Genomic DNA, 144,179 nt, shown 5'->3' on the forward strand with positions numbered 1-144,179 from the left:
CACATCATATTCTCCTGTTAAAAAGTCGGAAATTTGGGCGAGAAATTTTAAGAAACTTTAAGAATTGGCCCTCTGTTAAAATTTTTAGTGCCACCTCTTTACACATCATATTCTCCTGTTAAAAAGTCGGAAATTTGGGCGAGAAATTTTAAGAAACTTTAAGAATTGGCCCTCTGTTAAAATTTTTAGTGCCACCTCTTTACACATCATATTCTCCTGTTAAAAAGTCGGAAATTTGGGCGAGAAATTTTAAGAAACTTTAAGAATTGGCCCTCTGTTAAAATTTTTAGTGCCACCTCTTTACACATCATATTCTCCTGTTAAAAAGTCGGAAATTTGGGCGAGAAATTTTAAGAAACTTTAAGAATTGGCCCTCTGTTAAAATTTTTAGTGCCACCTCTTTACACATCATATTCTCCTGTTAAAAGTCGGAAATTTGGGCGAGAAATTTTAAGAAACTTTAAGAATTGGCCCTCTGTTAAAATTTTTAGTGCCACCTCTTTACACATCATATTCTCCTGTTAAAAAGTCGGAAATTTGGGCGAGAAATTTTAAGAAACTTTAAGAATTGGCCCTCTGTTAAAATTTTTAGTGCCACCTCTTTACACATCATATTCTCCTGTTAAAAAGTCGGAAATTTGGGCGAGAAATTTTAAGAAACTTTAAGAATTGGCCCTCTGTTAAAATTTTTAGTGCCACCTCTTTACACATCATATTCTCCTGTTAAAAAGTCGGAAATTTGGGCGAGAAATTTTAAGAAACTTTAAGAATTGGCCCTCTGTTAAAATTTTTAGTGCCACCTCTTTACACATCATATTCTCCTGTTAAAAAGTCGGAAATTTGGGCGAGAAATTTTAAGAAACTTTAAGAATTGGCCCTCTGTTAAAATTTTTAGTGCCACCTCTTTACACATCATATTCTCCTGTTAAAAAGTCGGAAATTTGGGCGAGAAATTTTAAGAAACTTTAAGAATTGGCCCTCTGTTAAAATTTTTAGTGCCACCTCTTTACACATCATATTCTCCTGTTAAAAAGTCGGAAATTTGGGCGAGAAATTTTAAGAAACTTTAAGAATTGGCCCTCTGTTAAAATTTTTAGTGCCACCTCTTTACACATCATATTCTCCTGTTAAAAAGTCGGAAATTTGGGCGAGAAATTTTAAGAAACTTTAAGAATTGGCCCTCTGTTAAAATTTTTAGTGCCACCTCTTTACACATCATATTCTCCTGTTAAAAAGTCGGAAATTTGGGCGAGAAATTTTAAGAAACTTTAAGAATTGGCCCTCTGTTAAAATTTTTAGTGCCACCTCTTTACACATCATATTCTCCTGTTAAAAAGTCGGAAATTTGGGCGAGAAATTTTAAGAAACTTTAAGAATTGGCCCTCTGTTAAAATTTTTAGTGCCACCTCTTTACACATCATATTCTCCTGTTAAAAGTCGGAAATTTGGGCGAGAAATTTTAAGAAACTTTAAGAATTGGCCCTCTGTTAAAATTTTTAGTGCCACCTCTTTACACATCATATTCTCCTGTTAAAAAGTCGGAAATTTGGGCGAGAAATTTTAAGAAACTTTAAGAATTGGCCCTCTGTTAAAATTTTTAGTGCCACCTCTTTACACATCATATTCTCCTGTTAAAAAGTCGGAAATTTGGGCGAGAAATTTTAAGAAACTTTAAGAATTGGCCCTCTGTTAAAATTTTTAGTGCCACCTCTTTACACATCATATTCTCCTGTTAAAAAGTCGGAAATTTGGGCGAGAAATTTTAAGAAACTTTAAGAATTGGCCCTCTGTTAAAATTTTTAGTGCCACCTCTTTACACATCATATTCTCCTGTTAAAAAGTCGGAAATTTGGGCGAGAAATTTTAAGAAACTTTAAGAATTGGCCCTCTGTTAAAATTTTTAGTGCCACCTCTTTACACATCATATTCTCCTGTTAAAAAGTCGGAAATTTGGGCGAGAAATTTTAAGAAACTTTAAGAATTGGCCCTCTGTTAAAATTTTTAGTGCCACCTCTTTACACATCATATTCTCCTGTTAAAAAGTCGGAAATTTGGGCGAGAAATTTTAAGAAACTTTAAGAATTGGCCCTCTGTTAAAATTTTTAGTGCCACCTCTTTACACATCATATTCTCCTGTTAAAAGTCGGAAATTTGGGCGAGAAATTTTAAGAAACTTTAAGAATTGGCCTTCTGTTAAAATTTTTAGTGCCACCTCTTTACACATCATATTCTCCTGTTAAAAAGTCGGAAATTTGGGCGAGAAATTTTAAGAAACTTTAAGAATTGGCCCTCTGTTAAAATTTTTAGTGCCACCTCTTTACACATCATATTCTCCTGTTAAAAAGTCGGAAATTTGGGCGAGAAATTTTAAGAAACTTTAAGAATTGGCCCTCTGTTAAAATTTTTAGTGCCACCTCTTTACACATCATATTCTCCTGTTAAAAAGTCGGAAATTTGGGCGAGAAATTTTAAGAAACTTTAAGAATTGGCCCTCTGTTAAAATTTTTAGTGCCACCTCTTTACACATCATATTCTCCTGTTAAAAAGTCGGAAATTTGGGCGAGAAATTTTAAGAAACTTTAAGAATTGGCCCTCTGTTAAAATTTTTAGTGCCACCTCTTTACACATCATATTCTCCTGTTAAAAAGTCGGAAATTTGGGCGAGAAATTTTAAGAAACTTTAAGAATTGGCCCTCTGTTAAAATTTTTAGTGCCACCTCTTTACACATCATATTCTCCTGTTAAAAAGTCGGAAATTTGGGCGAGAAATTTTAAGAAACTTTAAGAATTGGCCCTCTGTTAAAATTTTTAGTGCCACCTCTTTACACATCATATTCTCCTGTTAAAAAGTCGGAAATTTGGGCGAGAAATTTTAAGAAACTTTAAGAATTGGCCCTCTGTTAAAATTTTTAGTGCCACCTCTTTACACATCATATTCTCCTGTTAAAAAGTCGGAAATTTGGGCGAGAAATTTTAAGAAACTTTAAGAATTGGCCCTCTGTTAAAATTTTTAGTGCCACCTCTTTACACATCATATTCTCCTGTTAAAAAGTCGGAAATTTGGGCGAGAAATTTTAAGAAACTTTAAGAATTGGCCCTCTGTTAAAATTTTTAGTGCCACCTCTTTACACATCATATTCTCCTGTTAAAAAGTCGGAAATTTGGGCGAGAAATTTTAAGAAACTTTAAGAATTGGCCCTCTGTTAAAATTTTTAGTGCCACCTCTTTACACATCATATTCTCCTGTTAAAAAGTCGGAAATTTGGGCGAGAAATTTTAAGAAACTTTAAGAATTGGCCCTCTGTTAAAATTTTTAGTGCCACCTCTTTACACATCATATTCTCCTGTTAAAAAGTCGGAAATTTGGGCGAGAAATTTTAAGAAACTTTAAGAATTGGCCCTCTGTTAAAATTTTTAGTGCCACCTCTTTACACATCATATTCTCCTGTTAAAAAGTCGGAAATTTGGGCGAGAAATTTTAAGAAACTTTAAGAATTGGCCCTCTGTTAAAATTTTTAGTGCCACCTCTTTACACATCATATTCTCCTGTTAAAAAGTCGGAAATTTGGGCGAGAAATTTTAAGAAACTTTAAGAATTGGCCCTCTGTTAAAATTTTTAGTGCCACCTCTTTACACATCATATTCTCCTGTTAAAAAGTCGGAAATTTGGGCGAGAAATTTTAAGAAACTTTAAGAATTGGCCCTCTGTTAAAATTTTTAGTGCCACCTCTTTACACATCATATTCTCCTGTTAAAAAGTCGGAAATTTGGGCGAGAAATTTTAAGAAACTTTAAGAATTGGCCCTCTGTTAAAATTTTTAGTGCCACCTCTTTACACATCATATTCTCCTGTTAAAAAGTCGGAAATTTGGGCGAGAAATTTTAAGAAACTTTAAGAATTGGCTTTTTTAAAATTTTTAGTGCCACCTCTTTACACATCATATTCTCCTGTTAAGTAGTCAAAATTTGGACGAAAATTTGTATAATTGCTCTCTTTTGAAATTCTTTAGTGCCATCTCCTTATCGATCATGTTCTTGTAATGAGAAGTGGAAATTTGAGCCAAAAGTTTAAAAATTATTCCTGGCAGATTATAATTTTTAGTGCCACCTCCTTGTCTATCATTTTCTCTTAATGAAGTGTTGATATTTTATTGAAAAACTTTTTGTAATTATAAATGTATATACTTACCTGTTTACTTACCTTTCCTATACTTACCTTTTTATCAGCAATTTATCTTTTTTTGTCAGTTTACTTATTTCTAATAGGTTGAGGATATAAGGTTCGAAGGATATGGGTTTTATAGGATGTATATAGGATGGAATTTTTTAGGATGGAACGGTAGGATGTACAGGATATAGGTTGTTTTTTTTATTTTGTTTAACTTTGTTATTTGAAATATGTCACTTGTTTTTCTTAATAATAAAAAATGTTTTAGATAAAAGTTGATTAATTTTGAGAAAGACTATATTCTGTATTATTGATTTTTCATGTTTGGTCTCATAAAAATCTTATAAATGACAAATTAATTTTTTAAATAGTAACATATAATTTTGTATGATTCGTTATGTTATAGTATTTTTTACAGAAAAGAAAAATTGATCTTCCAAAAATTATTAGTTTAAAAGATAATTATATATAATTAATTAATTCTCTTTTAAATTAATTATTTTTGGCTTTAGATTGTATTTTATTGTGTGTTTCATTTATCATCGTTCATTAAAATGTAATAGTTCTATTTAAAAAATAAAATTAATCTTTATATGATTTTTACGTGTTATTCAAACAGAAAAACAATAATATTATATTACGTCTCTCTCAAAACTATTTAACTTTTTTCTGAATCTTTTTTTAATATTTCTAAAAGCAAGTGATATATTTCAAGTAATAAAGTTACATCGAATATCTGGTATTGATTATATTGACATTGCAATATCTCGTTTGTCTTTCATAATATTAAAAAATATTTTTGGATAAAAGTTGAATGATTTCTATTAGAGTACATTTTATTGCTATTAATTTTTTTGTAGGTATACACAAAAGAACCTTTGTTCTCTTAAATAAAATATATTTTTTAATATATTATTAGATGCACTTTGATATTCTTTATAGATGTCAAAAAATTATTAGTTTAGGAAATGAATTGAATATTTTTAAATATTTCCTGAACTAATAATTTTTTGCTGTAATTGATCTAATATTTTATTATAGAAAATAATATGCATCTATCAATGTATCGAAAAATATACATTTCTACTTAAAAAGTTATTTCAATTTTTATATTCATTCAACTTTTATCTAAAATATTTTATATATAAAATATATAAAATATAGATAAAATTTAGTTACTTACCTAAAGATGATAATACCCGATACAGTATCTTCGTATTCCTCCGATCAGAATATGAACGAGTGAAATTCAGAGTCTGATCCATTGGCATAGCAAAACGCTGAAACAGAGTAAAAATTAGAAAGTGACGGCGTTTGAACGAGTCATCTTACACAAGACGGTTAATAAAATTACAAGAGGACGAGAGTGGTGTGACTAACGAGGCTATCGTCACTGCGAAGCCAGATGCTCCCAAGTGTATGCCGCCCAGGACGTATGCCTTTCTGGTGGTCTTGTCTGGCCATGTGTTTGGCTGCGTGTTGCCAGTCTAACTGAGCTATTTATGAGACAAAAACCAGCACAGATCAAAAGTTGCGCCGTTGAAGATGTACGACGATTGCGCAATTTCTTGTTAGCTCGTTTCGTTTCCGCCGGCGACGAGAAAAGATTAATGCACGAAGACGATTCCCTTTTGCGAGGATTCATGGCGACTCTCCTCCTTCTCCTCCTCCCTCGTCTTTTCAATTAGAATCCTGTCGAAACTCGAAACGAGACGAAAAACGGAATACCGAATTCCTAGATTCGCGAGTACAGAGGCACATATAGAGATAACTCTATGGTTATGAATACGGTGCACGAAACCGTGTAATGCGAATGTATCGGTATGTTTTAGAGCAGGATTTTAGCTACGGAAAATATAGCTGTGCATGTAATTTGGCGAATTTTCATGCGAGCCTCGTGACACGATAAAATGCATCTACTTATTCTATTTCCCTTGCACCCAATCTCGGATATTATGGTGGAAATTCAGGTTACCGACATTTCTTAGATTTATTGTACTCCGTTGACAGTTTACTTACGTGTCGTCGGTGGATCGAGGCGATATGCAATTGCTCCATTTCATCAGATTCATATTTCACGATAACTGTAACTCTGCGTATCCACAGAGAAAGATATACCGATCTATATATACTATCCGCGAGAAATGAAAAATATTTTCATCCCATCCACGGTCAGAAACTCGTTTGATTTTACACTCGTCCGATGCATCGCTTATCTTCTCGTTCGAAAGATTTGAGAATGAATAGTTGAGAAGCTCGTTAAGCTCTCTGGAAGTAAGGAACTTGGAAACTTTAAACGTCAACCGATAAGGATTTTCGCCTCTTACCTTCTCTCGTACGCGATCGAGCTTAACTTCGTAAGTGTCCAGTAAGCTGTTTCGCGAGAGAGTGAAACCGAAGAATAAACTTAAAAACAGAGAGATGAAGAATCTTCACGCTTCTTGAATCTTTGGAATCGAGCGGCTCGTTGTCGTCGACTCGTCACGGGCTGTCACGCCCTGTTCCAGTTTGATTCTTGGCAGCGTGCAATTAGTCGGTCGGCATTAGCATCGAATCAATCTCGAGGGACGTGGAAGTCTGCGAGGGAGTCGGGTAATTCGGAGTGGGATGGGATATGACGAGTCGGTCACGGGTCGCTGGGTCGACGGAGGGAAACGCACGTGCACAAAGGCACGTATGAAGAAAGCAGGAGTAACAGGAGGCGTTGCTTACTTACTAATGTTGTTATTGAATTATTTCGAGACTTAGTTTTACGAGGGATCAAACCTGGGCTTAGTCCTTGCAGATGGAGGAGGCGTGGTCCTAACTGCTGCCCCTTCGAACGAAATGGTCCTACGGATCACGAGTCTTGCGCATCCTCGACTAGATTAAGACGCGATTAGGGTGCTCTCGACGGATATTCTGAGCCACCCTTGGTGTGTTCCCCTTGTGTTGGAAAGCTGAGACCGACTCGTGCATCGAGGAGATGCGACATGCCAAGCGCATTTGCTCTCTCTCTCTCTTTCTCTCTTTCTCTCTATTGAGATCCAGAGATCGACAGGAAACGAAAGAAACGAGTGATGGAATGCCGAGGAAGAATATTTGTTCGAGTCGAACGAACATAATCTGCCGTTTATCGAATATGATCAACGTGCAAAAGGATCTTTGAATTCCAAGCGACGAATCTCTGAATCTCTGTTTATAATGAAAATGTTTAGAATGAGATACACGTATTAAGACAATTATTTTCTCTGAGAGAATCTGTCGTTTCTTCTCTTAAACCAAGGAAAATGTTGAGTTTTAATCGAGGAGAAATCGTTTGCATATTTGTGAAAAGAAAGAGGGACGATTTAATATTCAAGTTTTGCATAGAAAAAGGAAAAATAATCATCCAATTCCCCCAACCAATATACAGATATATATATAAAAATCTCGGTAGTCTCCATCGAGGCAACTTGACTTGCAAGATATGCACCGGTTGTACGCATGTCAAGTGCAGCAGCGTGCGTCACGCATCACTGCAGCACGGGTTTTGGGAAGGAGCGCGGGTATAAACTATCGTTGAGATATCTCAAGAAAACTGAACGAATGGCGCAATAATTTACAACGAAAAAATATAGCGAGCAGCTGTTACAACTGCGATATAAAGGATGAAATACGGAAAAGGGATGAGGGTGCGCGCGACTAGTCTGTAAGTATACGTAGATCTCGACTACGAGATTGATCGGAGTTTGAAGTTTGTTTCCACGACAGATTACCATTAAGCTAGGCGCCGTGTACACAGTTTCACGGTTGTTAACGATTGCGTGATCCGGAGTCGCATCGGAGCGCGTTGCAGATGATACTCTATTAAAGTGATGATATTATGTATATCGTATCAAGTAATTATGTAGGTGCATTATCGGTGCTTTTAATACGTTATAAAATTCGGATGACCCGCAGGTTACTGCCTTTGAGAGATATAACGGAGAATTGTGTTTGATAATAACGAGGCGGGTTATGGAGATAACGTTTTCGACGATGCGGAAACTTTTCGCTGATCCGATACGCGATACGTAAATCCGTAAACGCGTTGGAGAATTGTGAATAACAATTTTCTTTTTTTCCCTTTCATTTCGTAATTAGAACGAGTTGAAATGGAGCAGCGTTAACCACGATGATGGAAGCTCCTGTGACATCATATTTGATTACTGTATAGAATTTCGTAAGATTCGATTTTATTTAAGTATTGCATAAGATGATCGTAAAAGAATGTGTAATGACACTATACTAGATATATCTGTGTCAATAATGACGACAAAGAGGAGATGAGAAATGTTTTCTTTTTTTATAATTTTTTAAAATATTTTTCTAGTCATAATTGAAATTATATGTATTGTGTATTTTATATCAATTATTTAAAAACTTATCAAAAATAGTACAGTATGGTTCCTTTTGAACGGTAGTGTATGTAGGATAAAAATACCTTGTACGCTAATCCAAGCGATCCACCAGCCACGAACAAAGCTCGTGGGAGAAAGAAAGAGAATCCTTGGATCGGTGACTGTCGGGTACAAATGGAGAAATCGTGTTTCAATTACTGCGGTACGTCGACTTCGATTCCCGATAAATATTCACGTCTTAATGTCGAACGTCGAGATCGAAGATAGGCTGTCTCTTCTTCTTAAAACTTTGAGAACAATACGAGCGGCAGAAATTACACGTATTATATTATTTTTTATAATCCTTCATTTTCTCAATCCAGTAATTGGATCTTTAAATTAAATTTTAAAGAAACGAGTCGAGAAATTAATAGCTGCCATTCCAATCCGTATCGCTCCAATCTTTTTAAAAATTTTATATTACAAAATTTGACTCCTTGTCCAATTAATCACCCAGCAAAAAGGATTGAGAAACACTGGAAAAATAATCTTAATTGAAAAAAAGGAAAGGAAAAAAAAAAGGAAAACATGAAAAGAGTATAACAAGCGGCCGTGGGAAAAACAATAAACTAATATAATTAAGCTGGAGTATCGTCGCTCGGAACGGGTTTACGTTTTTATTCGGCGATGCACGCAACACGTCTCGCCGCGAAATACGCCCCCAGGCGGTGGGGGGTTAATATAGCGGGTTCGGTGTAGCCAAACGCAACGTGAATTTTTATTACACCTCCATACGTGTCTCTCGGCCTGGCAAACGCTTCGCCCCATCGCACGGAAAGAGAGAGAAAGACAGAAATAGAGAGGGATCTCTTCCGGGCCAGACAAAAAAATCTCTCGCTTCAACGATAATTCAAGTTCGATTGCGTACGTTTTTTTTTTTTTTTTTTGAGTGAATCGAGGACTATGGGGATTCGTACGATGTATAATATGATGTAGCAAAAGGGGGATGAAGTTTCCTTCTCCAGAAGGATATACGCACTCTTGCTTCGCGTCCTCTCCCACGCAGATCGTTGAATTGTACGTTCACCGCGTAAAACTGACGCCATCTGCGTTTAATGCTTACCCTCCTATCCCGCGGCACGCGACGATGATGGCGGCGGGAGTGATGGTGTGGCTGCGGGGCAAAAGCCAGGACTGATCACCGTAAAAGCACACGGAAACACGCTCTTCGCAAATATGGACCGCGCTTTTTCAACGACGTCGAATTGCATGCGACATTTCCGATTGTTTTCCACGTTGGTCGGGGACTTGGCCCTGGAAACACGCGGGAAAAGGGCGTCCTGTTATTGGAAACTACCCTCGATGTTTATAAGAGGAAACTGGCGTATCAAGTACATCGTGAACACCGTTTTATTAACGTTTCGACTGATGAGGTGGGACAGTTGTTTTTTATTGTTTTCCCTGCTCTCATAAATATTTTTTTTCTTTCATTTTTTTTTTGTGCATTTATTGATGTAAACATGTTGATTTATCGAATGAAAAATACGTATTGTAAAACATGTGTTAAATTTTCTATATATTTCGCGTATAACAAATTCAAATTTATTCAAAATTATAAATACAATTTCGATTTTGCGTAGAAAAACATGAGAAAAAATTGAAAATTTTGTTATCAAAGTGTACTCAGAATATGCAGGAAATTATGCAATTGAAATCATTTTTTGATTTATCCCGATATCTCAATTCGTTGTCGAAAAATCATCACAAAGTATTCATACCGCTTAAGACAATATAATGTTTATATGAATTAGTTTGTGACTTACTGACCTATATATTTTTTTAGGAATAGTGTAAATACTACGTTTTTTCAAGAAGTTTGTTTGGTGTTTGGAATAGGTCAGTGAGGCGAGGTACGAGCGAGAAATACGAAAATATTAAACGATTAAAAATTAATCTTTTCTTTACACGACGATATCTCAGAAACGGAAAGTCGTATCGGGATGAATGGAAAAGCATTTTAAAGAGGAAGGTTTCGCGCTTCTAATGTTTTTTTATTCGCTGTTCAAAACTACTGTTTTCGAAGTTATAGCGGTTTTAGCAAGTTTTTCCTAATTTTAATAGACTTTTAAAGTAAAAATGAGGATCTAATTTGAAGAACGAAACGCGCAGAGAAAACAATAGGTACAAAAGGATGTTTCTTTTTCCAAGAACATTCATGTAACGTATCCATACGATCAATTCCCACGATCCACCGTTGTTACACCCCCGTTTTATCGCGGCGCCGCGTTCGAAGCTTATGGAGAGAAATGTTGAACACCGGGTACAGTTTGGTCGGTTTGGTTAGCGATGTGATTGCAACTGATGCAAATGGATCGTGAACACCGCTTTCGTTTCTCACCCCCGAATGGACGTTAATGGCATTTCGGGTACAGTTACCAACAACTTGGGGGCAAATCCGTGCAACGTTTCAAAGATATTCCTGATAAACCTGAATTATCTAATGCGTTACCGAATACGGATTAAGATGAGTTGTTTGCGAACAATTGTTTAGAATTATTCCCTTCTCCAAAATTATACGAGGATGTTTAATAACAAATATTCGCATGAAAGCGATAAAGATTGAGGCGGAATCCGCGGAAATCCTTCCAAGCTTTCGGAGTTTTGCCTCTCCTCGAAGAAGTTGGAAGTTTCTGGGCCCTGGGTTAGGTATTGAATACCGAATTGGTATATCTCGATATATCCCCGGGGCTCTGATTAAGCCGGCTGAAAATGCTGACGAAATACGGAGTGGAACTCGCTTCGAAGAAGATACGTCTTACGGAATCCTCAAACAGTACAAACTACGCAAACTATCTCGAAAATTCCTTCTTCCTTTGCCGAACTGCGAAATCCCTAAAGACAATTTTCCGCGAACACGACGTAGCAACCGACGGGGCATACCTACGGGTTGCATTAAAATTCGCAAAGAAGTGTTAGTTTCAATTTATGGAGAGAGAAAGGGAGAGAGAGAGAGAGAGGGAGGGAGAGAACGTAAGAACACCATGCTCGAGGTTCTTTTAAGCATCATAAGGAAAGTTGCAGCGATCCGTGAGCCTCGCGAAACTCCTCTAGCCTTATTGCTGTTCAGTATTTCACCGTTCCTCGGGCGTGGATTGTCTCTCGGTTTTGCGAGAACGAGGGTGTCTGGTTGCAGCAAATAAAGGGAAGTATCTAATGCGAGTCCGTGACGATGGTGGCCGACTGCCTCGGAAATTTCTTGATTACATACACTTTCTTGTTAACGTTCACGGCCTGACGTGAATTTTTATAACCTCGCTATTTGTTATTCCACTCGCTCCTTCCCTCTACGTGGAACGTATGAATTTGAACGCTCTTATATACGTTATCCCATCCCCCGAATTTTCATCAACTCAATTTCTCCTTTCAATTATTCTCCTCCATCATTTGCACCGGATATATATTGGATACTGCTCTTGATAGAATATTTTTCCTCGTTTTTAAAATTACAGATTTATAATCTATGGATTGCGATTCTCAAGAGGCGAATTAATCCTTGAAAAATGATTACGTGTTTTATATTTTCTATGTCAATTTCAATCCATCTCTAAAAATTGTATTTCAAAACGGATTTACGAGCACTTAATTTTTACCAGATTGATAATAAATATGTTAATAAAAGCAAGATGCAGAAAATTCATCCGGATCATTAGGATTCGGGTAGAAGTTTATTAAGAGTTTAACATTATTATTAAATTTTCTTCTCGATGCATCTAAAGTTGCACAGCGTTCCACGGTTGAATTTAAATTCTATTCTTTGGGAGGTACGCGTTATTACTCGAACCATTCTAATAGAATGCATTTCTGCAGACGCGCGCAAGAAAACTATCCGGGGGTACAAAGTAACCGCATCTTTTCCTGGAAACAAATTCCCGGAGTGAGATCGCGGTATGCGTTTGGATTCGCGCGTACCTTAGCAGAAAAGTTTCCATCGTTTCTTACTTACCATGCTGTCGTATCGCATGAAAAGCGACGTGCAGTCGCCTCTGTTTACGATCGAACATTTCTCTCCACCGTCTGAATCCTGATTCTTTATTAGTGTTGTTCGAAACTGGAACAAATCCATTGTTTGCGCGGAATTAGAAGAAAGAAGATAATTCTTTCCTTTGAAAATAGAATAAATGAGAAACATAATTATCCCACACTTGGATTTACTTATTTTTATTCTTCAGAATTCGAAAATTACGAATCATCAAGTAAAATGAAATAATTAATACTAGCGTAAAATTATATTTTTAAACAAAATAGATGAACAATCGTAGAAATCCAAAATTTACAAATCTCCTGAGATTTTTCCTTAACTCCTATATTCAATGGCAATCAGCGAATTAAACGCATCGTGCGAAATCCTTACCAACAGTTTACGCATCGCGATTCGACGTACAGCTTACCGTAGACGGCTTCTGTGTCAGCGCGTTCAACCTGAAACCGGTGGAACGAGGCTCCTGTTCATCAACGAAACCGTAAACGAGGGAGCGCGGTCGCATTTTGGAGCTGCTGAATCCCCGTGGCAAGGGCCGCGAATATAGGGTTGTATCAGTCCTCCCGTTATACACAGGCAAGGTTTGCGCCCAATCTAGCGAAAAAGACTCCCTAAATGTTAGTCGAGGTCTTCGGGAAAACAGTGGCGTGTTCGTGTGCTGGTTACCAAGCGTGAGCTTCGGGCATGATCCTTCTTTTAGATGGATGCGAACCCACAGGAACTTATGCTAGCAGCCATGAAAGACGAGATGGAAAGAGGAAAATAAGAAAGTTAAGTACGTAGAACATACTTTTTAATTTTTTCCATCAGACATTTTGAGACTTACTTATTGAATGATAAGTAATTAAAGTTAGATAAAACGAGACACTGATAGATGACTTAATATTTTTAATAAATCATCAACAATATTTCTGCACATTATATTTATCAATAATTGCATCCTATATTATTTATTTTAGCTTCTAAAATCGTTCTTTTAGCGAACCATATTAAACCAACATACGTTAAAAATAGACAAAAAAGATAGAAAATTAGGGAAAAAAAGCCTCCTATTTTTTGTTCGCAATAACAAAGTACACGAAAGTGTCAAAGAGAATCGCATGTACAAAGCGAGAGAAAGAAAGAGAGAGAGAGAGAGAGAGAGAAGTTGAGAAAAGAAAGGAGCGTGTAATGCGGTGTGCGGCGTAATTGCAGGCTCGAGGAACAAGAGTTTCCACACGCGTTTCTAACCGTTGGTTATTGCCTTCATTGGTCACCATTCGTGCCTTGAACAAAAGCGGATAGGAATCCTTAACAGTTATTGGCCTCCCGTTTCTACTTGGGTGGAAGAAAGGGTCCGGTGAGGTATGAGCAATTTATCGTGTACGTTACATTCGGTGGTGGCTGGCCATCCTCCTTTCCCGTGTTACGAGCGGAAACCAAGGGGACGAAGGAACACGAAAGGGAGGCGATGGATAGGTCAGGGGTTGAAGTGTGAGGATCGAGGGTCCGCCGTCACTTTCAATTAGATAATTGAAACGGGGAGAGGCGGAGAGACGCGGCCGCGTTTTCCACACGTGTTCTCGCGGCTGTGGAATTTTACAAAAGCGGCTCCAACTTCACCCCCTTCGTCCACCCCCGAGACTACGGTTAGATAAGGGGAGGAGGCAGCAGGCAGATGGATTGCTTCGCCTACGAGATTCGATTGTTCCCCATCCCTTGTCCATCCCTCGCTCGTAGCTCTTCTTCCGATCATTGTTCGATCGAGAATCGATGATTTAATCTCTATGGTATTAGATCGATTTCAATAGTAGGATCGGCCAGCTCTCTTTTGTGTCCTCGGCGAAAGGGCGGACGATATTTATCGTTATTATAGAGAGGATCACTCGGTTAGATTCGATGAAATTTTGTTGAGAAGATTGAGTATTACTTTATCTTACGATACTCTTAAATCGAAGATCTTTGGATTTGTAGAAGGAGGAGAGCAAATTTCAGCAAAGATAACTTTCAATTCATCATGTGCGTGGAAAATTCATTATGTCTCGCGTGATATTTTATCAATTAGCATCTCTCGTTAATATTAACTCTTTTGTTCTCATAAGCTTTTCTTTTTTCGGAAACTCTCGACAGATATAAAACCCACATAATTACGTCAATAATCATGTTCGATTCACGATGAGTTCCCGGAGCAACGATTGTTTATCCGTTTCGATCGAACGTCATCGCCCTACTACTACCGTTATTCGTCAAACCTGACGAAGAAGAGGGGAGGAAAAAAGCAAAATAGAAGGGAATTCCGTTGAAACGTTGGTCGAAGAACGAAATGACGTGGCCCAGATACGGGAGATCCTGGATTAAATCACGAGAGATCGGTGGTAATCTGCGCTTGAAATAACGGCGGTGTGCATTCCGCTCGCGCTTTTCTTCGAATTCTCGAGCTCCCTCTAGAACGGTATGCCAAGATTTTTGCAGAAGTAGGTACTTGCAACCTGCGCCCGGTCGGATTTGGTGATTGGAGCCGGTGGAACAGTGAAGAGCGAAGGGAGAGAATGAAATGATGGAAACGGAGGGGGCGAGAGCGCGAGAAACAGAGAGAGAATGGAACGTGTACGATTGCATGGAGCTTCGAATGGAGAAAAGTTCGATCGACTTCCGTTTCATCGGTCAGCAATTCCATCCTGTCGAATTGTTTCCGCGACATAGTATTTCCCTGTCATAGCGGATTCCTCTGGTCGGTCGAATTCTATTCCGGCGCATAAATTGATCGTTTAAATTTCGCGGCTGCCTGGAACAGGGGGCATATATAAAAGACTAACTCGCGAAGATAAAAAAAAAAAAAAGAAGGAATGGAGAAGAATGGTTAAAACCGGAGGAAAAAAGCTTAGTCAGAGGATCCGAGTCGATCGTGGCAAAGAAAGATGTCAAACTTAAATGATCCCGTCATTGTTCCGAGCACGAGAGAGTGCCGCGACATTTCCGGGGGTCGAAAGACGCTCCAATCTGTTCCACGATGCCTCGACGAGCCGCGATGATTGCAAGAAATTGGAAACTCGAAGGAAGAGGAGGAGGAGGAGGAGGAGGCGTGTGTGATTAAACGGTACGGCGAGAAGGAGCGCGCGGGAAGCACGGCTCGATCGGGTCTCATTCGAGCGTCGTAGTTCCGTGCCGCGCAAAATTATCCCATTGTTTCTGGAAGACCGGGTGCACGATAGTGGGTCAAGGGTTAGGCATCGTTCCACCCGGGGATACGCGCGGAGCAGCTGCTGATTTTCGTTTGCTCTCTTCGGAACGGGGACAAACACGATAAGGGAGAGAGGAGAGATCGCGAGGAGAGGAAAAGATGGTGGATTCTGGTTAGAAGAGGGTACGATATCTCTTCACCGTGCTCCTTCTCCCTCTCCCCCCTGAAACTCGCTGTTCAGGATATTAAATATTAATCCCGGGAAATTACTAGCGCGGCAGCAATCTTTCGCTCTCGTAACCGGCCTCCTTTTTGTTGCTCTCGCAATCTCTAACTTCTATGGTTCCTACCTATATATATATATATATCCGGGACGTGTGTGTACACGCGTACACGCGCGCCCCACGCCACCGCTAAGCAATGAGAAGTAATCTAGGCGGTGGATTAAACCGTGGCTCAAGATATCAGTCCGGGATTTACCGTGGCTCGCCCCGTCGTTACGGCTCCGCGGGAGTTTTCCCTGGACCGCTTACGTTTTCCGTCTTCGTACTTATACAGTCGGGGCGCGTGCGTGACAACGAGCTGTTCGTGATGTCGTCGCTCGATCGTAAAGGCAGGTCTACCCTAACGTAATTGCGCGAGGGAAGTGCTCTTATTAAGGATGAAATTTTTCTTGGAATCGAGTTGGGATCGACCGGAAACTCGCTAAGGTCTCGAAAGAAAAGAATAGAGATGATTTCAACCCGATTCGCGCGTTAGATCGGACAAATCAATGATCTGATCGGCGCCCTGTCAAATTTAATCCGAGGCAGACCCGATTAATGCCTTATCCGGGCCATCAGTGTCCCATCCAACGCCTATCAGACTTGATCAGTGCCTGACTACAATCAATGCCCCGTGTAATCCGTTAGCGCTTTACGCGATCTATCGGCGCTCTATAATTCGATGAATAGTTGATTATGTTGATGGACAATGCACGCAGATTATTCGTAGATAGGAAAAAGTTTTTCGTACATCCTTCGAGATCCGAATTCATTTATCCCTTTAACGAAAAATCGATCGTTGAATGGTGGAATAAATATAATCATGTGTTAATTCAATATTGTTAATCGTGTATTATTTCTTTATTCGAGGAGATTTATATTATGTGAAAATGTTAAGAAGATGGAAGATGGTACACGTTGAAGGTAGTCCGGAAGTTTCGTGCACAGTGAAACGGCTAAGGGGCGGATAAAGGTAAAGAGACAGGGCGGGTAAATGGAAGCATCTGTAACGGGACACGTCTTTGCTCCTTTCCTCCATTCCTTGGTTTTCCCCGTAATTTAGATCAACGGTCCGGTATATTCTTGTTATTTCCAGGTTAATCCTTTCTTATGGTATGACTTCACCAGATGAGATTCTTTAAATCCTTTCGTCAAATTATATCTTATGACAGCTTATGATCTCTCGAACGACATTCCTTAAAAAAAAATATATATATATATATTTCCATCGTGGGAGAAATTGTATACGAAAGAAACAACACGCCCTTGAATTATGGCTGTTGAATTGCTTCCAGAAAATTTACGGTTCCACAGATTTATCCACGCGACACTCGAAAAGACATCATCTGAAGAGGATCCTGGATTCTGTCACAAACTTAATGGACATCCCGCCTCGACAATAAACTAGAGTTCTAACACAGGCCATCGCCGCTTCAGAGTGGCCCTTCAGTGGCTCCTCTTCCTCCGTGGTTCACAATTAAACCAGCCTAGGAATCGCAAGGAATCTTTTACTTCTAAACGTACCGTCTTTTATGCTTTAACATTCCTCCTAAAATCATTACATTTAGTATTTATTCGACGAGAGCTTAAATATTCCACGAAATAACAAAAAACAATTCTTCGAAATATAACAAAATCTTTGAACAAACGAAATTGTTATCACGATTCAAACATTCCTTCGTAACTCTTTATATCGATAAACGACGATCGCATTTCATCCCAAAAGGATAAAAATTTATCAAATTGTAAAATATTTAAAAATCATCGAAAATTCACGTTACACATCGATTTCAGGTTGATCGTTTCGAGTTCCATTAGAATGCGTGGGAGTGATGGGAAACAGAGAATCGTGTGGGTAGAACACGATCGAGCAACGAGGAGATCCGCGCAAGGAAACGCGTATACCCCGTGTTCCTGGTAATTTAGATCAGCAATGAATCGAGGGAATATACTCGCGCTACGCGACAAACTTGGTCGCAAATCGAACAAGTTACTGCTATCGGTGGCCCAGGTCTTAATCACGATGCTAGACCACCCGACTCACCAACAAGTTCAACTGGATTCGAGTATACAACGGGAATACCCGTTGGTGGTGGCTGGGGGAATTCCTTTTTCTCGTTTTCTCCATGCCAATTTATCGCCGCGCCTTGCTACGAATCCGATTGTTTAATACGTATCGCATCTGTATGGTAAGATTCGGGGTGCACGCGAGGGAGATCCGCTGCGTTTCGCGTAATTGAGTTCAATGCGATTGGATGGAAGTGTGGAGAGAGATAGAATTCGGTGCGGCGTGTGTGGGAAAACGTGTAGGAAGATACTTTGTTGTATTGAGTTAAATGAATATCTGGATATAGGTATTATATAATCGAAAGAGAGAGAGAGAAAAGAGAGAGAGAGAAAAAGAGAGAGAGAGAGAGAGAGAGAGAGAGAGCCGTTTTACGAAGGATAAGAAATACGATGGAACAAGAAAAAAGAAAGTATTTTTAAATAAAGAAAAATTGCGAGAATACAATTATTCGATAGGTATTGTTTGGTTATCTAATTGTATCCAAACACGGTTATGACAATAAACAATTTGCATGCGCATATTGCGAGCAATTAAAAGAAAAACAATTTCTCGTTTGTTTGCTCTCGTTTCGAGAAATGATCTATTCTATTTTTTTGCTAACTCGATTAATATTTATGCAACAGTGGCATATTGATCTAGACCTCTTTTTTTTTTATTCGATTACAATGTATAATTGATTCCATTGTTAGTTGTTTTCCTTTCTGAAAACGAGTTACTCGAGTTTATTTCATTTTTTCATTTTAGAATTATGTTATGCGTATCACTTGGCGGATTTTATCGTGGAAAATGGGCAAATCCTAGCGTTACGAAATCGATCCCTTGAGCTCGATCTTGTATTTCGCACCGTTGGTAGTTTATATAAATTAACTGCTATTTCGTTGAACATAAAAGCGAATTTGTTTCGCTGATGCAACATACACAATGACTGCACCTGTAAACATATACCGTTGATAATTTATGCATACATTTCAGTATTTCACAGAGCGTATCAAATATAAACATATAGCAATACTTATACGTGTGAATTTACTCGAATAACTTTTTAATCGATGAACCGTATCGAACATGTCCGATCGAAGTAAATTTTTGGAATTATTTAACATTTGATAAACTTTATAAAATGAACGTGTTATAATTGTTTAAAAAAATATGTAGTATTTCAACGAAATCGATCTTGATTGCTCTTAAAAATAGTCACATTGCAAATATATGATATACTTTTAAAAAATTATGTATTAATTAAAGAAAAGGGCAATTTGATATCAAATTATGATATCACGATTTATTATTAATTATTTAAAAAGAGAATAGAAGAAAATCCAATATTTTCGATATCACATTTCGGTACATACAATGCTGCGATAGCAGCATAAATCTTTAAATCTTATTTGACCGAATGACGTCTCGCGTGCACCGATCTAATTCTCCGTAACTCCATTCATCATTTCCATATTAGTAGATCGCTTGAGAACGCTTACAGTTAGTAGATAATGACATTATATAGCGGGTTATTTGTTGAGCGGCAACGGAACAAGAATAGCAGCTCGGGGCGTCAGATATTCGAGAAAATATTGTAATGTGGGTCTTTAGGAATGTCAGATAACAATTTCAATCTTTCGAAATCCAATAACTCGTTATCGGGGCCGCTGTAAATGGAAGTAATTCCACCGCTCTGAAATCCTCCGCGAACATCCTATCGGCTGTTCTCTTTTCCTTCCCTTCCTCCTCGTTTCTCCCTTCCCTCCTTTCATTTCTTTTTTTTCCCACGTTGGTTTCTCGCGCAAAGAAAATCGAGTTTGGTGGAAAACGAATGCTTACAAATCCGGTTCTTAACGAACAAAAACTGTCAACGACAGTCTGTGTTGAAATTATTTTTGTCCTGGGATGGAGTTCGTTAATGGAGGGGAAAAAAAAAAAATAAATAAAAATAAAAAATTGGAAAGAGGACGAAGGATAGAGAGAACATGGTCCCGCTGAGAAACCATCTCTGGGAGACTTGCGTGTATACCAGTTATAATTTCATTTTCGTACAGCCTTTAATTGTTTTCCCTCGCGTGCAACGTTTGCGTACTGCAATAGCCTCTCTCCAATCTATTCTTCATGATTACGAAACGATTGAGGTCACTCATAGACGCGAGGGAGGTAGTTAAGACGAATCTGATAAAAGAGATCGAATTCAACCCGTTTATAAGTTTAGAAGTCAAATTCGAAATCAATTGTAAAAGATTCTTTTTTTAGGATTCGAACGATGAAATGGTTCATTTATGATATTTCTAAAATGATTTGAATACTCGTAGAAGAGTTTCAAACTTCGAAATAAGTAAATTTTGAAAATCTATTTATAATTTATTTTTACACGAATCGAACCTATGAATGGTAATCGAAGAAAAATTGGAGAATCAGAAAGATATATTTTATTCAATTTCTTCAAATAGAATATCATCAGGATTAAAGGAAAATAATATTGGAGCCAAGAAAATATATTTAAAATAGAGAATTTTTAATGAAGTAAGTAAATATTCATCAAGATTTGAACTTATCCATTCAATTCATTAATATTTAATTCGTTTGATTCTATTTTCTTTATTTTTGTACCATTTGTTTCCCCGAATTATTTTTAATCCAATCTTTTCAAAGTAACACTTCTTTCCTTGAAAATTCTTGTCTGGAGAATTTCTATTGATCTATTTCATCAAATTTTTAATCTATTCCTCCAACGTTTAGTAGTCCTGTTCGATTCTACTTTTCTTATTCCCGCTATTTGTCTATTTAAACTGTATTTTCAACCCATTTTAAAGTTGGTTCAAAATATTTCTCTTTCCTCGACGAACTTACCTACGAAAAAATTGTCTGTCTCGATCAGTGTTCAAATCTATTTACGATATACTTAGTCTCCATCGCTATCCCATTTATCATTCCTTAATCGCCCAGTCAATTTTATTTACATTTTCACGTGAAAGCAACTCTGGCTTATACATTTTAAATCGTTGCATGGCACTGGCCGAACGTAACGGTATCGTTGAAGGCAGCAAAGAAGGAGCCTCCCCCCTTCCCCAGTTTGCAACCCCCAGTTTCTCTTTGCAGATCGTTAGCATATTTTCCTTCTTGGAAGGAATATCGAGGATATAGCCCCGGCTATGGCGAGAGATAGCTTCCAGTAAATTGTGTTCCTACGATAATTCAGTCGTGAATCTTCCGACCGAACGAGTCTCTGCCGTTTCCAATTACAGGATGGACTTTGATTCGTTGAGAGCGGCATCGACACGTCGCCGTTGAAAAGCTTTGGCCGCGGGGATCGATATCGAAATTCTTTTGAGAGACGCACAGTCGAAGGAGCGAGCCAGCCCTTGGGGCTATAAGCCGATGGATCTTTTGCCAGTGGCGATCGCCGTCTCACGCGGACGTGAATCCAGGCTCAAAGCTTTAAAGGATGTCGGGGTGATTGGTCGTGCCGATTAACATTTCTTGCAAAAGTGTGAACCTCATAAATTTTATATTTCTAATAGAGTGAGATCGTGGATCGTTTAAGAAATGCATTTTCTATTTTATGAAACGAGTTATTCTTTCTAACGCGATTTAACACTTAAATTTAATAACAGTGTACATGATGTTGAGAGTTAAAGATTAGATAAGAGAAGGAATATGACTTGCAAAATCGTTGTAAATTTGAATAATAAAATATATTTATACTTTTACATCTGTAATTGTAGGAATAAGCGTTTATTTGATAGTGCAAATTGCGATCGAAGGTTAAAAGTAATAAACCTACGATATTGAAAATACTTGATGGAGGAGTTGGGAATAAAAATCTGGAAGGGGAGAGGGGGAGTGAGAAATTGAAAATCACAAATGGAAACGTTGAAGAAAGTCAGTTTCATTCAAGAAAATCGGTCAAAGGAAAATTTTCACCTCCGTAACTTTCCCGGCAGTTAGTTCCAGCCAATTTCCTTTCTTCGTAAAGTACAAAGCTTTATTCCCTCCTTGTAACGAGAAAGATATTCCTAAAACGTGTTAAAGAAATTTTTTAAACAAGAAAGTTCGATGCCCTCGCATCGAAGAATGCGGTCTTACTTTCTCAAGCTCGCCCACACATTTTCCACGCCTATATCAAGCCTATCCAATCACGCACGATCCAAGCACAAACACGATCACGATTTCTTGTTCACGATTTCGTCTGAAACGAAAATCAACGACAAACTTCTTCCTCTTCCTTGACTATCACTCTCGACGACACCTTCTTCTACCTTCTTTTTCTCTTTTCTTTTTCTTCTTTTTCTCTCTTCTCTTCGTTCTACGTACAAAACGGTCAATGAGAAGTTCTGCCACATGGAAATTCAAGTTTCCACGAGAGGAGGCTGAGTCAGAGTGACCTCCTGTCTGTACTTTATGCTCGAAGGAAATCGATTTCGCTCGAGCGTGTTCACGTACATCAAGCGGTAGTTGGTATTCCGGCACGGGATGGTTGGAAGAAGTTTTCACTGAGCGGAACGGGGCAAACGAAATTGGTGATTCTTTGTAAGCGATGTTGCGTTTCGGGGGGTAAGAGACTGCAAATTGAAACCGCTTCGGTATTCGCGCTGTGTGGATCTTGAATACTTTTACCCTTGTTCTTACTTGTTTCCGTCTGATTTCCGGACAAATGTATGCGGTCTTTGAAACTTTGGCTCCGGAGTAAAAGCATCGGAGGAAATCTTCTTTCTCGAGGACACACAAGTGTAATAATTAGAAACGACTCGAATAACTCGAATTCGAATCCTCTTTTTCCAAGATCCGAAAATTCTTCAAACTCTTTGCTTTCTTTTATCTTTATTTTCTTGATCTCTAGACTTTGTCGAAAATTCTTTAAGAAATCTTGAGGAACAAATTCCGTTTCCCGGAATTTTTCTCAATTCGGATGTTTGAGTAATTCGAAGATCTTCAACTTCAATTTTCGTTCTTAATAATCGTAAAAATAGTCACAATTGCGAGGATGATTTCTTTTTTTTATTTTATTTTTCATCGCACTTTTACGCGTTCGTGCGAACGAACAATTGTGGATAATCGCGACCCGGAGGGAGAATTCGTTGTTTTATGAAAAGAATTACAATCGCTGGTAATTAACGTTATATCGACGGGTGGCCCAGCGTGTAAAAACACGCATAAACCTCTGCCTGATACACCGTCGAATGTAATGAAATTCCGATGTACCGAGTTCCCTGTTAATACCTTAAAAGCGCTCGAACGCGCATTAATATTTTGTAACGGCGACTAGGATTTAATTTATCAGCCAATTTTCGACGAAACGTTGCCGAGGAGAGGCACGGAATGATCGGTGCCCATGCGAAGTTACATGAATTTAATTGAAAATGTGGAGAGGACGAGTGGGAGCGGCGTTGAATATGCAGATTCGCGAGGAACGTCAAACCTTTGGGATTTGCGAGCACTTTTATTTATGCAGAACAATGAGAAGCGTTGTTAACGTTTATCACAGTTTATTTAACGAGACGCGATACCGGATAATTTAACGTCTGCTAATTTAATTACGTGGATAGAGGTCTATTTCACTTCCATCAAATTCTAATTTTACTTGTGAAAAAGAAGAAAGAAAGAAAGAAAGAAAGAAAGCGATAGTTAAATTCGTTTGATACAAGAACCTTGTGTTTGCTCCTATAATAATAACAATATCTATCTATCTGTTAAATTATCTTAAGAATTGAATCTTAATACTTATTTTTGATCCACAACATGCATTTTATATACTTGCAAATATAAATTGTAATCCAAAAATTGTACAACGAGTTGATAATTGTATATCACCTTTAAATCTGAGAAATCGATAATATTAATTTCTTTCGAAACTTTTTACATCATTTGTTGCGATTATTGTTCAATTGATTCTTCATTCAACTCCGTTATCCAAACCAGCTCTAATGGAGTTATTCTTTCAAACGGTTATTGCGATTATGAAGCTGAAATGAAACAGGAGAAAAAAAAAGAGAAAAGGAAAAAAAAAACGAATCGTCCCCCTTCGACGCTCGGAACTATCTCTCGCATTGATTTACGGGTCAGATCAGTGGCGCGTTTCGTTGGGTACGCGTCGATCCATAATTATTGCCGTATTGTAAAGCACTTAGCCTTTATGACTACACACCGGAGTGCATAGCCATTCGAATTTTTAAAAGCCAGAAACACTCGTGTACAGCCGTTTGTTCCGGTAAATAATAGTGCATGTGGCAATAAATAAACGCGCGGGGGCGGCGGTTCCGCGCTCCATGGTATACGTAATACAAGGGACGAGCGCTATTGTACACACCGTGCAGGGGAGTACGTGACACCTAGTACAGAGAGAGAGAGGAAGAAGGGAGGGGAAGAAAGAAGAAGGAAAGAGGGAGAGGGAGAGAAAGGAAATACACGCGTGTGGAATAGGAAATGGTAAATATGGCACGGATGAATAAAAAGACGCGAACAAGCGCGAAATCACATGGAATCGCGCTCGTTGGAAATGACAGCGAGGTGTTTACGCCGTCGAAACGTTTCGTACGTCGTGTTAAATCTTACTTTCCTTCTCGGCGTGTGTTTGCTCGCGAGATAGTGTCGGGAACTTTGTAGATTGAATGTTGAGAGCAAAATTTACGAACGAACGGTGCAGCTAGATATCGTCCTGGATTCTTTTACCCTGTTTGGATTATGGCCCCATTTGATCGTTGAATCGTGAACACATGTACTGAAATTTTGTTACTTCGTCTTGTATTGTTTCATTGAATTATTTTTTTTTTTTTTTTGGAAATGTTTTTTTCCGTATTTCGTTTTAAAGTTATTACTAATATACTAGAATTAATAGATAAAAGATCAATGATATTAGAATAGGAGGAGATTGAAAATTAAAAATTGTGGCATAATTGAACAGATTTTTCTCTCTATTTGTGGATATTGCATGCAAAAGAATATATAATATTTAGCAAACAAGGAGATGCACGTTATAATATTTAAAGAATGAAACAGATTTTTATTTCAATTCCATTTTAATATTCATAAAAATTAAAATTTGCAATAAACGTTCGCAATTTGATAATATCAAAAATTCACGTCACCAGTTAAAAAGGTATAACATTTAAAATCCATTATGATTTTATAATTTTCTTTTAGAATCAATTTTTTCTCTTTTTTTTCTTTTTTTTTTTTTAATTATCATACATTATATAGTATAAACTTTTCAATCGCTCCGTCGAAAGGATATCACGGAATTATATTCGTGATATCCACAATTAATTTAAAGTCAAGATCTTGCAAATGTATAAACGTTACGAACAAAGTGACAACTTCATCAACGATTTCGCCGCGTCGTGAATTCGCATGGTTTCATATTGATAATCAATACTTCCTGAATACCTATAATCTTCAGTTAACTCGATGTGGTATTTACTGAAACCAAATAGAGCAGATGTCGATACGGTGCGCTGTATACCGAAACCGAGATTAACATTGCCCCCACGTCTGATAATTATGCGGTTAGTGATTTACTCGGGTTGCTGTCTTCGTATCGTAAACTTATTAAAACCTACGAGTTTCGATATCCACGGTTACACGATCGATACACCGCGAATTATCCCCCTACCTCTTCTTATTTTTGTTTTCGAAAATTCCTTTCGCCGTTTATCGCGCCCCGTTTAAATCGAATTTAACAGCGGATTCGCCGCTTTAACCCGATTGAATTTGATCTCGCCAATTCCTCGATTTCGGATATTCCCCTCGGTTTTCGAACGAGAGATCGATAATTTACGCCACGAGTAGAATATTAATTATTTAACCGAGGGAGAAATATCGGAAATATCGATCAGATCCAAAGTGTTGTGGTCAAGTTCACCGGTGTACGTTAATTATATCGATGCCATTGGGACGTAGATATCGCGGGTGCAATCTTATCGTCTTGCAATTGATCGTTCCGCTGTATATTCGCGATAAATGGTTCCGGGAATAATACATTCTCCGGATTAAACGGAAAAACTACCAACTACGTTCCCCCCTCGGCGATTCAAACGTTCGATTTCTCCGTTATATTAACTTTCTTTGCAATCAGTTCCTGATATATATAAGCTTACGAATATATTTTTCAATCTCTATTTATTTAGATCGCTTTGCCAATTCTGGGATAAAGGGGGATAAACGATTGGTTGCCTCTACTCTTTTTTAACCTCCTGTTTCCTTGGAAAGTGTCCGAGTTCTCGTTCGGCAGATTCAACTTTCCAGGAATCCAGGGATAAATTAAACGATTTCATTCTGGACCATCTAGCAAGAGACTCGCCATTTCCACGACGCGTCTTGATCTTCTAAAGCGGCGTGGCTTGAAACGGTTGCGGGTGGAGAAAAGGAAAGAAAATTGGAGTCACTGGAGTCGCTGTATATTCGCAGTACCGCAGCAGTTGCACTGTTTCATCGTCGGACAAAGCGTCCACTGTGCACTCGCGAGGTTCGCACGGATAAAATGTTGCGTCTGCCGCTTTATATTCAACCGTCGTAACAATAAATGCATTAAAATTCCTCCTTCCCGCTTTTCTTCGAAACGTGTACGCGGATATTCGTTCATTTTTTTAGAACTTTAAATTGATAATTTAATCAACCAATATTCGTCTTCTTTTTTTCTAGGCCACAGCAATTTTACTTTAATAAGATATCATATTTCTTGACCTTAAATCGAAACCTCGAAAGCATTAAACTATTACTCCATGTTGAAAATAAAATTGGTATCTAAATGTTCTTTGTTCGCAATTTGCTTTGAGGTTGATTGTTCTTTAAAAATTTGAATCGAAAATAATTCGGATCGGAATGATTGTCGAAATGGTGGAAATCGAATATGGGATACGGATTTTTCGGTTGGATTTAGTTGTTTCACGTCTCGAAAGATGAGCGCAATAAATTTCGAACAAAGCGGAAAGCGAAGGGAGAAGAGGGCAGGCACGAGTGGCAAGGGAGCGAAGGGAGAGGGTAGCTACGATCCAACAGAGAAAGGGTGGAACCCGTGAAGAACCATAAATCTGTTGATTTACCCCGAAATGCCGGCGGCGAATTGCACCGGCAGAAGAGTGCCGAAAATAATGAATCGTGTCATATTTGCCCTATAATCCTGACATCTTTGAGACAATAATCGAACAAACGAATTTTCTTTTTCTTTTCTTTCTCCTTACAATAAAAAAAAAATACCGATAAAACAACACAACCGACTGAAAATTCTACCATAAATTCTGCTCGCATTTCCTCTTATCCAACAATCGTAATTATCCTTCTATCGATGCTATATTATAGGTATATTTAACCTAAAATTAAACTTAAACTCGATCCAATTCCAATTCTAACCTGTTATCGCGACTCTCTGCAATACGTCCAACGTATCGTTCCACCGCAATGGATTAGGATGCACAACAGAGAGTGTCCCCACAACGCAAGTGGAGTTCTCTGGCGCGTTAACGACGATCCTTATTTATCCGTTTCCGGGGGGGAAAGTATCACGGGGAGAGGATTTTCGCGGATCCGTTATAAGGCACAGTGTCTCGTGGAAGCGTGACGACCGCGTGGTCGAGTCTCAGGGAAATCCTTGAAAATCATTTCCTCCCTTTCTCGTCGATACTCGTCCTCCGAATAGAGGGAAAGAAGAAGCGGTAACCGGATTATCGTCGGCGTAAGAGATGTGTATGCGGGGTATCGAAACGGTCCTCGCGTTCCTTGTGAAGTCGGAAAAGCCCATTTCGATGTCCCTTGTGCCATCAGGCAATCCCATTTGAGATTAGACGCAGGCGTGAATTGTGTTACCTCCGAGTTTGAGCGGATCAAAGGCAAATTCCCGGTTGGGATGCATACGTACGTAATTGATATGCCTGATGGGGGTTTCCAAGTCGGATAGTCAATTACCATAATCTTGTTGCGGGGAGAGGCCAGTCTCTGGCCATGCCGATTCCGTACCACCACGCTTGTTGTATACGTTTTGCGCGGGGGGAGGGGAGGAGAAAGGGGCGAGGGGTGATATCAATTCGATTTCGCCACGCGAAAAGAAACCACGGTGTTTGCGCGTCCGTTGCTCCTTCCTGACCGACGTTATTAGATTGAAAGTGTATCCCTTCTCCCCTTTCCCCGATCGTTGCTCGTTCGTTCGCCCGTCTTTCCCTTTCAATTAGCGGCCACGCGATACATTGGCGCGCTATTAATCCTTCTTCGTGATTGCACGACTCGTGGGGAGAGAGGGGAGGCCACTGTCGCTATCAAGCGAGGCGGGCACGCCGCCGTCGATGCCGTCCTGATTTTCCGCTTTCGCCACGGATGCTTTTAATTCGCCTCTAAACCATCGGGATTTGTTGCAGCTTGCGCGTCAGCTACCGAGCCACCCACCGTGTTGCATCGTGTTCGTGCTCGAGTCGAAAGCTGACGTGACAGGGGAGGAGAGGAGGGAGGGGGAGCGTGCGCGTTTCGGGAAATGAAATGGTCCCGAGATGCGATGCTCGAGAATTCCGCTTCGATCTTTGCCTCCGCCGTTAACGAGTAGACACTAGACTCGATGAACGATCGACTGATCGTTGAACCCACCCACCCACGCGTATTTCGGCCCGAGGATCGATCAAGTCACGCGCACTCACGGCGGGGAATCGATAGAACGTATTCTCCCTCGAATAATCGTGGTAATCGTCGGTTTATTCGGGGAAACTTCGAGTCGAGTAGTTTTCGATAATTGCGATACACGGATTGTTAGTAGGATGGTGTTTAAGAATGGTGATGTGGATATGTCTCATTGGAATATTCTTCTTTTTCGCGCGGAGAAGCTTCTTTTTTTCTTTTCTTCTTCTTTTCAATTCGCGACGAGTTAACGAGTTAATTATTTTCCGCGTCTCGTTATATCGTACATCTCGTTTCGAATTCCACGTAATTTCAACTCGCTCGATTTGTATGTCTGGACGAGAATGATTAACCGTTCAACCCTCGACGAGATGATTTTTTAGAAAGGATCCCTGTCTACTTATACAAACGCATATTCTTTCTTTATCTTTCTACGAAGCTTTTCTTACCTATGCTTTCCGATTAGCCACGTATAAATACGAGCGGTCATTTATCAGCAGGTATAATAGAGACGTTACTTTCACGCCATATGCCATCTCCATACAATAAGCAGCCGCGCGGTTAAATGGCTATAGCGCGCAATATGTCCCGAAACGCAACAAATAGCGAGGAAAATGGTTTGCGGAATACACAGTTTATATTTACAATGGGACAATGCACTTTTGCCGTGGAGGGAGGGGTGAGCCTGCCAGTTGTGGTTGGAGCCGAGAAAGGACACGGTTTGGCGTTGATGGCCCCATTCGGGATGAATTTCGACTCCTCCTTAACGACGCGTGAAGCTAAATCTCGTGACCGGTCAGTGGAATCGAGGTTATACGAGTAATTTATATATTCTTTTAAAAAATATACAAGACTCTCTAACATCTGACGCTGTTATTAAATCACTGTGTATACGTAATAATTTTTTTTTATCCAAATATATTACAAAAAGATTGTATATAAAATTCTTGAAACAGTTAATTATCCAGTAGATGCATAAATCTGATGGAATGAATATTTATTCGGAAGGAGATTTCAGTGAGAAATGGAATTCATTAACGATAAGACTCGGTTGATTTTAGAGGAAATCTTCGTTAAATACTTTTTCTTATTACCGTCGCATGTTGTTTATCGTAAAAAGAGTTTTAGCTGGCCGTTAAGGCAACAGAATGTATAATTGGCCTGATACAATGGTGGCGCCAGTGTAGTTGGAATTTTAAGCGCAATCACTGTTGAAGATAACGCGAATCTGGAAATGAGAGTCGAACCTAGCATGGGCTAAGGGTTAATACGAAAGTGCCTCGTATTTCGGACTCGTTCGTGAATTAATAGGATCGCGATTCCACATTCTATTTGCGTCTCACTAAGTGAAAAACGTAGATTCGCAAACGTGATAGTTAATTCTGGCAGCTATAGAAGCTGATTTCAATTTTCGGCACGATGCCCATGCCGTTTTCTGCATACATTTCTGCATAGATATTGAATAACAGGATAATTTGATTTAAATTTCTGTGTACGATAATTGACGCAAATTTTTTTTTTACAACTAATTTACAACTAATTGTTCGTATTATAATATCGCAATAATTATATTCAAATATATTTTTCATTATATGATGAATATCTCATTTTCCTAAAAAATGATAAAAAGCTTTTCATTATAATTATAATTCTACCATAAGATTACGTACCGAAATATTAATATGCACATTTATTTATCACAATCCGTTTTATAAATATATAAAAATAATAATTGCTTAAGATCGTCTATCGTGAATTGTATATCGTATGTATATTAAAAAATTAATTTATAAACTGGAAAATATCGTTGTACATCACGATAAATGATCGCAATCACGCAAAGATTATATTTTTCGCGTGAAAAAAATGTGAAAAAAAATTCAAAATTTTATTATCAAAATCCATGAAAAATGTAGAGGAAGCCATACCATTGAAGTCCCTTTTTGATTTATCCAAATATCTCAATCCGTTGCCGAGATATAAGGACTCAAAGTTTCCATTTAACATAATGCAGGAATTATGAATGAGCGCGCGACCCAGTGACCTACATTTTTTCCTGGAAGTGCGTACTACGTTTTTCTAGGAATCTCGTGCAATATTTTTCCAAGAATCGCGACTGTCGCTTGTCTGGAGTTTGGGATAGATCAGTGACACGAGGTGCGAGCAAGAGATCCGAGTAAGCGACAAGGACGAAGATATTAAACGATTAAAAATTATTCTTTTCTTTACACGACGATATCTCGGGAACCGGAAGTCGTATCGAGATAAATCAAAAAGCGTTTTAAAGGGGAAGGTTCCGCGCTTCTAATGATTTTTTATTCGTTGTTCTAAAATCATTATCTTCGGAGTTATAGCGGTTGAAATTTTTTCTAATTTTAATAGAGTTTGACCGAGTTTCGAGGTAAAATACGCGATAAATATCTTTATTTCTTTAAAGATATCGCCTATAACGATATTATTAATGGCGTAATAAAGAGCCTATTTATATAAAAATAAAATGGAAAATATAGTAATACGAAAAATATATTGGACAAAAATCTGAATCCCAGTTAATAATATCTCAATCTATTTGATATTATTTTACTTTCAAATGCTTCCTTCTCGTAACTATTTAACATAATGTTGTTCTAGATCAAGGCTGGAAAGAATAAATGAGTGCAAAGTAATCACTAGGCGTTTGTCGGCCGGTACTCACGGCAGGCACGTTAATTCTAATCCCACTAGACGTCCGGCTGCCCTATCATGCATGGGTCTTCGCTAATTTGCACAATAATGGTGTAATTCCAGCGTCAGGAAGATAGCGGCCACTACCATGTCGCCTTCGTGCCTGGCGATACACGGCCGTACGTTCGATAAACACGCCCTCGCAACACCGTGTATAAACACTTTGCGTGGACGTGTTTGCGGGGTAGAGGGTTGCTCTCAAGAGTGAAAGGGGTGAGGCGGAGTAAAGGATAGCGGCAGAACCAATTAGCAGCTAGAGGGTTGAAGTGGATAAAGGACAGGGAAGATGGTGGAATTAGAGATACCGGTTAAATGAAAATGCGAAGGGACGGACGGAGAAGGAAAATGGCCAAAATTGAGCAAGAGGGTTAGAAGGGATAACTAGAGGGAATAAAGAAAACGAGTCACGGTGCAGGAATAATTAAACAGTGCGGAAAAGAACGAACAAGATTAGAAGAGCTTAAAAAAAAAGCGTGGAACAAGGGAACGAAAAAACTAGCGAGGTTCTAGAATGAGCAGAGACGAATGACGCGCGTTCGAAAATGGGGAAGAAAAATTTGAAAAATAGAAAAATTATGGAAAGTAAGAGAGAAACGAGTATAATGCGCATGGTAAACGTGATATTCGAGAATGAACGCGTATCGCGCAGGCTATGAACGATTGCTAGATCGCGATTTAAAGCAATGTCGTTACTGTACACCGGTGTGCAAGCTCATGTTATCGACCGTGTGTAATTCGACTGGGTTGTGTTTATCGTGCAACGAACAGCAGGCACGGGCCGATAGTCGTTTAAACGTTACGTAAGGCACTGTCACGATTAACATAACTTCCGTCGTTCGGGACATTTGGAATAAAATTCGCCGAGATTTTATCATCGACTCCTGATGTTTTTACCGATTATTCGTACTGGACGTGCTCGTACACTTGCACGTAAATCGCGAAATATTTTACAAAATATGTAACGTAGCCATAGTCGAAACATCGGTTTTGGATTATTTGGGATTTAAAATTAAAAAGTAGCTCAAATATGTATTTCTGTGTACATACTTTAATCGAAAACTTTAAAATTGTTCTTTAGAAAAGGTCTAGCGAAAATGAAACGGTGGTACAATACAGTCATTCGATCAGTTTTCAATATTTTTTCCAATAAATATTATAAAATATTTTTATCCGTTGTAGCTATGATAAAATAAACAATTTCTAAAATTTTATAAACCGTGACGATCCTAAATAAAAATTATTTTGATATTCCCTCAAATGTGGAAGATTGGAAATCCACAAAATGTGAAAAAAATAAAAAAAGAAGGGTAATGTAAAGTACATCTATATAAAAATTACGGAACGTTCCATCATCCGGATTGAAATTTATACACGTCCCCCTTTTTAATGCCTTCTGATGGTTATTTCCCATTCGCATAGCCGGCCGATTTAGTAACTTGTTTCATCAACGAGTCATCTCGCGTTAATTAAACGTGTTATCAAATTAACGCGACGGTAACGACAACGCGAGGCTTTAATTAAATCATTTATAACGGAGAGGGGGCGGCGTGATACGTTAATCATATGAAACACCGAAATAAATCGATATTACTTTTAATTAAGCAACGAGTGTTTTCCTATGTTATCACGGAAAATTGTCGTAAATTATAATCGATGGGAAATTATCAATCACCGGATAGGATTCGGATTGAAAACCGGCGTTGTCGCGCCTGATTCGTTTACGATCCTTCGTGATGTTTGCGCTTCGTTACAAACTCTAACAATGGCCAAAAACGTGTTTCCGCTGCATAATCCTGTCCATATATTATGTATCTTTTGTTAATACACATCGATAAACGTGTATTCTCTTAATGGAATTAAGTTAAATAATTATTATAATAACGAGAAATGATAATCGATGAAAAACTGTTTTTAAATCTAATTAAATATGTAACGATCCTTTGCATTATCGTTTGAATATCATCTGGTATCCCCCTTTTTGTTATTTCACATTTAATCTTATAATCTATATTAATTCTAGATATATTCTCTCTCTGACAATTTGCGTTTTAATAACCAGATAGTCGGTTGCAAGTGTATTACTGAATTCATCACTTCGACGAATAAAATTGTAACAATTAACCAAGATCAAGATGATTCGATTTAACGCGCAAAACTTTTATCCAAGTCTAAATATATCAATCGCTACATATTCGAACAACTTCCTTACTTATTACACTTTTCTTATTTTTACTTCGAAAATAATTTACAGAATCTTGAGAAAACGGAACATGATGTCCACATGATAATCCTACGAAAGATATAAAAAAAGATATTAACACATTAAAATTAATCCTCCAACAACGACACCCCATCTCGACGCCGGACGAAACTAGTTTAGTTTTCGAGCACAGTGTACATAACGAGATAGAGAAATGCTCTCGAGTGGCGTTTTTCGAGTGCGTTGGGAAGGGAGGAGGAGGATTATTTAAGATTATCAACGATGCAACGGACAGCGGGGTTATATCCGTAACGTATAATGGGTGGGGAAAACAGGGACGGCGTCGGTGACTACTTTAGATACCTATATAAATTAATTGTACGATTGTGGGGTGCGTGTTGCGATCTCAAGTGGGTCCGCGAGATTAGAGGGCTGGTTTTTGTTGGATTTGCACAACAATGGCCGGATCACCGCGGCATGTGCGAGCCCAATGCTCGGCGAACCGCTTCGAGGGATCCTTAATCCCACCGCTCTCCAATTTGATACAATTTCCTGTCCTCTTTTTGTCGCGCACGATAGGGAACGCCGTCACCAAGAGCACGTGGGCTAACCGTCGGTTTAACGCGCCTTTCGACGGAACTGCTTTTTCATTTGCTCCTCATTTACGATCACGTCCGCTTCCCTGCTGTCCAACAGGCGCAACGTGGATCGGCTGTGATTCCTTTATTTCGTCGTCCACGCGATTTTACTGGGGTTTTATCGGGGGACAACAATTGGAAAGTTGAGTCTCTTAACTGGTTTATTTGCTCGATCGATTTTTGATGAGTATTCGTGTTATTCTTCTTTTCTCTCTCTCTCTCTTTCTTTTTGTTTGTTAATATAGGAAGTGGAAAGTGAAATAATGTAATTTCTCGTGATATGATTTATTACATCAGTATAAACATTGTATGATTGATTCGAGTTTTTGATAATCCTTGTAATTTCTTGATATTAGATAAATTCTTATTATTGTTGTTAAAATTGAAATTTAATAAAGAGTGTTGTTGTATTATAAGTAATTTGCAAGTAATCGAGTTTAATTTTTCACAGAAATTCAGAAATGAAACTTGTTTAACAAATCTCGTCGAGATATCTGAGCAAGCTTATTTGCTAGGGAAGGTTCTATTATTGATTTGTTTGTCAATATGCAACATGCGTGAAAAACGGAAACTGGAATATTGTTGTTTTACAAATATGGCGAATTTTTTTTCTGGCTATGGGTTAGCCATCCAAGCAAAGTAAATACATATGGATCGCATGCGTATTGTTTATAAATCAAGGTGACAGATCGTGCAAAATATCCAACATGAAATTGCATTCCAATGTTTCCATGTCATTGATTTTCTTCCCCCTCCGCACATCCTGTTCGATCTTCCATCGATGATTCCGAAAGGTAACAATGCTTGGTATTGAATACACAGGGGTGAGCAAAAAAATTACTAACTTCACGCGTTGTTTCCTGCTTTCCTTTTTTCGAATCGAAAAATTGACATCCGTGTTTTTCAAATCTGTCAAAGAAACACTCTTGAGGTTTCAAAAACAAAAAAAAAAGAAAGAAAAATACATCTGGAAATTTATAACAACAACAAAAAATGATTTATGATGCACAATTTCTTAACATCGATCCGTTATTTTTGATTTTGATATCTGTTGGAAATATTTGTTAAAACGAGAACGAAACAATGAAATATAAAAAATAGAAAGATTAAAAAATGATTAATCTTTACGGCAAATTTTTTATCCGTAATCATGTATGTTTGTGAGAATTTTTGAAAAATTTCTATAAAATAAATTTATTTTCTGCCCACTTTAAATTCCACTTTTTTCTTCCCTGGACTTTTCTCCTCTGAATTTCTATTTTCTTCTTTGTTTGTTAGAATTTCCCGTTTGTTAGCGGAGTGATGCAGGAGCGTAAAAATTCAAAGATCATGCGACTTTTGTTGTCTGAATGGAAATACAGTAGAAGAAAAGTTATCGTGAAAATTTGTAACGTTGGAAAACTGGATTACGACCAATTTTACGGATTGTCATATAAAATACCGAAAGTTCCAAGGCAAAACGGAGTTTCCACCTTTTCTTCCCGAACATTTATATCTTAAGAAGACGACGCGTGTCTTCCAGTCGCCTTTGAATAATTTCATCGCGAATACTTTCAGCGAAGAATAGGGGAAATACTCGCGGAGGTATCTACATGACAAGTATGTCTGTCCCGTGGTGGGAAGGTTGCCGCTCTAACTCACGGAAGGAAGGAAGCGGACCTACGCGTCATTGTGAATACTCGACCAAGCCAACTTTCAAATGTGAAATAAACTTTCTTTCGTTGTAACTCGTCCAACATTGTTCAATATCCAGAGACGAAACGTTTCAAAATTTGTGATTCGGACGAACATTATTTCCTTTAATTACGCGTAATCGATTGACGATCTTGATGGTAATTTAATTCGCTTGTCAAATTATTAAACTTATTATTATTAGAAATTAGAAATGTGTAGATATTAATTTCCATTATCGATTATCAACACGCGATGCATTCTCCACTTCAACTAATTCAACTAAACCATTTCGATAGATAATCATTCTTCAAACAGATTATTATTCGAAACAGTAAAACAAACGGAATGGAAACAAAGTAGCCGAGATTGGCGGAGGATGATCCGAGTTAAGAGGTTGATTCATCGGCAAAAAGCCGCGGAAATAGTCAGAGGAATTGTGAAGCCTGCTCGCGAGGAATCCCGCAAGGATAGGGGCCCCTGTCAATTTCCATTTTTATTGCGTCTACGTCTGCGAAAGTAGCGCATAGTCTCTCTAGGAATCCTAGTCGCTAATTTGCAAACAGATAACCTCGAGTTACTGCGGTGAACTTGGGCGATAAGGGTGAGGAGGTATGAAAACTTCTCGTTTCTCCCATTTCCTCTGGGTCGGGGATCCGCGATGACGGGTGTAGCCGGCCTTGTGGTTAAATCAAATTTAAAAGAATGACTCGTACACTTGTTTCACGATAGGAACAATGGCCTTTTGAACGGCTGTTCCCCCTCGAGAACCTTTCAAGGCGTTTTGCTGACATTACGTTGCGCCTGAGTTCAGATAGAGAGAGAAAGAGAAGGAATAATGGAGGATTGTACCGTCACAGAAGCGCCGCGTTTTCTCCACTGTTCGGAAGTATCGGCGGATTGAAATAGCTTGGAAGACAACTGTTGCTCTTCGACGAGAAAACCCCGATTAATTTAACCCCGAATGAAATTATGCAGTTCGATCATCAAACTCGCTTCGTTATTTTTAATCGGGTAGGATTGAGAGGAATTATCATTTGAATTTATCTGAGAGTTGTATGATATATAATTACAACGATTGTCTTGCTTAATAATGATCGATTATTGAAATGTTTTCGAAAAATTCGAAAATTTCGAATTGAAATTTTTTTTTGGGAGAGAAAAGATTATAATAATTTAATACTGTTTCAACTTCTTTATCTTTCTGGTTTTGTGAAGTAAAGTAAAATTTATACAAAATAAATATCACATAAAATGTCAAACTGATATTTCAATTTTTCCTCTCAGGTTTTAATTGTCTTATCTTGATCCCAATTAAGCTGCTTGTTCCATAATACCTATACATTTTCAATGATTTTATTCTTCTTATATACTTGATAAAGTTGAATAAGAAACGCAAAAACGATATAGAAAGTAAATTCTGTAAATAGAATTTCAAAGGATCGAGAATTGCACGAATTTCACCGGTGAAAATGTTCATAATTTATGTTCGAGCGAAAAGAATAGATTTCAAAGATATTTTACCATTAGAAACACAAGTGACATGGATATAAAAATGGAAGAGAATAGATATACGACCATTTCATTTTATAACCGCTGTATTTCGTTTAAAAGAATCGGAACTGATTTACTTTGTCCCATAAGCTTACTTTTTATTACCTTTAGTCGTGTATTTCATTCTACTCTCTTCTAGTTTTTATGGAAAGAACTACTTTTATACAGTCTATCGATATTTTTACGTACACCAACCCTTGGAAATGATCGAGATCTTTTTTAAAATTCCAAATCCCTTCAGACCTTTCCCCCTTTTTTGTCGACTGCAACAATTTCCTCGTATTACGATCCATTTTCGATTTAGCGCGCTATGCCTCCTTGAAAATATTACTACCTCGGACAAAAAAATTTCTAGAATTTTTTAGCAATTTTTTTTTTCTATTGGATAGTATAACTGATAGAGTTACTTTACCATTAGGGGAAGAATTTTACGACCGTGGTTTACGCACAGTAAATAGACATTCATTTCTTGCTATACAAAACGAAATAAGATAATTTGCAATCTTTTGAAAAAAAAGAAAAAACTAAATAACGCAACGTGAACGTAACGTGTGCCATAAAGTTTATATAAAAATTATGAGTTTTGTTGTTGATATGCACAATATTTTATTGTATTTTCCGCTGCATATGTCAAAAGGAACTCTTTCCGATTTTTAGTATCGTATTTATCATTCCAGTGATCTTCAAAATACTTTCTTTAATTCGATATCACGTTTCAAAGATCGTGAAACGTCCCTGAAATATATAAAATAAAAAATAATCGAGAAAATGATCATACATCGCTTATGGATATTCAAAAAATCCAAGGGAGGATTCGAAATTTCACAACGTAAAACGGAAGAACGAAAAATCAAACATATCTCTTCTATTGTCGAAATTTCGAATAAATCTCACTAGCAAAGCGTAAATTATGGACATTCCGCGTGTTGGTTGGATACAATCAATAACGATTAGAAGGAGCAGCGCAGATTGGCCCGGAAAAAAATATCGCATCGGCTTAAATCACCGGCCGCCATTCCTACGTTTGCCCACGAACCTTTTGGTGCCACACAGCACACTCCGGTCATTATTTTAATTGTTACGAACGCCACGCCGTTCCATGGGGCCTTAATTACAACCCTCCAGCCGGGAGAGAAGTAAAGCGATTCTACTTGCCTGCTGGCGCTTACGAGAATATCCTCTCACCTTCGCCCTACGTACCGGCAACGTGAGAATCAATAGGATCGAATTAGCGAATCCGATAATTAAGGTACCGTTACCAGAGAAATTACCCACTATCAATTCGTCGATTACTTGTCCGCCAACTGAAGAGAAATCGTCCCCTTGGTGAAGAATCGTGTTAATAATTCCAAAGACTTCTTTCTCCTGGGATAAAAGGAGAAAATTGGCAAGAATTGGTGACGAAGATTAAGGATCATTCTTATTGCGCTATTTAGTCTGTCGATTCGAGCGAGGTATCCTTTCATGATTCCAATATTTTTAATATTCGATAAATTTCTCGTTCCCTCTTTGTATAAGACATAAGGAAAAATTAGAAAAATTAAAAAATCTAATTCGATCTTTTCCTTTTGATTAACTTACGAAAGGATCACAGTGACATCTGTACACTGTAAATGTATAATGTTAAAAATTTTTAAAGAAAAATAATCAATCTACATCGATTCCACCAAGAATAATTCTTTTGAGTGTCGTAATCCACAGATTACAAAAAGACTATTGTTCTAGCGTTTTGTTTGGATTGTTTCTTGTTTCTTCGATTCACATTTACACTTCTTCTTCGTTGAATTAGAGGCAATTTTTATTTAAATTTAATATTAATGTAGCCCACTTTCTTAAGAATCATCGATTTCTCCATACTCGTACGATAAAGATTCATATTTGTATCCACGTAAACCTGTTTGGAATATTGGATTCCGAGGAAAAAAGAATCTGGTTGGCTCGATTGGATCGAATAGCCGTTCTGTCATATTGAAAACATAGACCTTGTAGAATACGAGATCGGTGTTTGTGAATAGGTTAAGGTACACATAGCGAAGGTACTTTAATTTCATTTTACTGCGTTGTCTTGTAGCGTCATAACTATCCGGATAAATTCTACGGTATCGAGAGACCGTATTTGTATATACGTTTACATATGTACTCTCTATTCTGAAAAGTATTTTATGAAGCAAATAAAAATTCGCGTTACAATCAATAAAATACAGATAAAATAAAAATAAAATTAAATTGCAAAATTTTTAAGTTAAATCAATCTTACTTGGAAGCTTATATTGGAATAATTATCTATATATCATGGTACAGTTGTAAATTGCTGTAACTGATTATTGAAAACCACAAAGTTTAGACGTTGAAACAACATTTTTTTCGTGACACGTTTTATTCTTCTTCGATAATTTAAGTAATTTTAATTTTAATTTTATTCTCTTCGTTTGCAGAAACAAATCGATTTGAAAGATTTGAGATCTTCAAGCTGCAATTGCGGATACTGTTTCGAGTATTCAGCGGTGTTTAAAACGCGCACTGTTCCTTCTATATTGAACTTTTTTATATTTATACTCCGTTTCAATTGAAACAAAAAACGTGCATTCTTTACGCTTCAAAAAATAAATTACCGTGCTTCTTACGGTGCTCGGAACTCGGTTTTTTTTTCACAATCAAGAGAACGAATTGTTTCCTCGAATTAAACGACCAAACTTTTTAATTACGTTTCTTGAACAAGCTCCAGTTAACAAGTTAACGTGTTGTAAAAAATCAACGAAAATTATAATTTCAGTAAAACTTTGTGAAAATGTAGAGCACAACGGGTCACAGTTTATAGGACAATTTTTTTAGTTGAGTATTACTTTGAGGGGGTGAAATCAACCCTTAAAATTTCAATGTTTTTCTCGTTTTTTAAATATAACTTTGCACGATACAGAATGTAACTTTATATGTACAAAATGCTGCATCAATCTACTGTAAAAAATATTCCCAAGGGAAATTATAAAATATGTATGAAAAAATATGAAAAAAAAAAAAATGTCAAAACTTTAAGCGTTGAAAATAATTATTAAACCGCGCAAGTCTGTGCATTTATAAGAAATTTTAATATATCAAATTCTATTTCGGAATACGCACGATATGTAAAACCATATAAAAAAGAAATATTTAAAACAAGCTTGGCATCGTGGTATTATAAAGAAAATATGATGCCTTTATTTCGCATAAACATCCGCAATCTAATAATTGTGCTCTGCGCACGCATAAATCTTCGTTCAAAATTAATAATAAATTTCACTTCAAAATAATATATAGAAATTTAAAAATTTGTTGAAATTATACCAAAGAGAATATACACCATCGAGTCATCTTTATCGGGCGCGATGAATAATAATTGTTCAGATTACCCAACGGAGAAATTGTCGAAGGAATCCATTCATTTCCTTATCTCCGATAAAACGACGTAGCAACTCTTGAGTGCAAATGACGCGCTACCAATGATCGAAAAGGGACAGAAGGCGATGGCTTCGAAGTGTTACGTCAAAGGCCGATCGCGGAACGTGTTCCGCCTGTTGCGCAGAAACGAGAAAAAGACGTGTGCCGACCCCTTGCTAGCTGTCAGCATTTTCCATCCAAGTGTCCGTAATTACAGAGAGGGTGCCTCGTGACCGCTTTCATAATCGATCTTGGGAAACACCCACGGAATTTCAGCCGTTTCAATGCCTAAACGTCGATCCCATTTCCGGATATATTAGATGGAATTAATAGGAATTTAATTCGTAGCCTCTATCGATCGATATAACTTTATTTTGAATTTGAATTTTTTTGAAATTTTAATAAAACAGGATGATTTCAATATTATCTATAACAATAGCATCGTCGATTTTATTCGTTCAAAATCGTTTATTTATTTATTTTTCGATACGAGAATGATCGAAAAATATAGAAAGTATTTAACTTTCTCCCAAACAGATTCGAGGCCAAACCTCTCGAGATTTTCTCTGGAAAATATTTTTTGAGAGCGATTTTTATCCTCGACGCAGTGTCCATTAGCGAAAAATAAATTCTCTAGAGCAATTTTCGATTTTTCGTTTTAGTCTCAAATATAATCGCATTCAAATTATAATTTTGTTTGACGTTTTATTCTTTTTCTAAATAAACGTTAAAAAGCTCACGAATTAATTTGTACACCTAATAATTAGAGTTCAACGAGAGAATAGAATTCAATTTGTTCGATATCCTTTTTGATTAGCGAATGACTAAACGCGGCCCCAAGTGGATGATGGCCGATTAGCTTGTTATTGAAAGATAGCTTTTGTACAAGTAAATGGCCTAGGTATCGGGGTTAATTGGCGGGACGGGCGGACGTTTACGGTGGTTAATTCGTAAGCTGGATGGTTGATGTCGTTTCGTGAGTAACCGGCCGTGCTTGTTTTACGACGGCCGGCTGTGTTGTATGGATTGTAATGTATGGGTCGAGGAGGATTATTAGGTGCAATCGTGTTGGAAATTTTTGTGAGATATTGTTGCGATAGAAGGGTTAATGTGCTTCTTTAACCGGTAATGGGAGGCGTGAAGGTTTGAGAATTTATGTGTGGCTTTTACGTGGGGATAACATCATAATCGTAAGCTGCAATTATTAAGTTATAGTCGGGCAAAATTATGTGGACATTCGATTATTCCAGGTATATACAGTTGATAACTTCTTACCAATGCTTGATTTTTCTGGGAAAACCTTTTAGAAATCTTTTTTCCTTATCAATTAATTTAATTTAAAGCTGTTATCCTAATAGCTTTTTCACGTAGAATGTAATTGTATCATAGTTTTTGATATACAAAAATAATAAGTACACTCCTTTTTTCCTATAAATTGTACACTTAAAAATGTTATGTATGTTCATTCAATTTTGCTTGCATCGGTAGGTTTCTTTAATTTAGAAAATCTCACGGACAATAACGATTCTATTTCTCGTTGGATCGATCCAAGATACCAATATAATTATTCGTTGCCAAGAATAATTAACTCGCGTTATTTCGCTCGCGTGAATCGGAATGACAAGATCCGTCGAATGATCTCCGCTCCAATTGCCCTTATTTTTCCTCCTTTTTCCTTCTTTTCCAGCATCTTTCAAAGATGCCATTATTTCGTACCCGTTTATTCGAAACTCGTCGCAAAACTCGGCAACAAAAGCGGATCGTCGCTGTCGATCGAACAAAGCTTTATACTTATTGTAACCCCTGTGCGCAATGGGAACAATGGTCGGCCGTGATGCCGGTAAAATTTTCGAAAATCGCCGGGCCAATTTTATCGTTGCTCGAAGGCGCGCTGTTTTCAGACATTAATTATTCGCATTTCGTTTCATCATGGCGGGGCTGTTGCTCCCATATTGGTCATCGATGTTTCAATAAAGCGAGGTGATCGAACCATCGAGGAGGACGAACACCGTCGAATATATATGACCGTCATTTTTACGCCCGCAACCTTTCATTTGCATAGAACGCGCTTGTCGTCGAATAAGGGTCGCCTGTTCGTCGTAATCGATCGATCCACACCGATGCGCAAATATTAGTCGCATTATTCAAAACCGTTTCGCGGGCATATGCCGCGATCCTCGCCCTTCCTCGAGCTTTCTGCCCCGTTCGAACGAGCGCGCCACGAACAATGCGAACGCGTGCGAGTTTACGTGAGTAATAGGCCAACTTTCATAACGCGGCCTATTTTTTTTTCTTTTTTTCCTTTTTTTTTTAAACAGCGAAATACCGAAAAAAATATACGCGCTTTTTCGGGCGTAGATTACAAAATCCAACCCTCTCTCCCGCTATTTTTAAATACGGAATATTAAAATGGTACACAGGAGCTCGGTTCCTTTTTTTTTTTTTTTTGTTTCGTTTTTTTCTTCTCCTTTTTCATGCGATGCCGTTTTGATATTGATGTTACTGGGCTGAAAATTTGTCGTCGACGCTGTTCCTAATTTTCACGAAATTCCGAATTCTTTTTATTTAATATTCAGTAGTTGCGTATCCCAATTAACATTGGCTTGCCAGAGCTCGAGTATTTCTTATTTATATAAACAATAATTTTTATTACATAAAAAGAAAATTCTGTTATTATTTTAATAGCTATGCGGTAAATCATTTGTTTATCATTCGATCGTATCAATTTTTCCTTCTTTCCAAACAACAAGAACAAGAAAACAATAGTTTCTTAATTCTGTCAACGGTATAAATTAACCAATTACAATTTTTTACACGAATCCTGTGAACAATCGTAATCACGATTGTACTCACGATTTATCCTGATCTGCGAGCATCAGTTTCAAAGATCAAAGCATTACCACGTATCCATCGAGCAATCCCAACTAGATCTCAGATGATGATGGCGAGATTCCAAGACAAGGGGGGTATCAATCATCGAGATCATTGGATGCGGTGCGCGATGAGCGAAGAGCACGAGAAGACGAAGGAGGGGGGGAGTCGCGTGAGGCGGCGCGTGCACGCCGCTCGTTTCTCCGCCGGGAAATTCCTCTATCGTCGGCCTCTCGTGGGCCACTGACGCGGGTCCGACATCTCGTGTAATTCGCACGGCCATATTTCACCACGCCTGTGCAGATCCTTCGTAGTGGGGCACAGCTCTTAGACCCTCTCTCGACGATTTCAATAAATTATCAAAACAACGTCCGGTCCGCGCCGCGTATTAACGTGAGAAGGGATGAAGAGGAACGGCGACGTGTACGAGGCGAACGAGTTTAAAGCGGCAATTTGCTCCTCGTATCCATCTGTCAAAAGGCCACCACGTGTTATCTAGGGATGGGATCGAGTTGCGTGCTTATTTAAGAATTGTAATTTTATTTCAGAATTAGAATTATAATTTATATTCGACCAAATGCAAGTATGAGAGAAGAATGGAAATAGTAGTGAGAAGATGATTGTACTTATACTCTACGATGAGATAATGAAATCGAAAACTTGTATTTCATTAAATTATTTTGATAGTAATATTTCGCTTATAATGTTCAAAAGTTAGTCATAAAAGCTTCGAATCCAATCACGTAAAAAGTTCAAGTCTGCTCGTGAGATGTTCGAACCCATCGCTAGTGTTATCAAGCTTACTTGGCCAATTATTGCCCATAGGCGAACCTCTGAAATTTATTCGTTTTTCTATGCCAGGCTTTCTTTTTGATTGTTCCAAAAAATTATACTGACCTCTCTCTCTCTTGCATAGGCTCGATCTTTCCCTGCCTGCACTCGAACAGGTTGCGCTTCGGCTCGATGATTCTTTGGTTGGATCCATCGTTCCCCTCTGGAATCGCGGTTCGAGACCGTCGTCTCACAGCTGTTGCAACATTTGACGCGTCGACGTGGAAATCTCACGAACTCGTGGTTGGCTATCGATAAAATTGCTCTCGATGACGCGAATCGATCGTTAGACCAGGGTTAAAGTGGATTCTGCCTCGATGGATTGAACGGCGAAAAATTTAATCGCCAAGGATAACGCTGTACCTAAAAAAAAAAAAAAAAATAAAGATGAAAAATCGTGTGTCATTTAAATTATTTAACAGGATGGATCCACAGGTATTTACATCCGATGATATTAAGATATCGAAACGATTGTTGAACTGAAAAATAATATGAACGTATTAATTAATTCATAGATAGCTTGCAAATTTGATAAAACGTCAATCTAAGATCGATAAGAATGAAATAAATATATCACGAAGCAATTATACATAGAATACCTCGATTATACTTTCAAGTATAAGTATTTAATCCTAAATTAATCATTTTCATAAAATACGTACGTGTCTCAGCATCATTTAGTTAGATACGCCAATTTAAATGCATGCTCGTTCCATTCGCATACGTTTCGAATTATCGACGTTTCGTGACAGTAACAAAATAACGGCAGATTCTCGATTCAAATGAAAGGCAGGCAGGAATAACGCTGGAAAAACACGAAACTCGTAAATTATGGAAAACATAGGAGGGAGAGGGGATGTTTTATTCCGGGTTTAACACTTGTCCGTCACGAGGGCTAAAAGCGAACACACTGAGAACGGCTTTGTCCCAGAACGGCGAATATATATTTATCCGGGCCCGCGGATAGAGGTCAAACTTGAATTCATCTGAATTCAAGGGTTGTAATTCAAACGTCCGCGGGCGGGTTCATCTTCAAGCCGCGCGCCGCCTTTTCAAAGTTTCCTCAGAGATCGTGGAAGCGCAGTGTGTCGTCCCTGCTGCGCATTCAGAAACAAATTCTGCGCCCTTTGCACCCGCATTTGGAACCGCGTTTAACCGCGACGCTCGTTCCCAAATCGGGGGAGAGAATGAAATTTTTAGAACGACTTTTAGAACCATTCACGGCCGCCATAATCGCCGTCTTTTCAATTCTAACGAACTGTTTTTTCAAACCACGACACGGCGCGTTCGTGATTACGGGCATGCGTGTTTTTCTACACTCTTTGATCTTTTTCTATCTTTCTATAAATTTTTTGCACGAGAGATGTCGTCGGATTTGTCGTTTGACTTTTGTATCCCGGATTGTTTGGGTTTATTCGTTTCGAGAGGGTTGTAAAATTTTGCGGCGTGGCTACGCTAGTTCTAGTTTCACAAGATTACAGTTGTGAACCAGCCGACAAACAGGCGAACCTTGTCCTATATAAACCGATACAGAAACATTTTGACGTTTCAATCGAGTAACGAGAACAGTTCTGTGCAACGTAGAGTTTATAATCGAAAACTATTTATAAAATTTAATTAAAAAAAAGATACTAATATCTCGTTGATAACTCTTTTCAACTTCAATTTTTTAAATTTGCATCATCCATTCCTCATTACGTATGTATAATTAAACCATGGACGTTTATGCATTTTAATGTTAATGTCCTCTTCTGCGCTGCAACATCGTTAAATGTATTTCTTAATCTTTAAGTCGAAGCGTAGAAAGGCAAGAAAAGATAAAGGCCGTACGATCAAGTTCGTACGAAGAGGAGAGACGAGCAACAATGGCAACAAGACGCGAGTAAAAGAGTTAATGAGCGGTCAGAGTGGTGGTCTCTCTATAATGACTGTTTCGAGCCCTCCTCTTGCCTCGATCCGCCGATCTAAACAAGGACAAAGAGCCACGGGAGGTAGAACGTCGCCCGACAGGAGGTCTCTGACCGTTTCGAGTCCGCTGCCTTCCAATAGAAATATAATTCATAGTCATCGGCTGTTAACCGTCTTTAGCCGGCTGTCGAACCGTCCTCCGTCATCCAGGGACGTTTCTCTTGATAATTAAGACTGTGGTGAGCCGCAAAAAGCTTTTAATTATACCCGCGTAATAGATTCGATCTTCGTGCACTTCGCCTTCGAAGGATTTTGATTATCCTTGAATTATCCATCATTGCCGGCTATGAATAGTCTAGATGGGATAAAATTAACGATTATCTGATCGTTATCCGATACGTGGTATTTTAAGTGGCGATAAAATTCGCGAGGGCAACGTCTTTATTTTCAAGGATCTTATTATTAAATTGGCGCGTATATCGGTCTCGTTTTTTTGGAAACGTGTCAAAATTTATAAATATTATCTTGTGTAATATACTTGCCAGTTTAGGGAAGGATATTTCGTGGAATGTGTGGCGAGCTAATATCTGCGAAACTAGCTGTGAAAATAGGTAAATAAAATTTTGAACTGTGATTCATCTTCATTAATCTGCGGGTGTCACTTTGATGGAAGGAGGAATTCGTCGGTCTCGTTGGGAAAATACCTACATTTTCTCCACAAACATGTGTAAATAACAAAATTTTATTGCATTATTATAATTTTACTTGTTGTATCTCGACAAATTGATTCATTAATTTCAACTGATTACCCATTTTCTTCGCTTAACTTGGAGGAAATGTAGTTGAAATATTTGTAATTTGTTTATATAAGGTATTTCAAACTTTTATTATACGATGCTTTATTGTACGTAACGATATTTCATACGCTGGATACTCATGAATTTGAAGTCTGCGAAGTCTATGCGAATGACGACACGATAATTTCGTTCATTCTATTTGCCTTCGTTCCAGCTGGAACGAAAGCATGTCCATATCTGGTAATTAGTCTAAAAGGTCTTGATATTTCATATCTATATACACTTACGTATATGGCATTTCGATATCTGGTCCGTTTCACGAATGTCGAGTTATTAAATTGGTCGAAAGTGCACCAGCAAGAAATGAAATTTTCTGAGTGTTTCGATTGAGATAATTGAAGGATCGTTTAATATTAAAAGGGGAGGGGGAGAAAGTAAAAAGAAAAAGAATGAGATAATAAAGCGAGTATCGATGATTGTGGTTGACGATATTCATAAAATATATTATGATCTTATATAAAATATGTGTAAAATCTTAAAAAATTTTGCGATAGAATATTATAGATTATCAATTAATTATAGATTATCAAAAAATTAAAAATTTTGAACATGCAGAGGTCAAAGTAAAATTGCAAAATATCGATAAACATTTTTCTTCTGAATTGTGGAAAAATTTCGCGTGCCATCTATTCTTGCTGACACAAAAATTAAACGAGACTCGTAGTTGGATGCTTAAGAATTTCGAAATTTGAAATTGCATCTTCTTCTTTTGGATTATATTCTCTTGATACAAAATAGTGAAATTAGCCGAGAATTCTAGATGGATGGTATTGGTGATCTATTCCGTGATATGGATCAATTATGTATCTACTCTCGTTCTTTGAATCATGAAAATTGATGGAATTAAAAATATCTTGAGTGCTTTACAAACTTGGTTCAAAAGTTGTGTGAAACGTTTCAAGGATAGGGAAACTTTCGAAGCTTCTAAATATCTCAATCTGTTCAATCTCGAAACGATCGTTGAAATCAATCCAAAATTTCACGAAGTGCCGAGGAAAAGCCGCGAAATATTCCGTTTATGAATGCTTAACGTTCGAGAAAATTTTCCACAAATTTTGATTAACGCGAATCAAAAAGAGATGCGAAATATGCAAGAGTGATTTGAAAGATATAAAAATTTCTCTCTACACTTTCTATTTGATCGATAGCTTTTAGCTCTTTGATATCGCAGATGTTCATAAAGATATGGGTCGCTTTTGAAAGATCAATTCTAGATATTAAGCTGAACCAAGAAAAAGAGATAAAAAACTCTTTGAACTTTATTTCAATTAACCTTCATCTTTCTATATTTAATCACTTCTTATACTTTTCTCTGCACTTTGTGTAAAAAAAAAAAAAAAACTAAAATTCACTGTAACTTTATTCAATGATTAAATTAACTTGCTACTAAATAAAGGGAGTGTCTTAAAAGTACAGAGTGTCCTATTTTAATTTATAAACACCAATTATGAACTATAGCATAAAATGTGATGTAATTAAGTTATTGTATAATCTGATATAATTAGATACTCCAACTTTTGAATTTTTAAAAATTTTTGAAAAATGATCTAGATATCCTTATTTCACCTTGATCTTTCCATTTCCATTTTTCAATATAAATTAAAAATTAACCATCCAATCTACATAAATCATTTTTTACGTATCAGATACTTAATTAATTTGTATTTTCACATGAAAAAAAGAAAGGAGTTTAACAAATGTCTTTATTTGTGAAAAATGATTTCATCTCGAAATAAAACGAGAATCGGTGCGTTTACGGATATTGGCCAATCTCTTTTAACGATCTTAAAGGAATCACGACGTTTTAACGAGATCCTCGATCGTATCGGTAGCCACGTTTAACGTCCCTCTTTTTCGAGGGTGAGCTTGCGTATTTTTCGAGCTGAAACTTTTGCCGTAAAAGCGGACGTTGTAATAGCAAAAATTAAAAGACCGTTTTCATTTTAAAACACGGCTCGTTCGATGGATCGCCACGGCACGCATAAAGTGCCAAAGAAAAGGAAGGAGTGGACGAAACTGCTCTAATTATTACGTATTCCAGGCTGAAGTAATTATTACCGTCAAAGCACGAAAGTGAAATAAAAGGGAGAAGTGCTTTACAGCTCTTTAGAAAATATCTATCAACCTATACCCGCCACTGTTCAACCATTTTTTCCTATTTTCTTTTTTTACGACTTCCAGAGAAATTGCTCGCGAAATGTAAGTTTTTTATCCTTTTCTCTTTATGCATTATTTTATGTAACGATTCTCAAGAGTTATTACAATTAGCTTGCTCTTCGCTCTTTTAGTTTTCATTCTTTTTTTTTTTTTTTTTTTTTACATGCTGATCCGACGAGATCGTTAATTTTACGTATTCATAATTTTTCTAAAATCGATATCGCGCCCAATTCCGTTTATTATCTCATGAATTGAATATTCATGAACGATTATCGTAATATAAAATACTTCATTTTATTTTGAATGGTTTATGTTGAATAAGTAAATGGAAAAAAGAGAAAAATTCGAATCACAATTATTGCTTGCGACGATCGAAAAAATTATTAGATGAATTTATTGTGTATGCGAATGAGCGTATTACTCGGATTCACAAAATCAAAGGAAGTATCTCTCGTTTCTATTATTTTTTCACTCGTCAGAAGAAGGATTAGTAAATCATTCATAACGAATGTTTAATAATTGCCGTGCGCCGTGCAAATTTAATGACGTTTATAGAATTTTTAATACGCCATGCCATCAAACAGAGGTCCGAAAATTCAAATGACCGGTTGGATGCAATAACACAGCCGTGTTTTTCATCGCGCAACAGTCCACAGTGGCTCGTAATTAACGATTGTAAAACGTAGCCAAAATAATACGCGGCTAAATTAATATTGGATTGACGAGTCTGGGTAATCAATGACGTCCCCAATTTCTATTTTGTTTCAGTGAACATTTTATAAATAATGTAATTGTAACTTTTGCGCTCTGTCGCTTCTGTATTATTTACTTGCCAACATTTTCTCATAAATTAAAAAATAATTTTCGCCTTGCGAAAGTTTTCATTCCCGTGAATATTCCGCGAACATATACATAATTTAAAACACAAGCGTTCGATATATCTTAAACCGTAAATCATCCGAGCCGAATCGAAATCCACTCGAACGAACGATTTTAAGAACGTGTAATAAATTTTCAATTCAATTTTCAAATTGATCATCGTTCCAGATTTAAATAACATATTTATTTGTACGATCCAAAATTCGGATAATCCAACCTTCCACCAATATACCCAATCCTCCAATCTCGACGAATTATCCTCTCCTCTCCCGGAATACCTAACGCCACCTAAAAAAAAAAAAAAAAAAAAATACAATCAAACGAAACGAGCGGTCGCTACAAAGTTAACTTTATATTCTAATTAACACGACGAATTAACGGAGAATAGAGGGGAAGGGATAGAATCGGCATCATGGCCGCGTCTAGCTGATTCCGATTTCATTTGGGAGCGGTCACGAGGGAGGGTTGATATCCGGGGAAATGAACGAGAAGCGGGGGAGGGGAGAAAAAATACGCGTGAAACCGCATTAGACACCATCGTGTCCCGCGATTAATAATGGAGCGTGGAGGGGTTGACTGCGGGACTCGTCGTTTCTCATTAGCAATAACCCCCATCTGACTAACGAGAAGCACAATGATAACGATTTGACGGCTATACCATTAATAGAATATTTGATCACGGCCGTACACACATGATCGCCTCTCCCTCTCCTCCTGCCTCCCCCTCCCTCCCTTCTCTTTCTCGTCCTCGCGTACGTTGCTCGCGTACGCGCAGCCAGAAATAGAGGTGAATTTACTGCCGCTTGTTAGAGACACCCGTTAGAGGGGAGAGATTAATGCGAGCAATTGCAGGCTTGTGTTAATTGATACAGCCTAATCACCATCAGACGCAACGGCGATGGCCATGCTCAACTATATAGAGGACTATAATAATACGAGGAGGAGGGGGAAGGGATGGATGCTTGATAATGCTTCGTTCGCTAGTGACTCGATGTTCAATTATTCGTTTACCATCGGATTAGCAGATTTCGCGAACGCTGTTGCACGGCATAAGCCGAGCTTATTCAGGCTTCCGCTCGCATCAAACTCGTGTAAATGTTGAAAGTACCGAGAACCGCTGAAAGTGGCCGTCACTTAGCACAATTTAGATTATTATTATTTTAATCGCCCATTGCCATTCGATCCTTTTCGTCGAAAACGTGGCACGAGAGTAGGGAGAATGTGGAACGATGGAAATTATTGGATCATTCGGTGTTCACCATTCTTTTTTCCTTTTCCTTTTTCTTTTAATTAAACGAACACTCGGTTGAAAACGATCGAAACGATAGCAATGGTTAAAAGATTGTTGCCGTGAATCATGTGCATCGTCAAATCCTTCCTAATTAAATGGACAAAAATTATTAAACGAGATGCGAGTAAAAAATCCTGCTTACGTCACGAGAGACAAGTTAAAATGTCAGTTCTGGGGAAAGAAGGAAGGCATTAAGATGCAAGATACAAAAAAATGTAACTGGAGATACCAATCTATCTGTTTCTGTATCCTGAGGTAAACGTTGATACGTCAAGGTGTCGACCGTAATGCATCCACGTTCCTTTTGTGTGGTCGCGGGACACCGATCTCGATTAATACGCAGATAAACCACAATTTGTCCGTCTTGCGCGCCTTTAAACCGGCGGGCCCACGTTAACAAAGGGCCAAGGATAATCAAAGTTCCTTTTCGGTTTGTTACCGTTCTCTGGACATCCAAAGACTGAGGCTGAGAACTTTGAACGGCGCTCATTGTCCAACGGTGACTGGTCACAATCAGAGGAGAAAGTCAGCGGGTGATCGACGCGATTCAATGCAACCGCTGCGCAAGGGTGCACGTACATTTACGCGTATCTTTTCATTAATCTTCGCCAATAGTGTTATCCGAGAGGGGGAATAATAATGTTTTGAGCGCTATGTCTAATTGTTACAACCCTTCGTTTCTCGTTTTTTCTTTCTTACTCTTTTCTTTTTTTTTTATTTTAATGATCATTCGAATCGGTTATTCCAAAGCGCACGATCACCGTTATTACACGCGTTGATTCGACTCTGAAGAAGGGTGTTGATGTTTGGTGCTTTAAATTTGATTGCTTCTTTCATCGAATATTTAACTTGAAATTATTGGGTTCAATTTCAGGTTTTGATTGAAGGGCGATGAAAATTATTTACGTTAATTTAAATTTACGTTTTATTAAATTGCTTTGTAAAGGAGGAGGATTAAATTAGAACGTATGAAAGCAAATTTACCTGTTAGGTAAACTGGTGGTTTATGAGTTTATGAATTTTTGTGGTTTTTGTAAAAATTAAAATTTCAGTCCAATTTTTCTCCTTTTATCCTTAACATTGTTAAAATAAAACGAGAAAACTTGCAGCAACATAAAAAAAAAAATAAATAAAATCTAATTTCAAGAATAATATAAAAAAGTTATATAAGAATATAATTTTTATATTTTGGATATATATAAATATTGCAAAGACAAGTCGAAAATAAAATTTTCTTATTTCAAAACTTCGTTTTTGAAAATTTAATTTAAAAATTGTTATATAAAACAAGTATCTGTACTTGTATAATTACAAATAGATAATCGACAAAGGATTACTCTATAACGAAAATACGTAAAAAAAAAATGTATAAAAATTTTTTTTCATTTGAATATTTGTTTTCGAGAAAGCAATATTAAATTTGAAAATTCGTCGAGTATACGATTATACGATTACTGGATATGAATAAATAAAAGATTATTCCATTGTATAAAAATATGTAAAAAATGTGGAACGAAAATATTTTTCGTTTGAAGATTCGTTTTTGAAAAAATGGAATTTCAAAATTTGTCGAACGCGTAAAAATTATAAGATTACTTCTTCGTTGTATACCGTTTAATTTTCTCTAAGAACGATAATTTAAACAAATAAAAAAATTACTTTACATTATTTATTTATATCATTCTCCCTTTTTTTTCTAATTTTTCTAACCCACTACAATTCAAAAGAATAAGAGAATATATGAAAATTAATTTTCTTAATGAGCAGATCTCGAATGAAAATAATTATTTACATAATTTTATTTACATAGAGATTCGAATTATTTCAACTATATTATAAACTCGTGCGCAATGTCAATATTTGAACACTAATAATCCTAATGACACAGGGAATTCAGTCGCGATTATTAATCAAGAATTTCGAATCCGCATCGTCGTTCGAGATTTAACCTCGCATTTATGTTTCGCCCACTTTACGTTGACACAGTTTTCCCGACCAAAGTGTTCAATGTATGTTAAAGACATTCCCTTCCAAATGCAAATACCATTTTCGCGTTACGTCAACGGCCGCAGTTTACATAGAACTGCCTGACACATCAGCCACCTGTAATAAACACGGTACAATTAACATCGGTTACGTTTCAAAAGCACGTGTACGCATTTCAAGAGTTTTCAGATCACGTATTGTCGCAGTGCGCAGCGTACGTCATTTACAAATACGGTTCTTAATAACGTCGTAACGTTGCGTTTCACCTGAAACGTGAATCGAAAGTGCGAGCCGTTATGCTATTCAACGATGGATTTTAAACACAATCAACGAACAATGTTGAATCGCATCCACTCGTGAAAATGCACGCGAGAAAAAAATTCTGTTCTTTCTTGCGAGAATCTTGCGGTATCCAACTCTTTAATAACATACAGCGTACTTGTTTACTCGTTGGAATTACGTTTCTGCATTTCGTGTTAGTGATCAGTAAATTGCGAACGTCGAATGTGAAATATTGATATATACGAGGAAATCAAATATCGTATTTTTCTAGTAGAGTAGAATAGAATTTCTTTGTACATTGTTTTACGCTTTTAAATTTTCCATCCAGTGATGAACAATCAATTCTTTTCTTTTTCTTTTTTTCTTACTTTTTGTCCGACTCGTATACATCTTCTATACAGAATATATATTCTCGAGGAGAAAATTTACAAGTACAATTGCTCTTTTGAAACGAGCCATAATCGCTGAGATAATGATATAATCTGAGCTGCGTGGCCACTATATGAACAATTACATCCAACTAAGTCTCGTGTTTTCTTTGTATCTGGTAAAGGAGATTAAAATTCTTTCCCTTCCTTTTTCAAGTTTATTAATATTTTAATCGTTATTACTTACTACGCGAAAAAATAACACGATGAAATTGGGATTAAATGAAAAAATGGTACGTGCGATTTAACGGTCTCGATTATTCTTAAGATCCCTCTGTCGTCAAATGATGTCCCACGACTTTAACATTTAACGCGTTAAATAAATCTGAAAAGAAAAGGGAGAAACAAGTTATTGTATAAATTCCCATCGTCGTTTATCGTGTAATTAATCGACGAAGATGCGAGCCAGGGATTGCATTGTTCGAAGAGATGACTCGAAACCAAGAAGCCGTGTCTCTCTTATGTTCCATAACCACGGATATACCGGTAAACAAGAAATAGGATATATCCGGCCAACTAATTTCAACGAATATAAAGTGGTTCTTTGGTTGGGTAGCTTACGCTGTTATAAAGAATAAAATATGAAGACGGAGTGAAATGCGCAGATGGTGGATGAAAAACTTTTTTAATGAGAGGAACCGAGCCCGCAGGCTGAGTCTTTCAATTATGAAAGAGTTAAAAATTAAAAACAAGACGGCCTCCAACATTGATTTCCTTAATACAATAAACGCGATCGAACTTTCGCGTGCACGTTGTAGAAACATTACGACTTTTTCTTCAATCGAAACCGCATTTTTTCTTTTCTTCCCTCCTTTTTTTTTCCCCCATTCCAAATCCAAGACAAGATTGAATTCTTTTCTTAAAACGGTTCTTTCTTCGAGGGAATCAATGGTCAAATATGAAATCCGCCATTCAGTAGCGAATTGAAAATATGGAATGGAATATCTTTTATCGAGACATCTTTTTTTATTAATTCTATTGTAAAAGAAAATCGAAATTAGTGATCAAATGGCGGAATAAATATTAGTTGAAGCTAATGAGTCTGAATAAATAAATAATTAACGGTGATATTTACGTATTATGAGGTGAGAGCGTACGAGCTATCGACGTTTCAATTTTTAATTTGCATTCTCCCTCCTCATTAAAACTGACAGTGACAAAGTCTTCAATTATTCCTCGATTCTTTAATTACCGGGATTCTCATTGAGAAGCGCTGAAGAATTCGATGTGAATTTGTCACTCACATTTTTATTCCAAGTATCGTCTCTTAATTCGATTCGTTCTCTAATAATAACAATTTATTATATTTTAATGAAATATCTATTTTAATAATAAATATTCGCATCTTCCATCCTGGAAAGATACCATGTTTTCTAGAAATGCGACGTTTAATTTTAGATAATCGATCAAAACTGGATTAACGCGGTCGGCACAATATTCAAATTTCTAAACTCAGGGTAACGTTCGATGTTTAGTAATTGATCTGATATTGGAACATTTCCTGTGATCGATAGCAAGTGACGGGGATGGGAAATGGGCTCGAAATTCATGACTGATGATACTTGAATTTACAACTAATCGATAACCAACAGTGCATACGAAAATATACGGTGTGTGTAATAGATTCATTCCGAAAGAATGATGCCCACTGATACATCGAATCGCTTTTAAAACTTCTAAAAAATACGCGCATCGTAAAGAACATATCTCTTTATCGATAAAATTCACAATCAAATTAAAGAATTAAAATTCTCTTACCCACTTGTTCCAATTATTTTACATCAGAAAAATTTATTTTCATATTATAATTTTAAATATTCCTATTCCTTGTTATTATCCATTTTTAGAAAAAAAGTCCACTTATAAAATCGTGCTACTTGCTACATCACTGGAAGAAATAAAAATAAAAATAAAAATATATATATATTCTCATTTTTCAGTAAAGTATTACCTAGTGACAACAGGTGCACCGAAGTATAGGCAGACAGGTGACGATGTGTATCACGATTCCGATGTAATGGGCAGTCGATGACGAGAGAAACGAGAGCTTGGCTAGCCCAATGCTTAGGAATCGTGGAAGGGTGGAGTGGAGAGGTGAGATTACAAGGCAATAGCACGATGTGCAATCACGAGGACACACGTTGAAGGATCGACACGCAGCCGGTTCTCCTTCGTTCGCCTCTCTCGATAATAATTAGACGCTGTCCTATCTAGCTAACTCTCCCGCCATGTCTCTGCCATCCTTTGCCCTCAAACAATGTGTACATACGGGAGATGGTTACAAGCTCTTTCTCGTGGAGGGAAGAGCCACGATTTCGTCGGTCAACGTTATAATCAATCGGAATTGCGAAAAAGGATTGGTAGGCACGAGAACGAGTGGACGTCCTTTCGACGAGTGTGTAGGCTTTGGGCTAGGGATGACCTTTTCTTCTTTTTTTCTCCCTCTTTACTCTTGGATTGACGTAAATCTCCCTTAGAGATCGATTCTGCTTCGTGGCATTGGGGCGAGTAGAACGATACTCCGAGATAAATAAATTCTAAACGTTGATGTTATTAACATCAATTGCGAAAATGAATTTGTATCGCGCGAAGGAACTGATACAAATCTTTATTCCATGCTTCGTGTTTCTCTGTGATGAAAAAAACGAAAGAGGAAATTTTCTCGATACGATAATGAGGTAGACTTTTTGTCGCGGAGGCTAATCTCGATGTCTCGATCTTATAAGCATCGGAACGAGTTATGATTCATTATCAACTTTGATACGTTGAATTTCATTCCAGACCAGTTTGATTGAAGACTAATGGCCACTCGACGCGGCCGGGAAAAAATATAGATAACCACTTTGTCATCTCCGAAATAGGCTAGGCTGTCACGGGCAACGTGTCGTCGCGAAATCTGTATACTGTGATGGGGGATCCACGTGATCACGATATGCGATATTTCATCGAACGATGGCACACGTGGAACTTTATCGCGTATATAATTCTTCGATCGTCGAGAGGACTGCTTGTCACCGCACTTCTCTACGCAATTATCCTCTGTCATCCGTCTCCAAGATGAAATAATTACGAGGATAGGAGAGAGAATTGCAATACAACGTTTCGTAGATTCGTTCGATATCGAATTCCCCATACATTTTTCTTTCTTTTTATTATTTTTCTAGTATGATAATTAAACGTCATCGCTATCACTATCATTTTTCTTATCACTGCAATGAAAATAGAATTTAATTCAAAATTGACGTTCACCATTGAAGTAAATCTATAATCACTAGCATTAAAAAGTAGAAGCCCGATGAACGATCTTATAAATCAGCTTTTATAATAAAATTTCATCCGTTAAAGATCTAAATTCGATCAACAAAACTTTTTGAAACTGTTTAATGATTGTTTTCTGTGTATTTTATATATTTTTGCTCGGTCAAAATTTCTTTTTCGGAAACAATTTTGAAAAATTCGAACGAAGGGAAGAACTAGGAAATCCTAGATCGTGTAGATCCATTTGACCGGTCCCAAATTTATTTCCATGGGAATAGCTTTAGTCGAATCCTCCCAGGAATTGTCCATTTTCAATCCGAGCACGAACGTGCCAATGTTCATTGGATTCTTTCAGATTTATCCTTACTTCAGTAGTGCATTTTATCATAAAAATTCTCTCGTAGATCGTAGATTCGTTTCAACTTCCAAAGATTAAATACTTAAGTCGAATCTTACTACAAATAGCCCACGAGTTACGATTGGAGTCGAACGGGCAATAAAATTCACAATCTCCCCGATCCGCAATCACAACAAAAGGGCGAAATAAAAAAGCACGAAACAACTTTTGTTTCCGGAGGAACGAACCTCGAGTAAATACGCGGGTTGAACTTCAAACTTCCTCAATCAAACTTCCACGTTTAACCTTTCTCTTCTTAACAACTCGTAATCAAACTATTCGTGTAGGACAAATGGAGGCATTATCGAACGATTTATATATCATGCGATCGTGTTTCTTTCTTTTTTTTTCTAACAACGATAGAAATAATCGTGATGAGACGATAGCGATGCACCTATGGATAAAAGAAAAAAATTAAATTACATTTCATTTACACAAACTATAATATCATTATGTAATATTAAAATATTCCCTAAGATTCAGCGCTATTCATTAATTTCTGATTACAATTTTTCATAAAATAACTGTTTCGATTAATCATCCGCACAAAAATGCGACATCATATCTGATCAAATGACTCTAACTCGACAAACTTGATATCCTAGAATTCATAAGCAATTCCACGAAAATTTACAGACAACTATAGCCAAGCACAGTTACCTCCACAGTTACACCATAGCCACATACCTGATCAAAAAGCGTTTAACGGTAGGTTGTCGTTGATCGCGTGGAACGGTAGCTGGGTGGGCGATAGCGCGCCAATTATCTTTAATCACGTGCAATTTCGTGGCGAGAAAGTCGAGCGTCGAGCTTTCATGCCGGGGCATCGTTCGAGGGACGCATAAACGGTTTCCGAGCCGGCAACACGAAGAAAAGCGGCCCGATCGCGCCGAAAAGACTATCCGCCCATCCGAATTTCCAATAAAGCCAATAACTCGCCCCTATATAATCCGTGGGGGCCCCCGGGGCGGTTTAATTGCGCTTTGACGGGTGGCATTCTTTGGTGCGGCGGTGCGGTGAACCGGTCTTCCACCGATGGAATCTTCTTAGGCCGCCGCTTATTTATTGCGATTCGCCTCGCGTGCTTCCCGTCACTCCCTCTTTCACATCGTTCGAATGATGCGAGAATTGAAATATGAACGGGTCTGTTGCGTGATGGCCGTGATACGTGTGATTCGTTTCTCGATATTTAACGTGGCAAGCTTATTTTACGGAGTGCCTGAACGTCGAAGCGCGACAAAAGTCTGCGTAATTATTTAAAAATGGAAAATTGGTCTTGTTAATTGGATGGTGAGAGTGATATTATAATCTTTGGCAAGAGTTTTTGGGTAAATTAATCGTTTCGTAGATAACGTAGAATCGATTAAATATTTGGCAAATTTAGAATTATACCTAATTATTGCTTGACGCGAAATTTGTAACGTTCATAAAGTAAAATCTTTACTCTCTTTCAAACTTTAATGTATCGAGAGTGATCGTATTTTTTACGGGGATAAAGGAACGAATCTTTTCTCTCTTTATTGACACAAAAAAAAAGAAATCAGTCGGAAGAGAGAAAAAGAGGAAAACGAAAGGAAAAAGTTCGTACCAATATTGCGAATACCCATTTCGTATATACCTCTCCATCCCTCTTACTCTCTCCCCCTCTCAAGAGTACATATACATTCATGGGTGAAATTTATGTTACCTACACACTTTCCAAGGCCGGGAATTGTTAATGCGAGGAGGAGAGGGGATAGAGAACAAAATACTGGTCCGGTAGGATGGTATCGGAAAGGTTTGTGGAAGACTACAGTGCCGAGGGAACTCGTATAATCTCGGAGCTAACCACCCTTCCGATTCTTGACGTTGCTCCAGCCCCATTTCCTGCTTTCATTACGATCCTCCGCAGCTTTGGGTCCTAATCGAACCCTCTCCTGTCCCTTATCCCATTCCTCCTTCCCCTCCTCCTCCTCTTCCTCCTCCACCGTTCCCTCGTCACGAGTTCTCGAGAGGAGCGGGAGGGGGTGGGTGGATTCAGATCAAAACGTTCCGACTCCGTGATTCGAAGGCCGATTTCTCGTCCTCCGTGATCTCGAAGGACGACGCACGACGACAGTGAATTAGTACGGCGAAATTCCGCCGTGATTCGATCAAACGGTTGATTAAAAGCGGAATTTGTTCAACGTTTAACGCTCAAGCTCGAATCGACCAATTGTATGTAAATCCCGGGCGTAAAAGCGGCCAAGTGCCCCGTCGTCCTCGTTATTTTCCTTCCCCCGTGCCTTCGCGTCCCTCTCTCCTTCCTCCCTTCGCGCCACCCCCTTGAATATTTTATCCTTTACGCCGCGAGTTTCGTAGAGAAACATCGGCGATCATTATCGGCGGATGGAGCACGGCCGTTGAAAAATTTTCCCGCCACGCCGCGAATTTTATCGCGGATCCCACCCTCGCTTCGAGCACGTAGCTTTCCTCCGCCCGCGCGTAACGTGATTATAGCTTTAAACAACGATCAAAGATAACCCTGTCCGATCGATAAAGCTCATACATAAAATGCAGCTTTTGTACGGCCGGGGGGGAGGGAGGAGGGATGGTGAAGAATGAAGAAAAAAAAGAGAGAGAGAGAAAAAAAAAGAAAAAAAAATGGGAGCAGGCGGGCGAGAGAAAGGAGAGGGAGGGGGGAGGGATGGTAATCCCATCGCGATCCTCTTCGCTTTATTAAAATAGAGACTACATATTGCCGGTCGAAAAAGCTGAAAATAAAAACCTCCGGTGTATGGACGCGATGGGAGGAAGGAGAGGGGAGAGAGCTGACCGAAAATCGCGGCTTCGATTCTGTTTCCCCAATTTGCCGGGCAAATGGACCGTGTTAATCAAGCGTCGGGCCACGCGTGACCACACGGTTCGAAAAAGGATCTTGGTTAAGCTCGATCGATTTTAAGATTTTGCGAGTCCCTTTCTCTTCGAGTATTTTCCTTTCCTTTCTCTTTTTTTTTTTCCTTCTCCTCTCTTTTCTTCGATCCGTTCAAATTCTATCTCTCTAGGTGGAGAAAGAGAGAAAGAGAGAGAAAGAGAGAGAGAGAATCGCGATTCCGTCGCGTTTATCCCAATTTATATGCCGACCGTGAGCCTCGAGTTGAATGCCACGCAAAAACATCCCTCTCTCGTTCGCTTGTTAGGAAAGTCCCTTTCTTTGTTCGCCGGATCGACGTGTCCACGCCCACTCGATTAAGAAGGGTATATCGCGATCGATCGCGATAATTAAACCCCTATGTCAATCGCCTCCCTTTTTTCCTCTTTCTCTCTCTCTCTCTCTCTTCTTTCTCCTCCTTTGATACCGATACTTTATCGCGATACAACGCGTATCGATTGGAAATCACATAGGTTACATATTATTACTACTTTCCTTCGTTAAAGAGAGTAAACGAATCGTTTCGAATATTCTTTTGGAAGTTATTTCCTGTTGCATCGTACTTTTCTTTATATAAAAGGTCGAGTCGTTTAATAATTTTGAAAATTTAAAGGATATTTCTTAAGGAATAAAGATCTTCAGTATTTTGAATATTCGTTCATCCGTGTGAACCGTCGAGTTATATTGATTTTCTTTTCAAAATATAGGAGAATATCGCTGAAACATTTCGTCGCGTGAAGAACAGATTATAGAATGAGTTATTAAATGATGAAAAATATTTCTGTCCCTTTAATATCCCTTTCATATCCTTGTTAATAGAAATATAATCGATCCTTTACCGATTTTAATTAATAAAGGAAGAGAAGATTGTTCGAAATCTTGTTATCAAATTTGTTAAACGAATCCGTTTATCACGCCCGCGTCGGGGCAAATCACACTTTAATAAAATTAACAGACATTATAAATCCACGTTACCTCTTTTAATTTATGATTTCGTGCAATCGTGCTCATCGATCGAACGGCGTCAAACGTCGAAGCAATCGCGGCTCGAGGATTTCGTGATGGCGATTGACAGAGGGAGACGCGTTAAGAATGGCTCGCAATTGGCGCAGAAATTGTTGGACGTCAATCGTGGGAAGGATTTCCTTAGCGCGGCTTGGTAATTTCCCTAAGGCATCGGCTGATCAAATACACGGTTCGATATTTCTGCTAGAGTTGGCGTTGGATGTTGCATTGAAAGGAGCAGAAACGATCTTTACGAGCGCGGAACTTGCGGATTTCATTGATACGATTGCGCGTATTGGATTTCGATTTTCGCCGTAAGTCTTTGAATATTAAATCATCCTAAATATCCTGCAATTTCAGAGAAGAATTCTTGAATTTTTCAATTTGCCATTTCTTCATACTCCTTCGCCAGTATTCTTGGATCCATTTTGTACAAATTAATATGCATTAATAATTAAGATTGAGGTAATTCTGTAAAGGTAATAATATGTTTATTTATTTCCCGTTCGAATAACTATCTATTTATTACATTTTTCTGTAATAATTATAAAAATAAATCATGAAACCAATTTTAACCAATGTTAAATTCCAACGATTATTCCTTTTTAATTTATATACATAAAAATAGAATGCTAAAAAGGAAAGACGATTGAAACAGCAGTGTGTTCAGCGCATAGATACACGTAGTATAGACAGGAGAATGAATTTCGTACCGGATCCCGCGGCTACACTTTCGCTCTAAACGAACACGACTTCGGGCGCGGCACTAAATCTCTTTGGCAATCACTGAAAGTGGAAAGAGAAAAATTGCGGCTAGCTCGGATTTCTGGGTTTAAAGGTAATTGATTTCTTGTATTTTTACAGTTCGAACAGCCGGTTTATTAACCCCAACTGTAAAATCGCAACTATCGTGTTCCCGTGATAAAAATCAAAATTACAAAACTTTAATCTTCTCTGAATTTATCACATTTTCTTAAGGGTGATCCTCCAGGGAAATTCCCCTTTGGTACAAAATAAGAAATCTCTCTCCCCTTTTGAAATAGCCGAGGTACATCTTCGAGACTTCGCTGAGGATCAATTATAAATTATAAAAGTGATCGACCTAAATTTCGATCGAGAGAACATTTGACAAGATATAAGTGAATTTTCCAATAAAATATTTCCCTCGAAATTGACGTATATTCGCGTAATACACATACATACTCTCTGTCTCTCTCTCTCTTTCTCTCTCCCCCGATCTGGCACCGACTCAGACGGCTTTAACCAGATTTCCAAATCGAGGAAGCTAGGTGATCGCATCGACCCTCCCGTGCCTGTTTGCCAGTGATTCGACTTATCGAGGGGTTCACGGTGGATTCTGGATGCTGGAAAGGGGTGAGATCGCGCAAACGAATCGTCGTGGGATCGCTTTGACGCCGCGATACAATTTGTCGGATGTTTAATGCACAATGGGCCGGTGAAAAATGCAGCGTGTCGACTGATCGATCGAGAGGGACCCTGGTCTCGAATGCAAAATGTGAGCCAGGGTTCACACCCCCGTTATTTAATTTTTCATTCCATCATTTTCACGTTCCATCCATTTTTTTTTTTTTTTTTTTTACTCAGATTATTATTCAGCGTTTACACTCTTTCGAAATTACCTGGTTTAATAGAAACGTATGGGACGCTCTTCAACAGAGTTAATCAGAAGATAGACGATAGAAAAGTTTGCAAATTAACTTAAACAGTAAGCATTAGGATTGTTGGACCGGAAGATGAAGAAGATACGCGAGCAGGCAGCGTAATGAAGATTGGTACAAGTTGGACTTTAATATTTGAGGACACGTTCAAGTTAGCTTAGAGTCCTCGTCTCCTCTCCGTGTTCCTTCTCTTAATTTTGCTTTATTAAACCGCGGCCACAACTCCTTCTAATTACATTATAAACATCACCACCATTTGTTTGCATTGGATCATCCGATTTTCGTTTTCTTCGTGGGGACGAAGTTTGCTCCGTTAAATCGTTCTCCAAGCGAATTCGTGCTTATAATTATTTCCATCCTTTTAAGACAACGTATCCAACAATTATTTATATATATGCATAAAATTCTGAAAATTTTCAACGCGAATATATCCCCAACACCGAGCACTGAAAAATTATTAAAGATTCATCGTGACAATATTATTTATAACCTTCCTATTTATTCCTATTTATAATCTTCCATATGATCCCGTCTCAAAAAAAAAGTGAATTATTATATCTATCTACCCTTGTGAAAAATCCTTACTCATATCATAGAGCACAATTTCAGATTATATTACTCCGTATAAAATTTCTCTTCTTCTCGAAAAACTTCCCACTGATCGAAACGGACGAAACTGGCACACTTGGAAACCGAGTGTCGACGACGAATGAAACGCTTTCGGAAACGACCGCACCCCATTTTCCACCAGTTGACCCTCCAGCTCGGCGAGGGACCTCGCATCATGATCGAGTTATTATCTGAATGTAAGCGGGCTTCCGCGAAAGAGTTGATAAGCCGCGCAGCGATCATTTATTTTTCATTGCACGCATCGCTACGGTTTCGGTCGTCCTCTCTTCTTCTCTGTCATCCGTTTGATTAAAGTCTTCATATTTCACGAACCTGTTCCGGACCACGCACACGCACACACACGCTCGAGCGTGCTCGAGGATGCGAAGGGTGGGATGCTCGCGCCCATTCCATCGTAGGCCTCGGCGGCTGCGACCCAACGAATGGAAAAGAAAGGGGGAGAGGCAGTTCGGTATCAATGGTAATGGCTGTCCGAGCGGACTTATTTAGGAGCGCATACGAAATTATGCACGAGCCGAAAGAGATAAAGAGAATAAAGGGAGGAGGAAGGGGTTGGGCCGACAGAGAAAAAGGAACAATAGGCGGGCGCTGGCTGGGCCACGATTTGACAGATGTCAAGACAAAGTGAGCAGGGAGAGAGAAAGAGAGAGAGAGGTTGGTTAGCCTGCAGCCAGGAAAGGGGTGCTCGATATCAGACCGTGTGTTACATTTAAATGATTGATGAACGCGCTCAATGAGAATCACAGCTGGGTCACACACATATCTTCCCGCGGTCGAGTGCCAGGACCACCGAGTCTAATCCGGGGCCTGGAAACGCGACATGATGTAGATGTCTCGGTACACGCGCCTTACTGATTATGCACCGTGTCTCCGATCGAACACCAGCCGACAGAAACTTCAATATTCCTTAACGGGATGGATGCTAGAGTTTCATTTATTTCTTCGTTTCGTTTCGTTCGATAGAATTACGGATTTTTGGATCTTTCTCTTTATATCGAATGTCCATTTCTTTTAATATTTCATTATTATTTATACGTTAGATAGATATATCGGCGGGACTGAAATTATGACTGGTGACTTGCGAATCGAGTTCGTTACGAGCGATTAGTCCTTCTTGATAGAAATTAGAAATAGTAATGTTGCTAATTGTTACTAAATAAGATCAATATTCGTGTGTCTTGATAAAAAGAAACGAAGAGAAGCAACTTATTTTATGATACATGATGCGATAAAATCCTAGTAATTTTTCGAAATTTAATATTTTTTTTTTTATTCGAATCTCGAATACAAGCTTCACATTTCACGAAACCAACGAGTAACGCGATAAAAAATGGTGTAAAACGATAGCGGCGGCCAGTTGATGGTCGCCAAGCCCGAATCAGAACGGGCACGAGATCATAGAGCAATTTGGTGTACTGGCGTGACGCATGATTGATCTGCAAGGACGATAAACATTGCTGAACCACGAAATGACGTATACTCGCGTATTAATATCGGTGATGGAGGAAGGTGGCCAGCTGTGCAACCACGGGTGGTTCGTTCACGTAAATGACGCGACGCTCATTTGTCTTTGAGGATGGATTCACGATTCAAATAGAGACAACGGTTCTAATCAATCTCTTGGTAAAACGCGTGCGTGCCTATCTGCGATCGCGCGCTCGTACGACGATGCACCCGGCTATATGGTGGAATTGTGTCCCTCTCCCAACTCGTTCTCTTTCCTATATTCTCCATTTCCGTTACGGATCTTTCGCCTGCTAAAACTAACCTGGAACGCGGATTGAATTCTCTTCTCGATCGCCATTCACGGAATTCCATCCATTTTGCTATTAACTCGTTCACGCGTCCAAATTTCGAGTGATATTTTACTTAATATCGAGAAATTTATTTAAATAAACTGAGCATTTTTATCCTGTTAAAATATATTTAAATTGTATTATGCAAAATATAAATCGTGTCTATGTTGACCATAACCGTTCGTACGAAACCTGGAACATTCATATAAGAATCGTGAGGAGAAATTAAAAATTTTGTCGTCAAAAAGCATTCAGGAAACTCGTACATACCATGGAAGTCACTTTTTGATTCATCTCGATATCTCAATCCATTGTCGAGATATCAGAGCTCCAAGTGTTCATTGCGCTTGAGACAATGTATTGATTATAAATAGGTCCGTGACTCGCTGACCTATATATTTTTCTAGGAATCGCGTGCCATGTTCTTCCAAGAATCTCTCTTGTCGCTTGTTTGGAGTTTGGCATAGGTCAGTGAGACGAGGTGTCAACGATAAGGACGGAGATATTAAACGATTAAAAATTATCCCTTTCTTTGCACGGTGATATCTCGGGAACGGAAAGTCGTATCGTGATAAATCGAAAAGCATTTTAAAAGGGAAGATTTCGCGCTTCTAATGACTTTTCATTCGTTCATCAAAAGTAATTATCTTCGGAGTTGTAGCGGTTCAAATTTTTCCTAATTTTAATAAGGAATTTTAAACGAGTTTTATGGGTTCCATAATTGTATGGAAATCCGTAGTCTAATTATTAAAATACATGAATTTAAAAGTCCAAAAGTGTACAGAAGATGTATACATAATGCAGGGGGAGATGAAGAGATTATGTAGAGATTAAAAGGACGTTTTTAAAATTGATTTAAAAATGGGCGATATATTGATACATTACGCTCGAATAAAGAATTGTTGTTGATTGATTCTGAATTTTTTTTTTTTTTAATAGAATAATCATTGCTGATTCGTTGAAAAATTTTATTCTATTTATCGTCGATCGATAAATATTTGTCATTTCCAAATAAGACTATAATCTCGTTTTCCTACATTCGAAGAGATCCACGTAACATAACTGCTGTCACAACAGCGCATCAATTTGATAACAATAATGACATTTTGATCGTCCAGTTCCAAGTATCGCACCCCATTTTTATTCCACATAGTAATCATCGTTCTATTTCTCTCTTTTTATGCTCGATATTTATCACGCATCGTTATAACAGCGGTACGAAAATATATTGGAGCGATGGATTCGTTATCTGAAATTTAAAAAAAGATGTCCTTAATTTAATTGTCGATTGATCGCCATCGATACTTGAACATCTTCAAATATCCTAATACCTATATCTCGAATATTTTTAATTCCCCTCCACATCCTTCTTTTCTTTATATTTTGCATCAAGGGATATCGAAGAAAGCGCACCGATTAATCTTTTGATTAATCCGATAGATATCATTCGATTCGAACGGTTGAACAGCCTCGTAACCAACTGTAAATATATAACCATTTACAGTCAACCTTTTAGGACCTTTTAATAGACTCTAACTTTCAAAAGAGATTAGCGAAACAAGAGAGGCGGGTGGACCCCAAGAGGGTACTCTTAAACGTCAAGCTCGTTAAGCGAAAACACAAAGCTCGATTATAGGCTGGTGGGTGAATCAAAGCGGCATTACCCACGTACACAATCGGATTGTCATGCCTTGACGATTCGAAAGAGGCCCGCACGACGAGGCCTCCGCGACTACTGCCAGTTCGAACCGTCGCAAATCAGTCGTTATCGATAACGATAACGACATTCGTGACGGTGATGCACATCCGGCCATCCGCCAGCCAATTGTTCCCCGAACGACGCAATCTTGTCCCTCGGTAAGAGAGAGAGAGTGTGTGTGTGCGTATACCGCGATACCGATTACTATGATCAACCCGGAACGAGGCGTGCACCGGCCCATGAAATTCAGACGGAATGATTTCAATTATCCAAATGAACATCTATATTAAGCTCGGCCCTTGGATCGCCATCTTGGAACGCATCTCGAAACCCTATCAAAGATATTGGAAGCTCTACGTAGGTTCCCTTCTCCCCGAGGGGGGGAAGGAGAGATCCCTCCTGAGCCGTTTCTCAATGAACACGCCGATGAGACTTTTCACTCGACTTGCCAGGAGTTTAATTCTGCAAGGTGGAAGAGCTCCGGGAGAAAGGAACCGAAATGGAACAGGATGAGGAGGGGCCATCGATGTCTTCCAAAGAGGAGAACATTGAAAATCTTCCATTCTTCGGCGAAGCCCACCGTGAGTCCGCTTCTCTCTTTCTCTTTCTCCTTGTAATGGACACATACGGGTACACACCGGTTGTTCCCGCGTGTAGCAGAAATGAACAGAGGAGAATCACAGGGGAAAGGGCTCTCTCTCTCCCTCTACCAACAAAAAGTTAATTACGGAATCATCCCGAAGAAAAGAAACCGCACCCGCAGATCCCTTTCTTATACCTTCCATCTTTCCACATTGGTCCGCTCTTCCTTTTTCTCGCGTCCAAATATCGGTTCCTTTTCCCCGAATTCGATGCCAATTCCATTCCACCCCGGGCTAATAATGTGGCTTCTTGTCCCTTTCCCGCGTACGGAATGCAAATTATTCCACGATGAATTGCCCCACCCCGGATCGTGATCGAACTACCGTTTCGTTGTGATGCAACGAGTATACACGCCAAACAACACCTGCGATAATTCGGATGCGTGAATTACGAGGAAGGTGAATAATAATGAAGATGAAAGAACAGAATGTTAAAATCTTTCATCCTGATTCGTTCTGTTCGTACAATCTCATTGATCATTGTCCTCTACAATATTTTACTTATTTTATTACATTACGAATTATCGAATTTAGATTGGTATGGATTGTTTCAACGCCGTTTTAAAGTAAAACGAATAACGAGCGAAAAAGTTTTAAAATGACTAAGATTTTCTTTAAACCTAAACCAATCGCTAGACCAATTACTGTGCACGGTATTAACAGTAAGGCAAGAGGTGAATCAAGTTTGGATCATGCGGATCAGGTTGGAGGAGGGGATTATTTCCTCGTTGCTCTGCACGAGGACGGTGTTTATTTCGGTTGGCACAATAAACAGTTGCGCGACGAGGTAAGCCATATTGCGCAACGCGTACACATGGGCATCTGCCTGTCGGATAGATCCGGAGAATCGGTTTCTAGAACAGGATCACGGTGTTTGTAAAACGATCGGTCCTCTGTGTTGGCCGCTGCATCATCGGTAACATCGTTATCGTTATCGGATTAATTGCTCCACCCGAAGTTCTGCCGCGGTTAACCGTTTCGGTGGTGAATTACAAGAAAACCGAGTTCATTGGTCGCGGTCGCGCACAAACTCCCCGTTTCATTTATTTACGACGACGCAAGTTGCACAGAGAGAGACTTAAATTTCTTCACAGATGATTTGTGATTTCCGATTGTGTGTCCCCGAAAATTCTTCTTCTAACTTCGAGATCTCTTTTTTCTCTCCTCTTTAACATTTTTTTCAATAATTCCTCTCGTCTACAAATAAAAATTGAATTTTTCGAGGATAGAATTATAATAAGATATATTGTTGTAGTATTATTTTCAATACGACGTAACTTCTTGATGATAATTCATTAGTTGTTGCGAATATATTTTTGCTCGTTGAAAGAAACGAATTTAAACGAGGATTATTATTATTATTTTATTTTAAAGTTAGACGAACCGTATTCTTCGTAGCAATTATTAAATTTTATAGATTTAATTCTGCAATTCATAAATTCAATATTATGTAATATTATTCAGCTCTTACGAATACATACAGCCGCTTGAATAGCATTTCTAGATTTCACAGAATGTAGAAACTCATGAACCGTAGCTTGCTTGTATCGAGTTCTATAGGGTTTAAATTCGTCGGATTCCGATTCCGTGTATTCATGATTGTCTACATCGAGTTCCTCAATTTTAGGACTGTATTTATCGAAGCATAGATACCTCCGTACATTGTGCTCCATACATTTGCATTTATGCATGTTCCAAAGATCTTTCTATTTCAATAGCTATGTCGGTATATCGATCTCTCTCTCTCTCTCTCTCTCTATGTATATATATATATATACATGTATACATTTGCATTATTAAAATTCTTAATTCTTAAATTAAATTTGTAAAAACAGTGAAATCGCATAAAGCTTTGACAGGTTCAGGAAAAAGTAATATCTCGTTTGAACGATCAAAAAACGAAGCACGGCGAATTTCATTAATTAACAGGAGAACTTTGATATTGAAAACCGAAACTTCGGTATTGGTTGATAAAATTAGCGTCCGGTGAATGAGCCGCCAATTTCAATGAATCTATAGTTCAATCGCTAATAAACGTTTCAAATACATTACATAATCCGCGTTCCCCTTTCCACATCATCCAACGCTGCCTTTCTACACCATACAATTTTATATTTTCACGCAAAATTAAAGTAGGCATTGGTTTGACGAATATACTAATTACAACGTAAACGAGACGAAATCCGATACGTTAATGACGCGATAATAATAATAAATGCGAAACGATTCGCTGCAAGATTTTAACATCCCAGAAATAATCGAAATCGATGTATTCACTGCAAACTGAAACAAAAAGTATAATTTCGCTCGATATATTTCATTTACAAAAAGCGTCAACAATATTGAAATTCATATAATATATTTATATATAATACTTACATAAATTACTTTTCAGATCGATTCAATATTCATCATAAATCCTCGAAGCCATTTCAAATTCCTCGATTAAGGACATATTAATTGACAAATGATATTTCCATCTTCAAAACAAAACTTTGAATCGTATATATAAACCTCTTGGTCAATTCGTGTACAAGTCCACGAATTAATTGAAATCACCGCGAGGGAAGCGCGAAAGCTACTATATTCGACTACTGTATTATGTATTACGAGTATTCTCTTTTAGAGCGGGTTTCCGGCTGCACTTTCTATAACGAAGCTGATTTATATCGCCGTATTCATCGTAGTAGACCGGACGAATCCTGCTTAAACTTCAGGCTTTGTCTGACGCTTAAAGGGGATGGAGAGGGGCTTTAATTCATCCCTGCGTTGCGCCACTCGAGTATACGATAATTCAAGAACAGCCGGTTGCTATTAATTTCATCGAATTCCCTCGATATCCCTGAACTGGAATCTTGAATGGAACGACTTTGCCAAGAATTCCTTCTCGCGGACAATGCCTCTTCATTTTCTTTTTTTCTTTTTCTTTTTATTTTTTTTTCACCCCTTTCTTTCTTTTCTTTCACAGATCGTGGGACGTTTGAAGACGGATCTAGACTTTTGCAATTTTGGATGTGCATTAACGATGATTCGATCACGGTGAAAAGCGAACGATGAAGTATTTGCAAAGTATTTTTTATTTTTGCTTTTCGAAATTTCGTGGAATAACGAATCTCTGGATGTTCTATTTATTTATCTTTCTCAATTTTGCCGTACACCAGTTGTTTCTAATTCGTTTGTTAATCTGAGGACTTTTGTGCAAGTGAAATATTTATAACAAATTCCTTCTCTTCAATTGGAAGATAATCTGTAATTAAATTAGAGATTAATTCTACTTTGTTTGCTTAATTAATAATTTGGATAAAAACTCGTGTGCGATCCACGATGCAAAGTACGAAATGGTGAACATTCGACTTAAGACAACGCGTAAATTTCGTCGATGAGAGAACCGAGGCCCGTTCGATTTCACGTTGGAAAAGCGAATGGGACGTTGCATCGTATTAATAGTAATGTCGCATGAACGTCATGGGGGTAGCGTTGCGGTTTACATTCACTCGGCTAACCCCTAACCATTACGCGTGACGTAACCTAACATCCTATTATTGTTATACGTAGAGATGCACAGAGTGGTACACGATTATGCATATAACCGTGCACGGTCTCCCTTATTGACGGACAATTACTGTTTATCGTTTGCAAACGCCGCTATCTTAATCAATTTCTCTGTTACCCAACCGTTTGCTCGTCCTCCATCTTCTATAGGATATAAGAACAGAAGCGAATGGAAATGAATTTACAACTTCTTTACGTCATCCTACTTTCTTCTTATAGAAGAAATCTTTTACGACTTTTCGTTTCGTCGAAATAAAATTATAAATTTCATTCTCAACTTCCTTTTGGATGAAAAAGAGGAAACCCGTTGAAACACCTCGACACCAGCAACGACGATTGTTCAGATGATGAGCTGAAACTGTTCAATGCAAGGTGAACAATAACTCCGCGTAAAAGGTGGATGCGCCACGTTGACGATTCGACGACACGGCGGAAAGGCGAGGAGGAAGACAGAGCGGAGATAGGTGGTTCATATCAATAGTACACGTCGAGTGGACGCCGCGGGGCGGTATTGCGGTTTACATTCACTGGCAACCCCTTCCCACCGCGCGTAACGTAACGTAACGTTCTGTTCTGTATGTTCAACGAGCCGGAAGATCCATATCTCACTTGAGGGGTAGCTCTTAGAGAGGACACGTATACATGCAGGCGCGAGTGCATGCTCGCGACCAACGCTTACTGCAACCGTGTGTTCGTGCGTGGCACGAGCTCACCACCCCTTGTGCCAACATTCGTGGCCCCCGTATACCTCTTCACAAGTGTGCATGCGCACGCAGATTCACGCACCTTGTCGCTCGTGTTAACTCGTATGTCGCGCGTAACCTCGTCGCTCTTCTCGACTTCTTCTTTCCTCTCTCTTTCTTATTTTTCTTCTTTCTCTTTTTCTTTTTCTCTTTTTTTTTGCTTTGATTTTTTTCCCCCTTTTCTCTTGATTTATCTCCTTTTCCACATCGTTCTATCTCTTCTCCATGTTTACAAGCCTTTTCTTTTTACGATGCGGAATCTCGTCTTTTTTTTTTATCCTTCCTTTATCTTTTTGCCACCCTTTTCTATCTCTTTTTATTTTCGTTAGCTCCCTCCTTTTCTTTCTAAACGACCTCTCCTCCACATCGTTCTTTCTCTTTGCCACCTTCCCTTTTACGATACGGATCTCGTCTTCTTTAACTTGCTCCACTCTTTCTTCATTCCATCCCCTTTTTTCCCTTATTTTTCTTTTTCTCGTTTCGTCCCTCTTCCTTCCAGTTATTCCCTTGCTTTTCACCCGTTCCTTTTGCATACTGGAACACAGTGGAAAATTTGTTCCTTCGGAGAATGGTGAAGAATTACGTTATTTCTTTATAATGCGCATACTCACCGGAAGCCATCGCGATCTCGTTTCGATTCTCGTTTCCGCGTTATCGAAGGGAAGAAGTATTTTCACGGTTGCGGAACAGCGGATTTGAAGGAAGAAAAAGGAGAGGTGGCCCGTGGAAATCTTCTCGGGGCGAAAATCACGCGCCGCTATAAATTCACCGTTAAAACGGAATCGTTCCGGCACGTTTTAGTTCCTCCTTTGTCTCTGTCGGATGTTTACAGGCGCGGCTGCTCCCGACCGAGGCAGAGAGTACGAGTGAAATAAGATTGGGCTTATGGGGTGACATGTTTTCCCAATTCGCCAACCTATGCCTAGTGGATTTTCCTGTCGGCGATGTCCAACTTCTTGCGCCCGTGTCCCCGATTTTTCTTTCATCCTCCTCGCGTTCCCCTTTCTTCCCGACATCTTTAAAAGCATAGAATATTCTATCAGATAATTGTATGTAATTTATTCCATTCGAATTGGCTGGAAAATCCCTACAATCTTCGCAAAAATATTACTCTCTTTGTACAATTCAAATAAGTTTTAATAAATTCGATTTATCAGTAATGATTCGATCTTTTCGATGAAAAAGAGATCTCTCTCTCTCTCTTAGGATTATTTCTATATAAGAGAAACGATATATGCCCCGGGTATTGAGTATATGCCCCGTATATCTATATTTTTCATACGAAAGAATGACCATTGTCTGGCAATCACACGCCCGATTACGCTTACCAGTAAAGAGAAACTGCCTCATTTTTCCACTTCACGCCGTACCCGCGTTTTCAAGCGCGGCGAACGGAACGATCTCCGTTTGTATTACCACGTTTGATCGAGTGTCCCCATTCCGATGGACAAAGGGCACAAAGGCCAATAACTCAAAAACGCCCGCCTACGAATTAGGCGCACGCGATTCCATTTCTATCCTCGCCAGACACCAATTATTAATCAACGCACGCGGTAGATCGAGTCCAGGTGGTTGGACTCTTGGCTTCGCAGGTGCTATTACCATCTGATTAGATCAGATCGAAAACAGCAGAAGAGAATTCGTCGGACCCGAGCAGGAATTTTTCGACCAATGGACGGATCGCGTCCAACAGGGAAGATTAACCCTTCATCAGCAATCTGGATCTATTCAAGGCATGCATCTTCTCACACTTTCAAAGTTTCCTCGTTTATCAATTATTCACTGAATGAAAAGAAAATATTAGGCGATATTTTGGAGATGTTGAATAATTTTTTAGACAACATTTTTCCAAAAGAAATCCTTTCTGGACTTGAACGGACTCAATTTATTCATCTGCTTAGCAAGTACTTATTTGAGACAAGGTGCACATATTCGTATAAAATATCTGAAAAATTATTATACAATTAATTCTACACAGCCCTACACAATAGAAAAATAGAAAAATACTTGCTCATACTTACTACTTTTCTTCATATTATTTTCTTGCATTGTAAGATACAATTCTATACACGTGTACCATCTTCGTACAAACTTGATATCATCCCTTGGATTAAATCAAATTGAAGGAACAAAGAGAGGAGAAGGAGCTCCGTGGAAGATGGTGGGTTCGAGCGTTAATGCTCGATCATTTCTTCACGAGCACGAAGGAGGGATATTTTCGCGGTGCCCTTTTCTTCCAAACGAAACGAGACCGCCTGTGCTAGGGAGCATCCGCGAATCGCGACAACACAATGGGATCGTATTTCAATGGCACCCTTTCAACTTCCGTTAAAAAACGAGTCAATGTACATTTTTAAACGGACGGGCATCGGGGCGATTCTTTTTTTCCTCTTTTCAAAACCCGACCCGCCTCAGTCGATACGAGGTAACTCGTTCGAAGTAACCCGGTTGATGAACCCGACGAGAATCATTGAAATCATTTTCAACATGAATTATCTTGCTCTGTCTCTTGTTTGTACGAAAACCTTGTATACAAATCTTGGTATAAAGTGAAACTGACACGAGATCGAATCATTGCTATATTTTAATTTTAATTTTCGAAAGGATTTTAACAGAGGATAAAGCTCTCGATTCTGTGCTGCGTTTCGCTGGAAGATTGATCAATCCTGTTCATAGCGATTTTCAATTACCGGTGTAATGAATTCCCCTTTTTGTGAGATGGCCGTGTCACGATTCCCCTTCCCCCTGCAAGGAAAATTGCGTTAATCGCGAGTGAAAATGGCATTATTAGATCGATCGATTTAACGAGTATCTAAAAATATTCGTCAATCGTGGATACGATTGCCCACGAATGTTATTTTTTTTTTTTTTCGTAAAATGATTTCAATCTGTAGAAACGAAATGTTTATGTAAATTTCATATTTCATATTTTATTTAGATTTTAATTACGAAGTAAACGGTAAACGATATATAAAAAAAAATTTATTTCCAATTTATTTATTCAACTCTTTGCCGACTATTATTTTATACTATTTATATACATACATATATTTGTTTAAGTTTTAATATCATTCTCAATATTTAAATAAAACTCCATCGAAATGATCGATACTCGCCTAAGTCGGATCGCAAAAATTAGTTTTTCAATTTTAACTTTCAATTTTTATAAATATTTCCTCCTATATTTTCGACAAATGTATATTTAATCGTAACGATCCATACCTTCTTTCCTCAATCACAATTCCTGACAAACTCCTTGCTCCATTAGAAATTAGGTCTTAGAAATCACGTTTCTTTCAAACTTTTTAATAAATTCGATGTCTTTCTTTTTTTCTTTCTTACAACTTACTCACTTTACCTGCAAAACGATAAAAGAAAAAAAGAAAGAGATGTAAGCCAGGGGACCAGACGAGCAAAGAAAGTATTCGTCTCGCGTTCGATAAAAATTCAACACGGTAATTAAAATGATATACAATGATCCGGTGGATGAAATATGTTGAAGACACGTGCACGTCATTCTCTAACGATCGCTGTTATGCCCGCGAGGCGCCAAAGGGGTGCACTACGCTCTGATCGGCGAATTTTCAAGCGTCATCAGCCAGGCCCGAGTCGCCGCCTTTAATTGATGCCCTTCATTTTTTTCCTGCTTTTGTCTAGGGCCGAAGATTTATGGACAGCTGGCCAGACGAAGAGGGGAGGGAGAAGAGGGATGAGGGGGGCAGGAAAGGCCGACACAGTCGGTTTCTTTGAGCGCGATTCTCAGCGGGGGATCTCCTTTCTGGCACCAACAAAACCACCGACGCCTCGCAGCACCTTTTTCATCCCCGATCATCTTGTTCGCTCGTCTCGGCCGCGTCCTCGCTGTGTCTCTGATAATTCTCTCTTTCTCTTTCTCTCTCTCTCAACCGCCATATGCTCTCGCGACTGGCTGAAGAAACGTTGGAGTCGATGTCCAACGATGACAGCTGGGTGTGCGTCCATGTGGTTGATTTTCCTTCGTAATGATCTCGTTCGATCTTTCCGCGTAGAATTTTTGAATTTTTCCTTCCTCTTTGCTTTTTCATCTTTCGGTTTAGGGTAAAATAAACGACGATGAAATGATTAAGGAATGTCTTAAATTTGATCGAATGTAGATCTTGTGTTATATAATAGGTGTGATTTAATTATATATATATTTTCAATTATCTTGGATTCTGGAAAAAGGATATTTACATTGGAATTTTAATAATATTTTAATAATTTTTACAATTTTAAGCTTTTACAGTGAAGTTACAATGAAAACAATTAATATTAAGGATGTGGCATAATAGTCTTTCGAAAATTTGATTGAACAGATACATATTTTATGTTACTTAATAGCTATTCATAATTCAAATATACAATTGATAGGAATATGAAGAAGAATTAGATATTTTTATAAAAAATTTTTAAATAACTTATAACGCCATCTCAAGTTATTGACATTTTGAAAATTTGTACGTTGAATTTTAATTTTGAAAGAATATTAATTAGAACCCATTTCTTTTTCTCAATTCCATTTCAAATTTACATAACCATTTTTTATCATTTCGATTGGATTATCTTCATTTTCTCGTATTAAATTTAAGCAAGACCTCTTTTACTAAATTGTCAATCACTGACAATTATTAATAAAATTATCCAAAAAACTTTTTTATTAAACTTACCAATCATCGAATCCTTAATAAATTTTCAACTTACTAATTACCTACGAAACTTTGAAACTTCCAAACTTTCTACAAAATTATTAAAAATTATCGAGAAATCTCTTCGTATATCACAAATATGTATACCCAAACCCAAAAATATATATCCAGATCCAAGGAATTAAAGTACTCGAGAGGACTATTTAACAATTCCTAGAAATCTCATATCGAACAATTTCTTCCTCGATCCAATAAAATTGAAAATTCAATCCAAAACTGGAGATAAGCAACGGATAATTTCACGAAGATATCGACGATTATTTCCTCGAATCGATAAAAACGATAAAAACGGGTCTCCAATTTACGCATATGCGGCGCGCATATTTTAAAAGCACGATTTCTCGTCGCGAGAAGGTATCGGCAAATGGGTTGGGGCTCGCGATAAAACGCATTAGCCGGGTTGATTATTTACAAATCGCGTACGCGGCGATTCGTTTCCGTGACCGATTTTTCGCGGCGACCATAAAAATTGAACGGTGTGCACCGCGCTATTCGTTAAAACCGAGCGCCCCGCTTTATGGCACCATTTGGCCGCCGCCCCTTTTTTATTCTCCGACAGCCAGAGGACTCGCGTTACTTAACGATCGCACCGGTAATTAATGACGAACTCGCGGGGTCTGGCCGCCAGTAATTAAATCGAATTTTGCGCGCGGAAATTCGAACGGGCAATCTCGGGCGACTAATTTATTCTTGGCCGAGAGGATGCGAGAGTGGAATGTTAAATAAGAATGTATAGGGTTGGCCTCGAAACGTATCTCGAAATTGCAGTTAGTTTGTCGAAGATTTTTTTTTTCTTTACCGATTTTTAATGGTAAACGAGGTAAATATGGTCGGGAAATTAAGGCAAGAGGCGCAATTCGTAAGAGGATCGAGGAATTTTCTTCTGGATTTGTTTACCGATGGCTCTGGATCGGTTCTGTTCCTTTATCGGCGTTCAATTTTATCAAGTTGTTTGATTTCTACGACTTTCGAAATCTTTGATCTTATGTTGAAAATTTAATTTGGAAAAACTGTTATCGTTATTTTAAATAATGTTATGTAACGTAGCGGGTCGCGAAAGCGGAGAGAAATTTATCTAACCTAAAAAAAAGTCTGATTTTAATGAAATATGTAGAACGTAATTTTTTTTTTTTTTTTTCTTTTTCGACTAGAAATTTCCTCGAGGACGTGAAATCGAAGTTTCGGTATTTTTTAGCGTTAGAACGCTAAATTATGGACATTTCGTAATTTAAAATTTTGCTTTATCTCGCTTCATTACAAAGTTATATTTAAAAAGCGAAAATCATACTGAAACTTTGAGCGTTGATTTCACCTTTTTAAAGTGATATTTCGGCGAAAGAAAATTGCTTCGTGTATAACCTATTATGCTGTACGCGTTCATAAAGTTTCATTAAAAGTGAAAAAGTGTTCGTTAACATTTCAAAAAATAAAAAACTTTTTAAATACTTTTACGAATCGTAGTAAAATTATTATTGATTAAGAAATACGTAAGGTTATCCACGTGATCGGTTAAAATACTGTGTAACATTTAACTGATAAAAAAAAAAAAAAGAATTTCTTACTCAACTTTCATCCTCTGAATGAATTTGCATAGAAGTTGAACGATAGAAAAAATTCAAATTTCTATCTTCTTCTTTTTTTTTTTTTCTATTACACAAAAGTTATCTCGATTTCTTCTTCAATCAAAGATCTTCGAATTATTCTCTTTTCAATCTTTTTCGCGATCGTCTTTCGTTCGACTCCCTTTCATTCCCTTCAAATTTCATTTTATCCTGTCGCAAATGGATAGAGTAGACTCTCGAACGATTCGAGATAAAAGCAAGCAATTTAATAAAATAAAACGATTATCGATTTACGTGGCGATGGATTTCAAAAAGATAACGCAAAACGAGGTGTTTAACTATTCCACCGGCGCGAAATCCGGCGCTAGATTCTTAAACGATCTCGGAGGTTGGAGGCTTAAAAGGAATTTCCTGTGATCCGTTATAAATTTACCACGTTCGACAGTGAAAGCTGGTTCGGTGCTTTGATAACGTTCGCGCAATCTCCATTAATCTGAAAGGCAAATAGCGGTCACTTCATCGATTCATTTTTCTCTTTTTCCTCTTTTCTCTCTCTCCTCTCTCTCTCTCTCTCTCTCTTTCTCTCTCCCCTTTTTTTTTCTTTTTTTTTTTTTAAAGTAAACGTTAATTTTACGAATGACGTTCTTGACCTCGAAAATCAAAAGCAAAAGTCAACTTGTCGAGCCTTTGAGTTTCGAAAGATGATTTATTGAAATGAAGCTGACATCGAAGAAAGGCAAACAAGCATGAGAATTTAAGAATACCGGAAAATAATTTATCACCGAGAAGTTTATTTTTGATCGTGGTTTATCTCGAGTGATGTTATTGATATAAAAAATATTCATTAGCCGAAGAGTGAATAAATCCTTGTAACACGGCTATTAATTTAATTTCTTTCTCGATTTATAAAAATATCTTATTCAAAATTTAATAATAACAATATGTACAATTTGATACGTATAAATCCTCGATATAACCTTTTATATCAAGTATTTTATAGCAAGTGAATATCTGTTTTAAAATATAAAATACAAAATCTATATGTATCAAATTGCACGTTTATTTGCCTAAAAAAAAAAAAAAACACGATCATTATTCACAATCTATCATTTCCTTTTACCATTAGCCTTTCTTTTCCTCTTCTCGATTCACTTTATCACACTTTATCTACACACGAAGTAAAAAAATAACTTTTTACATTGTCCCAGTCGGGGACGAACCAACGACAAATTTATAAATCCACTCACTAATAACAAGAGATGATATCTGAGGGGGGAATCACGATCAGGTATGATAATCCGCGTAGGGCAAAGAGCGGCAAATCCATCGTAACGAGGTGAACGAGTTACCTTAACGACCGATCCCGCGTGACGTTTTTTCAATTCGACCACGAATCGATCCGCTTTATCTATCACCAGTTAACCGATGTAAATTTACCAAACGTTCGCGTGGAAACAAAGGGCCCTTCCCTCGTTGACCTAATCGCTTTAACTCGTTCCATCGAGTGAACGAATCAAAGAACGGCAGGTGTGCATGCGCGAAAACGGACGAAACAATTGCTTCTCGATCGATTTGCTCGCCGATCGTTCCCTCGAGGTGCTCGCTCGAAACGTTCCAATTATCCTTTCCGCGGACAACGGCTATTTTGTTTAAACCTTCGCTCCATTATTGTTTCTCGCCCCCTCTTATGCCTGCGTCGCATTTATCGGATTCGATTTCTCCATCTCGGCGATCAGAGAGCATCTCTTTCTTCCGATTTTTCCATCGTTTCGATTCCGATACGGAGATTGTAGATTTCTTCGATTTATTGGGGGAATTCTGGAGAATTGATTTAGAATTTCTAGATTTTTCTGAATTTATTTGTTTCGTTTGATATCGTTGTGTCGCTTTCTTTCGACGTAATGACGGTTTCTTGATTATTGAGAAGGGAAATCGTGGCTTAAAGAACGTTGAGAGTTCGTTGGATTCGTTGAATTGAAATATTCTTTTAGAAATGGATAATTGCTGATGATTTAATTTTAACACTGTGCACCGAAATTACACTATCCAATTGTATTAATTTGTTAAAATAATTATAAAAATAATTCGATTATTTTAACCGATAGCTATTTATTCTTAACGATTATTCTATTTTCTTAACGAATTAAATTAATTATTCTTTACGAATAATTAAAAGACGCTTTCCACGATTACTTTACTCGTCGAACGAAACTCCTCGACTGAAGAATTTATAAACTGTATCGCCGGCGAATGTTGACATTTTGCGAACGAGAAAGTGTTCCACGAATTGGCCGGGGAAAATGTTTGTAAATATCGTAGCGAAATACGGCTGTTTATTGAAATCACTCGATACACCATTGCCCTCGAGAATTTAAAGACAATATCCGTGAAATATTCACGCGATTATTTTCAACTCCAAAAAATAATCAATAGGTCTTTTTTAGTCAGGATGCGATGCTGGTTTTACTCTACCCAGAATGATGTAACGGAGAGAAAGTTGGGTTGGAAGGCTCGAAAGTCGTCTTGGAAAGGGTGCAGCCATCGACCATCGAGAAATTAGACCGCTCAAAGTTCCACCTCCTTGTCCTGGGACCATGGTTCCGTTCTCCTTCCGTCGTGATGTAAGATGTAATGCTTCCAGGAGGACCGTTGGGATTCGGGAAATCGTGTCGCTAGTCGAGGCAGATTTATTTGCGGGGTTGGAAAAAAGCGAGAACGAAAGGAAATTATTCCTTGGAGGGAGGGATTTCGAGAAAGAAATTTTTAAACGACGATATAGAAATGTAAGCGCAATCTCTAATCATCGAATAGGATGGTTGGATGATAGATGCTCGAGTAACGATGAGAAATTATTAAACTTTTATAATTTTCCATAATTTCCATAACTTCAAAATTTGTTCGAGATACATTAAAATTTCGATCCGAGTGAATATATTTTAACGAAGTTACGAAACTTGGAATTTTTTGATAATTTTTCATCGAATTACTCGAACGAGTTATTCGAGGATCGAGGAAACGTGGTTCTATTTAAAGCTTCTATTTAAATAAGTTAAATATTTATATGAAATTGAAATAGCGCGTGGGTGAAGATTATCGGTGGAATTTTAGATGCGATCGAAATAGCCCAAGACTTTATTGATCTGGGACTTGTTCCGTTCCGCAACGAGTTCTCAAGGATGCTGTGGTTTCAATGGTCGCGATTGGAAAATTCCGAATTTTTGGGATCGAGTAAAAAATTATCACGTTTTATTTAAATTCGGTTTCGAAATTATTCGAAGAAGAAGCTTATTGGAGATTCACAGGGAATAACGAACGGTGAAAAATACAAAGGAGAAAACGATCCGCTGGCTCATTGATTAACAATCAGCCGTGAAATAAGGTGATTTGTTATGAATCCAATTTTTTATCCCCTGTGTGTGAGAATTTATAATTAAAATTTATAATTTTATATCCTTACCAATCATTCATCTTAATCAAATAAAAAAAAAAGAAAAAAACGAAGACACGATACAAAAATTTCAAATATAAAAATATTAGAGAAAATGAATAATATAGTCTCAATTATAAAACTCAACTTTCTTTCAAAAATTGTTTCTCATTCCTCTTATCTTTATCTTAAATAATTGATCAGATAATTACGTATCCTCTCAAACTTAAATTATTTAATACTTTATCTAGTAATTTCTTAAATAATTTTAAACAATATCGACACGAAAAGTACAAATTAGGATCGACGCAACGAAATGATCGAGAATTTCAATTTGCTAATCAATCGTTGGAAGAGTGACATTTCGAGAACGCAGTAGATACGGTGTCGTAGCGGTTTCATTAATATTCATGCATATTCATACAAGCAAAAAACCCGTGTATTTATGCACGGTACCCCGCCTCTCCCAGATCCATGTCTCGATGGTTAATCAGCATAAAGTAAGCCTTTTAACGATCGACGTAAGAACACGGAAAGAGTCATCTGTTTTCGATTCAACATGGTGTTTATCTTTTAATAAAAACGAGGACCGATACACGCCACTAAATTACATCTTAATTCGGAACGAGCTCGAATCGTTTATTGGTCCTCCAATAAATTCTTTAAAATGTCCATGCATACTTGCCAAGTGTTCGTGGTCCAATCTCTCGTTGTATATGACTTATTTTGGCTCGAGTTAAAAATCACTGGACACGTATGAGTCTTGTTCCAATCTATCAATTCTTGGAAATTATAATTATAAAAATCGTCGATATCGATATAAAATCTTCTCGAGAATGGAATAGAAAGAAGATTAAAAATGAAGATTGTAATTTTTCTTGATACGATATTAAGTGAATGAAAAATAATTTTAATAATTAAATTTTACTTAAATTTCTTACAGATAGATATTATTATATATTAGTTCACGAAAAATTGTTCGATCGATGCACAAACGCTTCAACGCTCTCTAAACGAAGGAATCATAAGTTTCAAAATGAATAGTATGATTAAATACGATGATAATTATGATTAAATTTCACAGAATGGAATATATGTACGAATAAACATCATCAGAATTGTATTTCCTTGATATGATAAGATCAAACGTGGAATGATTCATCGAGAATTCGGTTTTCGAATTATTTTCGTTTCGGCTTGATCAAGCAGAAGTGGAGAAGGCACACGAAAAGTGATAAATTTTAACCGATAGCTCGAATAAAAGATAACCGTTCCAAAGAAAGCTTTCATAGCGATCGGCCAGATGCGCGCCGCTGAAAACTGGCCCTGATGAATAACCATCGAATGGTCGATCAATTTTTAATCGGAGGCCGTTGCAACCTACGCGAGACTACGATTATCCTGGCTGAAAAACGCTTCTCGTTTCCATCCTGGAAACAGGGATCCACCAGTGCGTTTAAACGACGAGCACGATAACGACTCTGTACTTGACAGGCTAACCCCAGGTCAATTTTTCTTTCAGATTACCCTATCTCCTCTTTACCTTGTTAGAATAATAAAAATATATTCTCTTATTTTTAAATAATAACCGATTTCATATGTGGACTCTTCCTTGTCTTCGACCTTTCAAAATAGTTTTCGCGAATTTTACGTGAAGATGATTTATCGGGAAAGATATTGAAAAAAATATTAAAGATTCTTAGATTCTCTACCCTACGAAAAAATATACTTTTATACGGTTATGAAAGAAAAAAAGGAAGGCTGAAGTTATTATAATATATAGCTGCAACATTATCAATATCGTTTCCCAAATCTTCAATTTTCAAAATTCGCAAAATTAATCGATGGAGGCTATGATGTGATAGCTGTTGTCGAACAACGAAAAAGGAATTGGGTTACCCGGCCTCTCAAATACGGAACTTTTGCCAGAGCTGCGCGATTCTCCGTATCGTGCTTCAACATCCGATATTCCAACGGTGTAATATTATATTATTTGCCAAAACTTCGAATGGAACGAGATTTTCCCGACTTTTCGAGCCGCGCCTCGTTCGAGAAATATCGATTCCTCGCACGCGACGACGCGTCGTTTCAATGCGTCTTTCTTACTTCAAAGAACATTTCAATATAATCTATGACACCGCAATGTCGGTGTTCCAAGTGTTTCCTTGTCACTTTCTTTTTTCTTCTTTTTTCTTCCTTTTTTAATTCGTTGATATCTCGAGCTTTTTCCCAAAGAGCATCGATTTCTTTATTACGTTAATTCCACACGTTTCACGGTAGTGTTATTACGCTGTATTCCCTTAGTGGGATTCCAACGGTAACAGGATACGCGATAGAAGGAAGTTTTTTTGTGATGGTAGCTGTCAAGATAACGCGTGAAAGTAAATGAGGAGCTCGAGGAGTTGGAGGATTTGACGAGAGAAAGAGTTGGATTCTTGGGGAACGAGACATCTGTTTCTATCTAAGGAACATCTTCCATTAGGCGATGGACGAATGGAAGAATAAATTGGACGCTTCGATTGGACGAGAGCGACGGTTAGAGAGAAAGATAACACTTTACGATTTCCCCTCAACGGTTAAAAAATCATTTGTGCTACATCGCACTTGTTGCGAAAATTAATCAAAACCAAGGATTATTTAATATTGAAAATGAAAATTAAATATTTAACGAGTAAATGCTTCGTTAGAAGGCACGATTACAAATATTTTATATTTGCCATACACATATTTTAAAAGAGGAATGAAATGGAAAAATTATTTTCTACGTGATTCGGCAAATTTCACAAAATTCGCTGGAAATTGACGATAATCGAAAATTAATTTGAACATTCGGTAAAAATATTCTAATTTTCCAACAAAATAATTTCTTCCTCCCTCAAAGAATCGTTTCGTCCAAAAAGAAGCGCGCCAGGTTGCGCGGAATGGAGAGAACGGAGGGAAAAGAGTAATTTATCGAGGCGCCCCTTCCCTCCTCCAGAATCCATTTGAATAATTAACGCAAAACGCCTTCTAAATAAACCTCTCGCAGCTGCATGGTCCGGAAATGGCCGCGATTCGGTCAATTCTATTTAAGTAGCAAGAAAGTTTATCGAATTTCGCGGGGTGTCGAAGAAAAAGGACGCGGTGAAAATTCAGTCGGGGCTCGGTCAGGTGCGCGTATCCCGGAATAGTTTGTAAATAGAATGCCTAGGTTGGAACGCTGGAAATTGGATTTATGTCGTTCGGGGCGTAGCGGCCCGGGGACGTTTCGAGATTGATGGCTGCACCGAGATAGTGCGTTTCGAGGATTGACAAGTGTGAAAGAGAAATTCGAAAGACCTCTCAGTTCAGTTGTTTTCCTCCAACCCCCTCCTCCCTCCCTTTTTTTCTTTTTTTTCCCCCTCGTCCCATCGTGATTCTCTTACTCGCGTAGATACGGGCGCGGTTGGACGGATGATGGAAGCGGATATGGAAATAAAAATTTTGCTTCTCTTCGAATACGTTGCTTGTTGTTATCCCCGTCTTTTGGCGCGGAGAAAAAAATTTGATCCCTGATTCCTCCGGCTTGGTTCCCCAGCCAAGGGTGGAGAAATTCGAAATTTGCGGAATTATGGAGTGGAAGATGGAAATCGAATCTCTCGATTCAATCTCACGGTTAATATTTGTAATAGGTATTGGAAATATTTGAAGGTGGATATAAATTAAAAGCAAAACGAGAGAAATTTTACGCGCAAGATTTCAAGGAGAGATATTTCTTCTCCATGAGAAATGACAATACATTTTCCAACGGATCTCCCTTTCTAATTTACATTCCTCATCGAATTTTCTCGTTACAACAACGCTATTTCTCGTTGCTCTTTCTCTCTCTCTCTCTCTCTCGTTCATCGAATACTCAAGACAGATATCCCATATAGATCCTTCCTCATTCTTGATTTACATTCTTCATCGAATTTCCCTCCTTACACGAACGCGAACGCTCCATTCCTGCTCTCCCATTCATCGAATTCTCATAACCCGATAACGGGCGGAATCGCAATGTAATTATACAACTAATTATCCCGCGGCACAACTCAACCGGCCCCCTCGGTAATTCCATTCCCCCCTTAATACCCCCGTATTAAGACGTCTGTCGTAATTTAATTTCTCTTAAAACTCTCGGCGGCTGAATCGTCGCCGCTCTTTTCCCAACAGAGCGTCGCGATTCTCCAGAACATTTCATTGCGAGCGCACACGTCAGCGGTAGCACGATTCCTCATAATGTATTTCTCGATGATGAATAAGTAATTGCAGCGGGAGGAGGGCGTGTTTAATTGTATTAAAGGACAAGTTATTGGTCTGAATCAGAGGCCTGTGCGGGGATTAGAGGCGGGGAGAAGACAAAGAAAAGGGGAGGAGGGGGAGAGCAGAAAAGGAAAGAAGAAGAAGAAGAACGAAGAGGGGGCGTTAAGGGGACCAAGCGCCCCCTCCACCCCTTTTCCTGTTCTTATTTCTCGCAGGTCCGCGCGATAATGGGCTTTTACTGCATGAATAGAAGCGGCAAAGATGGACTCTTTCCCCGGCTCCCGGTTTGTTCCCTCCCGTTGTCCCTTGCTGTAGGTGTCAGACGTGAAATTAGTCCGCATTTATATTCTTATTTGCATACAATGGAATCAGATAGCGTAATAATTGTTCTTTTATTCAACGTTTTATCGCGTCCCGATCGCGCGGACGCCGCCTCCTCTGATCCCGATTCACTCCAAACTCGATGCCCCTCTAATTGCATCTGCCTCCCCATTAATTGCGTATTTCAACCTAAAACAGAGCCTAGTGTTTAAGATAATACGTATTAAGTTCTATCGCGACGTTATATGGGACATACATATCTTTTTCTCAGTCCAGTTTTCTCAATGGTTCGCGATATTTTCACTGTTGTGCAATAAATCGTTCGATTTTTCATTTTCTCGATTTTGACAACGTCCACACGCGCTCTGCAACGGAGTTTGAAAGAATCGTGGAAGAGAAGAAGAAGAAGAAGGAGGAGGAGGAGGAGGGAAAGGAGGAGGAAGAAAAAACGTTCCCCCTTTTAAACGAAAGCTAATTCCTCGTTTAAGCGGACACAAGAAAGCCGTCAGAGATCGGGGCACGTCTGGCGAATCGATCAAACTGGAAGCTCGACAAGCGGGATGTCGCCCTCATTTTCCCTTTCTCGCTCGCACCCACTTCCGCTCCTCCACTCCATCTTCCTCCTATCCCTAATTTCTTGCGTGGGGCGACACTCGAGAAAGCATAAACACGTGTTCCGCGTGACGTGTCCGCGCCGACGACCGCGGCATCCGTTTCCAACGGCAGCAGTTTCACAGATCGTGAACGTAAACTTCTCATGCGCTCCATTTCAGACGTAGACACGCGTACACGAGGAAGGGGGAACGACGATGGATTTATAGCGAACCGACTTTTTTTTTTTCTTTTTTTGTAGAAAGTTTTTTTTCCAAAGACAGGATCACTTACTCGGTTGGGCAGGATGTTGGGCTAAATTTACACGGGAGACACGATGATCTCGAGCACACGAAACATCTCTTTCGAGATATTGAACATATTGAGCTTACGTTAATTCTTGACTGTTAGTGAATAATTGAATACAAGTAGATTAGAATGCAAGATATTTTAAGAAACGGATCATCAAATGTAATAATATTATTTTTCTATGTTCTGTGTATCATATTCTCTTACATTTGTCCTACACAGTCTATATAAAATATGACTCTCTAAATATACCATTATATCTTATTAAAAGTTTCAATTCGTTCTGAATTCGTTATATTTGATTTTAGACTCACCATCATTCTTCCTTTATTCATTTTCCACTCTATCTGAAAGACACTCTCGATTGTAAAAAATCGCGCGGAGATATTTTTATCGTTGAATATATGAGGGTCGCGTCGCGAAGATACACTGAGCTGACACTGTCGTTCCATTTACAGCTCGTCACCGCGGTACAATCAGTCGACGATAACTTTTCGTATGAGCTATTAATCTATCCACGATTGCCAGCTTTCCACGTTTTATTGCCCCGTTTCTTGGGGAAACGAAACTCTATTCTTCTAATACGGTTCAGATAACAGAAGGAACACGTACCGCATCCACTTGTTATCGCTGTTTCTTAAAAGGTAATTTATCGTTACCTCCGGTCTCGCCGCTCTCTGTTTACGAGAAAACTGGAAATACGAGGTCGCTGTTAAACATTTATACACATTTGCCGTGAAAACGATTCGCTATATGTCGATATCCTCTCGCTAATCGATTCTGTTAAAATAGCAAACGAGCAAATCCCTATTGATCTTATACCGAATTTCTCTTACCTTCCCAAGTATTTATTTTTTTTATATATTCGATATAATTTATTATTTTTGTATTTTCTTGAATTAAAACTCGGGTCCAGCATTTTTAAATTGTACGTAAAACTTGAAAATCCTTTATCTTTTTTTTTTATTGGATATATGTATCTATATCTATATTTTTCTTCGTTACATTTATTTATTACGTTTTATCTTTCTCATTTTCTTCGTGTCTTCTTTATCAGGAAAAATAAATTAAATCTACTCGTAGATAATAAGAAATACCTTCTAAAGAGCTGAAAGTAACTTGAAAATTAATCTTACATGAAAATTAAAGCGTGCTTGAACACAGCTTGAAAGATTTTAACATTGATATCGAGATTTTATCATTATAATTTTAAGCAATAAAAATTTCATCTCGCTTTTCTTTATTATCTACGATTTTCGCCAACATTCTTCACAATTTACGGCGAGGCTGGCTGATCTTGTTTTCATAGTTGCAGTGACGCGCGTTTACGCGTATGTTTCTTTTGAACGCCCGCGTTTCAAACTGCGTGCCGACGTTTATCGTTCATCACCGGCGAATTTACACGGATGGGACGAAATAAATTCGAGCTGCGTTTTGCGAATCTTCCAGCCATCAACTCGACGAGTAACGAGATTTTCTTGTTAATTCCAGAGTTTAAATTCTAAAAATAACGAAGTCGCATAACATTCCTTTCTTTTTCGTTTAATTTAATTTAGACGAATTCCTGCTTCGCAAATACGTATTTTCAAATTTTTATTGAGAAAAAGTATGGATGATTTGATCGAGGATTCGATGATATAAACGTCTAAATTATATAACGTATTCTTCTCGTGGTCCTGGTTTCTCTGTCTAAGATAATATTGGAAACATTTTTAAGGATCCTTGTACAGGTGTTCAGTAACAGTTCAGAAACGGTGTTTGTTGCATGAAATTTCTACGAAGCCAATAAAAGCACGTTAAAAGCGTTTAAACATTGGCTAAGTTAATTTACCTCGTTTCTTCACGAAACTCTTGTTTCCGCGAAGAATGCAATTACACAATTTCACCTTTATATAGCGGGAAACGGGTACACAGTGTCAATAGCAACGAGTGTAACAGAGGCCTTTGATGTCTTACCGATGCAAAGTTTTAAAGGTCGAAGTGAGCGGATACCAACCGACCGCAATACAGTGGTTGAAACAAACGCGCGGCAGCTTTACCTGTCTGCTTTGTGCTTCGTGAATGCGTGCCACGCTTGGCATTAGTTGGCTACTCGTTATAACTAATGCAGAAATACTCTTCTAACCGGATACCAATTACATATGTACGTGTAAGTAATAATGTTACTTGGCGATCGTTCGCCACCCTATTCTCTCCTACACTCGTGCGAATCTCTGTGAATAATCGTGCAACAGGATTTATTAATTAAAGAAGAATGAAAATCGCTGCAATAATTACCTGTTAAATTAAGAATTCCATTGTACGTGCTTAGACCGTTAAATTGCCTTTGTTCAAGTGGCGAGATGAATTACGAATATCTTCATTTCTTTCTCTTCCTCTTCTTCTTCCTCTTTTTCTGAACGAAATTATAAAATATTGAAGATAGTAATTAATCCATCTGGAATTTAGAAAATTCCGAGCATTAAAATTTATTTTGATTGCTCCTCGATCGAACAAAAATTCTCAACTCATACTTCAATATAAGAGATAACAACTCCATTAACCCTGCAACTCGAAGAATAAAATTACCGAAAGAAATATTACTTATATAAAAAAAAAAGAAATGATCACATGCACTCACTCATCATAAAAATAAACCAAACTTTCATCAAGGAAAGGAGTTTGCAAGATGGAATTCAACGACAAAGATGTTGTATCTGGCGTAAATCCTATACATCAGGCGTGGAGTTTCATTTATCCCGCGCAATACGAGTTTGATCCTCGGTCTGAGATCGAGGTGTTATTTGCCCGATACAGGAAAAGGGAGGTAAATTTGATGATTTCATTAGTCCACGTTCCGTAACTTGATCATTGGCCGTTGTTGGCGCTGCTGGCGTCTCTGGTGGCCGGAAGTGGAGGGCCTTCGCTTCTTATCTCGCCCGCATTAATCACGTCCCCGCAGCCTATCAACCGGTTGGAATTCTTTTCCACGCTGGGAGATACCTGTCGGCACGTCAGCCCGTGGAGGGATATAAACGCACGTATCCTTGATACCGGCTAGGCATTTCCGTGTAATTGAATGGATTAAGAACGCCCCGTAATCTACCTGCCTCGAGGTTGGAATTGGATACGTGGAAGGTATGCAGAGAACCTATTCGCTGGAATCTCGTGCGAGGCCTGGCACGAGAGCGTAAATACATAACGCTGTTGTTCGTTGATATTTTAATTCGGCATTTTGTAGCCGATGAAAGGAAAAGACGTGAGAAACGAGCGATGAATATTTGATATATATCGAATGTAAAAATAACCGAGGTACGTTCACTTGAATAGAGTTTATTATCATTTCTGTGCTTTGCAACTTGCACGTAACTTCTCGCCGTTTCAACGATATGGAAATTTATTGGAAATTTACCGATACTCATATCCCCTTTTTCATTTTCATAATTCCATTTTCCCATTTGTATAACTTTCCTTACTTCCATTTACCAAAATGTAATTAACCAGTAGAGAAAAATAATTATCACAAAAGGAGAACGAAGAATACGTACATGCATACCATTATTTCTATTTCAATTCACTCGTCTCCACTCGATTTCGGATTATAAATTCGCTCGTCACACTTCCTTGCACTTGGAAATCAATCGACCTTTCCGTTCCCCGCCGCGACATTCGATTAATTAGGTGCAAAGTTGCGGATTCGATGCCGGCTACGTAAATAATCGCAAAGCCGCTTGTGTCGCGTTCGTTAGTAGAGGTAATGCTAATAATAAGCGAAATGAATAAGTTGTTCGAAACAACGATGGCGGAGAAGGAGGAGGAGGAGGAGGAGGAGAGGCCTCAGTATCGATTCGCCGAAACGAAGCAACTTCTGCCGAGAGTTGGGAATTATTATCTGCTTGCCACGCGTTACACAGTGGCTCCGCTCGTTAACCGATGTTTACATCGAAGCGAGTTCGAGAGAGCGAAGTCGAGAGAGCGTTACGTCGGGGTTATTAAAGCGTTTTCGACGGTGTGGAGGAGGTTGGGGATGAAGGGGTAGGGGGGAATTAACGTGCGACACGTACGATTTTGAATACATTACCGTGCAAAACATCGACGTTGGCCGACTGCTGAAATATTCGCGCAGCCATTCAGGCGCTTCAATTATGCCAGACACGTTTCAGTCTTTAGGAGAGAGAGAAGTCCTTAAACGGCGGTGTGACAGTGGAACCTTTCTCTCTCTCTCTCTCTCTCTCCTCTTTCGTGGGAGAAGTGCATGAATAGAGTACGGCATTGAAATTACGACCGGTAATTTCTAACTCAAATAGTTGAAGGATTTAACCATGGTTAGCGACCATGGTGTTTGCCGGATAATGGAATTTCCTAATGATAATTAAATATCGGCCAGGATCTTTTCATCTCGATCTGGAGATTATCCAGTTGACGCTCCTTGTGCGTGAGCGATTCATCACAATTGTAGGCATACTTCTTGCCATTTTTCTGGTATTTTCACGACTTGTAATCCGTAAGAAAAAGCAACGTTCTTCTCGATGCGAAGTCTTTTGCATTCGTATTGATTCATATCTGCTCCCCAAAATAAAATCGAACATTAAGATCGAAGGTTAACGTACTTGACTCGACCAATAATCAAATATTTTTCTCCGATCTTGTACTCCCGCCTCCAAACAGAACGGTACGCGATAATACCAGGTTTGAAATCACCTCTCTCCTCCCTCAAAAGTTTTGCGAAGCTCGGACAAGCGGTTAATTAAGCGAATAACATATATCATGTTAACGCCTAACGCTCAACCCAACTTGTCCCCCCTCCAACATCTCGTTTCGCGTGGAGGAACCGAGCCAACAAGGCCCCCTTGTAACACATAGACCTATACACGTTCAGAAGCGTGTAGAGAGATAGAGCCCAGCGCCCTGAGCTGCTTTTCACCGGCTTTCTCATATGTGAGCCACAGAACCAGAGGCTCTTCCTCCTTCCTTCAAAGATGCCCTCCCCTCCCAACCATTCTCCATTCTCCTCTACCGACACCGCACACCTTAACGTGTACTTACATCGCTGCACATTTGCCGGCTAACTAATAGACGGCCTCCCCTCCTCCCTTTCTGCCTCCTCCTTTGCTCCTTCATCCGTTCGAGCACCACCTCCCACACACGAACGGCTACCGAACGCGCATCCCGTAACGAAGATATCCTGGAATTACATAGCTCCGCTTGTGTACCGCGCCCTCGGGCTGTCCGCGACCGAGATATCGCACAGAAGAGATCGAACGAGAACGTTCCGTGATGATATGGCGATGCCACGGTGATCGTGGTGGAATTCTTCTTTGGAATTTGGAAATTTGTTATCCCGAATTTCACGTCGATGAAATGAAACGAAGGAATTTTGAAACGAATTTTCCTTTTTAGATTCTAATTTGAATTCGAGATGTCGAGAAGTTATTTCTTAAGTTTTCAACGAGTTTCGAACCTGTTCGATCAAGCTTCGGTTCCATTAGTCACGCGGCTAATTGCGCGTTTTCTTCGTTCAAGATTATCGAAGCGAGACGTGTCCTAACTAACTCGACGTTGAATCCCTTCGAGACCACGGGGTCACCGGGTATATAACATACGAGTATAGAACACTTATGCTTTAATTAAAAAGGAGAGAAGGATGGGATTCAATTAGCGTCACGCTTCGCATCGTCTTAAGGAGCTTGCTCGCCCTGCTCGCTGGACTACGAGGATGAAAATTCAACGGAGGATAATGGAGAGAGCTCTGCGCTACAAATAGCACCGAAAATAATTCTAGTTTCCAGGTTAATCGCCGATATTTAGCAGGATAAATGGAAAAAAGAAAATAATATCCAAACAAACGGATATTTCATCCTTATACAAATAACAAACGTTTGAATTCGAAAAATCCTACGTGTTTCAGTTTGCAGCCACGATTAATCCGTTCCTTCCCCTCGGCTCGTTAGGGAAATTCAGTTTAACTGTTATATGCAAATGCGGTGGATGTTAATTGTTTCATTAAGCGGGTACTTGACCCGAATGTCCGAACCGAGGGAGTCCAAAATTCGTACGGTCTTCGAAGAGTTGTTTCCTTAAACGAGAGAGACTCGCTTCGTGTCACGTTAAATCGCGGGATACTTGTTCCACGATACATTCGTATCGAAGTCGAAAAGGATTGGTTTGAAAGAGGTCACGATTCCAAACCGTGATGAAAATTATCCAAGAATGAAAGAAGCGGAGAAGGACGAAACGAGTAATTGGCAAAAGAGATCATCAAGAGGATTTTCTTCCCTGTTTAAAGGGAAATCCAATAACCCTTTTAGGTAGGGAAGATGCATTTTTAATGGATCGCGAGCGGCGAATTGCGCAAATGGTTTCCAAGGATGGAGAGAAGATTAGTCTGATAGCGTGGAGCTATTCCATGGGACCGGAAACAAGGAGTAAATAAACGCGGCATTAGCCGTTAGTCCCGGCTATAACGGTATTTGTCTAATTAAACGGTCACTTTAAGAAGAGCTTCCATTCACCGAGCTGCTTCATTTCCTCCTTCGTTATGAGAGATTTCCATTTTCTTTTTCTTTTTTCTCCTTTCTTTTCTTTTCTTTTTTTTTTTTTCTTTCCCTTGCGAAGACTTACGAGATATCAACCGGAGGATAATAATTTCTTTCGAGGAGCTCTCCTCCTCGATTCTTCTTAAAAGACCAACTTTCCATTCGTTTAATTAATCAAAGCACGCAAATTTCAATAGCGAGAAATATAAACTTCTCGAAAAGTGGGATGAAATGAAAAACGAGGAGCACTTTTAGTGCTCCCCTATCCTTTTCTGTTTCGTTCTAATGACCCATCTCGAACCGAAAGAAGAATCGTTAGCTTAGAGATGTCCACGGTTTAATTAAGTGAATGTACATCCTTAATGCGCGAGATTAAACGTTAAGTTTATCTCTCGGCTTCGAAGAGATTTCTATCTATTTTCTCTCTAACTCGGTTACGTGTGAGATTACGGATTGATGTAATCTCGTGTATACAGGTTTAACGAAAACGCTCTTGCGAATCGAAGTCGGATGATGATGAGACGAGCGAATGACCGGTATTGATTAAGAAATATGATCCTCGTCCCATTCCTTGACTGAAAGATTGTTCAATTCTTTGGATTTAAACGTTTTCTTGATCTTCTTTCTTGTGTTTTTCCTTTTTAAAGTCATATACCTACGTTTTAAACGTTTGATCCCAACGGAAAAATGTATCGATTCAATATTCTTATAATTAGAATTAAACATGATTTAATTTTAACCGACATACGTCAATATTGGATCTGTTCTGCGGGATAAGTGGAAAAGGCACGTAACCCAGTTCCAAGAGCCTCGATCGACCGTAATATAGTTCACAAAGCATAATTTCATCGTTGGGCCAACAAACTATCCGTTTGATGGATAACCACGTGCTGAGGTTGACCGGGGACGACGATCCGTGTGCAAATTATTCGATTAATTAAGGACTTATCTGTAAAGTCCACTCGCTCGTCTGGAAACGCCCTGTGTCAAGAACACGAGCAGTTTGCTTCCGAGCATGATCGAAATGTACCAACCTTTCCTCTTTGTCCGTTCGCGAAGAAGGAATATCAAATTGCTTCTTGCGACGATGCACAAACCCCTTCTTATCGAGTTTTCGGGATCTGCAAGTTGTTGCTTTCGCGTCGCGTGATTCAAGATTCGCTATTATCGGATCCTCAACCCCAAAGTTCGTTTCTCGATTATCTGAGAATATCGATGTTTGGAATATCCTGAAATTCGATTCTTGTCAAATATGATATACATATATATATATAAAACATTACCGTATGATAACGTTATCGTGATATCTTTTTTTTAAAATATCGTTTTTTTTTCAACAATGTTTTAAAAAAATATACAACCGAACAGGCACAGACAGATTTCACGGTCGAATGAATTAGTTACATGGTACTACCTTCACGATAAACCAACCACCTCCGCTGATTTATTTCCACCGTCATCGCGCACGCAGATTTTTACGAGGTCGGATGGGAAAAATATTTTTCTCTTTACTCTCCTCGCTTTTTTATTCCGGCCATAAAAATCTTTGTATCCTCCTCGTAATATCTTATCGAAAATAAACGAATATATCCCCATTATCTTAGCTATACATACCAATAACGACGTCATTCGGATTAAAGGATCTCTTTTCCGCCCGACAAAGGATCTATATGGAATGGTGATCGAAATAATAAATAATGCTCCTACATGCGCCCGTTGATAACACGGTTGATGGTTCGATTGTATCGCGGAATATTCTGGAAAAAAAAAAGATAAAAAAAGAAAGAAATATCTTTGTAAACGACGCATCCCTCGAATTTTTTTTTACTCATCGCTAAAGTAAGATGGCATCTCGATCGATGTCCAAATAAGTCTCGCTTGACCTTCCGATTTTGCGGCCCTGCTAAGCCATCAATGAATGGAAGTTAATCACAGAGCCGCGAGCGATTCGTCGTATTTCGGCGGGGAATGGGACTGTTAGCGATGGGATCGAGTTGACACACGTGCTTACATAAATTTAAATAAAATCCAATTCGAGATATTCATATCGTAGAGTAATCTTTTCAGGAGCGAAGAACAAATTTTCGTATCGAATTACGAAAATTAAGAGAATTACGTTAAATTACACCGATTATATCAAATTAGGAGAATATTGATTAAATAATTTTTCTTGCTGTTTCTAAAATTTCGTTCAGCAAGATTCGTATATTTTTTTAAAACTACACCAAGACAAAAATTCTCTCTTTTTCGTAAAAATATTCGTAAAATTATTAGATTCGATTGCATTAATTGCGGTCTGTCTTGGAATTTTACTTGTGATGTACTTGATCCCATCGCTAACTGGGGCTGGATTATAACGGGGGATGAAACTGGCGCGAGCGCATCCCTCCGAGCAGTTCTTCCGAGAGGCGATGTGGATTTATTTTAAAGGGTCGCTTTTATAAATGACGAGTGTTGTTGCTCGCGGCGGAAAGCCGGGCAGAGGGAAGAGTGGTGTCGGCCGAGGGTCGAAAAACAGCTTTCCCCCTCCAAAACCCTTCTCTCCTCGATCCCACAGTCTTCAACCGGATTCAACCGGCAATTCGTTGCATAAATATCCTATTTTTTATATGTGTATATATATATATATATACATCCACGATACACCGGTTAAAGGTCTCGAAAAAACAACAGGGATGAAAGTGTTTCAGATGCTTTGTTTATTGGATCGGAAGAAAGGGGTTGACGGTTTATTAGGGTTGCGCAGGCGATTTAGGGATGAGTGAAATTTCGAATTGGCTCGAGTTGAACGAATAATCGGCCGTACCGGTCAATCAGGAGGAAATAGGGGCAAACAACGTTTGTTTGTCTTCGTTAATTTCCATGCCTGGTGAATTTTAAAAATTGCGCAAGGAATTCTAACTTACGAGGCACGATAAATTGCCCTCCTCCCTCTCTCTCTCTCTTTCCCCTTCCTCGTGAGCATGAAAAAAAAAATAAGGACGAAATTATCGTGGCGGAATCGATGAAAACGAGAGCAAATTTGCAGACTATATCGTCAAACTTGTCACGTAGTGTCGTAATTATGGGCGTGACCCGTGCCTCGATCCGATCGAACCAATCTTTGGGATGATTGATTTAATAGGTGGAGATATGGGCAGAGGCGGTAGAAGGTGTAGTAAACCTAATGCGGAATACTAATGTCCGTTGGTAACAGCGATTAAGAACCCGTCGAAGGGCCAGTTCAATCCAGAAAATTTGACTGAGTTTCTTTCTTTTTGCAATGAAAAAACGAAAGCGAATTTTTCGGATGTACAGAGGTTGGAAATTCGTTTCTTACCTGAAACGTTAATAATATTCCCTTCTTTGAAATTTCTCGTTTCACGTCGGAATGACGCAGGTATGTTGAATAAGGTATTTGAAGAATAAGCATAATTCGAGTCCATTTTATTACGTTTCTGCTAAACGGTCTTTTCGAGAGAGGAAGAAGAAGAGAAAGAGAGCATTTGCTTAACTCATTTTGTAAGGCGATGAGCCGAGCAGTCCGTTCTGCAAAGAGTTGAGCAAACGTTGCAGCGAGATGAAACGGAACTTGTGGTTCCGCGCAAAAACACGGCCGTTCCTTTTTATTTTTCGAATCTGCCGCTGATTCATCCTATATTCGAGAAGAACTTGGCACGATTTAACGAATGCGTTGTCGGCTCGCATCCTCGTTTACGATTGCCGCCCGTATTCGTGTTGGTGCGTAATTGTGTGTCAAGTAGGAGTCGACTTGTGGAAACCAAGGTGACGTAAGTTTGGCTTGAAAAATACGAAGAAGGAAAAGTTGTGAACAGCATACGCTACTTCTCCTCTTCCGTGATAAATATTGGATCATCTTTAAAAAAGTTTTCGTAATTTTAGAATTGTTCGTTTCGCACGAGAATAATTTTATTTCGAAACGTAACTTTTCTGTTTTATAAAATATTATTATAAATTATTATTGGATTCTACTTCGAATGGTCTCTCTCGATTAATCCTTTGAGACGATTTTTAAATATTACCTTTATTCGATTCTCGATTAATTTTCAATCAACCTCTTATTTTCATGTTAAAAATGATCCTTGCCACTTGGAACGACTCAAATCAATATCATCCTCGATCATCCTTGATCTGTGAAAAAAAAATAAGAAATTAAAAGAGTTTGGCATTTACTCGAAGGATTAATTACTGCAACAATATTGTTCTACGCGACAATGTTACTTGTAAATCCCTCAATTTCAAGCGGAGCAGATCTAATTCGAAGTTAATCTTTGCGAAAGCTGTGCTATTATAAGACGTTCAAGGGTGGGCGGTTTAACGCAAACACAAACTACGATCCCGGGCTATCCCTTCAATGTCTTTACAACAAACAGAATAATCCAGTGTGGATAGGCAGCTGTTCCTGTTTTTTTTAAAGATTCTCCCGGAATCTACAATAAAATACGACCGCCACGTGGCAAAAGAAATTCGATTCTGCGCTCGGGAGCAGCTTTTCTCTTTGAGCCGACGCCTGTGAAAAGATTTATGAAGGCTGGCCTTTAAAAAAAAAACAAGTAAGACGACTCTTACTTTCCTTCTTTCCATCTTTTCCACCTTGACATATCCTAACAAACTTATCGTTTCCTCTCCACCGAAATTCTCGTTTCCGATCCTGAAATTCGTGAATGATTAAGAAAAAAATGAAATAAAACGATATGTAACTGATAACGCGATGCGCAACTTTGCTTTTTTTTTTAATTGTTCCACGCTCTCAAAGAATCTGAAAAAGAGATACATATTAAAACGTTCGTTTAATCAACATTTAATGATTTTGAATAATTTTAAAAATCCTTTGGAAGAATTATACCATTCTGTCTCCTCTGTCCAATCTTACCAGAGAGATATATCCCAATAATCCTGGATGTTCGACAATCCACCAACTATCCACGTCCCGGAATCATCGGAATTTTACCGTAAGGATATTTTCTTTGTTCGCCAATTACGATCGATGTAATTCCATCCGGATTAATCCGAATTATTTTGATCGAGCGCTTCCGCCTACGATATTCTCGAGGGTTTAGTTATCCAAGCTCGAGAGATTGTCGAATAATTACTGACCTATAACTTGTTTGACGAACAACCGACGTAGCATTTACATTCCACACTGTTTAGACAGTGGTGGCTCGGCCATATAATTTCATCCGGGCACCTGAGAAGACGGCCTCCTCAGACGCGGTACACGGATTTCTCGGGATTGATATATGTGTACGGGTGTCGAACCCTTTCATTTCGAATCGACCCGGCCTATTAAGGAACCAAGATTTGCGCAACAAAGTGAAGAAATTAAACGAGTCCCCTTAAACGGCTACAATTATGCAATTAGACGGAATACTATATTTCGCCGGGGACTAATCATAACTATAAGAATAACTGCTCGAAATGATCTCGAAACTCTTGCCTTTGTCGCTCCAAGATTAAGGGGTTCCTAGGCTTTTTTCTTCTCTCTTTTTTTTTCTTTTCGCCAACATTTTCGATCTTTTAATGCTACACGCGATTCGAATATTAGAAAATTAAACGAACTTTGCTCAAGTGGTTATTATTATACTCTGAGAAACTGAACTCTAAGATTTTTCGACGAGCGAACAAATTATTATTTTTAACGCGGTTCGCTTCCACGAGAATATTGGACGGGATACAGTTTATGGTGGTGTAACGAGGAGGATAGAGAAGTATAAATGGAGGAAGAATAGAAGAACGGAGGATCGTTCCTTTTACTGACTCTTCGATTAAAAAAATTTCCAAACTTGTCAACGAATAATGGAATTAAGTAGAAGGTAGCCAATGCAGAATAAACGCTTCTTTGTTGCGATCTATTCCGAGCGAAAAAACAAGGATCTTACGGTGTTGAACAGCCATTTACAAGTATTTACTATCGATTCGAGGTAAGAATAAGAAGAAGAAAGAAGCCTCGGTTTTCCTTCGTTTTCCGGTCGCTTCGCTATCAAGCAACAACAAATCTATTAAAAGTTCGTCGAGCAGAACGACTCTGCCGCCATTGTTCGCGCCACTAGGAAGGTATCCATCTTCCAGCATATCCCTCGGCGCGGCAGAAGCGTGGTGGCGCGTATATCCGAAAACGTAGAGGCCACAAAAGAGCAAACTGATGCCGTAGACGATCACTTAAGTGTCACTAAAAGCGGTCGAGATCGTTTCGAGAATGGGACCTCCGTCGGTGTGGGGGACCTCCTCTCGTTTGCAGGTATACACTTGGAGAAAACCGTCATTCGAGCCGTGCCCCATTGTTAATTTCCCTATCCACAATGGGGACAGCTGAACGAAAGGACCAAAACATTGAGACATATCCCGTTGTTGCCTCTGTCACCGTCGACCCACCCAACATTATTACGAAAATATTTGAAACTACTCCTCCGCTTACCTGTGAAAGATATATCCCCGTATTGTGTCCCGAATCGCGAAACCAAACAACGTTTGCCAACTGAGAATCGATGAGAGATGGAGAGCGTGTGGAGAGCGAGAGGAAAACGAGATCGAGGAATCGAAAGATCCCTCCCTCTCTTTCTCCCTGTTGGAGATTTCGTGTAATTTCGACTCACGCGGCGTTCAGGTATCCCGTGGCAGAGAAATATTTGGAACACCTGCACGAATCGTCGTCGATGGATCGACTCGAGATGAGCGTATTGATGCGTGCCAGTTCCGCTATTATTTTTCATAAGGTAGTATCTTGCTTTTATATAAATAATGTGTCCTATTCTTTGATGCCGTGAAAACGTGTTGCAGAAAAAAGTACAAGAAATGTAATACCTATATACCTAAAATTTGTTTACCCCCGGTGATTTCATCGCTGAAATTAAGGAGGAATTTAATTTTCCATGATTTTTAATTTTTAAATTCTTGAAAATTCTTGACTCGCCGTGATAGAATCGTAGCGGTCCATCGATATATATATATATATATATTCATATGTACTACATCGATTAATCTGAATTTATCGGCAGACTGCTTTCAAAAATTTCATTCCGCCCAGTATCGATAACCACCAGTCAATAATTGTTGGACGGGACTGTTCGTTTGTTCCATCGGTGACGGTAATTGTATTTACGATTGATTGCAAATGAGAGGATTAAAAATAAAACTTTAACTAGAATTTATGGAAATTGAATCGAAATTACGAATCGTAATCGCCCAACCCGTTTCCCTCCATCGAATTTCCCTTTTATTTTATTTTTTTTCCCCTTTTTTTTTTTTTTTTTATTTCGTTCGCCCGGTTATCGAAAACATTTCCGCCGCGCCGGACTTTTTTTCCTCGTTCGAATCACGTTTTTGTAAATAAATAAATCGGGAGCCGCGTTAATGCAGTTGCGGGATCACGTCGAACGTTTCATTGGTTTCGTTCGAGGCGCGACATTGCGTGAAATTTCATTCCGTACACGGATTTGTTCAAGTGTAAGCATGAAAAAAAAAAAAAAATTCTTTTTTTTCTTTTTTTTCATTAATTATTCATTAATCTCGAGATCACAATTATTCAAACAGCTCTGTATGAATTTTTCCCATACGATAACGAACGATGATTCCATCTTTTTTTTACTTTCACCAGGGTTGTTAACTTTTACATTTATTTATTATTTATCATTTATCATGCTATCGTATTATAATCATTCGCAACAACCGTAGCGAAAATTAATTCGTGTAAAACGATAGAACGAAAGAATAATTATAGTTTCATAAATTTACTTTTTTATCGATAAAAAAAAATACTTTTACTTTATCCGTCGATTTTTACGCTGGCTATAATTATTACGACAATCATTAATCGTGATGACGAAGCATATCAATTTCTGTTATCAATAAAATGAATGTATAACGATGACGAAGAAATTCATATTATCATGATTAATATACGTATGTCGAGCAAAGTTTCTGCACAACCTATTTCCCTTAATTAGAAATGTATCTCGCGTAACGTATTCGAGGTTTGTCCTCGGGCATAAAGACGTAAGTTTCGGTAGTCGCGTAACAACGTGTCCGTAGGACTTCCACGAGAGTTTAAGATGGTGAAGCGAGAGAAAGAGAGATAGAAAGAGAGACAGAGACGAGGAGAAGAAGGAAATTTACAGAAGGGACGTTTCACCGCTGGAGATTTCGTATAATTTTGGCTCACGGGCCGCTCACGTTTCCTGAAAAATGTTTGGCACACCTGCGGCGTTACGTGATCACCCGCGGTGACACAATCCGGTGATCCGGCACCGGTGAGGTAGGCGTCGACTCTGAGAAACGACAATTTTCGAGACGATAATTGACACGCGCACAACTTTCACACGTAATACAATTTCAATTCCCTCGAAACACTACCTATATATCATTTCCTCTTTTTAAAAAACTTAACTTAACAAGTTAAAACAAAAGAAAAAAAGAAAAGAAGCGCACTATTTTTCCCCCCTCGATAAATCGACCAATCCTCTTATTAGCCCCAAATTTACTCGTACTCGACATTCGACGATATTCTCTGGAATTAATAACTCTCTAAGTTAACTGTACAGTCCATTTAACTAATGAAACTTCAGATTATACCTAAATATAATCTCTCGGCTATATAATTCGCTCGACGCACGATTCCACAAATTTAGCTTCGAACGAAAATCGTGGCCGAGTCAGGACGAATGAGGAGGAGGCGTGAACGCACTCCTCCCGCCGTGTCACAATTTGCATCGACGGCGGGGCGGCCGATAAACTAGCCTGCAATTTCATGCATACGTCATCAGGAAACTGGGTGGAAGAAGCGAGAATCGGTAAACGTCACGTTCGACGGTTACGTTCGACGTCGTGAAACGACGATCGTCGCCAAATTCGATCGGAAATTCGCCGCTGTCGCGCCACCCCTCCCCTCCGCCCCAAATCCACGCCGTGAATTTCCACGCCGCGAAGACGGGACCGGGTTATGTGGCAAGAATTATGCGTCGAAACCCGCCCCCTCCTTCTCCTCCTCGGTCCAAATCTCCGCGTCCAAGTTGCGAAGAGTTTGGAAATTGTGCGGAGACGCGGATCGATAGGGAATTGCAACGAGATTTGCGACGGCCGAGTACAACCGCGGCGCGTCCAATTCGAATAAACGTATCTATGATACAGGGAGGGAGGGGGTTATGGCGGGGAATGGCCGAGGCTAGGTGTGTGGGTGTGTATATCGGGTTCGTTTACCGTTAATATATTTGATTTTCGGGTAATGTAAATCAAGCTTAACTATGGGGATAATTGGGAACGCGTATGGTGAAACGGTAACACCTTTCCAATTGAACTAATTGGGAATTCTATTTGTTGGCGGGCCATATTGTTCGACGACAAAGGTTGTCCTGTTATGGTTACCGTTAATGACGTTTGCATTTGCCATTTGTCCGCGATGATGTCGATGAATGGCACGATACTCCTAATTGATAATCATATTTCGATCGGCGCGTATTTTTGCGGGAAAAGAAATCGGATCCAGGTTCGTAAAGAACCTGTTGTTATGGCTTGTTGTGACGTTAAAAGTGAAATTCACGTTGGTTGATATCAATCTGCACGTCGATCGAACAAGCATTAAATTTCTCCCGCTTCGAGTCTTTTTATTATGTCCGAATTGTTTCCCGATCCTCAAAAATCAAAAAACTCGAGGTTTGTAAAATAATATAATCGAGGAACGTAATAAAGCGTCAAACACGTCTCGATCGTATAAAAATCATTGTCTTCTCGCGAGAGAGATCAACTGAAGCGGTGGATTTTTTTGAACAACCGATTTATACAAAGCAGACCGAACATTAGGAGCCGTAACGAAGTTAGAACCCATGCGGTTGACGTATACGGAATTTGGAGCAAGTGGAATTTCGTGCAGAAAACAAGTGCAAACAGCCTGCATGCAACGTCCTTCGCGAGATAGCTGAAATTTTCCACCCCCTCTCTTTCAGTTTTAGTCGCGTTGGACCTATTTCTAAGCCGCGTTACGCCACGCTTCCGCACTCGGTGTAACGAGTTTCGACGCACTATATTCGAGATCGGTAAATAATTAAGGGACACTGCCGGTTACTGCCACCGGATCCACCCCATCCCATCCGACGATATAATAATTAATTCAAACACTAAACGTTGTAAACTAGTTTCCATTTTATCGCCAGCCGGTTTATGAATTTTTTACTCGGCCGGGAGTACGAGTTGAAAGCGGGACGTATCAATTTTTCCAAGAAATCGTTCCGCGCTCTTTCTAGCAACAACCCCTCATCTTCGCTCGATACAGTCTCTCCCTCTCCCTTGTCCACTTTTATTTAATTCGTTTTTTTCCTCTCCTTCTTCTTCTTTCTCTTCCTCCTCGCCTCTTGGTCGGCGCAAGCTGCACAACGGCCTCGGTTAGAAATTTCATTGTGCCGCGGAAATCGATGTGAAAAGGTGGAAAATGAAAAACGACGTCGTGGAAGGAGGGAGTCTTGGCGCTCTCGCAGCTTTGAACCATCTTAAAAGCCGTTAAATACCTCGCTGGAATCGCCTTTATGGCTGCCAATGATTCAGTATTTACGCACAATGGAGGAGGAATTGGCTTCCACGGACCCCACCCGTGGCCAGGCCGCTGTAGGAGGTCTGAAAAACTTTTTACCCGCGAAGAGAGAAACGTCCTCCCCGTATCCCTCCATCGTGACACGTGAAACCCATTTTCCGCGCGTGACTCTTCCGTAACCGAGCGGCGAAACGTGCGTTTTCCCTTGTTTCTCCCCCTTTTCCGTTTCCTTTTCACCACCGACCTTGACTAATTCGAGAAACCGGCCATATGTTGCCTTCGTAAGTCCAAAAATCTATCGTATCGATAAGTTTTAATCCCATTCTTCCCCTTTTCCCTCATCCACGGGTAGTTTCGATTTAGACCCAGTTTTCGACCCCTCTCTCCCCCAATTTATTCCAATCAATTAATTGGAATGATCGATTTTACGAATATCGTTAAGAGCGTCGTTCTTAAACATTGATTCCAAAGTGAAAACTTGTGACCCAGGTACAAGATGCATAAATGAAAAGGCGCATTAATGCACGAGGAATACACCCGGAATAGAGAGTATTACTAATTACAGAGATCTCCGCTCGAGGCTTTAATAAGCTACTTAAAAGTGGTACTAACGAATGAAGTTGAGCTTGGTCGATGGAAATTGCCATGGTTAATTTTAAATCACCCACGGCCACGCTTCCTCTCCGTTCAATTTCCTCCTTTCTTAATTCTAATCGTTTTTAATTACACCCGCGGTGAAAAATTCAATCTTCCCTTTCGTCACGCGTTTATATTTACAATAAGTGGAGGGGGAGGAGGAGGATTCGTGTAACGGGTCGTGAAACGGGGAACAATGGCCGGCGAGCAATTTAACACCGGTTATTATCGCGTCACGCGTCACCAAGGACGCAGAATTTCGCCGAGTTTTCCTGAAATTACCCACTCGACGCGGTGTGTTTCGAACTGGCATTTCAATTCTAGGTCCTCGAGAGGTCTGGGCTACGCCGTTGGACTCGAGTGACCTTATTCCCTAACAAGTTTGTTGAAATGTCGCCGCTTTTGTCATGGCTTGGCTTAAAGTCGTCCCCTCCCTTTGTTCGAGCGAGCTGATTCAAGCTATCGTGAAACCGTGGGAAGAGAAAGAGGTGGAAAAAGAGAAAGAGAAAGAAAGAGAGAGGAAGGAGTCTTCTCGATCTTGTTGGCGCAATTTTTAACGAGGTTACATTTTTGGTGATGCACATCCGACCGTTTATATCACGACTCAGCCGCTCATTTTACTCAACGCTTTTCGAGTTTATGACTGGGGAAGTAATATTGTGCCCGGACGTAGAAATGCTTGCTCGCGAAATAGAACACGATTTACGAACGAATTAAATTGTAAGGCAAAGGAATTGTTAATGTAAATCTTGCCCTATCGCGAGCCACGACTACGAAATCTTAAGTGCAATCAGCTTAACGAATAAACAGTTGAATTCTTTCGTGAAACTCAGTGTGTCTACTCTTCCTAAGATATTACGATAATACTTTACTCCTACGTTAATCCGACTGAATAATCAGATATTCTTTCACGTAATAAACACATCCATATCCGAAAATTATTTTAATTCGCGATACTAAAATTCACACTATCAATTTTACCCTCCATTATTATTCCCACCACGTAATCCTACCAATCATTTTCAAAATAGAAAATTAACACGATAAATCCGATTGATTCGTACTGCTGGCTTCGCAAAATTCACCAACTCGCGCCGATCGGACGTTTATCCGGATATTTATGGACGCGTGTCCTGCGATCTCTAAACGCGAGACATTCAAATGAGACACCCGAAACGGGTCTCGAAACGGGCCACGGCGAATGGCGGGCTTTTAGGCTGACCTTATCCCCCTCCCCCCTCAAAGGGTTTATTGAAATGTCATCGGTTGAACTATGGTCCGCGGAAGGAGGTCCTACAATGGTCCTCGATGACAAGGGAGGTGATAAAATATTGATTGCACGGTCCTTTTCCTTTTCCTTTTTTTTTTCCTGTTCACGGGGGCGCAGGTACGGAGGTGAGGGGAAGGGAGAGATCGTTGGTCACGATGAGAACGACGAGCAGTAGCTCGATATTGACAAAGCCTCGCGTTCTTTATGAGCGACACGGGCATTACTCTTTCCAGGGTGAGTTATGAACCGGCATATGTTATCAGGGACCGTATTTCGCACCTGTTCACGCATTTTTCTTCGGCGTGTAACGGCTCTCGAAAATCGTTGCACGCAAGTCGAGACAATCCGCGGGATAACGAGACCGTTGCATCGTTGTTCAACGATTGGACAGGTAATGAGAATTATGTTATTAGGGATGATAAGCCGGCCTCTCGTCCCGATTGCTTTATCGATTATGCAATTAACTCGCGTTATTTTCATCATAATCGATATATTATGGCGAAAATGGCTTTCGATCTATGAAAATTTTTCGATGATACGTTTTTTTGAGAGGAAAGAAAGAGTAACGAAAAGGCAATGAGCGTTCGGTGACCGTTTAGAAAAACTCGTAAAATGGTTCTGATTCGAAATATGCGCACGGTGGATCTCGATTTTTGTAATTTTAATTGTGCGAAACGTGATATCATTATTCCATGATTTAAAAAGTATTGTAAATGTTTGGAAAAATTTGAAAGGAATGTATTTAGTGTTTCTTTTTTCTTTTTTTAAAGTAACTTTTTAGATATTATATAGGAATCGGTTTTTCCATTCTGTAAACGAAATTATGTTACACGTGAATGAAACTATGAATAATATTTTTGCACGCGATATTTAATTAAATATACACACGAGTTTTGAAACCACTTACGCTAATCATTTTAACTGTGTACTTCTTGCAATATTTACATTTTACGTAAAAAAAAAAAAAAATACTTTCACGAATAACATTACGTTTACTGTACTATGTAAAAAAAAACTTCAAGTTTTTACGCGATCATTTATTTTTTCTGTTATCGTGGAACTCTATTGCGTTTATATTTAAAAAGAAAAAAGAAAACACTACTATTTTAATTAAGTATTATAAACGAATACTTTTTACACTATACGATAACTTAAATGTTAAAAATACTCACGAATCCTTCTCCTTCCATTTACTTCAAATTTCCATTATCACAACAAATTTTCGAACAATATCCTCGTTACGTTTCTTCCAAAATTGAAGCAATTCACGAATAAACACCAGAAATAAACAAAAAAACAAGACGAAATTATCACACGCACTAATTAAATTATCACTTCGAAAGCAAAGATCACGGGAAAGAAGACAAGGAAATTCCAACGCAATTTCACTCAAGCTCCTTCTACGCTACGTATTCCGTCGCGCGCAATAGAAATCTTTCGACTAAACTTTCGTATAAACGGGAACGTTCTCGCTCCGTCGAAATGTAAACACGACAAAGTTTATTATTATTCGTTCGCGATAATAACAAACGCGGACGAGGTGTCGCCGGCGTTTGTTTATTATTTCCTCGACTAATCCTCGAAAGTCGAAGCGGGCCTGCGCCGACGAATTGTACATTCCGCTCGAGACGCCTTTCGAACTCAGTCGATTTACAGCCGGAGGACCGTTTAACACGTTATAGAACACGGTTATACGGCGTTATAATTAACGCACGAGGATGCAAACTCGTACTTACGGACGATTAATTAAACCGCACACAACGGCGCCCGCTCTTGGGACTCGTAACGGCCGCATTGTAATGAAATTGTGTTTCCGATGATAAAGATACCAGCAGTTGCTTAACCCGCTGTTCCACTCCTTTCATAGATTATCGGCCAGCCTGTATTGTCGTGGCGGCGCGTGGCGAATACCGAATATCGGAATCTGGAATATCGAGCTGGTGGAACGGGATCGATAATAAAGAGTGTCGTTCGTGCACGAGGAACGAGGTGAATGGTGAAAAGTGAGCGTTGTGTAGCGAGTTAGTAATGCTGATCCTTTGATCTTTCAATTTTCATATTGGTATTTCGTTTGTTGTTCATTATATTGGAATCTCGTGGTAAACGAAGTGGAATAGGAAGGATATTTGGGGATAGAATTTTTTCGTTGCTAATTATATATAATTAATTTTTAATGTGTTACAGTTATTTTGGAGGAGAGAAATCTGGATGAGACGTAACGTGAATATGAAAATTGCAATAACGAAGTGGTGGAGAAGAGCTGAAAATGGATATTCTGGATATTCCATGGAACAATAAATTGATTAATTCATTCTAAAAACGTCATTAATTTAATCGATGATTATGACAAATATGAATAGACGAGCCATATATAGTCACGATAGTCTACCATGGAGATCCTCGACTTCCGTTTTAAATCCTCAATTTCACCGGAATCACTTCTGTGAATAAGAAACGTTTAAATATGAATACTTTTCCTCGATTAATTATGGAAATGTGTCGTGAGACGTCGTCTTACATTTAATAGCGATGCGAATTAATATCGCGTCCTTTCGTGCTCGCTGCAACCCGAAGAAAATTGAAAAAGAATCTCGTTACACATCGTCCTCTTCATTTTTTCTCTCTCCCCCCCCCTCTCTCTCTCTCTCTCTCACTTTCTGTCTTTGCGGAGCCATCGTAAGATTTCTATTAAACTGTAATCGTTGTTTCTGAGTGGAAAAAAAGAGAAGGGAGAATTAGTTGGCGCCCATTGCTCGCGCTTAAAAACGTAATTTCATCTTATCGATCCCGAGGCAATTACCGTCACTGTTATGTTTTTCTCGTCAAACGCGTATAATTTCTGCAACTCGAAGAAAGATCCATCCATTTTTTTCAATTATATCTATACACGTTGGCACGCGAAAGTATTTGAATAGGATTCTTATTCTTTCTTCCTTTTTTTTCTTTTTATTTTTAACGAGACTTCTCAGGTATATTTCGAGGCAAAATTTTATTTAATTATAGAGAGAAAGAGAGAGAGAGAGAAGATATTTTATACGCTTGGAAGGAATCTCAAGTTCAAAGCCCACCAATGATGATTGGTTAAACACGATTTGCATTCTCGAACGTGTGAATTCTTCGAAATTCCACTAGAAGGTGGATTTATTTCCTTGCAGGTCAAACGGCTTTATCTTTCCTATTTCAATAAACAAGATGCTAAAGGACCAGACCACCCTGTATACATGGCAAAAATCCATGCTTTCGTTCGTATACCTGGATGGAGGATGGATGGTAGGGGCTCGTCCGAGTTAATTCATGCCCTCCAGGACAGGGCCAGATGGCAAAGATAGAATGCTTTGTGGCATTCCGATGTTTTCCACCAACACCGCTTGGTATAAGATTAATAGAAATTTCGACGAGACGAACGTCGTTGAATCGTTCACGGCCTCTTTGTTAAACCGAACCGCGGATTCGGAAGATGCCTCTTAAAAACCTGGCACGTACATACATTATGCATTAGGACACCGTGTCCTGGTTTCGTGCTTGAAAATAATTAGAAGGGAAACGAAGGCTTCACATATACGCACGCGTGGAATTATTACATTTACTCTTACACGAATTTTCTTACTTCTATCTTCTATCCTCGAAATGTTGCGTTTAAATTTTTGATATTTCTCGTATTTCGATAATCGGCCGATAAGTCGACAATGATCGTCTTATGAAACGTACATTGGGCGATAATTTTTTAACACCGTTCCGTATCGCGACCCAGACGGAATAATCGAGTTTCCATCAGAGATCTCGCCGCTGCCTCGGTTATCGTGGAAATCCCTCGGCCAGGATTCGTCGTTTCCCCCGCCTCGTGTCAAAGGAGTGACGATCGTGGAAAGCTTTGTCAGAAATACCTCGACCCTCCTCCACTTACCGCTCCTACTACCGTCTCACCTATTCACCACCACGCGCTCAATCGAGCACACCACCCTTAAACACTTACACGTACACAAGCGCACGTGTTTAGGTTTCGCATAGGTGTATATAGGCGAAATATCCGCGTTCGGTGGAGATGGTGGTAATATTTGCGCGGTCCTGACAGCAAGACAATGAGCCTCGATCCGACACGCGATATACAACACCCTCCGGTTCTCTATCATCCACGATTCACCCTTGAAACCCCCACTTCTTGTTATGGTACACCCGTCCAGACGCATCCAACCCTCGCGGAGAAAAACAGAAGGGGGTGAAAGGACAAAAACAGAGAGAGGGGGGCGGAGGATTGATGCCTGACGGTAATCCTGAATTGTAAATTAATCCATCGACCTTTCGAGATTAATTTATACTTGGGCCGGATTTACACGCGCCTCCTCCATCTAAGTCGATCGATACGTGGCCGCGTTTCTCTATTTATTTTAGTTTAATCTTGCCACATCCCCGATTCCCATTTTCCATTCTCGAATATTTGCGCGATGACTGATGAGGGGGGCCCCGAGATAATAAGTTTCGACCGGCGAAGGTGTTGCGCCTGAGGATCGGTGGCCAATTTCGTTTTCCCACGGTGCCTTTTATTTGTTTACCCAGGTATTCGCGCGTGGAACGACGCTTAACGAGGATACATAACGCAGTAATACGTGATTTCGTGTGTAAAGGGGACAGATTTTTGATTTTCCCCGTCCAAGCTCGTAAATTACTCGTTTAGGGGATGATACGTAATTAACGTGACGTTAATTGTACCATCACCCTCTAGTAAACTTTAGTATTATCGATCGTGGACGAGCGACCAGCCTACTTAAAAAACTATTTAAAAAACTTTACTCTACGCAAGATAACGAATCAAAAATTGGAAAAATATCTCCTTCGAACGATCGTAGAATCTCTGTAAAATAAAAAACAAAAAAAAAATCACATTAATCCATTTCTCTTCCAACAATGTTTCCGTTCGTCTAAGTTTCTCCACGGAGCACGAAGCGATTCCAAAGATTAGCACTGGGACGAAGCAAGGAGGGATCCGATTGGACGGGTCAACCGAGGTGAAATGCACGAGCGAGACTTAACCGGCGGGGATAAGTAGCTGTCACTTCCGTTGCGTCAGTGTCTTCCGTTTGCCAGATCCGTGGGGGGAGGATGAACGTATCCGGGACAATCTGGCGCGCAAAGGCCGGCAAACCCGCAGCTTTCACGGCTTCCCGACAAATTGCGAAAAGAATGATGTATTGAGCCTGTAAACGGCGCGACGTCGAAGCAAGGACCTCCCACAGCAACGTCCACACCCCGGAACCAGGTCTTCTTACGTCTCGTCTGGAGACGAGGCCGGAACGTCTGCCCGCAGCAACCGCCCATTACGCCCATTGTATTCCATGGGAGGAAACAGTCGGTCCGGGACACGTAGTTACCCTCCCCTCACCACTATTTCCACTTCCCTCCAACGTTCCTTCCACCGGGGGTCACAATTACATTTTCACGTTTCCAGGACATTGGACTCGAGGGTTTTGGAGAAGGAGTGGCCTCTCGCGGTCCGTAAGTAGACGAGCGAAACAGAGATGGACGGGGAGATAGATACAGAGTTTTGGAGAGATTTCTTCGGTGATTGGGAACAACCTGCGGTTTATCTCTTTAACGATCTTTTGTAGTTGGAGAGACGGTGGACAGGAGGAGGGGCGAGTTGGAAATTTGCCGCGTATCGGGCCAGATTGTATCGATCTTGAATGCTAATAAGAAAATAATTCGAGCCTTGGAAACGGGTGGGTGCAATTCGGTGTGAAGCAATTTGTACTCGGCCTCCCTTCCACCGATTATCTTACGTAGCTTCTTTCCTTTCCTTTCTCTTTACGATTATTCTTTTTCAGGTTCATAAGATTAAAATCAAGTTAACACGAAAATCTATAAAAGCGTTGTACACTGACAGTTTCGTCGCGGGGAAGTTCCATTCTTCGGAATCATTCGCGAGGATGGAAAAAAAATATTTCTTCGTAAAAATATCACTTCGTCGAGAAATCCTAGACTCTTCTGTTCGTCCTCTGGTTGGTTAAAAAAAGAAAAAAAATGTTTTAAAATCTTTTCTATTCTACGCGCGAGACCCTAATTGCTGGGGGGGAAGAGGGCACGTATAAATCAGGATTTTACGGTGGTCAGGATGGTGGTCACAACGGATGACACCGAGGTGTTACCAGTTGACAAAATCTCTCGAGACAGTGGGATGGTGGGAACGAGGAATTCCGATTCTATGAGCTGTGATCACCAGAAGACACGTTGGAAGAAACCCGCCTCTCTCGTCACGCTCGCTTCCGCCATAATTCGGTTCGGCCGACAGCTCGGAATGTTTATACCTTGTGGATACTTTACCTGGCCAAGAGATGCTTTAAACCTGTGATATATAAACGAGTGGTCGACTAATCCCTTCCACTCTTCTGCGGGCCCACCATCTCTTCGGGTTCACCATCTCTTCGAAAATAGCTTCTCTTTGAAATATATGTAAATATATATCCGGGAATAATGTATAGGCCGATATCGTTATCGCCATTATCATTTTAAATATACCCAACTGGAAGTAAAAATATATATCTATTAAGTGTATTATATTCAAATGAAATCTGGTTTGAGTTTCCAGTGGTTGATTACCAATGATTCCAAGTTTATCGGCCTGTGCATTATTGCAGACAATTGAATATGTTTAAACCGTGTTTTAAAAATATTAATCTTTTTTTATCGAATATTTATTGTAGATAATCATTTTATCTTTCCTTAAGAATTCGAAAAGAAGATTTTCTTCCCGTAATTTGAAGATTGTTATAAAGCAGTTACGCATCATTTAAAAGAAGAAAGTTTGGCTTTAACGTCACTAAGTTAATAACGGTACTTTTTCCCTTTTTTTACTTTCGATCCCTAAAGAGAAATTACGCGAGACTCTGCATTACAGACATCGAATTGCTGAATATAAAAAAGCATGGAATAATTCTAAACCCATTAACAACAGTGCACGCACGCATTTTCACGAAATTTATTTTCGACGCGTGTTTCTCAAAAAAAAAAAAAAAAAAATAAAACAAACTTGACAAACAGCTCGCTGCATTCGCTGACCTGCGCGCTCAATATCCAGCAAGAAAATCGTATTCAAATTCCTGAGCACACTTAAAGCAGAGAAAATGTCTAAACCCATTACAACAACCCGCGCGTATTTCCATAAATTTCACTTTTGACGGGCGTTTCTTAAAAGGAACGAAGTTTCCATAAATTGCGCGGGGCGATAAATTAGATCATCATTAGCCCGTAATTTACAGAGGAGGAAACGCGTATTTCGTACGTATACCAATACGAAAACACGTTTCATAATCACGTTTGCGTTTTCTTGTTTTCAGAGAGGGGAAACGCCAACCGCTTGACGCTCGGTCGCGGCATTATTCAGAAACGTGTGTTTCCGCGTGTTTCTACGTGCTCTCGTTAATCCTGTGATTAATGCTACTTTTGCAACGCGCCCGGCGAAAGAGAAGCCGCGCTGTAACAACGGAGTGGGCCAAGTTATCCGGGCAAAAGCGAGGCCAACAAACACCGCTGCTTTGTGGCAATTACTTTTAAATATACTCTTGACGAGATGGCCGCTCGCTCCACCGCGTGTACAACCTCCACCTTCGTTGGTTAAAAGTGCACCAAGGATAGGAGGGTGGTTCTCTTCACCGCCGAGAAACGCCAACGTTGGAGGACGCAACAACCAATTGTGTGTACGTATGAGAGAGGGAAAGAGAGAGAGAGCCTTTCTGGAAATTAAACTCATTGAGAATCTAATTTCGAGTAATCAACCCTTCGCCGGCTTTCCACCTATACTTTCCGAGGACTTGTTTCCTTTCACCGCCCTGTATATGTATATTCTTCGTTCCACAACTCGGACAGCTGCGGGGGGGGAACGAATGCACGTGTAATTAACCTAACGACGCAAATGATATAAAGGAATCGTAGTATATCCCGGAGGCGTGTTGTTCCTTTTTACCTTACAAGAGCGGGAATAGTTTCGAGTTTCCGTTCTTTTTCCGTAATTTGAACCGCGGTGCACGATTACCACCGGGGCGACCGATAACAGTAATTATCGTCCCGGGAATATACGCGGGAATCGGATATCGTCGATAAAAGAATAATTCAGGTGAATTTGCCCTTTTGTACGTACGCACGCATCCAGTTATTGATCGAAAAGTAATTAAAATGTAATAGTACAAACAGAACGGATGGAAACCGGCCGGATATAAATCAAATATTGATTCGTTAAATACGCCGATTTTCATTCGGGGGAGGGAGGGGGGTGGCTCACGTTAGGATCACTCGCGATAACGATTCCTTTGTTCGATTCTCGATGGTGGTGATGATGGCGCTCCCGTGTTAATGCGTCCACGATTAACGCGATTAAACCCGGATTCGATCCTTTCTTTTCGATTAACCATTGGGAGGAAGACGAACGGTTAACGATGGCCGGCCGTTCACGTTCTATAAAGCCATTATATAAGGAGGAGGGTTAAGCGAATGCGCGCCGTGATTCCTCGGGACATCCTCGCACCGTTCTTCGTTACACGGCTAATAAATAAGATGTACGCGGCCGCTTGCTCGCGCGGTACAACATCATGGCGGCGTGCACGGCGCGATTTCAATATTCCCGTCCCGAACTGGTATTTGTATCGGGCGGGTATACACGCGACAGGGCCGATTCGTAATAATTTACAACGGAGAATTAATTTTATAGAAAGGGAAACGGGTGTGTATGCGGCGTCCACCTCATTTACATAACATGAATAATTATTAATAGTTCCTCGTTCGACCTCTCTCTCTCTCTTTCTCTCTCTTTCGCTCTTTCTGTTCGTGAATCGATACAGGATTCCTTTTCACGTGTCCGTCTTAACGTGTAACGCTTAACAACATCGTGGAGTGAATTTATTGGAAGAGAAAGGGAAAGAGAAATTGGAGATTTGTATTTTGTATTTGTATTTGTATACAACTCGGATCCCCTAATTTATATTTCCACAGTTTCAGAATCATTGGTTCTTCTCGCATCGAGCGTTTCGCGGTTTCATCGTGTTTCGGTTTGAAAAAGAATATAAACGCGGACGTTTCGGAGAGGAATAATTGCATATCGATATACGACGCATAAAACGACGGCAATAACGCCTAATTGAATAACGAGAGGGAGCGCGCGCCAGGATATTGTTGTATGGGATATGGGTGAAGTTGAGCGTGCATTATAGAAAGGTCAAACTGGGAAACGGTTGGAAATGATTCGCAGACAACGATAATATCGTTTAACGGTTCATCGAATATCGTAATCAACAATTGAACAAGATAATCACGTAACGATATTTAATTACCTGCGCATTATCGTGGCGCAAGCCCTTACAAAACGAAACGTGACAACCGGGCCGGTCTCTGCTCTTTCACCCGCCCCCTTTCCGCCTGATTTGTTTTGAATATTTTAAATCCACGGCCGGGATAGCGCATGATTATGCGGTTAAATAATAATAACGCTTATCTTTTGTACACGTGTCATCGATGTTTCACATCCGCAATTGATGATCGCCAATTCGATTAAGCAAAAAGGTTTCGAAAACTGACGTTTCATATTTCCACGTTTCGCTTCAGCCACTTCGGTCGGAAACCAATGATTAATTTTCTTCGTAACGGCATCATCAACGATGCGAGTTAATTCCGATGGATCGACTCTTCCGGAGACAAGAAAAAAAAAAGAAAAAGAAAAAAGAGAAACCTTTTTGAGAAATTAAATAATCAACCTCCTCGAGAAACCCGAAAAAACGCCGAAAACGGTTTCTAACTCTATTCAATATTCCCTTCCGCTGTTTAATTCCTTGGTAAATTAAACCATCGACCTCGATTTGAAAATTTCTTAATTCACCGCCAAAAGCTATTACTTCCCGGCCAACTTGAACGGCCAATCTCCGCTGGGTATTAATCTAACCCCCACCTTCCCACCTCGTATAAAAGTCGAAAGGATTGAAAGAAGAGCGAATCCCCGCTAAATCTAACGGAATAAAACTAGTCGGATGGTGGAAAGGAGGATACAAATTTCTCGGAAGGTCTGCCCTTCCTCGTATCAGGCGACGAGCCTTCCGTGGCTCTGTCGGATGAGATCGGAAAAGAGGAGAGCGGGGGAGAAGAATGGCCGTACGAGTCGCCCCCCTCTTGAAACTCTCCGACGTTAAATCCCGACACGTGCAGTAAATCATGGACGCGTTACAGAATCGTTTCGACTGCGAAACGTCTCGGCGGAATGACGCGCGCGGAGAGAGAGAGAGAGAGAGATCGAAACGGGGACGACGATGCGGACGGTCGGAGAGGAGACGCGAGGAGGGAAAAGGGGTATTCGAGGAGAGAAGACTTGGTTCTCTGAAAGGGAAGAAGAAGAGTTTCGAGGCGTACAATAATAATTTGTACGCCGGTCATATTTCACGTAAGGCGGCCGTGAATTATGGCAGTCGCGGTCGACGCAAATGATTTAGGTTTAATAACGACGGTCTGTCCGCCGACCCGGGTCAGCCATTGTCGGTGAAACGACGGGGGCCTCTTCTTCTCTTCTCTGCGATGTCTCCTCCGACTCGAGGTCATCCTTCGATCCAGAGTCGTTTCGAGTTCGTTTGCATACTGATCTGGATCCGAACGAAAGGGGAACGCATTTTTCTGTGCATTTAATTATCCAGAAATTCGATTCATCCTTAATGATCCCCTTCGACCTCATTTTTTATATCCATGAATGATTCTCATCGGTGTAAAATTGGCTTTCTAAACTGAAGGAAACTCCATCTCAACGCTCTACGTGAAAATTAAATTTTCGATTCAAGGCCCAACAGATCCGTTGGCCGAACTTGTGGTCGAAGATCGGTGAAACAAGAGGGAGATGAAGCTCGCGAGTACGAAGCTTACGGATTTGTTTACATCGGGGCGAAACAAAGAGGGAGGAGGAAGAAAGAAGGAAGAAAAAAAATTGCCGCGAAATTCGGCGATAAAATCGCGGCGGAACGTATCGCGTGTCCATCCGGATATATAAAACGAAAAACTGTCGCGTGAGTGTTTGCGAAGCGTGAAGTTGGTCGTGTTTCCCAGTGACTAACGTCCCTGCCGCGTTATTGTCCACGGGAAAAAAAAAAAAATAAACCGCGTCCGCACGAAATTTCACAGTATAAAAATGCTTTGTGCGCAGCTTCGAATCGATGATTTCTGCTTTGGAACAAATGTTCCCGTAGAATATCGAATCGAATCGAATCGAATCGGCCCGTGTACACGAGTGGTGGCCCTTTGAAATCGCGAGGGAACGTTTCTTCGATGCCACGACGGGCACGTGACGATTATAGGAGAGGCTTACAAGGCCGATAGAAAGGAAGAAAATCGTAGGATTTAGGATGTTGTCTGTAACGGTTGGAAGAGGACGGCTATCTAACGCCCACGGGCAACGAGCCCATATACACGGCTTGCCGTCATGTTTATAGCCACAGTGGAATTCCGGTTAGTTTCCCTACAGTCGAACAGATAACACAATTTCGTGTCTTGTGCTTGCGTATCGGTGTTATTGGTACCGCAGCGGACCGACTGTCGCATAAATATATCGTCTTTAACGTTCGAACCCACTTTCGACTTTCGTGGTTTTCATGGTGGCGGCCACTTCTTTGTTTTAAGTTAATAAATCTCGGCGGTGGTGCTGTTTGTTCCTCCTCCGGGCGCGTTCGTTCCTCGTGTGCAATAAAACTTTCGGACTATCGGTGCACACGTTGGTGCGTTAGCACGTTCCGCGTTACAACATTCCGGAAAGTCGTAGTATTTCGTGAAAAGGGAACTGTACACTTTGTACTTACTTGGGGATCTATTAACGTTCGAGGTATCGGTTGCTTCGAATACACCGACGAGTTTGAGCAAGTTTGGCGAATTTGTCGATAGGTAGAATATTATGGTTCAATTTTATTTGGAGCTGCTATAGAACTTTGCTTATATGAAGTTTGCGGAGTAGATTGCTTATGTAACAGAATTGGTACTATTTTCTATTGTAAATTGCGCATAATTTTTAATTTTTAATTACTTGGAAGATAATTTTCAAAATATTTAATCTATCGGCTAATAAATTTTGCGGCTCGATAAATTTTGATAAATTTTGAAAATAGAAAAAGTAAAATGTTTATTTTTAATCGTAGCTTCATTTCTTGCTATGAAGATGAAACAAGAAATTTGGTAAAAAATACACTTCACCCTTATCCTGAACATTAAATATCTTTCGGATAAACGCAGAACGAACGCACTAAGTGGGCACAAACTTCCCTTAAGCCTGACCTTAAACCTTTTAAAACTTTAAGCGTTCCGGGGACAGTTTATCCAGTCCTAAAATATCATGGATGCTCCATCCAAACGTGCTATATTTGCAAGAGGCTTGAAAATTTTAAAACCTCCGTCGCAACATTTATCCTTGAACTTCAAGATTAAAAAGGAAAAACAAACGCAGATACGCTTTAAAATACTCCTAAAATCTCGCAATATTCATTCTCATTCAATTTTTCAGATCGAAAGAGGGAAAACGTTGAAACTTTGACACCTGAGATTAGAAAACCGCAGGCTCAAAGATGGCTGACGCCATTAACATTAAACTCGTTAGGAGGGTCGAAGGCGAGCGAAACCTCGAAACAATGCCTTGGAAGTTGGGAGGGGATGTTGGACTAATCGGCGACGTTGAACTGCGACTGAACGCACGGCGCAATTTCGCGAAGATTAGCGAGCAATCAGCCCCTTTCACGACGAATTCCCTTCCATTCGATTCAGCTATCAACGGAACGGCGCGCGCACACCCACGCCACTTTCTTCGCGGAGGAACATTCAATTTAATTACCACGTGGAATGGCACGAACTCGGCCTCTTCCTCGAAAAGTTTCGGCTCCACGACTCGGTCGAGGGAAAACGATTCATCTTTGCTCTTTTCTACGCTGTTCTTTAACACTCCGTTTAGCCGTGGAATTCATTATTTCACGGCTATATATATATATATATACGAATGTGACGAATCGAATGAATTTTTAACGAACACGAACATTTAACGGAAATATTCCGTGATTTTCCAACGGAAATTTTGTCGAGGATGAAAATTCGCGTGGCCGAGTTTACTTTTAATTGACCGCGACGAATTTTCCATGCTACTCTATTTTTGGAACAGAGAACAATCCATTTTGGTTTGCAGATAGTTGCACCGGGAAACTGCAAAACACGCTTTTATCATTGACTTACAATTGGTGAAGACTTGTCACGAGACAATTCCTCCTATTTTCATCGTCGCATTAATTTTTCAACGTTTTTCTTTCAAATTTCTCTCAAAATATTAATCTCATCGTTGCGCGTACACTTTCGTTCCCTAGTAGAACGAACAATTTCCAGGTAGAAAGCTTCGATAGAACAAGATTATCCCAACTAAATTTTATTAAATTCTCATCGTATCTTATGCACGGACTCGAGGCGGTCTCTTCGGGAAATTTTTCATGTATCGTCTCAAGTTCTGGAAAGTATTCGATGCTCGAGGGGGAAAGTTTTCGCGCGATCGCCCGTACGCGCGAGATACTTTCCAAAATAGAATATGGCCGGGGCCATTAAGGAGGCAATGGTGAACCTCCAAGTGGGATGCCGACGGATTGACTTCCATCAACTTTTAAATCTGAGTAATTCCTCCTTGCCGCAAAGTTAGCCGCCGCGAAGTAGTAAGTTGAGGAATGCGCAACTTTATAATTTGATCGCCGCGGGTTATGGGAGGCCGAGGTAATTTGCAAGGAGGCACGCGTGAAACTTCCCCATATTAATTTAAATTTATACCGGTGGAGAGGAGGGGAGCAGTCGGCTTCCGCTTTCCCTCCATCTCGTCAATCGTTAAACAATGTTGGTTTATTTGGTATCTTTGTAAAAATTACAATGGACAATCATAATGGATACTTTTAATTGTCGAACAGTAGTTACATATAGAAATAAGAAGGAAGGAAGTGTAGAAACAAGTTAAAACATTCGAACATTCAGATTTTTAATTTAACATCGAACTTTACTTGTAAGTTGTAGATGTTGGAAGGGGGTATTCATTTTAAAGAAATTAAACGTAATATCGCGGAGAATGGACGAGTGATTGGATCAATTAGAATTTCACAATAATCGATATTCCAATCTCACGAACGAGATAGGTTTTCGCGACGCGATTAAAATGTATTTATTGTCAATCGTTCAACGGGCTTGTCGTGTTTCTTATTTTATTCCCTGTCAGGAAAAAGTGGTGTCTGGAAACATAAAGGATTGGCTATTATTTTTTCGCGGATAACGCCGGCCGGCTCTTCCCTAAGTGATGTACGAGCCTTCCCAAGAATTCCCACGAAAAACTTGATAAAACGGCAATTTTCGTGTCTTATTTCTCCAGCGATCGTTCAATGCTTCTGCTAAAAAATAAAACGTATGGGGATGCTGTAACGACCTTTATTCGTTGATGATGAATTATCGAAATTGCCAAATTGTTTTACCAACTTTTTGGGACCTTTGCGCTCGTATTTATATCTAAGAAGGTTACCAATCAAGGTGTAATATTAATGTAAATATATATATATATATATATAATAAAATGTAGGATGGCGATATAAGAGTGCAAAGAATTTTTAATATTCCTTCCAATTTATCAACCACCTTGATCCGTTAAATAATACATTATTTATTTGAAAAATATTTTTCAGAGTCACGTAACAAACCATTCCTCATCGTAGATAATACCCTGTAATATCCCGAATTTGATGAAAATAAATATTACGATGTAGCGAATGTTACGACGAATAAAGCCATTCGTATTAAATAATCCTTTGGAATTTCTTGAGGGAAACGAAGGAAGGAAGGGAGTGTAAAAAGAGAGAGCTCGCATTCATAATCTAAGATGCTAATGCAAATGGCGCCTTTGCGCCACCGATACCTCCAAGCTCTTTCAACGCTGCATTTCTTTGCTGTCCACATCGGTCAGACTTAATGGATCGTCTGTAACACGCATGTCGATTCGGACTCCAATTTTACTCGTTACAGCGTCTATATGGCCTCGGGTTGCTTCGCTTTTCAAACCGGGTCTTCAAAGAACTGACGAGCTCTCCTGCAAAGATAACATCAATGGCGAACCAGAAGGGATGTTTCTACGAACGCTTTTCACCGAATAGCGGACACGTTATTAATGAGACGTTCGCGGAGTGACGAATGGGCCCAACTAATAAAAAATTTTTGCCGGCCGATATTCGCGACCGAGAATATTTTTTTTTCCTTTTTTCTTCTCGAAAGAGTTGATCGAAATGAGATACATTATGCGAAGATTTCATTCTCGATTGCTTGTTTTCTGATTGGACATTGAAGCGTTCGTGTCGATGATTTTATTATTAAAATTCGCCATTGGAAATTGGTCGATATTACGTGTAGGCGAGAATGAAAATTTCTTCGTTTTCTTCTTTTCCCCTTTCGCACTTTACTTCTTCGGGCGATCGCTATCAAAATGGAAATAACCGTTTCCGCATTTCGGTGTTATCGTATCCTCCCTTTTTCGTATTCAGGAAAAGTAGCCATACAGGTAAATGGTCCATTTAATTCAATGATGAAAGTTTTCGAATAGATGGAATATTTTTTTATTCTCTTCCTCTTGCAACTATTTCTCCACGTTTCTCGATAAATGTTACTTCACTTACGTATTCCTAATTTTTCATAATGGAATGGAATATTTTCTTTCACATCGCTAGATAATTTTATACAACACAAGTTTCGTTTTGAAGAACGGATGCTAAATTTAAATTTCCCCTCCAATTTTCAAGAAAAATCAATCGATCGTCTACTAATTACGAGAAACCACCAAATGCATAATTCAACAAGCGCTTAACACACCTACTTAATGACTCATGGTTTCAGTCCAGCCGATTAAGATTCATGCTATGACTCACCTAAACGTCGACTAGTCATAACCCATGACAGACACCACTCGCATTCTCTTTTCCACCTCTCGTAACCGAGCCTTTCCTCGTTAACGCACAATCCTCTCGATATTATGTTCCAATGGAATACAATATCGTAATTGTAACGTTATCAACAGATAAACCGAATCATATCGCCTCGTATTTATTCCGTCATCACGCGATGCAGAGTACGTTTCGAGGGATAATGCGTGTCGGGGATAAGGGTTGGAAGAAGGGGCGAGAGAAAGAAAGAAAGAGAGAGGTGTGGCAGGTATTTCGATTGGTGGTGACACTTTTATAACCCGCTCCATAAAAAACCCCGATAATCAAAAGCTCGTTAAGATGATTTATAATTTGCCATCGCATTTAACTCGCGAATTTCTTTTTTCTTCACCCCACGAGGTTGCGTCCCGAAAGGAATTGTAGAACTTCACGTTAATACGAGGATATATCGATGGATCGAAGTCACTACGATGATCGACGAGTTGGAAAGAAATTGCGCACAATTTCTGGTAGCGTGTGACATTCGTGTATTCGTATAGTTGTTATACCTGTTCGTGAAGGTAAGATATTTGAAAAGTGAAAGTGTTGTCAAAAAGGTCGATCTTGGATCGATTGTATAGGTGTGATGCAATGCCATTTTGATTATTTATGGGAGTTATTTCGATACGAGTTATTTTTGAACGAGGTTAAATTATCGATTTCGGTAAATTGATGAGAAACAATAATAAGCGAAAAGTTGATGGCAGTATTGTTCGATATTTGATCAAATTATAATGGAATGTAGAATGTTATAATAATAATGCATTGTAACATATGGACTATTGTAATAATTAATGTATATAACGTGGAATAGAGATAATATAGAATGTAGATTATGTAACGCGTCTATAGATATTACAATGTAGGTACCGTGATAATAACGCCGACTACTGTAATAATTAACAGATATAAACTTTTCAATATATGCGGAATCAAGAATAATAAAACACAAAGAACAATTATAATATCACTTTGTACAGTAATACATATAATAATAATAATAATAATAATAATAATAATAATATAATTATACCGCTACGTGAAATTAGAAATTAATATCAAATGGTTTTCGAATAATTCCAGTGTTCTCTAGTGTCAAACGGAACGGGAACAAGCACGAGGGAAACGGCAAAGGAGAATGAAATATTTTTCGAAACTGAAATGCGCAACTCGGTTCGCCCGCAGCCAGACGGGTTAAAGATCGGGATAGAATAAAAAAAACATGCAGTTTTCGACGCACTCGTCAAAAAAACTATCCATGGCCTACTTGTGGCAGCTTTCACAAATATCCGAATGTTTCCGTTGGAGGAGGGAGGGGGCCTCAACACCAGAAGAACATAAGCAAATTTACAGTGGGAATCGAAATGTTCATTATGTTCCAGCGATTTGGGTCAACCTAGGAAAATAACAGGCGGTCGAGCTAGCTCGCGTTTCCGAGACGCAAGGTAAACATTGGCCTGATCGAAATGGAATTCGGAAAACCGCGAATCGTTACTCGCCGCGTGACGCGTATCTTTCTCTCGCCGTTTTTTCGTTATATCTCTCTCTCCCTCTTTTCTCTCGTGGAATCAAAACGTTTTAAGTTATGTACCGTATAGGGGGCTACGATTATTTTCCACGATAAATCGGGATTCGAATTAGCGAGCAGTTGGAGTGGATTTGCGAGCGTTTACTAATGGCTCTTTACCCAGATACGAAGCTCCAATTATTTTCGTTCCGATCGAAATTAATAAACCGGCCCGTTTATACAAATATCTCGAGCAATGCTCGACTCGTTAATAAAAGCGGCCGTAATTACTCCAACTTCCTTCATCCAAGGAAATTAATGAATACAAAATCCGCGAGTCGTATTCCGGATGGGAAATAAAGAGATCGGAACGAAAGTGATCGAGCTTGCGCGAATCCAGGGTGAAAAGAAACGGGGGGAACGGATGATAACGGCGAGAAACCGCATGAAAAATTCCCACCTATACTTCTTACTGTATTTGCCGCCCGATTTCGCGATAAATACGTGACACGCGAGGCTGGAACGTGATCGTCCGCGCGTCATAGACTTGTACGAGATCGATAAACACGTCATTTTGGAGGAGGTGGTCGAGTGGCGAGCTACTTGTCGAACAAATTCCCTATCGTTTTATTTTCTCGGCTCGATGAGGATGCACGTTGCGGTAAAACTTCGTTTCGTTGGGCGACGAATTTTTTCTTTTTTTTATTTTATTCGAAACTTTTTTATTTCTATTCTTCTTGATAGCGTTCGACAGAGGAGAGAGGAAGGAGAAGAAAGTTACAAGCTCTCTCGTCCGTTGACTATCATCAGGAAAAAAATGATACCTGTGAAATAAAGCGTGAACATCCCTATTGGAACGTCGATAATCGTATTTTTACGACGATGCATTTGAGGATCGGTTATACGTAAATATTTATGACGTCACTTCTGTCATCGACGCTGCATCGGCCCGATAGCATCATTAATGGAATCGATCCGAATACAATATCAGAATATCAGGATACCCATCTCTGTTGTGTAATTATTATTTTCGCAAAATTACAAAACACCAGTCGATGGAAAAGTGTCCCATAAACGAGGATCTGGAACGAGTTTTATATTTCGTCGTAAAAATAAAAAAAAAAAAAAAAAAGAATAAATAAATCGTTGACCTAATATCAGGATATCAGGGGATATTTATCTCTATATTTTTGTTATAATTGTTTTTCGCGAAATTACAAAACATGAATTTTACATGATATTTTGTTTAAAAATTTTCATTTATTCGCAATATTTTTTATACACCTACAAATTTTTTAACACCTTCTGAACCAATGAACCGATGATATACCATTTTGTTCTCTATTCGCCTATTAAAAAATACAAAAACTGATGTTCCCAAAGCCTGCCCGATTCCACGCCATGCTCGTCCGCAAATACTTTATATATATATCGGTGTGCGTGGCCGATAAAAAATGGGTTTGCTTAAATTCCACGTCAACTCTCCCCTTGTGGCCTGCGTGCACCCTTCTTTAAGCGATTTAGACCGGTCGGAGGGGCGATAAATAATGTAGCAATTGCCGTGGAGGCCGTACTTCGCGCGGAAAAGTAATGAGAACTTTGCACCTTACCAGGTCTGCCCAGTGAAATAGCGGAGAGCGCGTGTAAAACGTCACTCCCTGGATGATTTAAAATGCATGTCCCTTCGGGAACTACGCTCGCATGGTTATCGCTGCCATCTGTAAATCAGCGTGTTGTTCGCGTGAATCGCACTTGTGACAATTGATTCTCGAGAAATCGCGTATCGCCATCCCTTTAAACTCGATTACTTCCCGTTTTCCGTTGCAAGAGAAAATATGTATATATATAGAAAACTCCCCATCACGTTAAAAAATTATAAATTCCGTGGAGTTTACGTATTCCATTTCGAGGAATAGATTTTCGAAGTTTTTCAAGCTTGGTGACCACGACACACGTTATTCGGGCATGGAAAAATGAAAGCCCATCTATTATCAAATGCGTCGTTTTACACCGGGTAGGGCAGTAACAATAGGGGAAGGAACGAATTTGCTTTATGTTGTGAAAGAGTCGTCAGGGAGCCTGCGTTTGGTGAGGCAGGGGAAAGGAAATCTCCTCTCATACGCGTGGTTGACAAAAAAAAAAAGATTATCGCCGATAAATCTTACCTCGTACCCGTTCGCCCGTAAAGAAACATTTTTCCGTATCTTCGGACAGGAGGGAGAAGAAGAGTTTCTATCTTCTATCGAAATAACAGGTTACCACGCGATACATCCACAGAAGTTCCAGGATTCTTGGTTCGTAAAAAGATTTTCATCCATTCTGAAGTTTATCTATATACATTTCCTATATATATATATATACATAGATGAAACTTTGGGAAGGAATTATTTTAAACAAATTATTGTTTCAAGTATTGAGCGAGCACGATACCACCACACCCTTATCACGATCCTTCTCTTCGCGAAGAATTGGACAATCGAGATGTGCGGTTTTCGTGCTCATTCAACGGCCATCCAATGGAGTCATGATCGCGCGTTCGGTGAGAAGAGAGAGAGAAGAGGGAGAGAGGGAAAGGACTGTGCGAGAGGTGGGTCTAGTCACCGAGTCTGCGCTCACTAGACCAAGAGAATCCTCTCTATGCGAGCCGGGTAAAAAATGGGATTGCTTAAATTCACCGTCAACCCCAAGAGTCGGGCCCCCACGTTCGCAAGAAGTTTGGCGAACCATTGCGGCAATAAATAATGGCAAATCCGCCCCTTTCGTCCCATGGACCGCGAACGAGAGAGAGAGAGAGAGAGAGAGAGGAGTCACGGACCAAGGGGCCAAGAAAGTAATGAGAACTTTGCACCTTCATCCCCTGCTGGGTATATAATGTCGATTCATGCACACGTATCGCCGATTTAACGTACACTTGGGGGAACCCATGCGTTCGTTATTATTTACTGCGTGTACATAAATTTAATATGGGAAGGAGGCTGGGGCTGGTAACCCAACTCTCTCGCATCGTGGCTCGCCACTTTAATGGTATCCTCGGCGCGCGAGCCGCGAACGTCTCTATTAAAAAGTGTTTTATCTTGATTTATTCCCGCCTAGAGAAATTGCGAGAGATTACGGTGGAGAGGAGTTGAACCGAAAGGAGGTGGAATGGAGAGGATGGAGGTAAGGGCGGGACGTAACGTGTAACGAATAATTTTATTATGCCGCTGATAAAAGCGGGCCGTTTTTGAAGAATCGGGTTATCAAGAGAAATAACACGTCTTGCCTCCCTAGATATTAAATTTCTAATGGAATTCGTTTTGCTTTTTTTATCCGGTTGTGCACATTAAATTACGCCTCTTGTGTTATTTGTATCAGCAGCAACATTCGCGCAAAACGCTGAAATTTCGACATTTTAAAATAAGAAGAAATTGAAAATTTTGCCTAATACCTAAATGTACATGTTTTTAAGTATTTCTTAGTTACTTTTTCTTCTTCCAGATATTATAATCGATGAGAAACAGAAATTAAAACAGCGCCACGAAGAGAGATTCAAAAAAGAAAAGAACACTATTCCAAACCAACTTTATTATCCCAATAATTATTATTAAGATATCTAAGATATCGTTTCATGCACGTTTTGCGACGATGATAACCACGTTAATTTATCATCCCCTATCATTCAATATCTGTTAAGGTTCTCAGTTGATTGAGTGGTCCGTGATTAAGCTGAAAGCCACATATGATTCATCGTGAATTTCCAAACATGCACGACGCCATCCACGCATAATCCCGATTACGAAATCTCCTCGACTTCAGTTCAACTCGGTTTCTCGACTTATAAACATAATCTCAGAAAGTAATCGAGAGTAAACTTTGAACCTGAATCGGGAAGAAATCAACGAGATTCGATTCAAAAGCGACCGGCTGCGCTTCTCGTCGGCCCCTTTCTCGAACAGGTTGACGATTCACCATGGTCATCGTGGCGAAACATCGTGTCTCGATTCGATCCTCCTCTTCCTCGATCCTTTATTTCAGATAACAGGCTAACAGAGGGACGAGAAAAACGAAAACGATGTCATTTTTCTTGCGCGCAACCTTTTTCCAATATGTACGATGGCGCATGTACGAGGAACGCTTCTTTTTTTTTTGCCAGAGAAACGCATTACCCATGGCCTACCACCGCTTCCTCAACACGTTTTTCGGGGGAGACGTGATAGTTTATCGAGTTTTTCCTAGCGTGCCGTCTCTTTCTACACGGAATCAGCAAAAACACCCCTCTGGATCCATAATTCATACACCCTCCACCGCCCTTGAACGTTAAACCCAACGATTTCCAATGGTATCGGTCTGTTACACTTTGAAAATGGCGTAATCACGAGGCGTAATAATGGAAATTTGGTTTAGAATCGGTGTTGCTCGTAACCTCGTGCCTGTTGTAATTACATTTTTTCGATCGGATCAACGTAACCATTTTTTTTTTCAGATCGATCGTGTCACTCCATCAAACCGCCTCTCAGACCTCTCTCCCTTTCGTCGTTTCGGAAAAATAAGGGGATTAAACCAGTTGCGTCAGCAATTTTCCCACTGACAGCCGTAATAAGTCGTTGGTTCCGGAACAATACGATTTCTGCTGGAAAATTGGTTCGCGTGTTTATTTCGTGGCCGAGTTAGTGACTGGTGTAAAGGAGAGAGCGTGACTGTTATTTTTCGTGGTCGAAGGGTTCAAGAGTTATTCGAGCCGTTTGGCAGTTTGCCTGCCTTTCTCTGTAAGTTAAGTAAAGTTTAGATTTCTCACGATTGAACGATGGATCTTCCGTGAAATGTTTAACGTGTGGAACAATCCTGTAAACTAAGAATTTATATTTGTATTTATTTCATTTATTTCAGTATTTATCGGTCGTGTAATTCCAACTGTGCTCACTTTTCTATCGGATTTTCTTATCTCGATACTTCGATCCTACATTTCCTGTCAGTTTAAGCTCCCGTAAAGAACGATAATTTGTGGAATTACAAGAGGTAAGTGGATCGTTCCTGGCTTTAGATTACATTTGAGTTTCGTATCCCGAAAATGGATCTTTCTTTTCGTTTCGTAGAGGAATAACTAAGAAGACACTTAGTCTTCGGCTCTGTCGCTGTCTTTCCACATCGAGATATCGACAGTAACGTCCTTTTCCCGAATCGATAGTCTAGATGGAATCGCTTGTCTAAGAAGTTAAAACAGACCAAATAGATCGTAAATAGATTTGAATATTTTATGGAATATTTTGGGAAAAAGATTAGACTCGAATATTACAATTCAATATTAAAATCAATTCTCTTTCGATATTATTGAAAATAATTCTTGCATAGTTTGCAGACAATTCTATCTTATAAAAAGAAATGAAAAGAAATCGTTCTATTCCTGAATTTTAAAATCAGCTTTTAACAACTTTTTGCAAATGCAAGAATCCTATCTTGAAACGAATCTCGTTCGTTAAATTTCATTTCATTTAGATTTGGACCTCGATCCGCTGGTGCGAAGAAACGCGCACGTTTCTCCTTTCAAAATCCATGCAAGTACTTCCACGAAGCTAAGGAAATAACGAGGTGATCGTTACTCGTTTCGAATTCAATCGAACTCCATAAAGCGGATTGAATTTAACAGTGTGCCGAGCTATTTTAAAACCCAGCCCAAGAACGAAGAGAAACGTCATACAAGAGATATCTCCACCAACCCCTTGCCAGTTTTGTAACTGTTGCTTCCACCAACGAACGAAACGTTCCAGCGTGTACACGTTGGCAGTTTGCCCCGAGTTGTTCTGCTCACGGTCAATATTTTGGGCAGGTCCGATCCTGGCCGGTTGTCGTGGGCATTGCCGCCTTTCCTGGATTCCTCCACGGTACGTGGCAGCAGGTAGAAAACCGTAGAAACGCTCAATTGACCCCGGCTGCCTTGGGAGGATTCCCTTGTGTGCGCTTTCCTCCTCGTAGTCTTTGTGGAGGCGAGGATTGTGTTTGTCGACGTAGCCGGGGTGTCGAATCGCATCTAAACAGGAGATATCTTATTTCCGCGACGCCTCATTGGAGAATACGTCTCCTTCTCTTGTACGCTTTGTACGATCGCTATAAATTCCACGATAGAGATCCCTATCTTTATAGGGATCCCTGTTCTTGCGTCCTTAACAAATATAATTTTCAGTTTCCAGAGCGAGGAGGATCGGGTTTCCTTTAAATGTAAACGTTCGTTGCTGATGGATCTTCGATGGATAAGAATATTCTATCTCTTGAGATCGGTGGATAAACGGATTGGTTAACTCGCCAAAATTCTTTTGCGCGGTTTAACTCAAAAGTCACGAGGTTCTCGGGATAAATCTGATGGAATTTTCCAAGATTATGATTACGATTAGAGCGAGAAGGGATACAAGGGATTTTCCAACGGGATAGGACAAGGTAAACGAAATTCGACTCTTAACCCGTTTGCGATACGTGACGAAAAACTCGGTTGCGCCACTATCGGGAACGCGAGCAACTAAATCGTTACGTGGAACTCGACAGGAAACAGGGTTAGAGACAGGTTTCGATGGTATATCTCGGGTCACGATAAAGGTTGCTGCGTTTTATTTCGTCGATGTCTACACGTGAGAAATGAATTACTTTAGATTGATGCACGTTATACGATCGCATGTTTAGATTAACGTCCAAACGACCCGATCTTGCACAATAATTTAGAAGTAAATTTTTATGCGTGGTATTTTGTAATATCGGCAATCGTTGTACGATGAACGTAATTTCATAAAATGTAGATAATAATACATCATACAATTCGCCTTTCGTGTAATTTACTACAAATTTAATACTATTACACTAATTACTATCGATATTATCAATTATTGATATTATTATATTATTATTCTTAATATTATTATTGCATGTACGAATCTCAAATATTCTAATTTAATTGATAGTACATATTGACAATAAAATTAATAATCGATACTCGTGATTCGGCTAATTTTGTTATATTTAAAATCTCCGTTGCATCGTAGAATATCACAATTATCAATAATTTAACAATTGATATCATCAATTGTATTAAAATTAACATATTCGCATAAGAATATTATATCTACATCAGATATTCCTATCGTTAAGAATAGACAATCATCATTGATTGATACATATTATCGATCAAAGTTTAATTAAATTTAACTGTTAATAAAATCTTCAAAGATATTAACAAAAATATCGATTATAGATCGTTACACCTATCCATCACGGTAACATCTTCTTTCTAGGAACGCGTAATACCTCGGACAAACACTGGGGAACGCAGATTCGGCACTCGTCGAAATAATCTTGGCTCGGGGGCAAGGGATTCGGCTACGAATAGGAAACAGTCGTCGCGGTCGCCGGTTTGTCTTGTGTTTGGATAATACACACAGATAGTCGGATAATTCACTTGTCTCGTCGAAAATGAAATTACGACGGTGGCGGCACAACCATGCAAAAGCCAGACAGTTGGCGAAATGGTGGCCGCGGAGGCAATGCATAAAAGCAGTACACCGTGTATTATTTTACATTTCCCAGAGGGTTTTCCTATGGGGATTCAAAAGAGGAGGTATCGCGCTGTACGCGCGCCGTACCACCCTCAATAATTCTCGTCGAGCTCATTCGGAGCAAACTTTCCACCCTTAGAAATTCATATTCGATAAAATCATTTTGCCGGCTACGCTTCTCGTAAATAAAATCGCGATCGTTAAATTGGAATCGAATTTTCGCGACGAGGCTGGTTGATTCGAGTCAAAGTGTTTCACACGATTACGGGAGGAACAGTTTCGTGCAACATCCTCCTCTTCTTAGTTAAAATTTCGTACACGCGAAACTTTGTACACGTGTTCTTGGAAAATTGAAATTTTTACTATTTTCTTTGCCCCAAGAAATAATACTACAAAAGTAGTAATCTTGAAAAACAAAATATATCAAATGATAAAGTAATTAATTTTTCAAACACATGATACTCGATTTATATTAGTACGAATAAAAAAAATAAAATAATATAAAATTCTATCGTGGATTAATCGTTGAGAGCAAGATGATATCTAATCGATACACGGAGATAATAAACGGATAATAAATTTAAGTGAATCGTATAACGCGTATAACTCTAGCGCTCACCCTTTCGAGGGTGTTCAATGAGATCTTCCGATCACGATGACTCGGCGGAGCCGATTGCTTGTATAAAAGTCGACCGTGTCAAATCCACGATTTACCCTCGTGCAACTGCAAACTCCTGAACGTAATAAATGATCCGTTTCTCTCCTCCTCGCCTCGAATCCGGCTTGGGTCCCGTTACGCAAAGAGCGGGGAGGGTTTGGAATAAATTAAGCATTCCGCGGAGGGTGGGCAGGCTCGTACACGTTCCACGAGAAGAAGTCGGTTCAGTTTTAAGGAAAGTGGCCGAACGATGGACTGCCTACCTCCTGGGACGCTGGAACAAAAGGCAAAACCGAACTGCTTTCGAGAGGGAAGAAAGAAAGAAAGAAAAAAAAAGAAAAAAAGAAAAGAAAGAAAAGAAACGTAACGAACCGAGAGAAGGATGAACAAGAGGATCGCACGGCGAACGCGCGCGATAATAAATCACTTCCCAGTGGATCTTGAGGGAAATTCGGCGAGATCTCATCCATTAGAATTAGGAAGATCTTGAAAGAGAAATAACAACGAGGTGGGCTCCACGTTCAACGTGGTGGACGTTTTATTTATGTTTACGGTTTACTTTGGTAAAAATTGTCGAGGTCGCTTATTACGAGGCACGTTGTTGTTGGACGCGTTATGAAAACAACTTTAGCATTTCTCCTCCGTTGGATCCATAGTTTAAAAATCCTCGGTGTAGAATATTTACCTCCCTCTTTCTCTCTTTTTCTCTCCCTCTTCACCCTTATTCGTTCATACCCTTCGTACTTTGCCGTCGTTTTGGTAATCCGGGAATAGAAATACGAGTGGTTTCACCCTGACATCCAGGGGGTATAAATTGAGGTAGCGAGGCCGATTATACGATAGGAGAGGGAGGAAAATTGATAAGTCGCTCGAGTGGCGGGCGTAGTGGTTTGAAGCATGGATTTTCGTCTCGCTAACTGTCGCTTAGAATTGAGTTAGTGGATGTTGAGATTTGCTTTTCGTTTAATATTTCAATAGGCGGTTCCGATGGAAGGAGAAGAGGACAATCGAGGGTGTCGATTATTCGCTCTCAATATTCCCTTATGAAAAATATATATATATATATATTGAAGAGCAATTTGAATTCAAATGTATTTTCACGCTTAGATCTTTTCTTCGCTCGGCGTAAAAATTTATATAATAATCGTAGACGATGATAGACGTCAAACGCATATAAACTTTTATCTTCGAATATATATATATATATATATATATATATAAAGAGAGAGAGAGAGAGAGAGAGAGAGAGAGAGAGAGAGAGAGAGAGAGAGAGAGAGGATGCATTCGAGAATGTCTATAACCGGGCAAATTTAGCATTTGTCAAGCGATGAATGAAACATTGAATTTCTTGTTACGCGAATCGCGTGGGGTGGGTATCGAGCGAGCTCTTGGAGCATAGATTTCACCGTTACCTCCTCCTCGTATTGTAGCCGCAACGCGAGCATCGACGTTATTGGGTGCCATAAACTCATGCATAATGATATGAAACACTCGGACCGAAATGAATATTCTCAACAGGTTTACGCATATTTAGCGAATATTCGGAGCGTCATGAAATATGTAGCGTATTTGCATCGTTGTGCCGGCCGATCATCCTGGCCAGCGTGTAAACCGCTGACAAATTCACATCGGGACACATTATGGCCGTATTATCAACGAATACTACAACGCCGCGATAAATTTCTAGGGCGCCCGTTCGAAATATCAGAAATCGAAACTAATATCCTTAGAATCGATTCGAAATAAATAAAAGAATTGCAGTATCTTCAAATAAATTCGAATCAAACTTTAACTCGTTGTCCAAAACTGGATCAATTCGATTGGATTATTCGATTCTAATTTCAGGTGTTAAAAAGACCATCGTATCGAATCAACAATGGCTTAGGAGAAAACAGAAAATTTTCAAAGATACCGCAGTTAAAGAAAAAAATCCCAATTCTAAAATCGAAATACAGTACTCACAGAATAACCACATTTTTCGAGCAAAATCCCAAATTCCAAACTTCTCTTCGAAATCCAAAATAGAATGAAAAAAAAAAAAAGAAAATTCTTTGAAACCAGGTAAGAAGAATCGACTTTATATTCCAAAGATACATAACCCCTTCTCCTCTCTTGGAGTACCATAGCATATAGAGAGGGAGGGTGGGGACGAAAGTACGATCATGTTAACTCGATGCTTCGTCACCCTCGGCGCCGAGTTTCGAGTCAAGCCTGTGTCGAAATTTTGTTCAATGAGAGGAGTACACGCGGGTTTAATTTGTAGTACAGTGCGGCGTGTGGGCGGGTTGCTAGTCAAATTTATCGAAACGCGCGTTGTTCCCCCCCTCTTCTCTCTGGGGACCGAATTCTGGTATTGCGCAACCAGGCTCGCCCTCGACAGAGTCGAATCAGCACGCCCGAAGGACCGTCGGTTTGTTAAGGAATATTCCGTGGCCGCTAGCATCCACCTCCGCTCTCCTTCTGCGTCTGTATATTTTGTAATTTAATTGCAGACGGACAAGATGGGAACACCGGTTGAATCAATTTAAATTTCGCGGACCCGAGGGGACTTGAGGGGACCCGTTAAATTAATTTGTAATACGCGTCGCTCGAAGAAAGACGGTTTATTCGTGTCTATATCAGCAATTCGTATTCTTCTTTGCTCCTCTGGCTGTGATATCTCGTCGAGAACTTGGTGAAATTGGTGTTTAACTTTGTTTCCTTAGGTTTCTGCGTTTACGATACGGTACGGGATATGGATTTTTTAAGTTTCTTTCTGTTGGGTGTGGAAGAAGAATTAATTGATTGTTATGCTAATATCGACAGGTAGCTTTTTATTTAGCATGAAATTAAAAATTTCTTTCCTTCAAAAGAAATCTTCAATTCTATCTTTTGATTACCGTTTCTTTTGGTTTATTATTCCAAACGTAGAATTAGGAATAATGAAAATGGGTGTTTGATTGTTAAAATAAGAGTTGATATATCGAGTTGTTTTAAGTCTTTTGATGATTCGCGAGAAATGCGCGGTTTTAACTACGGTTTTTTAATAATTTTAATTGGAATTCGCACGATAAAAAGAGAGAAAGAAAAAAAAAGAATATTATTATGCTTTAAAAATTCTCCCTCGAAACGAAGCTCGATGAAATTACTATTTTAAATTTATTTTCACGATTTAAAATTCGTAAAAATTATTCGAATATAATTTTTCCAAGCCTCTACTTGCCAACGAAGGAATGTATCGAGGATCAGAAGTAGAAATTACACTTCGATTAGCAAAGTGGTTCGGTTATGACCTCGGTTACTGGGCTGTCGTTTAACGGGGGAAAGAATTAAATTACATTAAGGATGGAATTCGGTCGGTCAGAGAGCGATCTATACATTTACGTAATTGACTTCGAAATGAAAATTTTCGCCGCTCGTATACCAGTCCAATTTATCGGAACGTTATCCCAGCAGCGTCCTAAGGGACATCGGACCTGAAAACAGCTTGTCTGATAGAGTTGAATTGTGCGGTATGTTAGATACGAGCCTCCAGAGGAACCGGCTAGATTGTTATAAAACAGGTCGAGAGAAGTTGAAGTATCAGACTGAAATAGAGTTGGAAAGCTTTATTGTTTGTCCTGAAAAAGACATAGGTGTATCGATATGTGTATCGCTTTGTCCAGCAATGGATACAAGATCGTTAAGCTTGTCATAAAACTTATATATCTTATCTTATCTTATTATCCGTAAATATTTGAGATATACCGCGTATAAAGTGCCTATTAAATTTTATTACTTTGCAAAATGGTTTATATATGTATACATATATATGAGAGACAAGGGTAGTCGAGACGTATCAGTTATCGAAACAGGGCTATTATTTGCGTTTAATAATGCTGAGTCAAGTTTTGCGTGAGCTTGCGAAGGAATAAGGGTCGCTGAAAGGGGCCTGCTGAATCAGACCCGTGTCCACACGACTCGTTTAACGTTTTCTTATCAATCGTCTCGAACTACCGCGTGTGCAAATTTTAAAACGCGCTGTGAAAGATCTCGCTGACGGCGAAACCCTATTAAAATATCTTATCGAGCATTTCGAGATTACACAAGAAATTTTTATCATTCTCCCCCGTCGTGATCCTATCGTTATGGGTATAGACAAAGTTAAACTTGATTCCAGATTTTTGAAAAGCACAGCGCTTCTTTAAAATTTATTTAACGTAGATACGTAGACGATCGAATATTAAAATATTAAATTTTGAGAAGTGAAGTTTTGGAAAGGAAATTTAACTTTAATTGAGAACAGCTGAATCGTGAAAGATGTATTTCGTTTTGAGCATAGTTGCATTTCGAAAAATCAATCTTATAGAGGAGAATTAATCCTCACCTAGCTACCTGTAATTTCTCTAATACACGGTTTACATGACACGGCTGGATTGTTCGTAATAGTCGAACACGAAGGGTCGTGAGAGATTATTCAAATCCCAAACTGAACCGTCTCTCAACTATATTCAAGAACTTGTTCCTTCTCCACTTGTCTTACGCTTGTTGTACATTCGTAAAGTCGAACTTGCACGTAACGAGGTTCTGCTCGACTTCTATCGCACGACGATATGTATATACAGGATGGGACACAAGGGGATGATTCTTGGTGAAAAATATTCGTTTCGTTTCCTTCTCGAACGAGTAAATCAAATTTTTCGAATTCGAATGAAAGCGAGTGAAAATCCCCCTGATTGAATAAACTATCGATAGTTGACTATTTTGACACGCGAAAATAGAACGAAAGATATATAAGAATACATATTCTTATTCTCTCGCACAATCTCCTATCTACGTTCGATCTAAGGAAATAGTCAATTTCGAGTTACTTTTTTCACGTAGAATCATGCACCTACCACCAATTACGCGACACTTTATATTCAAACGAGTGAGCGAAAAATATGTAAAAATATGCATCGCATATTTTCAGACATAAATCGCGGAATTACGTCACGAGAGTGTTTCGCTATTTTTATTTATCACCCGCGGCATTAACTTTTACGCGAAATCGATAGTCCGTTTGTTCCTTTCCCCGTGTCGATTCCGGGAAGAGGGAGAAGAGAGAGGGAGAGAAACGAAAAATTTAATACGTTATTGGTGGCGAAGAGATTTATCGAAATGCGCCGTTACTTCTCTCCCCTGGGAATAAATTCCACGCTGCACGCTCCTTTACCAGACAGAGTCGAATTGCGCGGGGTGGTGGATTGCACGAAGAAGTGGAGGGGTTGCTAAAGGTTGCGTCAGAGCTGTAGCATTTGCATGAAAGACTCCTCGCGAGAGCGTGCACATACTTTTCTTTCGCTTATTATTAAAATAAATGGACTTCCAAATGAGACACGTTATCAGCGTAAATTTTACTTGTAAAATCTAAAAATCTAAATCGCGAGCGCGGAATCTCGAAACGGCGGCAACGTGCCTTGCATCTGCGATTCTGAAATCTCTCGTTACTACTACGGTGAAATTAAATAACAGCGCCGGCGTACACGCGAAGTAGGAAAAAAAGAAGACGAGGAAAGAAAGAAAGAAAAGGAAAGAAAAAATGGTCAAAGACGAATCTTTTCGAAACGATTCTCTCGAGTGGGAATGTTAAAATAATAAAAAGAAAATATCTTTCAATTCTTATATATATATATATATAAATCCAAGAGCGGAGCTTTTGGAAATTACATTATTATACCTCGATAAATTTTCAACACCCTTAAAATCTCGAACGACCAAATTCACCCTGAAAATATTTTGCCCCATTTACAACAATTTTTCTCCCGAAGAAAGAAACTATCGACTTACCGGTTTCAATCGGTCCCCCTCCAAGCGCCTACAGTTCATATTGATATATATAGGGTGCGACGATATCCGAGCCCCTATCCGCAGTAGATCCACGCACGTAGCCAGGACAATCATAACAAGCGGCTTGTCGAAGGGCGATGCGGAACAGCAGCCACGACAGCACTACCATCGTACAGGGGTAAGCGTAGATGAAACACCGGCGGGCTTAAGTTCACCCTCCTGAATGAAAGAAAGAAGAAAGCGCTGTGGGGATGGATGGATCCTGGGATACGCGACGATTACATCGGTGGCTCCGCTGGAATTCGCCACGGAACGGTGCCGGTTCAGCGAGCGTCGCGAATCGTTCCTATAAATTATCCTCGCTAAAACGACACCCGGCATTCGCAATTATTTAAATGTACCGGATAACGACGAGTCTTCCTCGATGCTGTAAGGCGGTTCGAGGGAGATGACGGAGGGCCGATCCTGATTATTTTAATGCTGGAAAGGAAAGGGAAAGGTGTGGGGTAAGTGTGGACTATTTATAATAGCTTTTCGCCAAGCTATTTTTTATTAATTTTTATTAATTATTAATTATTTGATGAGATACAGGTTCTGTGTTTGATTCTAATAACGTTTCTGGATATTTGAAGATCGATATTTCTTTAATTACATTACTTTGATGTGTAATGATATTTTTTTAAATTTTGAAACGTACAATTCAATATTCCTGATATACAAGATTTTAGATTGTTTTCCTTCTATCTGTATTATATCCGTATTATTAATTATCTGGGTAAATTCGTGATCCTGTATATGCGAGCAGGATTCCTGTCCCAGTAAATTTTTGTTTAATAAATAACAATGTTATATAGGTTGATAACAGTTTCGAAGTTTGAGATATGAAATTGAAAAAAGATAGGATAAAGAAATAACTCGAAGGAAGCGAAACAGAGGACATCGCGATTGAACACGGGACTCGCATTGAACGAATTTGACAACTCAGATTTCGTTGGCCTTCCACTTTCGATTTACCGAATGGTACTTCCGGAATTGCTTCCCCGACAGAAATCTGGCATTTGCTTGATGGAGCAATTTATTGAAACGTTGTTCTTAGTTCGTCCCAAGGGGTGAGCGCTTCACTCTGCAGCAGCTTCCACGGGAAAGTTGAATGGTGCAGGGCAGACATAAAGGAGGTTTCTCGAGAAATATGCTGAGGTTGCTCCTAATGCCAGTATTTCCGAAATACACTGTACCCGTTCTTCCGTCCATTTTCGAGAAAGCTGGATGGAAATTGTTTTTGAAAGTCTTCGTTTAATATCGAATTTGTGACAAGTTTTAAAATATCGCCAAGGTTTTTTTTTTCGTAATGCAATTCAATCGATATGAACTCCAGACAGACAGTTGGAAGAACATAAAATACGAGAGATATTTTTCAATTTTTTCCGTCAAATCGAATAATTTTCGATAATAGTCGATGAAAATTCAAAGGAATTTCTCACGATTTGAATGTTGAAAAACTTGGACGGGACCTCGACTTGAATACTGAACGTTATCTAATTGTAAGTTAACCTGGAAGTGCCGTCCAAGTGACTTCAAGGTACTGATGATAGCGAATCGCGCGCAAAGAAGAAAGTTCACAGATAGGTCCAGAAGTTTAAGATGGTATTAAAAGATTCCAAAGTTTGTCCGTCAAAGCATCGGAATGTCCTCGATATCGAGAAACTTTTTAGAAGACGCTACTTCGCTTTTTTCCTCCATAAGCCACCATTATTCAACCTCCTTGTAAATAGGCTGGCCTCGATACATGTATGTTTCTTGGTCTTTTTCTTCCGATTTATTATTATAAATTTATAATTATATTATCCTTGTTTAGAAATATTGCAGGAAGATGGAAGGAAAGTGCAACAGTGAAAAATGTAAACGATGAATTTGCAGGATTGGATCGCAAATACCAGACAATTGTCATTGATCATCCCAAGGTTACAAGATATATCGAAAGACCTGATCTTCGAAGTACGCGCATTCTGAGTCACACTAGAGGCCGTGATTGTTTGATGTTGGAGTTGTGGAATTCCTACTGGAGATTAAACTTGGGACCCTCGGCTTGGGTCCAAAGCGAGACTTATAACACCACACGTGGCACGTGTCGAATTCCTCAACTCTGTGGTCTCGAGTATCACTGTCCTCGAACACGACGGCGGTTCCAGGCTTTTATAACTTTGAACATTTCCAACACCGGTACAAATATTTTATCTGTTCTGTTTTATTACACGTATTTATCGTAAGATACATTTATATCGTTTTCCAGTTTGCCTTTGGATAATGTGAAAAGGAGAAAAATCAAGTCGATTCATATTTCAATATAGATAATATAATTGATTCGATGATATAATCTTGATGGAAGGAAAAATGAATGATCAGAGAATCTTGGTTAATTTAATTGCTACAACAATTGATGAATTTTAGGTATATCGTATCTGAACGAGATGATTTCTTTGCCAATTACTTATACGAATGTTATATGTTATCTTTCTGGCATAGGTATAGTGCACATATAAATCATATCTCTAACTACCCTATGGAAGAGTGACGCAGTGTTATCAGAATAGGGGATCTCGGTTGGTGAATAGATTCGCGTATATACATATATATATATATATGTATATATCTATTTTGCGTTAACCCCTCTGTTCGACTGATTCAATATCGAATCAGTTCCAAATCGGTTGGGATTTAACGAAAACGAATTACGAGCAACGAAACAGAATTATCGTAGCAAATAAAATGCATTTGAAATTCGCACGAAAGCCTATTCATACCTGTTCGATTTCTTCCTCGAGAAAAGATCATTGTTACTTGGCGCAAGAAAATAAGAAGGAAAATTTTTTAGCACAATTTTCTGCGGAACGAAAGATTTTTTTCCTTTTCAAAAGTTATTTAACGCGGCCACCTTTCCCCCTTCTTTCTTCAATCTTATTTCCACGCTTTTTGTTTATACGTATTTTTCGAAGCATGAAAAACCGCGAGTACGAGAAAACACGAATCCAGAGTTAACGCGCGAGTTCTTGTAACAATTGTGTGTCGCGTGATACACACAGTTCTTTTATTTCTCTTCTTTAAATATTACGTACGTATTACGTATTTAACGTCGGGCTACATTGCATAATCATTTCGCTGGATCTCGCGTAGAATTAACATTTATTTTCTTCCCCACGAAACGAGTGGAAACACGTGGAAACAGGCACGACACACTATCGAACAACACGCGTTCTTTATTAAGTGAAATTTCGTTTAATCGGGCCTAAAAGGCAGGAGGAGGACGAAGAGGAAGGAAGGAATAAAAGAACGAAAGAAAATGTTGCGTTTTCTGGCTCGAATCACAATGGAGGTAAATTGAAAATAGACGCGTTTCCAGCTGGAAATCTTCTGGCCCAATTACCATCAAGATATATTCAATCGTGGGGACATCTAATCAGACACCACAGGCGGGTGAATCTGCGGGCAGTTTATAAATTGGACCCTCCTTGTATATGCTGATAGAAGTCTGGGATAGAGAAGGGAAGCCTGAATCAATGTGATGGAACTCAGAATTAGTGAGAAAGAGAAGAGAAGAGAGAGGAAGAGAGAGAGAGGAGAGTTACGGGGTAGAAGTAGATTTCAACCCTCCCGAGGGGATTTTCAGGCTAGCGAGTTCCGTACCGGGGTACCTTTAGTCTCTCCACTCGTGTTCTGTGAGCCGACATCCCGCTGCACTGTATGGTGACATTCATCTCGATTCAATTTTCCCGGATAAAAATTATAACTGTGTAGCTGGACTGTACAGGGTGTCCCTGGTACGACTGTACGAAGTTGTGCACTGGCTTAAAGCAAACAAAAGTCATCATATCGTAATGAATCGAGAAATTGGCAATTGCAATTACGAATTGAAAATTTTTCCAAAATTTTTCACCTTCACCTTCCTCGAAAAACGTGGAATCGCGTATACGAGTAACAAGACCACCCTGTGTAACTTTTCATCGATATCATCGAGGCTAACATTACGCTACGAGATTACGATCGAAGAATGAAAGATTCAATAATCCTCTTTCCCTCCTCAGGAAAGTTTCAATTCAAAAATTGAACAGTAAAATGATAATAAAAAGTTTTTTATCACCGACGCGAGAATAGAATTGGCGAAAGAGAAAAAGAGATCGTGTTTACATTAGCCAAAGACGAAGACAAATAGACATTAATAATTCCAACACTGTTATTTCTATCGTCTAAAGGAATAAGAAGTTTTCATAAGCAGCTTACAAAACAAGGAACCGAACCGTCGTTCCATCGACTCGATCTTAATCTTTCTTTAAATTTTAAGGATCACCCTTTGATCGAGGTAAATCCTTGTATCGTTCTCGTGCTCACTTGCCCAGCAGAATCGTGCGACCACGATACACCTACGGCCGATGAGACTCGATGTGGCGCCTAGACGTGGACGATTTGCTCGAGCCAATATGGCGGAGGACGAGACGCAACGAGGTTTAAATCGGAATTCGTGGCGGGCATCGCCGCTCGAATGAGTTACAGTACGCTGGATTTCCGGTTTCTTATCCCACGCGGCCACCATTGTGACCGCCGGGTGGTAAACGGAATCGTGTTTCGTACGACCGCGATATTTTACCTGCCAACGACACACGAGAGGCGTAGAGAAGAAGCGGTTTCTCGCCACCGTGGACGAGAGATCGTGGACCCGTGTGGCGGGTGGAGAGGTTCGGGAATCAAGTCGTACAAATGGGTTGTCATTCATTTCCCCTGATTCTGATTCATGCCTCCCCGCGGTTTCGTATTACTTATATATATATATATATATAAAAGAAGCGTGCCCGCGGTTTAAACAAAGCCCGACTTACCTGATCTTCGCGTTCCAGGCATGCCAGTGCGCCGGTACAAAAAGGCAAAAATTCAACAGTTCATCGTTTCTTTCTCGTGAAATTTGAACGAAAGTAATCGAACGAAAAGTAGGTTCGAAGATTTTCGAGATCGTAATTTTAACCAAATTTTGACGAATTTCGTTAACATTTCTTATCATCTTTTATAGGTACACCCTGATGTGTTGCGTGTTTAATCGCACTGGGAAGTCGCGCGAAACAAACAGTCCATTCGTCACAAATAAGAATCGAGGAGGCAAATAGAATTGCGGATCGAATTGAAATTTGCGAGGTTTCCTCGATGAAACGACGAGATACATCGAACGGAATAATAATGAAAAAATAATAAGACGGAGGTAACGAGCTTAAACCGGTTATACGATATTTCTTTTTAAAAGTGTAAGCGTTGCCAGTCCTCCAGATAATGTGCGTTACCTCCTCTGTTTACTCCTATTTTCATTCCCCTTCCCTCGTCAAGACGACTTCCTGCCTACTTTTCTCGTTATACGTGATGAGAGAAAAGGAAAGGTAGGAGGCGGGGGGGAAGTAGGAGAGGTGGAAAGTGGGAGGGAGAGAAAGTGAATGAGAAAGAGAGACAGGAATGCAAATTGAAGTTAGCTCGTTTGCATAATTCAATCCTTTATGCTATCCTTTCGATCGATAATGCGAGAAGTTGCATAATACATTTTTTATTAAGCGCCCAGGCTAACACGGACAAGAGGGTTGAACGAGAGAGAGAGAGAGAGAGAGAGAGAGTGGGAACGTTTCGCGCGGTCGCCATCAAATATGCAATAAATTTCCGCGAACGTAAATATTTCAACGCGTTTAACAAATCTCCAGTTGCTGAACTGTCCGTACTAAAACCGCAATTTCCTGTCGCTACATAAATGTCGAAAATCCTGTAAACGACGTTTTAATTAGAGACTTGCGCTTACCCGGCTAAACACGCGGCGGTGACCATCATTTGTGCCGGCGTCAATTATCATTTAAACAGTACCGGTTAAATTGCACGTGCGTTACACACGCGTGTGCATACGTGTTGCCATTTCATAATTTACTTTACGTCTTTAAACGAATGTTTATCCCATGATCGATGCAAGATAATGAGTTTACCTTCTCGCGTACTAG

The 144,179-nt window shown here is 39.2% G+C and overlaps 5 long non-coding RNA genes and 1 pseudogene across 10 annotated transcripts in view; 4 read left to right on the top strand and 2 right to left on the bottom strand.

Moving 5' to 3' along the window:
• Positions 1-41,560: 41,560 nt before the first annotated feature.
• Positions 41,561-44,874, top strand: LOC133667029 (uncharacterized; annotated as a pseudogene).
• A 17,492-nt stretch (positions 44,875-62,366) lies between these two features.
• Positions 62,367-79,887, bottom strand: LOC114576991 (uncharacterized). 2 transcript variants are annotated; one of them, XR_009832119.1, is made up of 8 exons: positions 74,619-79,887; positions 73,926-74,542; positions 73,209-73,613; positions 70,682-73,131; positions 68,440-70,585; positions 67,294-67,442; positions 66,233-67,211; positions 62,367-66,154 (listed from the first exon to the last, which is right to left on the bottom strand). It is a non-coding gene; the product is annotated as an uncharacterized LOC114576991 (long non-coding RNA). The 2 variants fall into 2 exon arrangements; XR_003696647.2 differs by having other exon boundaries at positions 67,294-68,367.
• Positions 79,888-79,899: 12 nt separating this feature from the next.
• LOC114576988 (uncharacterized) lies at positions 79,900-108,243 on the bottom strand. Of its 2 annotated transcripts, XR_009832117.1 has the most exons (7): positions 107,901-108,243; positions 98,876-99,065; positions 98,329-98,437; positions 91,852-96,063; positions 90,069-90,228; positions 88,628-90,004; positions 79,900-88,483 (listed from the first exon to the last, which is right to left on the bottom strand). It is a non-coding gene; the product is annotated as an uncharacterized LOC114576988 (long non-coding RNA). The 2 variants fall into 2 exon arrangements; XR_009832118.1 differs by lacking the exon at positions 91,852-96,063 and having other exon boundaries at positions 79,900-90,004.
• Positions 108,244-108,336: 93 nt separating this feature from the next.
• On the top strand, positions 108,337-109,048 carry LOC107993836 (uncharacterized). 3 transcript variants are annotated; one of them, XR_001765216.3, is made up of 3 exons: positions 108,337-108,524; positions 108,596-108,749; positions 108,913-109,048. It is a non-coding gene; the product is annotated as an uncharacterized LOC107993836 (long non-coding RNA). The 3 variants fall into 3 exon arrangements; XR_009832153.1 differs by having other exon boundaries at positions 108,596-108,731; XR_003696644.2 differs by having other exon boundaries at positions 108,596-108,717.
• Positions 109,049-112,564: 3,516 nt separating this feature from the next.
• On the top strand, positions 112,565-116,402 carry LOC114576987 (uncharacterized). Its single transcript, XR_003696641.2, has 2 exons — positions 112,565-113,172; positions 113,424-116,402. It is a non-coding gene; the product is annotated as an uncharacterized LOC114576987 (long non-coding RNA).
• A 21,200-nt stretch (positions 116,403-137,602) lies between these two features.
• Positions 137,603-144,179, top strand: part of LOC133667050 (uncharacterized) — an 11,604-nt gene continuing 5,027 nt past the window's right edge. Inside the window, exons 1-4 of one of the 2 annotated variants that reach the window (XR_009832155.1) lie at positions 137,603-138,671; positions 140,083-140,385; positions 140,456-143,141; positions 143,222-144,179. The exon at positions 143,222-144,179 is cut by the window's right edge and continues 5,027 nt beyond it. This is a non-coding gene — a long non-coding RNA (uncharacterized LOC133667050). The remainder of the gene's footprint in view (positions 138,672-140,082; positions 140,386-140,455; positions 143,142-143,221) is intronic. The other variant, XR_009832156.1, reaches the window with a different exon arrangement.

Source organism: Apis cerana, linkage group LG12 (assembly GCF_029169275.1).
Source record: "Apis cerana isolate GH-2021 linkage group LG12, AcerK_1.0, whole genome shotgun sequence".
Taxonomy (NCBI): domain Eukaryota; kingdom Metazoa; phylum Arthropoda; class Insecta; order Hymenoptera; family Apidae; genus Apis; species Apis cerana.